At 40.5% G+C, this 144,179-nt stretch overlaps 4 protein-coding genes across 18 annotated transcripts in view; 3 read left to right on the plus strand and 1 right to left on the minus strand.

Annotated features, from left to right (window-relative positions):
* The first annotated feature begins 8,776 nt into the window (after positions 1-8,776).
* CDK2AP1 (cyclin dependent kinase 2 associated protein 1) lies at positions 8,777-32,050 on the plus strand. Of its 2 annotated transcripts, none has more exons than XM_075177455.1 (4): positions 8,777-9,004; positions 20,702-20,811; positions 29,656-29,782; positions 31,107-32,050. In XM_075177455.1, exons 1-4 carry the CDS (start codon positions 8,938-8,940, stop codon positions 31,172-31,174), a joined length of 372 nt encoding a protein of 123 aa, XP_075033556.1. In that variant the 5' UTR covers positions 8,777-8,937; the 3' UTR covers positions 31,175-32,050. The 2 variants fall into 2 exon arrangements, with proteins under 2 accessions (XP_075033556.1, XP_075033565.1); XM_075177464.1 differs by having other exon boundaries at positions 8,783-9,004; positions 20,702-20,799.
* Positions 32,051-33,129: 1,079 nt separating this feature from the next.
* Positions 33,130-41,363, minus strand: MTRFR (mitochondrial translation release factor in rescue). Of its 2 annotated transcripts, none has more exons than XM_075177476.1 (3): positions 41,247-41,363; positions 35,299-35,581; positions 33,130-33,687 (listed from the first exon to the last, which is right to left on the minus strand). In XM_075177476.1, the coding sequence occupies exons 2-3, from the start codon at positions 35,566-35,568 to the stop codon at positions 33,472-33,474; spliced, it is 486 nt and encodes a 161-aa protein (XP_075033577.1). In that variant the 5' UTR covers positions 35,569-35,581; positions 41,247-41,363; the 3' UTR covers positions 33,130-33,471. The 2 variants fall into 2 exon arrangements, with proteins under 2 accessions (XP_075033577.1, XP_075033585.1); XM_075177484.1 differs by lacking the exon at positions 41,247-41,363 and adding an exon at positions 40,201-41,205.
* A 235-nt stretch (positions 41,364-41,598) lies between these two features.
* Positions 41,599-104,774, plus strand: MPHOSPH9 (M-phase phosphoprotein 9). 5 transcript variants are annotated; one of them, XM_075177506.1, is made up of 25 exons: positions 41,701-41,857; positions 43,288-43,341; positions 55,954-56,069; positions 56,411-56,537; positions 57,165-57,254; positions 60,826-61,379; positions 68,474-68,588; positions 73,431-73,512; positions 73,656-73,750; positions 76,613-76,729; positions 78,231-78,661; positions 79,691-79,846; positions 81,267-81,354; positions 81,783-81,998; positions 82,603-82,650; positions 83,599-83,663; positions 84,078-84,179; positions 84,419-84,547; positions 91,307-91,479; positions 92,395-92,547; positions 93,545-93,662; positions 93,761-93,849; positions 97,822-97,976; positions 101,908-101,976; positions 104,088-104,774. In XM_075177506.1, exons 3-25 carry the CDS (start codon positions 55,987-55,989, stop codon positions 104,187-104,189), a joined length of 3,357 nt encoding a protein of 1,118 aa, XP_075033607.1. In that variant the 5' UTR covers positions 41,701-41,857; positions 43,288-43,341; positions 55,954-55,986; the 3' UTR covers positions 104,190-104,774. The 5 variants fall into 5 exon arrangements, with proteins under 5 accessions (XP_075033616.1, XP_075033607.1, XP_075033598.1 ...); XM_075177515.1 differs by lacking the exons at positions 41,701-41,857; positions 43,288-43,341 and adding an exon at positions 41,599-41,681; XM_075177497.1 differs by lacking the exon at positions 43,288-43,341.
* A 17,912-nt stretch (positions 104,775-122,686) lies between these two features.
* PITPNM2 (phosphatidylinositol transfer protein membrane associated 2) overlaps positions 122,687-144,179 on the plus strand; it is a 203,874-nt gene continuing 182,381 nt past the window's right edge. For 5 of the 9 annotated variants that reach the window (XM_075177591.1, XM_075177629.1, XM_075177601.1 and 2 more), the window contains exon 1: positions 122,688-123,010. The gene's annotated coding sequence lies outside the window, so the exon portion shown is untranslated. Of the gene's footprint in view, positions 123,011-144,179 lie in introns of all 9 variants that reach the window. The other 4 variants (XM_075177567.1, XM_075177582.1, XM_075177575.1 and 1 more) reach the window with 2 other exon arrangements.

A 144,179-nucleotide genomic window follows, 5' to 3' on the forward strand; every position in this document is an offset into this window, starting at 1 on the left:
CTGCACTAAAAACTCTTTCCGAGTACACACTGGAGGGGGGACAACTCAGGTAAAATAGAGCCAGTTTGCACAGGGGCTTCCAAACTGCCTTTTTTTCCTGCCAGTAACAATATGGACTGTCTGACATGTCTACTTGGATGGTGTCAGCAAAGTAATCATCCACAATTTTTTCTATTGTCACAGCATCCAATGCAGCGAGAGTAGACATGTCTGCAATGGTTGGCAGGTCCTTCAGTCCGGACCAGATGTTATCAGCATCCCCGCCAGTGCCTCTTTTGGGAAAACTGAGCTTTTTCCTCGCAGCCATAGATGTGGAAGAAAATGAGGGTGGAGCTGTTGGCATGTCACGGTCCTCTTCAGAGGACAATCTCCTGACCAGCAGGTCTTTGCACCGCTGTAGATTTGTGTCCGCCGGAAACAGAGACACAACATACGCTTTAAACCGAGGATCGAGCACGGTGGCCAGAATGTATTCCTCTGACTTTAAAAGAGTGACCACCCTCGGATCCTGGCAAAGCGTACGAAGGGCTACATCCACAAGAGCTACATGCTTGCTGTAATCGCAATGGCTTACCAGCTCCTCCCTCACTTTCTCCAGCTGCTTCTGCAACAGCCTGATCAGGGGAATGACCTGACTCAAGCTGGCAGTGTCGGAACTGACTTCTCGTGTGGCAAGTTCAAATGGCTGCAGAACCTTGCACAACACGGAAATCAGTCTCCACTGCGCTTGACTCAGGCGCATCCCCACTCCTTTGCCTATGTCGTAGGTGGCTGTGTAGGCCTGAATGGCCTTTTGCTGCTCCTCCATCCTCTGCAGCATATAGAGGGTGGAGTTCCAGCGCGTCACAACCTCTTGTTTGAGGTGATGGCAGGGCAGGTTCAAGCTTTTTTGATGTGCCTCTAGTCTGCGGTAGGCACTGGCTGAATGCCGAAAGTGTCCAGCAATTTTGCGGGCCACCGCAAGCATCTCCTGCACACCCCTGTCACTCTTGAGGTAATGCTGCACCACCAAATTAATGGTGTGGGCAAAACATGGGACGTGCTGGAAATTACCCATATTTAATGCCCGCACAATGTTACTGGCATTGTCTGACACCACAAATCCCCATGAGAGTCTAAGTGGGGTAAGCCACTGGGAGATAATTTCCCTCAGTTTCTCTAATATGTTGTCAGCGTTGTGCCTCTTATTAAAGCCTGTAATGCACAATGTTGCCTGCCTTTGCATGAGCAGCCATTTTGTAGATGCTGCTACTGATGCAGCTGTTGCTGTTGCTGCGGAAGGGGATGCATCTACCCAGTGGGCTGTCACAGTCATATAGTCCTTCGTTTGCCCAGAACCACTTGTCCACATGTCCGTGGTTAAGTGGACAGTGGGTACAACCGCATTTTTAAGAGCACTGAGGACACTTGATCGTACTTCTCTGTACATTTTTGGTATCGCCTGCCTAGTGAAGTGGAATCTCGAGGGGATTTGGTACCGGGGACACAATACCTCCATCAACCCTCTAAATCCCACTCCACTGATGGCGGACACCGGGCGCACGTCTAACACCAACATTGCAGTTACAGCCGCAGTTATACGCTTTGCAATAGGGTGACTACTATCGTATTTGGTGGTCATGGCAAACGACTGTTGGACGGTCAATTGTTTTGTGAAAGACTTAGCGGTCTTACGACTTCCCCTCTGGGAAGATGACCGACTAACAGCAGCAACAGCAGCAGTGGCAGTAGTAGGCGTACCGCTGCAGGATTCCTCGGATGAATCCCGTATTGAGGAGGACTCAGTCTGGCTGCTGACTTGGGCTGCAGGACTGAATCTGATGGAGATTGTGGAGGAAGTTGACGAGGAGGGTGTTGCTGGTGTGTATCCAACTGGACCACGGGATTTAGGTGTCCCTGTACCGATGAGGGTCCTAGCCCCAGTTCCTGAACTAACCACTGAACTATGAAGGTTATTCAGGTGACGTATAAGGGAGGATGTTCCTAGGTGGGCAAGATCCTTACCCCTGCTTATTTGAGCTTTACATAAGCTACATATTGCCATACATTGGTTGTCTGGATTTGGATAAAAATAACTCCAGACCGAAGAGGTGCATTTTTTGGTCTTCTGACCAGGCATGACGATGGGCTTTTTCATCCCATGGACATCAGCTGTTTCCCCCCCTGGTGCCTCATTTACAATAACCACATCACCATCCTCATCATCAAGTTCCTCCACAGCGCCAGCTACATCATCAATAGCCTCCTCCCGAGCCACCTCTTCCCGTACAGTGATGGGAAGGTCAGGCTTGACAACCACCAACACCCTTGGACTCGCCTTGGGGATTTGTGATAATTTCTCTTTAGAAGGCAGAGTTGTTTGCTGTTTTGTTGCTGACAGCATAACTCTCTTCAATTTTTTGTAGGGGGGGGAGGAGGAGGAGGGCTAAGATCCGTGGGTGAAGCTGAACCACTAGTCATGAACACGGGCCAGGGCCTAAGCCGTTCCTTGCCACTCCGTGTCGTAAATGGCATATTGGCAACTTTACGTTTCTCCTCAGATGATTTTAAGTTTCTCTTTTTGCTACTTTTTCTTAACTTGGGCTTTTTGGATTTTACATGCCCGGTACTACGAGATTGGGCATCGGGCTTGGAAGACGACGTTGATGGCATTTCATCGTCTATGTCATGACTAGTGGCAGCAGCTTCAGCATTAGGAGGAAGTGGGTCTTGATCTTTCCCTACTTTATCCTCCAAATTTTTGGTCTCCATTATATGTAGCACAAGATACTGCAGAATGTGTGAACTTGGTAATATTGCAGTACCAATGGACTTATACTGCTGGATTGGTTTTGCAAATTTGGTTATAATTATTATATATTTTTTTTTTTTTTAATTTTTTATTTTTTTTTACTTTTTTTTTATTTTTAAAAAACTTGGGAATAGTGGGGAAATAACTATGCCCTTAGAAGCACAGAGCACAGGACACAGCACCACTGGACTGAACAGGACACGGCACAGGACCCAGCAGCACTACGGAACTCAGCAGGACAGAGCACAGGACACAGCACCACTGGACTGATACTGCAGAATGTGTGAACTTGGTAATATTGCAGTACCAATGGACTTATAATGCTGGATTGGTTTTGCAAATTTGGTTATAATTATTATATTTATTTATTTTTTTTAATTTTTAATTTTTTTTTACTTTTTTTTTATTTTTAAAAAACTTGGGAATAGTGGGGAAATAACTATGCCCTTAGAAGCACAGAGCACAGGACACAGCACCACTGGACTGAACAGGACACGGCACAGGACCCAGCAGCACTACGGAACTCAGCAGGACAGAGCACAGGACACAGCACCACTGGACTGATACTGCAGAATGTGTGAACTTGGTAATATTGCAGTACCAATGGACTTATAATGCTGGATTGGTTTTGCAAATTTGGTTATAATTATTATATATTTTTTTTTTTTTTAATTTTTTATTATTTTTTACTTTTTTTTTATTTTTTAAAAACTTGGGAATAATGGGGAAATAACTATGCCCTTAGAAGCACAGAGCACAGGACACAGCACCACTGGACTGAACAGGACACGGCACAGGACCCAGCAGCACTACGGAACTCAGCAGGACAGAGCACAGCACCACTGGACTGATACTGCAGAATGTGTAAACTTTGTAATATTGCAGTACCACTGGACTTTTACTGCTGAATGTGTGAACTTGGTAATATTGCAGTACCAATGGGCTTATACTGCAGGATTGGTTGTGAAAATTTTGTGGTAATTAAAAAATATTAAAGTAGTTTTTGGTATTTTTTAAAAAAACTTTTTTTTAAACACAGGGGAATATTGGGGAAATAACTATGCCCTTAGAAGCACGGGACACAGCACCACTGGACTGAACAGGACCCAGCAGCACCACTGACCTCAGAAGGACAGAGCACAGCACCACTGGACTGGCACGGCACGGCACGGCACGGCACGGCACGGCACGGCACAGCACCTAACACACCCTCCCTCTACCCTGATCAATGCCCGAGTGAAGATGGCGGCGACTAGCGGGGAATTTATAGGATCCGAGTATCGCGAGATCCGACAACGGGATTATGAGTCAGAGCCTCAGTTTCACTTTTGAATTTGGCGCCAATACCCGGATCTGTCTCGGATCCGACTCGGATCCGCAACGTTCGGGTGGGCTCGGATTTCAGAAATCCGAGTGCGCTCATCCCTACATTGAACGGTCACCAAAAATTGGGATTGTCCCACTAGAATCACAACATTTCACACACTCTGCTGCTCTCTCCTACCTGTTCTTCTCACTTTCACCACCTGTGCTGCAGGTTTCTTTAGTTGCAGCTTGTCTGGATACATTGTCAGGTTACCTCCAGGAGAGATACAGGCAATTGATTAATGCTGTACAAGGAAACAGGAACTGGCTAAGCATGGATATTCACAGATAGAGAAAGCAGGCAGGGATCCAGAGTAGCAACATAAACAGACTCAGGAACATCAATGACCAGCAAAGGATACTAGGATAGGCGGGCATATATAAGACACAGTCAGGTGTGGATGATTAACTAACTGTCCTAGTTAACCCCTGGATGTGGGAAAGGCAGAACAGCAGCACCTCTGGAGGACCACAGGTACTGCAAGGTAATATAAACACTACAGACACAAGGCAGATCATAACAATGTGTAGTTTGGTGGAGGAGGGATAATGGTATGGGGCTGTTTTTCAGGGTTTCGGCAAGGCCCCTTATTTTCAGTGAAGGGCAATCTTAATGCTTCAGCATAACAAGTCATTTTGGACAATGCTATGCTTCCAACTTTGTGGCAACAGTTTGGGGAAGGCCCTTCTCTATTCCAACATGACTGTCCCCCAGTGCACAAAGCAAGGACTACAAAGACATGGTTTGATGACTTCGGTGTGGAAAACTTGACTGGCCCACACAGAGCCCTGACCTCAACCCATTCGAACACCTTTGGACGAACTGGAACCGAGATTGCCAGCCAGGCCTTCTCGTCCAACATCAGTGCCTGACTTCATAAATGCTCTACAGCAGGCCTGTCCAACCTGCGGCCCTCCAGGTGTTGTGAAACTACAAGCCCCAGCATGCTTTGCCAGTAGAGAAACTGTTGATAGCTGGAAGGGCGTGCTGGGACTTCTAGTTTCACAACATCTGGAGGGCCGCAGGTTGGACAGGCCTGCTCTACAGAATGAATGTGCCCAAATTCCCACAGAAATACTCCAACATCTTATGGAAAGCCTTCCAATAAGAGTGGAAGCTGTTATCGCTGCAAAAGGGGGACCAACTACATATTAAAGTATATTTATTTGAATAAAATGTTATTACAGTCCCTGTTGGTAGAATAGTCAAGTGTCTGCATGCTTTTGTTCATATAGTGTATATTCACATACATTTGTTGAACATTATATTAAAGATTTCTATATTCAATGAAGATTGTAAGCTTGCAAGCAGGGCCCTCTTCCCTCTCGGTCTGTCTGTATTACCCAGTATTTTTTTTATGTCTGTGTTTGCTCCCAATTATAGTACTATAGATTTTGCTGGCACTATATAAACAAATGGTGATGATGGAATGTATTGTGTTTTTATTAAAGGCGGAGGAGGGTGCATATTACAGAATAGCAACTCTTACTTTTTAAATTAAATGTGTTGTATTAATTTATATGATATAGGGTAATACCGTAAGTGTAGCAGGCTGCCCATCACTGTTCTAAAACCTGGAGGTGTTGTCCCTGGCAACTAATCAGATTCTTGCTATCATTTTCTAGAATGTACTAGAGAAATGAGAGCTAGAATCAGATTGGTTGCCATGAGCAACACCTCCACCTTTCCTTTCCGATAAATCAACATCTTGGATATAGTTGTATATTAATAGTAAAATGGAAAAGTTCTAATCAATAAAAGGTGGGTTCTAAAATGTTAGTATGTTATTCTTTGAAGTGGTGTTTCATTCTCTATACTGTGTGCATTTTAAGGTCAACGGTCCACAAACCAGCACAACTATTGGTATATTGATATTAGGGGTTCAAATCCGAGGACTCTGAAGAGGACATGCACCTTGAAATATGGTAACTGGACAAGGAGGTGTATTTGTGCACATAAAGAAGCATTGTAGGTCTGCACTTTTTGCCATTCCTAAATGGAAATTAATGAATCTCCATTATGCCAGATTGATTCTTAGCTGTTTCTAAAGCATACCTCCCAACTTTTAAGGTAGGGCTTCAGGACAAAGTGTTTCAAAAGCGCTGGGCCGCCTTGCCCCTTTCCCTTTAAAACACACCTTAATGCCACACCCCAGTAGCATTGTTCTAAAGTGCAATTAAAAAATGTAAGTAATAAGTTGGATGCATGAACTTTATTTCACAGGTATATATACTATATACTATATATTTACCATAATCTTCCTGTGCCAGTTACAGAGGAACTTCATGTCTCTATTTTCTGATGTTTGGGACCCAACATCTTTGCAAATCAAGGCTGTAAAGTTAGTTTTTGACTGGTGGATTTGGGATGGTACGGGTAGCGATCAAATGTGATGGTTTTACAGTTAAGTTAAACTTAAAAAACTATGTGAATGTTATCTGAAGCATATATATTCCTTAACTCCAATATTCATAAACCGTTTACAAACCACAAAAAAAGTTTATCAACTTCAGAAATGACTTTTGTGGTGGGTGCATATCCTTTATGTCACGTGACTGACTGGCATCCTGTAAAGAGTAGATGCTTAATACAGCCAGTAAGGAGCTTCTTTACAACAACAAAAACATATTTTTTGTTGCAGTTGCCTCAGAAACAAGTTAGATATATGAACTTGGTTTCATATAGAGTTGAGTTTGCCAGGAGCCTTGATACTACTATGTGTGTTTCAATGCTGGCATTGGCTACATGATAGAGTACGCATACTTTGATCTTACGGGAGTTGACTACATTTTGGGGCTTGGCTGGTCCGTTGCACTGAGGGGATTAACAGCGGTTGAGACAGTTTTGTTTTAAGAATACTGTTGCTTCACACTTATAGATTACAATCAGAATTCCTAGGGCCGCTGCGATCGATGTAGAATACTTACTAGACATAAGTACAATAAACAAAAAAGCACAAAATGTGAAAAAATTTTAAAAAATATTTAAACTTCATACATGACAAGCTTATTGAAAGCAATAAAAAGTCTGAGTCCAAGGAGTATATTTACTAAGCGGTGGTTCCGATAAACCGGTGTGCTGTCATTTTCTTAAAACTGCAATTTGGAGAAGCGTAAAATAGACGTTTTCCATAAAATGCAGCTTTAAGAAAATGATGGAAAACATCCGCGAATCGGCGGTTTGTCGGGACAGACGCTTAGTAAATATAACCCCTAGTATCAAAGCAAATTTCTGGCACCAAAATAAATTATAAATTATATTATTTAATTTGAGGAAAGATGTGTCTAGAATATAAAAACATTTTGCCTTGCTACAAATCTTTATACCATAGAGATTCTAAAGGTAACAGTTATAACAGTGAGAAAATGTATGGAGTGCACTTGCATTAATGGCTACACCTCAATATATAAAAAGAACTATAAATATACACTGTTTTATTTAACATAGGGACAAATGGTTAAAAATCTCACAGAAATTCTGTGATTAGCATTGACCTATTTGCTGCTGTAAAAGTCAGCAAAGCAGCTGAATGTGATGCATGCAAATGCCCCACCATACAGGTTACATAAAGAGAAGATTATGCAGTGATTGCTCTTTGCTGACATCCATCTTCTGCTCTCTTTTATTCTCTTGCAGTCACATTAGCTGCTTTGAGCCCATACGTCACAAAATGGCTGTTAATACTGACAAAGTCATTCATCCGAGACATAAACCCAGTTCACACTGTGTACATCACATTTCTGGTAAAGGAACAAGAAAACCGTTTTACTGGTTCAAAAAATTCTCAGAGGCTGAATTTTACATAAAAAAACATGGGAAATAAATATTTACTGATCAATTAAATGTTCAGCAATTCAAGCTCTTTAGCAGAAAATGATTTTATTTTACTTTCCTTGAGCTTCCTAGAAGAGGTACATAGATGGGACATCCAAAGCACTGCTACACATACAGATGACAAAAATTAAATGAATATTGCTAGTGAAGTGGGAAAGTGCAGGCTAAAGTTTTACTACTTTGACAAATTGAATATCCACGCCATAAGAATAATAAAAAAAAATCCAAACAACCAATACACGACATATAAAACATTTATGAGCAGCTATTATTAAAAGAAGGAAAAAAATAAAATAAAATCATAACATATCATTGTTTCTTTTTGATTAAAAATAAATATGTATACTTTGTGTACAAATACACAAGCAGATAGCGCATATCATGGCTTAAAAAAATTATATATATGAACGCAAAAGTAAAAAAAAAAAAATAAAAAAAAAATCTTGGGATGTTTCCTAAGTTTTATTTTCTGCTCAACTTCTGTGTAATTATTCTGTTAGTATAGTCAACTCTTGTGAAAACAAAAAAAAAAAAAAAAATAAGTTGTTAAAGTCAGAAAAAGAAAAATCCAGTTTAAGATTCACTAACTATAGCTATGTAGTCACAAAATGTGTTAATTTCACTTGAAATGACCTATTAACATAATAACCTTTCATGGGGACAAGAAACATTCCCCGTTTAAAATAAGAATGAAAAAAAAAAAAAATTCTACATTGAATTTTTAGGATTGAGACCCCCAGGGTGAGGGTGGCTGGGGGTCTGTGCGGGGACATGGTGTCTGGAGTCTTCATTGCATTGTGGGTGTCAGTACAAGTGACGCCATATTTGCCGGTGCGGCCGCTGTAAACAACAAAAAGTGTCTGAGGGAGACAGACAAGAGACGCTTCAGTGGATTTCAGGACATTTTATTTGTTGTTGTGGGTGAATTCCTTTCTCCTCGGCAGTCATGTCTCTGGGAATGTCTTACAAGCCCAACCTGAACGCACAGCTCCCCGGCAACCACGGGGCATCGGGTAAGTGCGAGAGCGAAGGGGCAAGTTTACAGGGGGGAAGCTGGGGCTCAGGCCCGGGTGCTCTGGGAGGAGGGGAGGTGGATGGAGATACCTGGGGAGAGCCCCAGTCTGGAGTTGATGCGCTTGGCCGGTGGAATAAGGTCAGATCCTGTCCCTGGCATTCCTCTACGCCGGCTTGGGGGGAAGGCCCGAGAGAGCTGGACACCTTGAGCGGCTCTGGCGATGGTTTGGGGGCTTGATGGAGAGATTGTGGCCCCGGTGACAGGCGCGGCATAGATGGATCAGCAGGAACCCTTTCATCAAGTCCGTTTCAGCGTCTCCATGATCGGCTCCCCAGGGCTGCTGATTGATCTGGAACAAGCGAGCGAGGCTGAGACCTCTGCTGGCGGCTTTTGGAAGTGCAGGGCGCTGTTAGTGTCTGTAAGGCTGGGAGGAGGCGGCAGAGGGGGAAATGAGGTACTGCCCATTATTCCCATCACTAGTAGCAGGTTCTTACTTTATTATTTGTATTACTTACAATTTTATTGTTTGTTTGTTTTTTCAAATTAATATTTAACATTATGTGATCTGTTATGGTTCAATTATGTATCTTTACTACATTTGTATAATATACCTTACATAACAAACAGTGACTGTAGGTAATGCCAAGGCATGTAACAATCTATACGTTTCACTGTGAGGCTTATACTGGCATCTCCGGCTTCTTAACTGTTATTACATTTATCATCACTACCCAGCTTAATATAAGTATAGTTGTTCTAATCATTCACTATTAGTAGAATCTTTTTATATATTCTTTAAATTTTTTAAACATGATGTAGCATTAAATATAGTCAAAGAAAATCTAAAAGGGGAGAAGAATTTGGGGTAACCAGAAGCTGAAAGAACACTGGCTAAACTTAAATTCTTGGTATATAATTGCCTTCTTAAAAACACCGGCAGGTTACCATATAAAAGTGAAATGTGCAATATACATTATTCTATGATTATTAATTAGAATGTTATTAATTTTGTTCTGGATTTGGGTGATTGTGAGTGATAGAGAGCCCAATAAAACATTTAGGGGCATATTCAATTGACGGCGGGATGCCCCTTACAGTGAGATTCTGACAAACAAGGTTAAATGTCATATACGCATGCATATTAATTTTATAGGCTAACTTCCTTCCTAATACAAAAGAAGTACATTCCTTTGGATGTAGCCAGTGTTTCTCAAATCCAGTCCTCGGGGAACCCTCACATTACATGTTTTCCATATCTCCTTGCTGGAGCACAGGAGTAATCATTACTGACTGACACATTGTAACAGATCCATAGGTGGTATAATTATTTCACTTGTGATGTGGAAAACCTGCACTGTTAGGGCTCCCTGAAGACTGGATTAAGCGGTGTAATAAAGTGGAGAACACATTTTACTATGTGGCACATGCATGACCGGGCATGCTGGTGCTTGTAGTTTTAAAAGCTCCAGTATGCCCTGGCAGCCATGGCTATGTGGCACTTGTAATTCTCCAAGTACCAACATACCTAAACTTTTTATGGTTGCCAGTGCTTGCTAGGACCAGTAGCCCACATAATAAAATAGTATTTTTGGACTTTTGACAAAAACTACCGAAATCTCACTGGCCAGGAGTGATAGGATGGTCGTCAGTGCTATCAGTCTGGGGCTGTGTACCACTATGACCGGGAGAGCCCACTCTGCAGGTTTTGCTATTATAGTGTCAAAGCCTTTCATGGCTTGTACTGGTGGGGGCTTTTGCCAGGGACACCATGCTGAAGATGCTCAAAATACGCTTACACTGTATCTTGATGTGTTTTAAATGTATCTTCATGCGGATGCATATTAGCACACTGTTTTGAGCTGTACGTATCTCAAAATAACCATGTAAATGTGCCATTTTTGTGGCACACGTTTTACACGTAAGTTTTGGAAGTGCAACTCAAAACAATCATGTAAGTGCGCCATTCATTTTAAGTGTCTCCTTTCTAGCGATTCTGATATCAGCGGGAGGTGCAGTGCATTTACTCTGTCTATATATCTGGTTAGTCTGTAACGGAATGTTGATGTTATGTCAGCAGCTTAACTAACCAACTGCAAGGTAAAAGAATTGTTGATCTTCATGAACACCTTATGCAGTTGCTGTGATATCATAGGCTACTGGCATTTCCTCCTTTTTAACCACATTATAGGTTTTTTCATTTTGCAATGTTCTATATTTGTTTTTTAAAAAAAGGAATACTTAGAGGCGTACCAGCATTTCTTTTTTCAAGGAATTCCATTGAATTGAAGTGTCAGATCGTTTCAAAAACTCCTCTTCCCCAAAAACTCCTCTTCCCCAACCAATGTACCTATAGTGTAAACCGATGTTACTTCACAGCAAAAGTAATGTGAGGCCCTGCTACTTGTGACACTTCTGAAAAATGTTACCAGCAACATCAATGCTAGATGTGTCCGCTTTCCATTAAAGCGTCCTTAGTTATTGTCTTAAAATATCCAATTGCACTTTGTAACGACCAGATTCTAAAAATATAAATCCTGACGAACAAAAGTTCAATTTCGTTCACATCGCTTTTTAAGAGTCACTATTGTGGCACATTAAAATATTCACTTTCTAAGATCAACATATTAAATTAATAAGTTAAATTAGTCTGGTTCAGGAAACTCCTTTATAATATTATGCACCATGTGCTAGTGCTAAAAGATATTTAGTTTGGAGAACATTGCAGAACAGAAGTAAATACATAGTATGCATGCTATAGTAAAAATAATACACTTTATTCAGTACAGTGACAATGAAATTATTTAATGTGTACAATATGGAGTAAAGTAAGTATATCAGACCCTTTGCCAGCAAATACAGAACATCCTCACGTCTAACCACATATTACAGCCTCATATCCCATAATGTAGTTTGTGTCCTCCATATATTTGCAGATCTGCCTGTGTGTTTATAGGCACTTTTACAAACATTTATGGGTGCACCCAGTGAGTCGCTCCTGAAATCACATGATCGTGTATACTCTATGTTTTACTGCTAGTTTTAGTGGTTGTTGTGTAGTGTGTTCTAGGTTTGTATAGCTGAGACTTACAAAGTTGTTTGTGTGTCCATGTATATTGAGCAAATGCAATCACACATTCCTCTATTTACATTTTAATAAATGTGTTCAACTATACACCTTTTATTGGGCACATGACTTGACAAAACACGAATCCTGATCTGTCCATCTCTCATCACACCAACTCCAGGACTCTCTATCTTGGATTTAGAAATGGAGGCAAGCTTGAATGGTTCTCATCCTACCTATCTAATCACTCTTTCAGTGTTTGTTTCTCTGGATACACCTTTGCTCAGCTTCCTCTATCACTTGGAGTACCACAAGGCTAATTCCTTGGTCCGCTACTCTTCTCCATCTATACCGCTTCTATTTGAAAACTAATAAGCTCCTTTGGATTTCCGTACCATCTCTATGTGGATGATACTCAAATTTATCTATCCTGATCTCTCACCATCTGTTAGCCCCTGTTACTGACTGTCTTTCTGCCATTTTATCTTGGATGCCCTCGCGCCAAGTCAAACTCAATCTTTCAAAAACAGAGTTAATAATTGTCACAAATCGGGATCTTAGCCGCACTTACCTCATCCGCCGCTGTCATATCACGGCTACCTGGGTCCCTTCTGGTCGTCTGCAGCATTCCCGTTCTCCACACCTCCGTTTGTAAACAAACACATACTGTTTGTTCTGCTGCATGGGCGCGGCCATCTTGGATGCAGTCAGGTGATCATTCCAAACCAACCAGATTCAGAAGCTGTGATCACATGAACTGATCAGCCAATAGTTGTTTGGGACATCCTATTTAAACCTGCTGCTGGGATCTGTTCATTGCCAGAACAACACACTTCTCTCCAGAGGATAGTTCTTGGCTCCTGGTTCCAGTGTTCCGGTCTGCATAACTAAAGTGCAGTGTTCCTGTCTGCATAACTAAAGTGCAGTGCTCCTGTCAGCATTTCCAGACTGCTCATTCCCCTGCTATATTTTACATTCAGCAAGAACATGAGCAGGAAGATCATCCAGGCTGCTAGTTTCTGTTTCAGTCCTGCTCCAGCTAGGCCCAAGGGTCCCGAATCGGATCAAGAAATTCAGACGACCGTGACAATAATATTCCCACCCACCAACAGAAGTTACCTGACATTTCTTTTTCTGTTGACAGTATGACAAAAAATCCCAACCCACAAGCTTGTTGCCTAGGTGTTATTCTTGACTATCCTTTGTTCCCCGCATTGATTCTATATCTAAATCATGTTATGTACATCTATAAAACATTTCCAGAATACGCATACATCTCACACAAGACACTGCAAAAACTTTAATTCATGCACTCATCATCTCCCACATTGACTATTGCAATTCTCTCCTTGACGAATCAGACTCTCAGCTCTACAATCTATTTTGCTTGCAACAGTTAGTTTGATTTTCCTTGCAAATTGTTCTTCCTCTGCCGAGCCACCCTGTCCGTCTCTACATTGGTTGGCTGTTTTTCACTGAATCCAATATAAAATACTTCTACGGACATACAAGACCATCAACAAATCTGCACCAACATACATCTCCTCACATGTCTCAAAATATCATAACTTGCTACCTCTGTTCTGCACAAGATCTGCATCACTCACCTGCACCTGCTTCTATTCCCGGTTACAGGACTTTTTTGCAGACGGCACCCATTTTGTGGAATTCCCTCCCTCACACAATAAGACCTTCCTCTGGTCTTCAAACCTTCAAGCGCTCTTTAAAAACCCACCTTTTCAGGCAAGCTTATAAAATTCCTTAACCACCCTCATAACTTCCTTAGGTATACTATTACCACCCTTTACACAGTTAACACAAAACAACCCTTTGACCAACATTGCCGTGTGAATTGATCATATAGCCCACTAAGCATTTTTTTCCTTTGCATCCTGGATGGACCAATATCCAATATGTAGTACTCAACCTCATGTATCAAACTCCCATTGTCCCATAGATGGTAAGTTTGTGAGCAGGGCCTTCTTATCTCTCTGTGTCCCTGTATTGCCCAGTATTGTTTTATTACTGTGTTTTATTCCCAATTGTAAAGCGCTATGGAGTTTGCTGGATGCTATCTAAATGTTGATGATGATAAATGGATACTCTTTAAATAAAACAACTAAATTTCTCGGAACTGAAGAAACCAACATGAATCTGGGAAAAACATATAGCCCATATATTTGTTTCTCAGCAACTTGTAGCAGCTAAACAGAACACCGGGACAAAACATAAACATTCCTCAATTGGTCTCTGGCCTTGTTACTGTAAATTTGTAGATGTCTCTATTTTGTTTTACATATTTGCACATTCACAGTAATAATTGAATAGTCTTCCCAGCATGTACTGTCTAGTGACCACTTGATAGCCAAGTACTCTTCTTCAGTTGTGGCATATTTCCTTTCATTCTCATTAGGTTTCCAACCCAAGTAAACTACAGGGTGTTGGTTACCACCTTGACTTGAGGTGGCACAACTGTTTCACTTACATGTAATACATCTGATTTTGGCGTGGAGCCGTATACTGTTTATGGACAAGGTCTAATCCTCCTATAAGTTATTGAGACAATTACATGTTCCATGTTGTTCTCCCTACTTTTAACCACATGACTTATCACCTTTTATAGCTATGTAGGTTATATGGGCTTCCCATCTACAACATTTACCTTCTATAGCAGGGGTCAGGGAACTTTTTTACCTTTTACCCCAAAATATATTTAGAAATGCAGACGTTACCCCCTTGATTAGAAATTAAGAAAATAATAATAATAATAATAATAATAATAATAATAATAATTAAGGTAATCAGATATTATTATTTGAATTCAAACCTGTATGGAATCAGCTTCAGCTTCAAAACTTCAGGCTTTAGAGAAATGATGATGCTTCATTGTTGATACGAGAGCATCAATATTGGGGCATTTTGATGTCAGAGCAATTTGGATACAGTCTTCAGCGTCCAGTCGATTTCTCTGCTTTGTTTTTATGTTCGTTAAAGTTGAAAATCCTTGTTCGCAAAGGTAGACTTGATGATGATGATGATGATGAGACTTGCTGAAAGCTGTACAAAATGAACACATGGAAATTGATTGAAGCACCAATGTAAAACCATCCAAAGAGAGAAAAAGACACCAAAGCACCTCTAATTGAGCACCAGGTGGGGCCTGATTGTTGCGCAAGGCTCTAGTTAAGCATCTAATAATAATGCAATTGACTATATATATATATATATATATATATATATATATATATATATATATATACCTCCATACTTTTGTTCCCCCTTCTCTTTTCTCCCTCACCTTATATGCCTGCATAGTTTTGTTTCCCCCTTCTCTTTCCTCCCTCACCTTATGTGCCTCCATAGTTTTGTTTCCCCCTCTCTTTCCTCCCTCACCTTATGTGCCTCCATAGTTTTGTTTCCCCCTCTCTTTCCTCCCTCACCTTATGTGCCTCCATAGTTTTGTTTCCCCCTTCTCTTTCCTCCCTCACCTTATGTGCCTCCATAGTTTTGTTCCCCCCTCTCTTACTTCCCTCACCCTATATGCCTGTTATTTTACTTACTTTTCTATTGACTTTCTCTCTTTTTTTTTCTTCTTTTCTGTTCTTCTACTCTTGTTTTCTTCTGCCTCTTCTGCCGCTGCTCGTCTCTGCTCCTCACTGAAATTGGCGTCGGGCGTGATAACGTCACGCCCAACATTCAGTGGGAGAGAGCAGGAGAGGGGACTGCTGGGAGCCATCGCGCCGCGCAGTCATGTGATTTATTGGAAAATAAAAAAAAAAACGTTTTGGAGCCACGGTGGTTACCCCCGGAAAAGTCATTTTTACCCCATTTGGGGTAATTTACCCCTGTTCGCCGACCACTGTTCTATAGCATACTACCATTTAATTTCAATTTTTAAATTTCTTCAGAGTGTCACACTAAATTTTAGTCTCAAAACTAAAATCATACTGCAGTACAGATTTCCTTTTACAAACTGTTGTACATCATTGATCATTCAAAGTCAGTTACCTTCTCTGAATTTCCAATAATTAATAATAATAAAAAAAAAGGCTGATCTTAATTGCTCAGACACACTATCAAAATAATTATCCAAGGATACAGGACTATTCTCCCTGTATTTAGTAAGACTGAACAGGATCATTAGGCAACATTTTTTTCCCCAATAACAACTAGAACTATGGATAATCCTTCTGTACTATAGCAATGCATAGAACTGAGGTGATCACACCAATGGGATATTTTAGAGGTCATCCAAAGTTGTATTCTCCGGGATACTGCCAGTGCCATTTACAATACAGGTAAGACAAAGGGAGCTTAGGGACCTAAATGAATTGGTAAAGCCTTGGTGGAAGTAAGAAGGTCTTACTAGAGCAATGGTCTGGCTTTTCATTGGGGTACAGTATTTATGCTAAGGATGGATTGCACTGAAATAGAAGAGAAGAAATCTCTGAGATGGATGGAGGAGTATTTAAACTACACAACATGGCCAAAAGTATGTTCACATCCATATGTGCTTCCACTCTTCTAGGAATGTTTTACACTAGATTTTGGAACATGGCTGTGGGGATTTACATGCATTCAGCCCCAAGAACATTAGTGATATTGGGCACTGAGGCTTGGCTCGCAGTCCATGTTTTAATTTGTCCCAAAGATGTTCAATGGAATTGTGGTCAGGGCTCTGTGCAGACCAATCAAGTTCTTCCACACCAAATTTGGGGAACCATTTTTTTTAATAGATATGGCCTTCCACAAACAAAAGTTGGAATCACACAATTCTCTAGAATCTCATTATATGCTGTATTCATTAAGATTTCACTTCACTGGACCTAAGGGGCAAAATCATGAAAAACAGACCCATACAATTATTCCTCCTCCATAACACTTTACAGTTGACAGTATGCATTCAGGTAGAAAGCGTTCTCCTGGCATCTGCCAAACCCAGAGAATACATTTCCACCTCTCGAGAGTCCAATGACAGTGTGCTTTAGACCTCTCCAGCCAACGTTTGGCATTGTGCATGATCATCTGTGGCTTGTTTGCATGGAAACCCAATCCATGAAGCTCCTGACAAACTGTTCTTGTTGCTTCCAGAGACCGTTTTAAACTCTGTGTAGTGATTGTTGCAACCGATTTTTATGCGCTTCATAACTCAGCGGACCAGTTCTGTTTGCTTCACTGTTTTTGTGATCGAGCTGTTGTTGCTCCTTGACGTATCTACTTCACAATAACGGCACTTACAGTGACCGGTGAAACCATAGCAGCGTAGAAATTTGACTATCTAGTTGGAAAGATGGCATCCTAAGATAGTGCCCCATCCTACAGCAGTATAACCCGTTCTGCAGCTAATGTTTGACTATGGAGATTGCATGTATGTATGCTTGATTTTATGCACATGTTAGCAATGGGTGCAGCTGAAATACACTAATTACAAAGGGTGTCAACATTCTTTTGGCAATGTAATGTAGGGGTAATGGAGGAGAGAGAGTTAGAAGATAGCTAGTGAAATAGGTCATAGCGAGAACAGGTGTTAGTGGTGGGTGGATATGGGGTAAGGGTATGACAGAAAATGGTGACTGATATACAAATCACAGAAAGATGCATATATATATATTCACATATATGTATATATGTGTGTATATATACACACATATATACACATACATATATGTGTGTGTGTATGTATATATATATATATCTATAATATAAATGTCTAGTGGCGTGTGTTAGTCTGTCTGTGTGTGGTAAAAAAAAAACAAGCTGCAGCGCCACCTGCTGGGCAGAGTTATACACTGACCTATATATTTCTTGAAGGAGAAGTGACAGTTGGGAGTGGTTGGTGGTTGGCGGGGGTGACAGTGGGGAGTTTTTAACACCTTAAGTAGCTTGATTTGACTAGAATGCATGAGTATCATGCACGGGTTACCTGACCTACTAAATTCTTAGTGTGTGTGGGGAAAACCCCTCAAAAAAAGGGCTGAAATTTGGTATACCAACATTATTGACGAGTTGAGGGGTCAAACTCATTTTCGTGAGGTAATTGTACCTCATGAACACACATGTGTACAGTGGCGGATCCAGGGGGGTGCGATCGGGGCAATCGCTCCCTCTAGCAGGGGTTTGCTGCCGACGGCTGCACAGTATGTCCGTCCGTTTGGCAGTGACAGTGTGCTGCCCGGCTGCTCTGATTGTGTTAAACACAATCAGAGCAGCCGGGCAGCACACTGTCCCTGCCAAACGGACCTGCACATACTGTGCAGCCCCCGGCAGCCTCAGAAGTCGAAAAGGGGGCGGGGCCTAAATCGCCCCGCCCTAACATCCCCCCGGGGAACAAACATTTTCTAGATCCGCCCCTGCATGGGTAGCGGCGTGTGTGTGTGTGTGTGTGTGTCTGTGAAAAAAACTATTTTCTCAGAAAGGACTCATCCGAATGACCTGAAATTTGGTATACGGACATTATTTGACAAAAAAATGCATGAGTATCATGCACGGGTTAACGTGTGTGTGTGTGTGTGTGTGTGTGTGTGTGTATGTATGTATGTATGTATGTATGTATGTGTATATATATATATATATATATATATATATATATATATATATATATATATATATTACATGCACTAATTGCCAACTTAGGTGTATGTCCATAGATACTACATGTCTGACGACCAAAATTGGAGAAATATAGTAGTGGGTATCTGAGAAACGTGATTTGATTGGTGAAACTTGGTTAGATGATTTACATGACCGGGCTGATAATATTCATAGATATTTTCTCTTTAGGATGGATAGAGTACATAAAAATGGTGGCGAATTATGCCTCTATGTCAGAAGTAATCTGAAAGCGAGTAAGATGATGATGGTTCTGATAAATGATGGGTGGCTCTACAAATGGGATAAGGAATCACAAGATAATTGTGGGAGAATGTTACAAAATCATGACAATGAGACTGGACTCCAGAAAAATTTTCACAATTGGGGAATGTTGTAATTGTAGGGGATTTTAATTACCCTGAAATTGATTGGTGTAATGGGACTTCTAACACCATGTTAACTTCTGCATGCCAAAGTAATCAATTCATCTCATAAGCGTAGATACAATTTTCTTCAGGGAAGACACAGAACATAAAGGAAAGTCTCATAATACGATTTGTAATCAATACATTTACCAGTTTATTCCTGAGGAGAGCAAGTATAAAAACCAATGTGTCTTACTTTAAAGGTAAAAATAATGGATGCAAAGAAGAGGCATTTAAATATATCAATCAGAAGGGATTAAGTGATATAATAATATTAGCAACAACCAGCATTCACATTTTGAAAGATTGTTCTTGTCAAACGAATCTGGTTTACAGATCAGGTAAAGCCACTATTTAACATTTATAGCAAAGCTACACTGTTTTGCAACAGGTTGACATGTTAGGAGGGTGGTGCTGCTTTACCTTAAGTCATGATAGCTGAGCTCACTCACTATGCAAAAATTCACTGCATGAATTGTTTGATTTATACCACTGATGGGCAGCAGGCAGCCCTAGGAACATTCACCTGCGACCCCAGCTCCTTCCTGCTTTGTCAGATTTGATTGTTATAGCTTGTAACCTTGTTTAAAATGCCTGCTGTTATGGTATTATAGATAGGTGACTCTTTGTTTAAATGTATTGTTTTAACTTATTACAGAGATTAAGGGTAATGTGCGGCCCTTTTGAAGGGTAGAGGGTCACATCATGTCGCCCTCGTAGTGTATCCGTCACTGATTTATAAATAGGGATAGGGCCACTGATGTCACAGTAACTGAAACACCCACTGCTGATAATTAAATTTTGGAATTTTGGATTTAGTTGTCCTTTAAAGCTACACTACACCTACATATTACATTTACTAACTCCCTCGCACCCATAGTCGGGGGTGCAGCTGTTTTTCTTGGGGCTCCTCCGGGAAAAACAGATGATGAGAGGGAAGACCAATCAAAAGCCGTATTAAAGAGATTACAGCTTTTATTTGGACCTTCTTGTCACACACCCTCTCCTTGGTAATTTTATAGTGGTAAACGGTATTGATATGCCAGTTATGTTTACAGGTATGTGGGGGGAGCAGGTACTTGATATCACAATGACAGTATCTAACAATAGGATAGCCTTGATTCTGACTAACTGCAAAAAATGAACAGCTTTTGCAAAATATAACATTTTTACTCACATTTGTTGACAGCCTAAGCTCTCTCACGTCAGTATAACCTGATTATCCAAGCTGAGAGAAAAGATTGTACCATGTGACCCGCTCATCTCTTACCATTCTAGCTCTAGGGCTTTCTACCATTGTTTTATTAAAAGATATCATTTCAGTACTAGACAAAAACATTTCCTCGATTTTTAAAAACACAAGAAAGGAATATTAGGGAAAACATTTGCTCATTTTCCCAGTATTCCTCTCAATATATGGATGTTTCCAGGCCCAATCGAAAATGTGCACATAGCTCCTTAAATCCATGGGACCTTTCACACATTATGATCGTTTAAACACTTAGCAGGAACAATGGCCACTGTTGCATCATTATTAAGTCACAATATATGTGTACAGTTTAGTTTAGATTATAAGTTTAAATCTTTATTCTTAAATCTCTCTCTTTCTCAACAGTTGTAAGTGCACATTCTCCTTCTACTAGCATGGCACTGTCAGCACAATACAGGCAGCTGGTGAATGACTATGGACCTCCATCTTTAGGCTACACACAGGTAAGACAGAAAGTAAGCCATGTTAACTACTTACTTGTCATTTATTTATAAATATACTTCCAGATCTGATCCGGTGCTAGAATTATACAAGTTTGAAAACCATCTTTGGCATCCAAGTGTCTGATTCCCTTTAAAATAAACACATGGGGATGTAGTCTGTACACCCGAACTTGTCAAATATATAAAAAGGTGCATCACTGCTGTGACTATGTAATACAGGACCCCAGTGCTGTGAGGCAGACGTGCTAACCACTAGGCCACTGTGCTGCCCATAGTTTACTATGTTTGTCCCCAATTGTAAAGCGCTACAGAATATGTTGGCGCTATATAAATAAATGATGATGATGATATGCAAGAACACACTTTAATCACAATAACAAATAATGTGCATTAGGCTCTATAATACTAATATGCTACATGATATCTGTAAATAAACATGAGCCTTGGCCCAGCACCCAACCTATTTATTCATAGGTGTTCTTAACGTAAACATTTTTATTGAGTTTTAAGTGAACACATAACAGACAGCAATGATTACTAGTAACTAATCAAGATGTGAGGTAAAGTTAAATAATCAACATTGCCACCATATAACAAAGAAAATAAAAAAGAGAAACATCAAAGATATAAAATACTTATAACAAAGACATCAGGGGGGGTGGGATAGAGGGAAAAGTAAAGGAGTCAAGTCTAGAGGCCAACAGATTTTGAACTGGGTCCCTTTAGGTCTAACAATAATGGACAGCTCAGAGGGTACACAGCAAAATTGAAAATTTTTTTTTTTTAACTACCGGTATTTATTTTGAAAAATAACAATGATGTACAGATAAGAATCAACAATTAGTACATTTGGAGGAATAAAAACAAAAACAGAGAACAATACATATCATGGGTATATGTCAATGGAGCTGAAAATATTTGAGTAACACATATCAGAGACAACAACAGGTTGTCATTAAACAGACAGGTAAGTATACAATTGTTATCCAGAATAGTCAAGATACTATAACATTTTATAACAATATAGTGTGGGGGGTGGGGCGGGGACACTGGTCGTCACCAAGAAAGAAAGAAAAATAGAACACACTTCCCTTTATCCTCACATTTCCTTACTATTATCCTTCCCTTTCCCATTTTAAGAAGAGAAACAAATAAATAAAAAAAAGGCAATAAAAGTTTCAAAGGAGATTACTACGTAGATACTCTGGGAAGGGAGACAGCATCAAGAGTCAGGACACCTATGAACATAGGGAGTCCTTTTTAGGAGGAAGGAGTTGGTACAAGAGGTATGGGGTTATAAGTAAAGCCAAGGAGCCCAAATCTGGTGAAATTTATAATCCTTGTCATGTAGGTGGTATGTAATCTGTTCCATCCGGGCAATAAACCAAATATAGGATTGCAGGGCCGCCATTGTGGGGGGTTGAGCTTGTTTCCAAGACTTGGGTACTAGGCATCGCGCAGCTGCAAGGACATGGGAAGCCAATTTTGCAGACTGTCTATCCTCATCAATCAGAGGATAACACAGAAGAAAAGACCATGGGTCTTTCCGGACAGGGCATGGAAGGAGGCAGGAGAGGAGGGTCCTAACTCGATCCCAAAAGGAGGATATTTTAGGGCAGGACCACCAAATATGGCAAAATTTAAACTTTAAGGGTCATGTAAATTTCGGTATAGTATTGAGACCATGGAAACCACTTCATCAACAGGGAAGAAACAGCTGTAGAGTATTTAAAACCCAAAGTTTCCATCTCATACTGCGTTGGATTTTAGTTATGATTTTAGAAAGAGATGGGATCAGGGAGGTTTTACAATTCTGTGCTATAGTTGCCCTAGCAGCAATAAGTATGTGTCCAGTGACATACTGATTATGACGTTGTAGGTGGGGGGGGGGTATAAATGCAAAAGTGCCATAGTGGGGGAAGTTGTTTTTAATTGGGTAGCTTTCACCCAGGTCCTACCAGCACTATGTATAATCTGTAGACAGTTGCAACAGTGAGAGCTATGTACTGTTATACAAATGAATAATGTAGGTACCCATCTGAAATGAGGTTCTGTTGATGCCGTAAATAGTGCACATTCTGATCAAACTGTGAATGCCTAAGAACCTCGGGCCTGATTCATTAGTGATCTTATCTGCCATTTTTTGCTTATCTGAAGAAAATCCACTCTGTGTATGCCCAGAAAAGGGAGATAAGAGGCAAAATCCACTGCATAAGTTAAGAATTTCTTAAGTTAAGATGAAAATCCATGTTAACTGCACTCTTATCTCGCCGTTTCTTCTTAAAATAAGCATCTTAAATTCTGCACATGATAAGATCACTAATGAATCAGGCCCCTTCATGTTTATTTCAGATTGTTTGCTATTGTGTTTAGTATTTCTTTAGTGTCTAAAGTGTGCTCCTGCATTCTTGCTTGATTCCCTTTATATACCTCTCATTATACATCTGGTTATCCTTTCATAACTCCATCACAGGGGTTTATTTATATTACTTGATGAGACATTATAGATACGATTATTATTATTATTGTGAATGTTACTGGAAGACTAAAAGGAACACTAATTACCTTTGTGAACGATTCATACACATGTAAATAAGATCTTTAATACACTTTTGTACAGCAAAAATACATTTGTTTTTATAATTGTGTTGTACTTGAATTGACTTTTGGGCAAAACAGAATAATGTCAGCACATATCACTTTTGCATAGTTATATGCAGTAATACTAGTTATCCAGTATGCCCTCTGCATTTGTAAACCTGACCACACAGCACTTCACATAGTTTTTGGACCTATTGTTCATTTTGTAATTAATAATGAATGTCAATTCAAATAATTTAATGTTGGCTACAAGTTATACAAGTTTTTTATCCATTAAAGTTATACAAGTTGATACAAGTTATGTATACTAATTTATTAAAAGTACTGTTGATATAACATTAACAATTTGCACTGAATAATATTTAAATACAATTATTAATTGGAACCACAAAAGTGGATCATAGTTACCCACAATAATGTTACACATTCACCTCTCCTCACTCCAGAGCTGTCCTGATTCCCTGCATCTGACGCGCTTCCGGGTATCAGGAGTCACATGACTGCATATCGGGGCGGGGAGTTTGAATTGCTGTGTATATAAACTTCACTCTAACAGTCATTCAGTGTCAGAGGAATTTGTGTATTACAAGGCGTACTAGCCTTGTAGCTCCTTGTATCCGGTCTGTACTCCGCTGCCAAATTGTGTTACAAGACCCCGGCTTGTCTTGACTCAGATTTTGCTCACTGACTCTGTACTTCGCTGCCAGCCTATATTCCGGACCTGCACGTCGGACCACTCTCATTGTTGCCTTATCCTGCCTACCTGTGTCCTTTTCTTTCGCAGTGCTACATCTAGAGGCAGACCTGTGGACCGCGAACTTAAAACTCTCAGCAGCAAAGCCCATCCCACCTTGCGGCGGTTCTTGGTGAACATCGGGTAGCTCGTTAGACTCCACACCACTGGTCTGCCAGCGTCAATCTAGATTAGCACAGGGATCACATGGATCCTGCGGAGGATCACATCTCCCAGGACATGTGGAGAAGCAGGAATCTAATCAAGAACACCTCATGAAGTTCCTTAAAGGCCTGTAAGCCTGAATCAACACCTTGCAGACCACACTAGCGGTGTCTAGATCTTCGGCATCCTCATCTGAATCTACCCCCTCACCAACTACAGCCTCTCAACTTCTCACCCCAAACTCACCTACATTTGTTGGTGACCCTAAACTCTGTAAGCGTTTCTTAAATCAGTGCGCCATACAATTTAAACTCTTTCCTGGGAATTTTCCCTCAGAGAAAGCGAAGGTCGTCTATATTATTTCGGTCCTTTTGGGCAAAGCTCTAGCTTGGGATCATCGTTCTGGGAGAGGAATAATCCGTTCTTGCACAATTGTTCCAATTTCTTGTCCACCTTCAAGAAGATATGACGAACCAGGTAGGGTGTCTAACGCTGCTACCAGAATTCATTGTCTACGACAGGGTAATCAATCTGTGGGGCAATATGCTATTCAGTTCAGAACCATGGCATCAGAGCTTCTTTGGAACAACAAGGCATTGGTTGCCACCTTCTGGCAGGGTGTTTCAGACCGAATTAAGTAAGAACTTGTGTCACGTGAATTACCCGCTACCTTAGACAAATTTATCTCACTATGTATCGAGGTGGACCTATGTTTTAAGGAGCAAAACCTTTAAAAAAAGCAGACTCGATGCAGCACCTTTCATCTATCACCTAACTTCCAGACTCCCACTCTTCCCCCTGAAGAACCTAAGCAGTTAGGGAGGACCCGGCTCACTGCTAAGGATCGGGAGAGGAGGTTCAGGAATAAGCTGTGTTTATATTGTGGTGAGGGGGGGAGGGATCACCTTCTAGGAGCCTGTCCCAAGCGTCCGGGAAATGACAAAGCATAAAACGAGTACTGGAGAGGCCACATGAGGTTCCTCCTGTCATATTTTCTTATTCTCTCTCCATTATATTCTTCCTACAGTAAAGACAGTTTTGTTGCTTCCATTCACTTGCTCATTGGTTCCGTTACTATTTTCCTTCCTGCACTTATTTATTCTGAAGCTGCAGGCAACATCATCTCCTCTGCCACTGTCTCACAGTTTTCTATTCCTACTCAACCACTGGAACACCCTGTCTCCCTTACTGCCATTGATGAAAGCAAGATCATTGGTGGTCTCATCCTGACCAGAACGGTACCGTTAATCCTACAGATCGGCCAGTTGCACAAGGAATCCATCTTTCTAGTGGTTACGAAGGCGATCACACACTCTGGATTGGCAGACTGATCATATCTTGTCTTGGGATCCACTCGGTCATTACTTATCTAAGATTGTTCCTATGGCTTCCTTGGCTTGTTCTAAATTGAGTGGTCCTCACTTACTTCCTACTCCATACCAAAGTTTTGCGGACATCTTTTGCAAACAAAAGGCCACTGCACTACCACCTCATAAAATTTGGGACTGTTCTATTGACCTCCAGTGTGGCAAACACATTACTAGAGGGTGTGTATTTCCCTCATCTATTCCATAATCTAATGCCATGGCTGATTATATTCAGGATAAGTAAGTCTTCTTCTCCCACAGGAACGGGATTCTTCTTTGTGAAGAAGGCTGGTAGTTTTCGCCCCTGTATAGATATCCACTTCCAAAGATTTCCAAACTCTTCAATCAGATTAAAGGGGCTACTATCTTCTCTTAAGTGGATCTACGAGGAGCATACAATTTAAATCAGAATTAAAGAAGGTGACAAATGGAAAGCAGCATTTAACACCCGTGATGGACACTTTGAATACTTAAGTCATGCCCTTCGGGTTATGGAATGCTTCGGCAGTGTTTTAGAATTTTACGAATGGGATCTTCCAGGTTCTTATCAGTTCCTGGTTATTTACCTGGATGATAGTCTTATTTTTTTCAAGGAGTCAGAGTCACCGCAGGCATGTGGCAGATGTACTTGATCGCCTGAGAATCACTTGTTCTGTAAAGAGCTTTTAGCAATTAAGCTAGCTCTATCTTAATGGAGGCACCTTTTTGGAGGGTGCTAATTTCCCAGTGACCATTTACACCGACCACAAAAATCTTATATCTTTAATCTTATATCTGAGTTCAGCGCAATGTCTAAACCCCCATCAGTCGAGGTGGGCCTTGTTCTTTTTTTGCGCTTCGATATCAATATTATGTTTCGTCCCGGATCTAAGAATATAAAGGCTCTATCCCGCTCATTCAATTCTGCTGACACAGAATATCCCGAGAACAAGTTTACTCTCGATCCCAAGTGTGTGCTAGCTGTTACACGCCTTATTGACAGAAGTTGTCCTCCTGGTAAGACTTTTGTTGTTCCCCACCGACGTACTAAATTATTATGTTGGGCTCAATGTCCTCTTCATGGGTCATACAAGCATTCGGAGGACTTGGGAGTCACTTTCCCTTAATTATTGGTGGCCTTGCATGCATAAGGACGTGAGAAATTTAGTCTCTGCTTGCTCAGAATGTGCTCAACACAAGGCTCCTAGGAAGAGACCTTTTGGCCCTCTCATTCCGCTGCCAGTTCGTGATGTTCCATGGTCTCAAAGTTTGATGGATTTCATCACGGATCTTCCCACAGTGTTGTACGGTCATTTGGGTCATCAATGACCGCTTTTTTAAACTGCTAATTTTGTTCCCCTCAAGAGTCTTCCCTCATCTTCCACTCTGGCTGATCTTTTTATCAAGGAAGTATTCCGACTTTGTGGATATCCCACGCATATAGTATCTGACCAGTGGTCTCAATTTGTATCGAGGTAAGGGAGAGCCTTCGCTCCCAGCCTGTATTCCGTACCAGCTTGTCTGACCACTCTCATCGTTGCCTTATCCTGCCTACATATCTCTTTCTTCCGCAGTGGTACATCTAGAGACAGACCTGTGGACCGCGACCAGTGCGATTTCGGCAGCAAAACCCATGCCGCCTTGCGTTGGATCTTGGTGAACACCGGGGAGCTTGTTAGACTCCGCACCACTGGCCAGTCTGCGTCAATCTAGATTAGTACAGGGATCCCATTCCGTATGTTACAGTTACACATAAACAGTGTTGAGAATAATCTCTTGAGCTGCGATACACAGGTTAAGAATCCCTGATCTAGACCAAATTAGGCCAGAACACTGTGTGTGGACCCAAAATGATTGTCCAGTGTCATCACAAGTAGATGCATTGGCTTGTGTTTGGTCATTAACTAACGGGGAACACTGTGTTCTTTATGACCATAACTATGACAATTTTCCTTTTACAAGTGTGGCCAAAATACCAATTGGCAGAGTTGGGTGTATGCCCATTTCTGTACAGTAAAATAGGCAAACTTGTACTATGCATGCCCAGAAAAAATATATGTCTAGCAAAACAAGCGTTAAACACTTTCCTTAAGCTTCTGACCTGGTTGTGTATAAGAATATCTTGGTGAAAATACACACGTTAACCTGGCGCATAAGCTACTTAGTGTAGAGCTGGATGCATCTTGAGATGCCCAATAATCAGCATATGGGTGTAAATACGCAATTTTTACCTGGAGCTTTTTAGAGCTTATTTTTCATGTCCAATGTGGCATCAGTCCCAGTGTGTGTAGCTATCTTTAGGCAGTGATTTTTAACAACTTGTGTTCTCAGGCAGCCTCAGCACAGCATGTTTTTGGGCTTGTCTACCTCAGTGATAGTTCCCTGCAATTCTCATGCATGCGCCAGTCCTATAACTACCTGCCCCCCTAAGACTCATCTATTGGATTCTTTATCTGGAGTCTTGGTAATCAAAACCAGTATGTAAACAAAGGAATGGATTGCAATCTATGATATAAAAGAGATATTAAATAGTTACAAGTTGAGAGATTTCATTGTTTCTTTCTACATTAACTTAGGGATGGAAAAACCACACCAATAAATAGATTTATCACTTTTTGTTTTATTTTTTAAACCGATCATCGCAGTTTGTTCATTCAGCAGGGTATAATTACCAGGTGTCTCTTGTCCCTACCTTACGATCTCTGAGCAACAGAGGAGGGAGGGATCTGATGAATGGAAATGACAGCCATGTTCTGATTGGAAGATCACAGTAGCCATCAAATCAGGAGCCAGATTTAATTTCTATCTGTACGTTGGATCCTTCGGTGCTCAGAGATCATTGTGGACACTACCTAAGTACTGAGACCATGGTGAACCAAGCTACAGTGGAAGGACTACTACTGAAGTATTAGTGTGGGGAAAATGGAGAGTGATGTAAAAATACAACAGGAAGGTGGAAAACTCCCTTAGTGTGTAAATGTAACTAGAGTGATATGAACAGGCAATAGTAATTTTTTATTCAATATGCATGTGATTTTTCAGTCTTTCCCAAACTTTATTTTTTGATTTTATTTTTAAATAGTACCTGTTGCCAACACATAAAGGAAACATCCATTTTTGGAACTGAATCAATAATCAAGAGGATATATAGGTGCACTGAATGCTCATGAATATAGGTTCAGCCAACAAAATGTCTGCCTCCATTGTGTGCGGGTGACAGGTGCACTTTATGATGCAATAAGGTACTCCACTAGAGGGAGTTGCACTCATTACTATTGCCTATCCATGCTATGCTTTTTATGTTTCTGCACCCAGTTTTCCTCATTGGATGCATTACATTACTGTAATTTAGGCACATGTCAATATGTATCACCCATGTATAAAATATTGATATTAAGTATAGTTACAAAAACATTATGCAGTGCCAATGTCTATATTTCTTGTGAAAGAAGCATTATGAAAGGTTTTCTTCATATATTCAGTAAAACACTAGTATGACTTGCCATATTTCCATTTATTACCATGTGTATAGTCACATTGCACAGCGAACACCAAACTGTGCAAAAGCATCTCCCAAACATGGCAGTACTATTCAAGAACAGCACTACATACAGTATATTGCCTGACCATTTTACTATATTAACTAACTTGGTATAAATAGCCTTTATGTACTTTTTTTATTTTACCTTCACTTTTGCATAACTATTAATAAATGATTCATGGCAATGCCAGTGAATTGTTCAATCATATTTAATGATATTTAGCCATTGCTATATTGGCATCTAAGGATCATATAAACAAAAAGCAGGGTAGCTTCCACAAATATTAAGAATATAAATATACAAAGGAGAAAAATCCCATGTGGCGAATAAATGAACCTTGTGTGTTTTTATTAAAGAATAAAATTATAATAAATGCACTTTATTAATCTAATGGATATTTATGGTAGTAATAAGCATTGGATGAATATTTTACTATGTGACTGACTTTCTGTATGCTATATTATTTTAGGGTACTACTAGTAATCAGGTACCCCAAAGCAAGTACGCAGAACTTCTTGTCATCATAGAGGAGCTGGGTAAAGAAATTAGGCCAACTTATGCGGGCAGTAAAAGTGCAATGGAGAGACTAAAACGAGGTAAGAGTGTGTTATAATACAAGAGCTGCTAAGTTCTATGTCTTCTATTTACACTTTTATATTCATAAAATAATTACAGTATTTTAGCTCTTAACCGTCTCAAACCCCATTATTTTATTATATATAAAACTAGTAGCTCGTAGCAGTTAAAAATGATGTTGTAGCACAGGAAATTGCGGCAAGCCACAAAGTAAAAGATACAAAGATAACAACTGCCGGTTCACCTGTATTTGCATATTTATTGCAACAATAAAGTAAATAAGTATATAAAACTATAAATCAAGTAATAAAACTATATAGTATTTCATCGCTAAAGTCTACAAACCTTAAATGCTCCACTTTTAAAGGAGTACACCACAACCAACCTTAGCTGTGCCTCAAACATTTTCCTAAATGCAATCCACTTAGTCTTTTTGCTTTATGAGTGCAGCCCCCTTGTCAGGACACATTATTGGTCTAAACTTGTTGATTCGTTCTTACTCGCTGCTGGAGAAAACACTTACTGGTACAAAAAGTTTTCCACACTGTGATTTTAAATTCTATGAAGTCAGGTGCATGATGCTCTGATGGAGAGGAGTTGGGTGAGCACATAGATGACGTTGTCTACAGGATGAGGTGGTTTGCCCTAGCAAGAAGCTTAACCACTTCAGAGATTGAGCAGTTACAGCCACTGAGTAGGAAGTTGTAACTGTTAATCAAAAAGACCAAAAATAGAGAATAGTATTTACCAAAATGCCATTAGTAATGACTTAGAAGTTGTTCTTTAAATGTGAATTTAGCCTTTAAAGCCATTTTTAAACATAAACTTTTCAGGAGTACCACTGTAAAGGAAATGTAAACAAATGGTCTGTTAGGTAAATATAATAATGAGATCATTAAGTTTTAGATGAGTAAATAAAAAGCAAACACTAGTCTTATAGTTTCCTTTAGGTAATTAGACGAATCCTGTTATAATCTGTGCTAAGCTGCCCAGTTACATGACATAATGTAACGTGACATGGATGTGGAAATGCCACTTTTTTACTCCACCAATGTAATTAGATATGCAAATCTACAATATGATAACGATTGGCACTGAGACTTTGAAATGTAATTATGTTGGGGTAGTGAATCAGAGGTATGACTTAAGTGGATTCAAAAACGTACAGTAGAGAAAATATCAGGGAAGTGGCCCCACGTTTTTGTGAGGACATATCAGAAAGTGGACATGTCCTAAGTAATAGAACCTAAACATTATCTGCATAAACCGGTACAGAGACATGTAAAACATAAGACAACACTGATCCTTTTTTATACCTTACTAATAGAACACTTTTTTCCTCAGGAATCATTCACGCAAGAGGATTGGTACGAGAATGTTTGGCTGAGACAGAGCGAAACGCCAGATCCTAGCTATGCCAAATACCACCTCTCTGAAGCATACAAAGCTATTTCCGGATTTTATAAACCTTCAGGGCAGTCTTTCTAAATATTTAGCCAGTGGGATTCACATAACTGTTTGTGATCCCACTAATGTACTGTAAAGCTGCTAAACACAAGATGCAATTTTTATTACAAAACAGAATTTCCATATATAATAAAGTATTGAAGACTCTTTCAGATTCTTTTTTTTTTTTTTAAGAGTCCAAGGAAATTCTTGATATCATGCATCATAAGCTACAATATATTTTGTTTATCTTTCTTGTACATTAATATCCAGGTTCTACAAACTTTTATGCATTATAAGTAGATGCTTAATAACTTGTGCTGGTTTTACAAGAAGAATGCATGTTTTCCTTTGTTAATAAGTTTCTGTAATTAACTAAAGTAATGCAATCTCCGTTTACTCTTATAGAATAAAACAACCCCCAGAACGTTAAGATTCTGTATTCTTATTTGAAAGAAGCAGAAGCTAGCCAAGTCATAAGTCCAGATCGGTCTGAGAAAGGACATTGATATAATTTCTAAAACACAAGTCAGTTGTTTTTGTTCTAAAATAATTAAAGACAATTAAAAAAATTATAGAGTTTTGTTTGAAGGGGTTTGTATCATGACCTATGCATCTGCATGTCTGTAAACGCTTTGCTAATCATTCAACATGCATGTGTTCCTTAACTTGAAAAAGGGACACAATGACTTTTCTATAGGTGGAATTAAGGATCTTCCTTATGGTTATTATTATGTATTCACATTAGGCTGTAAGTGTCGGTGGAGAAAAATGATGGAGTCTAACTATTTGCATCTTTGTATGTATTTATTACTTGATGTAATAAAGCTTATTTTCACTAACGATTTGAATTGAAGTATTCTTGTTTTACACAAGGTTTAGAAGTATTTAGATAAGGTTCGGCCTCATGTTAAATCTCATTTCCTAACACGCAAACACTAAACAGTTTAAATAAAATAACTAAATAATAAGTGTTTTTTAAATAGTTAGGCACAATAAACAAATACCTCACTCAATAACTAACCAGTTACTAATACCTATATTATTATTAAACAACATAATTCATATACTACAGGTTTGCAAATGCATACATAAGTCCACCAGCTAATATGAGGCACCATTAACTGGTTCATACATAACTTCTATAGTCTGTGTATCCATAGTGGTTTAGTTACTCTACCAGGGTTTCCCAAACCCAGTCCTCAGGGCTCCCCAACAGTGCAGGTTTTCCATATCTCCTTGCTGGAGCACAGGTGTATTCATTACTGACTGACACATTGTAACAGATCCACAGATGGTCCTAATTATGTCACATGTGATCCGGAAAACCTGCACTGTTGGGGAGCCCTGAGGACTGGATTTGGGAAACCCTGCTCTAAACCATAAGTGAAACTACATAGGTTTAAATACAACATTAAACAATGGAGAGCAGAATTTACCATGAGGCTACAACAATTTCTTCAAAATGGTTTCATGCCTACTAGTGTGACACACGGGAGATCCCATGCCCTGCAAGAGGAACACCCAGAAAAACAGGAAAAATAAACAAGTTGCTTTAATCCATTGACAAGTAGGTGCCCAGGAGGATGGGGGATACCGCTGCACAATGATCAAGAAAAAAAACGAAACATTTAGCGGGCATATTCAATTCTCGCCGTTTTCTGCAGCGTTAAAACTAATACCGTTATTACGGTAATAGTAAGCTGGATTTCAGCTCGCGGCTCAGGGAGCTGCGAGCTGAAGTCCAGCTAGAAAGCTACTGTAATAACGGAGCGTGAGGTTTTTGGCGTTTCCGCCAAGAACTGAATATGCCCCTTAGACACATAGTAATAAATACATGTATCTGACACAGCTTATTCATTAGTTAATTCTGTCTTAGAAAATGTTCAAATCTTTCACAAGAGAATAAAGAATGCATTAGTCTAGTTTTATTTAAATATATTTATTAAACTGTTTCAGATGGAAAAAAACAGTAAAACCTTTTGGGAAAGCAGTAAGGAGTAAGCCGGTATATTGTGTGATTTCGAGGCTCTTGTAGTAACAAGTTTCCAGTGTTTTCAGTTCTCCAAAACAGAAATATCTGGGTGAAGAGAATTCAAGCTTGTTTTCAATGAACATATTCTAACCACCGTAGAATAGTCAGCTGTGTATTAGATTAGAGTATGATTTGCAACAGTGATCATTGTTTTTATAGATGACAGTTCTATTATGTCGTCGGAGACCAATCCATCCGTTATATGCACACATGTGGCTACAAGTTGTGTTATTCCTTGTTTTCTAAGTGCTGCATCTCTTTGAAATGTTTTTTCTTTTCTAAATTGTCCTTGGCTTTTTTCCTTTTTTCTTGCTTTTTTCTTTCTGCTTCTTCTTTTTGCTTGAGGAGATCACTACTTTCTCCTTTATAAAAAACATCAATTTTTTCTTGAAGAATTCTTCTTGCTCTTGTCCTATTAATCTCCAGAGATCTGGTTTGGTGACACTAAAGGTAAAATATAGACATCATTTGCCTTAATGTCATCAGGCAACAGTGTTACCTCTATATCAGAGCTCTATTGAAAGTCATCTCATGGAAATGCACAGGAAAAGCAATGTTTGAAGGTGGAAGATCTATAATTAGCAAAGGACTACATATAAAAATGAACTCTGCTACACAGAGGGAAGCAGCTATTTTGTTATTTGAACCAATTATTCAAGAGAACGCACTCTATCCATTCACTATCCATACACAACCGCTTCGTAGGCACAAATCGAGTCATTTTGAGGGGAGAAAAATACTGTGTGCCCACAAGTAAAACAAGAAGATTCTACATTTGACTAACTAAATTGACTTCTCCACCCACCAGTTAATTTAAATAATCCCAATCCACAAAAACGCAAAGATTTATCCAACTTCTCAAATTGGCCAATTTCGCAAAAGTAGGCACGTGACATTACAAAAAGAGCATTTGCATTCTATACTAATTAGGGATATTCCAAACACTTTACTTACAAGGTGTTTACAGCACACAGAAACAAAAATAAGATGTTTGATGATGTCATTCTACCTTTCACTAGAATGATAAACAATTATCTAATTGGATGCAATGAGTTAAAATGTATTTGCTCTAAACAGCACTAGATACTTTAAAAGCCAATAAGTAATGAAATGTTAAATTGAAAAATGTTCCCACGGTAGAGTATGTATTACATTATCTGACAACTGTTGGAGTTATTTCTTTAACTGCACCTTATGAAATTTTCTGAAAAGGATATAACCATATATTTAAATTTTAAAGGGGTTGTAGGTTTTAGAAATTAAAACAAATACTAAGCAGAGCCCTGCAAGTTCAAACTGCTATAGGCCTATGGTGCTAATACACCAGCTTCATCCATACAGGATAATACTAACATCTGTTAGCTGTTGCTGCTGTGATATCATAGCAGTGATTGGGGCCAATTGTAGAACAAAGACACCTACTGTCAGTAAATGTAAGAACCAATTACATGTTGAGTAATTTAAATATAAGCCCCTGATTGGTTGATTGCCCCAACTGCTGCTTTTCCTTCCCTTTCTGTCTTCGGTGTGGGGTTGAGTGCACTTAGTTTTCTAGTGAGTTTTTTCCTATCCGTTTCTTTTGCTCTTCTCCCTCTTTACTTATGTGTTATTCTTTATATCCATATGGACCAAATTTTCATCTGAACTGCTCCAGTTAATGGGCCGATTTTGGGCAGCATGCCCACCCCAAATAAAGGCTCCATATAGCTATATTGAAGATAACTGGATGGACCGTAATACATGTCGTAACAAGGGTGAGGTGGTGGTGGGTTTCTATAAAGGGTAAATACGGTGTCCAAAAGTCAATCCCTTTAATTTTCACCTGACACCCACAATTGATGAAATGATGTGTTGTGCATTTTTCTTGAAAATTGATATATATATATATATATTTTATAGTTAGATTTTATGACAAAATTATCTCAAAACATATCTAATAGATTTGAATTATGCATTTACAGTAATCATTCCTGCATGTAAAAATAGCAGCAAGGCTGATCCTTACAATGATTCTTTGTAAAAGCTAAATAAAGTATGAGTAACAGTAATTATTACCTTTACTACAATACCAGAAGGAATATGCTTTAGCACTACACAGTTACTGGTTTTGTTAGTAGCTTGTCCTCCTGGGCCATGTCCTCTAACAAATTGTTCTTCCAATTCTTTCTCATCAATTGCTAATAAATCAAAGGAAGAATCCTTTGCTCCCGCAGTCTGGGACAGCACTCCGCCAGTCCATGGTTTCAGGAACTTAAGCTGCCTCCCAGTAATCCATGGTTTCCAGGACAACAGTTTAGACAAACAAAAGATGACTGGTGTAGTCATTGATTGTGGATGTCTGTACAATAAGGAAGGAACAAATAGTATTAAACATAATTATATTCCAAAACACAACACTTTGGAAACTAAGACTGTACAGTACACCCATTAATGTTCTAATGTACATTATTTATCACTGTGTAAAAATAAAAGTGTTATTGGTTCTGTTAGGCAAGTTCTTATTTGTATTAAAAACAGTCTCCTTTTCAGATATAAATCATAGTAATAGTAAGTGCCATATGTGCGCAATTAATACAATGAATAAAAGTACTCACAAAACACTGTCTCACACTCCCTATGTTTGTGTGATTCTTAATACTTCATCATCAGCTATTTATATAGCGCCACTAATTCTGCAGTGCTGTACAGAGGACTCAAGAACAAAGTGCTGTGAGGCAGAAGTACTAACCCACTAAGCCACCGTGCTGCCCAGAATTGTCTGTTTATTTATGATGATTAATTATTACTAGCTTGGTGGAATCCGTTATAGTGAAGATAGTGCCAATCTCCCATTGTCCCATAGATTGTAAGCTTGCGAGCAGGACCTTCTCACCTCTGTCTGTTTTACCCAGTTTGTTTATTAGTTTATTATGTTTGTCCCCAATTGTAAAGCGCTACGGAATATGTTGGCGCTATATAAATAAATGATGATGATGATGAAGTGTTTGAACCGTATATGTATAAGGGTTTATTTGGTCTAAGTGCCATATTTACACTGAATAACCTGCAAAACACTACAATGGTCATTGTCACAACAATATTACTAATTCGAATTTGTAGTGACCCCAATGACTGGGATCAACAGTTATCTATTATGCTTAATAGAGCGTCATCTGTGGCCTTATCTACTCCTGGAAGACAAAAGAAAAAACTAAGCAGTATTTTCTTTGTTCAAACTTATACCACTGCCTCACATTAGGGGCACTGGGTAGTTAAGGGACGTTAGAGCAATATATTCTTAGATCAAGATGGTACTCGAGATGTAACAAATCTCTCACTGGATGTTTATAAGAGAAACTGGCATATTCATGACTATTTGGTCTTGGCAGATCCAGTAAGTAAATATCATTTTCTGGTATGAGAGGTTGTTAGCGTTTCTTCTGTAATTATATATGTAGAGAAACATTTGCCAACCCATATACAGGTAAGAGATATATGATCAAAGGATTGCACAAATGAATTTTGTTTTTACCTACTAAAATGCCCATGTTCTAAAATGTATGTCATTAAAACCTGGCTATGTTTAAGACAAGGTTTCAGAAACATAACAGTACATTTTGCAGCGGTACCAAGATCACTACAGAGAATTTTCAAAAGAATCTATCATTAAAAGGATGATGTTCCTGTAGCCATTCATTTTGCAGAATGTAGACGTCATGAACTGAAGGACATGGTTATTAAGCAGGTAGCAAAAGCTCTTAAAGGTGGCGACGGTAATGATCTTCCGTTCATGAGAAGCTTTTTGGATTTATGAATTACAGACTGTACAACATCAGAGATTACATTCACCCAGATCACTTTCATGTTTTGTAGATGATTAAATACAGGAACCATCTCTTGAAGTTTTCTGTTTTGCTTTTCTTCCTCCTTACAGCATGCCAACACATTGTGATAATCTTCGTTCTAGGGGATCCTGTATTGTAGCATTTTATATTGATCATGAGATACAACATGAATACTCTTACGTTAATATCTTGATATAAAGTTTAGGACATATTGGCCCCCTTGTATGTATCAGTACTATTAGTGTTTTTGAATATTTAATTATTTGTTCATGTAACTTTTTTCCATACACCCATAAATCTAAGATTCTCCATTTGTGATTGGACTTTGTAGACCCCTCTCAGATCTGCACATTGCAGTCAACTGTTCTTTAGTTGTCATTAAGGTCTGTACATTTCGGCTGACTATTGTTATGTTGTTATAGGCTTAAGCTCCGGTGCACACCACAGAACGTTACTGCAGATGCGATTTCTGTAACGATTTTACAGATGAATGAAAGTCCCAATGAGCATGCAAATTTATGTGTACACACCTAGATGATTTACCTTCAGATCTGTGCTCTTCATCTGTCATTACCGTATGCTGAAAAGATTGTGACTCTGCACACTATAGAGATCTGCCTACACTGCTGGTTGTAATACACACTTCCACATTTGCCGGACATCGTTCCATCACTGATAGTGATCTTTATACAGTTTACAACATCAAATCTAACGATAAGATTAAACATGATCGTGGGAGAGTACACACTTATTTGATATAATTTACTGTATGATTGGCACAATGACTAGTTGAAAAACCTGTAGTGTGTGTGTACTAAGCTTTATTCTATACCGCCTCTTGTACTTCTATTCAAGTCAAGTGGACAAAATTTTTATTTTTAATTCTGTTTTGTAAAAGTCTACATAACTACAGCAGTTATTTCTGCCCTGGTCACATGATTAATATGTGCAGTTCACATTCAGGTCTGCAATTTGCAGCCAGTTTTAATAGCTTTTCATTACATGATTTCACTCCAGATCAGCACATTTCATTCATTGCTTACATTCTTAGTTTACTTTGATTTGTTGCTTTCTGTAAGGCTAGGTACACACATTTTCATCCAATAATCGGGCAAAGGAGCATTTTCATCCAAATATTGGGTAAATCAGCCGACATACGACCGTTCAGTTGGAAGTCGGGTTAATGTGTATAGTGACACGACGGTCAAAAGTTGTTCCAAAGTGTCGATTATCGGCTCATGTGGTTGGTCGTACTGTGTAATATTTTCCGACCGATCATGTAGTGTGTATGAACCCATGCTCACGATCTCCATAGAGTTTACAGAATCGCGTTCTTTTCAGCCGATGCTAGCAATAAATGTCCCGGTGAGTAAATGTAGAGAATGCAGTAGAACAGTGGTCAGGGAACAGGGGTAAATTACCCCAAATGGGGTAAAAATGAAATTCCTGGGGGTAATGCTGCCGATTCACATGCTGTCAGTTGGATTGTAGTCCCCTTTAAATGTAAAATTGCTGTTGTACCAGAAGAGCCTCAAGGGTTGGCAGAGGCACTTCTTGAGCTTCGATGCAATAATGAAGCATGTATTGCATTTGAAAACAAAGCAGATCTGTCATATTTTTGGGTGTCAACAGCTGCAAAGGCATTCAAAATTGCCCATGAGGAGGCAGTCAAAAAGTTGCTGCCTTTTGCAACAACCTACGTTTGCGAACAAGGATTTTCCACTCTAAAGAAACAAACAAAGCAGAGAAATCAATTGGACGCTGAAGACTGTATCCAAATTGCTCTGACATCAAAATGCCCCAATATTGATGCTCTCGTATCAAAAATGAAGCAACATCATTTCTCCAAAACCTGAAGTTTTGAAGTTGAAGCTTTCAAAGAAATTTTGAATAGATTCAATAAAATTTTGAATTCCAATAATTAATAATATATGATTTCCTTCCTTTCAAATCAAGGGGGTAACGTTGGCGTATCTAAATATATTTGGGGGTAAAAGGTAAAAAAGTTCCCTGACCCCTGCAGTAGAAGGAACAATTAATTTGTTCGTTCTGAGACAGAATGTTTTGTTTCAGAATCACAGAAGCTAACGAAATTCGTTAGGACATGTGGATAGCTATAACAAGGCAGTTTTAATCAGTGTGACAATAATGAATGAATGAATATTGTGCTGTCATTCTCTGAAGACTAGAGGACCAAATGAAGGACCAGATGAAGAGCCAGATCTGAAGGTAAATCGTGTCAGTGTGTATGCATGAATTGTCGGACTCTCAGTCGTAGGTAGAATCGTTTCATATAACACGTCAGTTGGAAAATTCTTCAGTGTGTACCTAGCCTAAGTCTCTATCCATTTAAATAATCAATGCTTTGTTTACCTCTGGACAACCAGTGTTTGTGATAATCATATCAGTCACATTCATTTTATGTCAACAATTTACTGATTGGCCTAGTCACATTCATTTTAAGATTTGTATCTAAAGACTTGTGGGTAAATATATTAAAGTGTGGTTTTCATGCATTTGATGTACAGATTGTAAGCTGCATGATTCAGAGTGCATACACACTGCAGAACTGGAACAATATAGCATCAAACAATGATCTGTGCTTTGGAATGATAATCGTTAATCATGATTCCACGGTACACACTATTGTGATGTCGAGCTAATCGGTCATTTATTGGCCCGATAATCTGCTGAAAACACTGTAGTGTGTACCCAGCTTTACTAGAGGCCAAACTGCACAAGAAAACACATTAATGAAAACTGCAATCACGATTTTTAGTAAACAAAAACAAAAAAAGGATGCGCTCTGAAAGACAAAATAGCTCAAGCCGTATGCTGTCAAAATAGCTCAAACCGCAGCTGTCTTGCCTGTCAGAACTGAAAAAAATATCCTCCTTTCCATTATATGAAAATATAGTACAAACACTAAAAGTGCCAACACGCACTGAGACCCCATGAGTTTTTGCATATTGGCACTTGTAGTACACTGCAAGTGTTGTCCCATTTAGGAACTAAATAATGCCCCTGTTTGGAAATAAATAAATAATGCCCAGTTAGGAAATAAATATTTAATGACCACATAATAATTATTTTTTGCCTCCATAAAGAAAAATGCTGTGCACATAGTTCTTACCCAACATCTTCATTCTGTCTTGGTCTGTCATAATCCAATGGGAAGGTGGAGAGTTCATATGGGAAAGATAAAACAAAAACAAGAAGAGCACCCGACGCAACATTAATGAAGCTCTGACGAGCCCAGCTAGTTAATAGCCGGACAGCCAATCAGGAGTGGTTTCCTTTACCGCTCAGCCAATCATTGATAACATAAAAGTATGTCCTGGAAAACAATATTATATATTGCTTTCACCAAACGCTTAACATGATCTAAATTAAATATTATCACACATACTGGAAAAGATGCTTCTAGTTCTTCCCCTTCAAATAAACCATAAAAAAAAACAGTTCGCCTTGCTGTTTCCCAGCTTATTCCCGTTTGAGGTGCTGTGGTCTGAGTAACTCTAGGATCTCTACCCAACTAGTAGAAATGTATATCGCCATGATCATGACACCCATGATATGAAATATTCTCCAATATTGGTACCGCCACTCAATGCTCTTTGAGTATAGACACATTAATTGTTTTAGTTTTTTTTTATCTCTGTAATAATTAAGCCTTGCTATATATTCATGTCCAAAAATCAGTGGAAAACACTACACTATTACGTTAGCCTAGTTACTAGAAGTGTACATATTACCTCTGCTTAGAAAATCTGATTACCTGTCATGTCTGTATCAACAGATTTAGGATAAATACAAAAACCCTAACTGGCTGTTACATGCAAAAAAACGATCCAAAAAGCTGAGAGAACACTTAGATCTCATGGAATTTTAAATGAACATGCATAGTCTTCTTCACATAGTGACAGCATTTAAATTCAATTTGCATAAACTGAACTCATTTTTAAACACTGGAACGGAGTGGCAAAAAGTAAAAACACTTAACTCTAGGTCTACCTGGACCTGTACAAACATAACAGGATATGATTTTAAAGAGTGTTCTAAATCACATACTGTAAGGGAATAAGGGGGGGTTGATAAGAAAACAAGCGACTGCAGAGGTCTGTATTAATCTTGTTTCAATACAACGTATTCTTATAACACAACAATCTACATACTCACATTTTGGTGTAGCTCACGACACAGGCGTAAAGCAAAAGCTTTGGCAGTGCCCCATCAACCAATCATTTACATCTCCATGACCGTTCTACAGGAAATAAACCAATCAACGAGCTCATTGTAAACATAGAGGTGTCGCCTGGCGGCCATGTTATTGGTGGTCAAACGTGTAATACATTTTCAATTCCACAGGATTTAATTTCAATCCTGTGGAACTGTTATGTATTTGTTATGTCGCCGCTGCTGGAGTCATTTTTGTGAGCTTACATTGCGTGTTTAGTCACCAATAACATGGCCGCCAGGCGACACATCTTAGTTTACAATGAGCTCGTTGGTTGGTTTATTTCCTGTAGGGCGGTCATGGAGATGTAAGTGATTGGTTGATGGGGCACTGCCAAAGCTTTTGCTTTACGCCAGTGTCGTGAGCTACACTAAAATGTGAGTATGTAGATTGTTGTGTTATAGGAATACGTTGTATTGAAACAAGATCAATACAGACCTCTGCAGCCGCTTGTTTTCTTATCAACCCCCCATTATTCCCTTACAGTATGTGATTTAGAACACTCTTTAAATTAAGAGACTACAGTGTTCCTGTCATGGCTGTACCGGTCCAGGTAGACCCAGAGTTCTGTTTGTTTACTTTTTGTGCATTCTGTTCCAGTGCTTGAAAATTCGTTTAGCTTATGCAAATTGGCTTTAAATGCTGTCATATTATTTGAAGAATACTATGCATGTTAATTTAACTCTTCGTGAGATCGCAGATTGAGTTGTCTCTCATCTTGGTGGCTCATGTTTTGCATGTAGCAGTAAAATCAGGTTAGGAAAAACATAAAATATATTTTTGTACTTTTCCTAAACCTACTGATACATACATGACAGAGGTAATATGTACACTTCTAGTAACTAGCCCACTAGGCTAACATAATAGTGTAGTGTTTTCCACTAAATTTTGGACATGAATATATAGCAAGACTTAATTATTACTGAGATAAATAAAAATAAACTAGAATAATTGATGTTTATAGTATTTCATATGATGGGTGCTCAGGGCACGTGGATACACATTTCTACTAGTTGGATAGAGATACTAGAGTTACTCAGGCCACAACACCTCAAACAGGAATATGCTGCGGAACAGCAAGGTGAACAAATACAGCATCTTTTCCAGTGTGTAAGACAATATTTAATTTAGATTATGTCAAGTGTTTGTTATAAGCCCGCTTTTCCCAAAGTGTGGGCCGCGGCGCTGTCACAGGGGTGCCGCGGCCAGGTAGCGAAAGAAAATAAAGAAAAAAAAATACCAATCTGGCGGCGCCCGGGACCCAGCATCCTCCCTCCTCGCTTCTCATTGAACGTCGGGCGTGACGTCATCACGCCCGACAGTCAGTGACAAGTGGCAGGAGAGAGGAGGAGGCTGGGTCTGGGCGCCTCTGGATTGGTAAGTATTTCTTTTTTGTTTTTTTCCCCCCTCTTCCTGGCCCCCGGGACACAGAGGGGGCAGACTGAGAGGTGGAGATGGAGGGCACAGAGTGAGAGGTGGAGATGGAGGGCACAGAGGTGGAGATGAATGGAGATGGAGGGCACAGAGTGAGATGAATGGAGATGAAGGGGGGCACAGTGTGAGTTAGCTGTAAATTATTCTTTGACAGAAATATAATTGAAAAAAATATTATTTTCCCTTGGATTTATGTGTATAATTTTTGCATTCAACTAAATAAGTATTTCTGTCCTGACCTAAATACTTATTACTTTTTTTTGACACAATTACTTATGAAACGGGACTGCTCAGTAATTATTTTGGAGGGGTGCCTTGAAAAAATTATGGAGACTCTAAGGGTGCCGTGAACTGCAAAAGTTTGGGAACCACTGGTATAAGCAATATATATAATGTGTTCCGGGAGATCTCTTATCTTATCTTTGATTGGCTGAGCAGTATAAGAAGCCGCTCCTGACTGGCTGGCCAGCTATTAACTAGCCTGGCTCACTGGTGCTTCATTAATTTTGCGTCAGGTGCTCTTCGTGTCTTGTTTTCTTTCACATATAGACTATCCATCTTCTCATTGGATTCCTTAAGATCAAGACAGAATGAAGATGTTAGGTAAGCATCGTGTGCGCAGCATTTTTTTTTTATGGTGGCAAAAAAATAGTTATTACTTATGCGGTCATTAAATATTTATTTCCTAAATGGGACAACCTTTGCAGGGCACACTTGTTGCACTACAAGTGCCAGCATGTACTGGCACCCATGTGCATGCTGGCTATTTTAGTTCTACGAGCACCAGCATGCAAGAACTCATGTGCTGCCAGTGCATGTTGGCACATTTAGTGCTACAAGAACTTGTGTTATTTTCACATAATTTTGGGAGGGGACATTTTTTTCTTCATTTTAGTGTTGACAGACAAGATTCCTGAAACAGCATGCAGTTTGAGCTATTTTCTCTGTTAGAGCTACATCTTTTCTTTTAAATAAAAATCAGTATTGCAGTTTCAGATCGGGCAATTTTCATTCATGTGCACTTTGACCTCTAATAAATTTTGCAGTTTACAAATTGTACATCAAAGTGCATGAAAACCTGCGGTTTGAGAAAACCGCATTTTAATAAATGTACCCACCAGTCTTTAGATAAAAATCTTAAAATCAATATGATGAGAGCAATCAGTAAATTGTTGACAGAGAACGAATGAGACTGCTATTAGCATGATTATCAGAAAAGACGATTAGTTACACACAGTTTAAAACAAATGTATATTGAACAATGTTCAGCAGGTATATACAGGGAGCTGCAATCCTCCGCACATAAACCAAACATCCCAAGAAACCTGAAATGTCTTTACTATGCAAAGGGCTCAGTTTTGCCCCTATTTTAACCGCAAATGTATTTGAGTTATTTGTTGAGCTTAATAGATTTACACTCTCTTTGGGGGGAATTCAATTGGCAACGTTACTGCCAAAACTAACGTAGCCGGCGCACTATTACTGATACTACGGTAATATTGCTCATTATTACCGTTAATACAGTAATTTCAACGCTGTTTTTGTTTTTCATCTCGGGTACAGTCAATAATAAATTTAATGATAGGTTAAATCAGTTTAAATGTAAATTTTAATTCTTTCCTACTCATGTCAAGAGCCCTAGCATAGACTGATTCTACAAAATAACTTTGGACAATTTTAAAAAGCTATGATCTAAACCCCCAATTTATCTAAAGATACTTCTGTCATCATCAAATCAGCTGATAACGGCTGTGGTGTGGTTTTACAGAACTGTCCAGATTGTAAATGCGAGGCATATAGACAACTCACTGATACAAATGGAGGTTCCTTTAAACTCATTTTCTAGTCACTCCCATTTATTATCAAGTCGATATTATGCAGCTAATGATCACCATATTTGGTAAGATAAATTTATGCTGACTATTTGTTCATATATTGCCTTCTAACAATGAACTAATGTTTTATATCATTACACGGATCTGGACATTCAAGTTTGTAAGAACATTTGCAAGTATATGAAATAATAAAAAATTTAATCCGCAGTATATGTTATTGCTTTCCATATTTTAGCTTTTCATTATATACAAACCTTCCTTGTGCATTTTGTGGTACTTGTAGCAACTTTAATCCTTGCAATTAAATCAATATTTTTCAGATCATATTCGGTTTTTAAATAAGTTTGAGATCTGTTGCTTTCAATATGTTTATAGCATATTTTATGCTGAATATATCACATTTCTAGAGAGTTATAGGGGTGGACTGCATTAAAATGATTAATATTTGTAGTGGTAATTTTGTGAGATACTTTATTCATGGTTTTTTTATAGTGCATTTTTGGTTCGCTGTATTGCTTTTTTTTCTTAATATGATTATCACAAACACTAGTTGTCCAAAGGTAAACAAAGCTTCATTATCTAAATGGACAAAGAGGTGGGCCTTTTTCAAATGACTAGCAGTGTTGTTGAAACCTCTTTTTTGTGAATCACATTAATACAAATTTAAAGGAGGAGGGGCATCGCCAGCCCGGCTACTAAATGTTTGAATTGTCCAAGTGATGGTATGAGAGAGAATTGCAATTCTATATTGACTTCACTGTGAAAGAAAAAATGGTGATGCTTTGTTTAAAATAATTTGCTGGGAAATAGAAGCATGTCTTCAGCTAATCTTTTTTTTTTTTTTCTTTTTCTTTAAATGCAATCTAATTTTATCTGTGTAGAGCAATCAATATGTCTGGCAAATATAGTAGTCTTGCACTTTGCCAATTTGTAGAACCACAGACCAATAGATCCCAATTATTGTTTTTTACTGTCATATATGAATTATATGCAAAGTATTCAATTATTTAAGAATGCATATATGAAAGGGGGTGGGGAGAAACTGTTTTGTTTGTGTGTATGTGGTTTGGATGAATGCCTTCCTGTTTATCGCACTGGCCACCTTGGGACTAGCTGTTCCCAGAAGCAGATGTTGGCGTAGTATTGCCATTGGTGTGCTTCAGGAACAGAGCGTAAAATAATCCAACATAAGAAAAATAGAATGTTTTATTTGCCAAATATAAGATCATTTTATTTTCCTGATGTAAAATCCAAATGCAGGCTTTTAGCTAGATTGTAGAATTGCCTCCTTTTTTTTTTTTTTTTTTTTTTGTTACTGACATTAAAAAAATTGGAAATATGAGCTGTTTTAATAAGCTCATTCATTTTCTGCTTTTCTTGTACTTCTGTAGCAAATTGCAGAAAACCGCCAAATGCCTAAAATGACAGATGGCAAATAATTATTGCTTTCTCTACATGTGAAGTGAACATATTATGGAGTTGAATTAAAGTGGAACTAAAACCCAAATTTTACTAGAATAGATCATAATTTACTAAGATAATTCTATATGAGTATTTTCCAGTGAAAGTTCCTCCCCACATTCAGTGTCCTTGAAACCTATTTACATTTTAACCTACATAACCATTTTCTTTGCTCTCCACATATAGAGAATAATACATTTTTAAAAGTAATAATGGCTGCTCTCAGTCAGCAAAAGCTGAGGTTTTAGTATTGATGTCAATTATTACTTTCACATATTTTAATAGATGCCCTTTACATGGAAATATATTTCATACAAGTTAACCCGTGCATGATACTCATGCATTCTAGTCAAATCAAGCTACTTAAGGTCTTAAAAAGGTTCTTGTCATGCATTTGGGCCTAGCCCAGGGCTCCACAGGGGAAGAGCGTTACTTCCCGACGCAAGTGCCCTTTTTAATGTGTGTTCATGAGGTAAAATTACCTCACGAAAATGAGTTTGACACCTCAACTCGTAAATTTAGCCTTTACTACCCCTCCCATGGGGGAAGGGGGGATCATGGAAGTTAACTGACTTCACTATTCTAATTTTTTGTCAAATAATGTCAATATACCAAATTTCAGTTCAATTGGATGAGCCCTTTCTGAGAAAATAGTTTTTTCCACACACACACACACACTAACACATGCCGCTAGGCTTTTACTTTTATATATTAGATAATGCTAAGAATTTAGTAGGTCAGTGTATAATTCTGCCCAGCAGGTGGCGCTGCAGCTTGTTTTTTGTTTTTTTTTCACACACAGACTAACACACGCCGCTAGGCTTTTATATTATAGATATTGGCATTAGTTCTATTTGTGTTTTTTGTTTTTTTAATTCTATTTTTTTTTTTATATACAAAGAACGTAACAATAAAAACAATACATGTGAGACATTTCATCAACCTTGCTTTTAATATTTTCTTTCGTTTGTTAGTCCTTTTATCGTCGTCAACTGTTACATATACCATATTATTGTGTTAATGATGATATTAAGATTGAGAGTAAGACTTGTATTATTTAAAAACAAAAACAAAACTGTTAACACAAATAAAATAAAAAAGAAGATATAAAGAACTTGAACCCAGAAATCTTATTCAAGATTAAGCACGTGAATAAGGATAAACTTATCCTCAAATGCAAGTAGTAGTATATAAATTGTATATAGCAAGAAAAAGATGAATTATGAAAATTTTTTCACTTTCAGTTAAAGCAACACTCACAGTAATTTCTTTTATTTTTTATAATTTTTTATTTTCAATTGTCAGTTAGGAAAATACAAGCAGCAAAACGATAATGCTGTATAACATATACAAAGAAATCACAACAGTTATTGTGTTATATCGCATACTGGGGTAACATTAAACAAAATTGACCAGTTTTTATCGTTTTAAAGAGTAGTAAAAAGAGGGTGCAGGAACAAAAGGGATTGTGGGGGTGGGGGGAGGGGGGACCAACTCACAGTAATTTTGATTCACTGTTAGTGTGATTAAGATATTGCGCGGGATGGAGAGAAAGAGGAGAAGGAAGTTAAGAAGGGTAGCCATAAATGTGAAATAAGTCAGTTTTTTACATGCTTAGGAGAGGCACGGGGAAGTCCAGTGTTTTATTATAAATTAGTAACAATTACTGTTAATAAATTGTGAGATAGTAAATCCGATTTCCAATGTCTGAAATTAACCAGTAGAAATACTTCTGAATCTTAAGTAATTCAATTTTAAAGCTACTATTAATAAAATAACTAACCATATTCCAAAATCTGTTTGTTTGTTTTTTTGTTTTTTTTTATATAGCTCCAGAAATTATGGTTGATGTTTGTATTTTGGACACATCCCTGTTTCCTCCTCAATCATACGCTCAACCACACGCTTACTCTGAGACTAAGCTCTATTAACTACTTTTGTGTGAACCTCCTTTAATCTGGTGAAGCTGAGAGATTTCAAAGTGACTGCAAAATGTTTTATTAAATGTTCAGGTTTGCTTAAACTAGAGATGTTTCTTTGCTATGATTCCTGTGTTTATGTCCAGAGTAAATTCTGGTCTGTATTATTGATATCCACCTATAGGTATCTTATCCTACGTGTGTTTGTCTTAACAAAATTTATTAGGGACTCCAGGGTATCTGGAGCCTGTAAGGTTGTATTCTTCTTTATTAAGGAGGAAACCTAATTCTGTAATTGTAAATTCATGTAAAATATCCATCCTTTCTCTCAGCTGATGGAATCTATACTTGGTTCCCCCTGGAACTAATATGTATTGTGGCAAGAGCCCGCTACTGCAGAAGCACACGCGAACAACTTCTTCCTTTTTATGTAGTTTTATTGTCAGGATGGTAAATGTTTTGACACCGTACAGATTTCACAGCATTTCTTGGAGACCCTAAACGCTAGCTAGACATAGCTCAGCTCTCTCAAGACCAGCCAGCATCCCCAGCGTTGGTCTCAGTGAACAAATGACACAAACAAGCTTTTATACATGATACTCCTCCCCCAGCCTTAGCTTGATGGACAGGTGACACACCCACCTTCTCTTTAAGAGAAAACGCCCATCACTGGCTCTGCTTGAACTAACAGACACACCTTGTCTGTTTGCTGAGAGGAAGCAGCTTTCAAATCATGTAAGTTAACCAACTTTAAACTACACATAAGTCTTTACTTGGTTTAACCTGAATCTATGTGCATAACTGCGCCAATGTCTTACTCTGCTTGTATGTTTTCTTTGCATCTTGTCAGATAAATGCCTCCCTTTTTTACATATCCCTCCCCCTAGTGTCTCCAAGTAGGGGGACGCGGACTTCGCGAGGAGCGCATTTTTTCGTGACAATGCATCTGCATTCTTGTGCAGAATCCCAGGTCTATGTTCTACTGAGAACTTGAATGGTTGCAGTGCCAAGAACCAGCGGGTTACCTTGGCATTTACCTCCTGGTTGCTCTGCATCCATCTCAATGGTGCATGGTCTGTTATTAAGGTGAACTCTCTGCCTAGGAGATAATAGCGCAGAGCTTCTGTAGCCCAATTTATGGCGAGACATTCTTCCTTCACAGTGGCATATTTTTGTTCCCTTGGAAGCAACTTCCAACTTAGGTACAGGACAGGATTTTCTACTCCATTCTTCCCCTGTGACAAGACTGCACCTAAGCCAACACCAGAAGCATCAGTTTGGAGGAAAAACCTCCGGGTAAAATCTGGTGCTTGTAGAACTGGAGAGGAACAAAGAGCTAACCGAACATCAGACCAGGCGGTTTCTGCAGAGTCAGACCAGGTTAATCTATCTGGACAACTTTTTTTTAACATGTCCGTAAGTGGAGCAGCTCTAGTGGTGAAGTGGCTTACAAACCGCCTGTAGTAACCTACTAAGCCTAAAAAGGTTCTTAACTGCAACTTTTTTTCTGGTCTTGCCCAATTTTTGACTGCCTTCACTTTGTCTAGCTGGGGTTTTACATGCGCTCGACCAACAATGTACCCCAAATATTTGGCTTCTCTCATGGCTATGGCACATTTCTCTGGGTTAGCTGTTAACCCTGCTGACCTTAATGAAGCTAAGACCGCTTCAACTTTGGCTAAATGTGATCCCCAGTCTGGGGTATAAATCACTATATCGTCCAAGTAAGCGGCTGCATAAGCTGTGTGAGGTCGTAGCAATTTATTCATGGGCCTTTGGAAGGTGGCAGGTGCCCCATGCAACCCAAAGGGTAGGACTTTATATTGATAGAGACCATCAGGGGTGGAAAATGCAGTCTTTGGCTTGGCCGTGGAAGTCAGGGGAACTTGCCAATAACCCTTTGTTAGATCAAGGGTTGTCAAATCGTTGCTACCAGCAAGATTTTCCACTAGTTCATCCACACGTGGCATCGGATAGGCATCAAACTGCGAAATACTGTTTAGGCGCCTAAAGTCAGTGCAGAACCTAATTGTCCTATTGGGTTTCGGGACAAGCACAATGGGGCTATTCCACTCACTAGTGGACTCTTCAATCACATCTAACTGGAGCATCTTCTCAACCTCCTTACTCACGTCCACCCGTCTGGCTTCTGGAATACGATACGGCTTCTGCTTTACAATGACTCCTGGCGCAGTGACAATGTCGTGTTCGATTAAGGTAGTGCGCCCAGGAATGGAAGAGAAGACATCCCTGTTCCGGCGAATCATTTCTTCAGTCTGTTTTCTCTGCTGAATGGACAAAGCTGGCTCTATGGGCACTTCAGACTTTTCAATGGCAGTACTCACTACCTGAGGAGAGGTTTTTCTCATCATGCTAAGGTTTAAGGAGGTTAACATGATATATTTGCTCCTCCCTTCTCCTACCTAACTGGCGGACTCTGTAATTGACAGGACCGACAGCCTGTAGAACTTCATATGGACCCTGCCAATGGGCGAAAAGTTTGCTTTCCTGGGTGGGAACCAGGACTAGGACCTTGTCCCCAAGCTTGAAAGATCGAACAACAGCACTTTTATCATAACTTTTTCTCTGTCGTTCCTGAGCCTCTTTTACATGTTGCTGCACAATAGGCCCTATCTTTCCTAGCCTCTCATACATTTGGGACACAAATTGTACCAGATTTGGCTCCCTGGGACCTTGCTGCTCCCACCCTTCTTTTAACATATCCAAGATACCCCTGGGCTGTCTCCCAAACAATAACTCAAAGGGACTAAACCCTGTTGAAGCTTGAGGTACCTCACGGATGGCAAACATCAAATAGGGAATAAGAGTGTCCCAATCTTTTTTCTCTTGAGCCACTGCTTTCCTGAGCATGTGCTTTAATGTGCGGTTAAAGCGTTCCACCAAGCAATCTGTGGATGGTATACAGAGGTGTGAAGCGCCGTAACCCCTAGCAACTGGCACATGTCCTTCATCAGTTTAGACATGAATGGAGTACCCTGGTCTGTGAGAATTTCTTTGGGTATTCCCAAGCGTGTAAACATCAATACAAGTTCCTTAGCTATCGTGCTGGACTTTATGTTTCGTAGGGGAATTGCCTCTGGATACCTGGTTGCATAGTCAAGCACCACTAGTATATATTGGTGCCCACGTGCAAATTTTTCCAGTGGCCTCACAAGGTCCATAGCTATCCGTTCAAAGGGAACTTGTACTATTGGTATTGGAATGAGAGGTGCCCTCTACATGGGTTTGGGACAGGTTCTCTGACAAATGGGACTGGACTGGCAATACTTTTTCACTGCCATGTGTACACCAGGCCAGTAAAACCTAAGCAGAACTCCTCCCCTAGGTGTCCCCCACAGACGTGTGTGTGCTGCTTTTAACACTAGGGTTACATGGACCTGAGGAACTATTAATTGTTCTACTTTTTCCCCATGTACATTAGCTACTCTATACAGGAAATTATTTTTAACAATAAAATATGGTATACCTTCTGCAGGCTGGGCGGCTTTCGCTACCCCATTTACCTCAGTCACACTTTTAAAGGCATGTTCCAAAGTGTCATCATTAAGTTGGTCTCGAGCAAAGTCCTGCAGAGGAAACAAAATTGGTATTGCGGACCAGTCCGTATCCTCACTGACGGGCTGGGTGGGCTCATCTGTGACATCACCAGCCAATGCTTGTTTGGACTGTCCATGTTTTCCCGCAGGTGGATGCTTTTGTGGAACTCCTGCTGTGACTCCCAGGATGGTATTCCGGTTTGGCGGTTCCCGAAGATCGATGTCCAGATGTTGTGGATTCTTAGGCGGTTCCTTTAAGACCGGGCTTCCGACCGTTGCATCAGTTGCCGGCATGTCCGCCCGGATCCGCTCACCGAGGACATCATTAAACAGTGGGAAGTCTCGCCCCAAAATGAGTGGATATGGGAGTTTAGGTGCTATGGCAGCTACCACCATAACAGTTTTGTCTTTGAGTGTGACTGGTAGTATTGTTCTTTCATACTCCTCTGTCGTGCCATGTACGCAAAGAACCTTCACCTTGGGCAACCGAGAAGTTATGGTTTCGGGTAAAGCAGAGCTGGAAACCAATGAGCGTTCACTCCCCGAGTCAACCAAGGCCAGAACAAGGTTTTGGTTGATTAGCACAGTCACCCGGAACAAACAAGGACTTCCTGATGTGGAACTCATGGTAAAACAGCTTGGAAATGCAGGCCCAATATGTGCCACGGAACAGTCCATGGGTTCCTGTAGTTTAGGACACTCTGCCTTAAAGTGGCCTGGCTCACCACATTCAAAACACTTCAGATTAGACAGCTTTGCACCTGGCCCTCTGTCCGTAGCAGTTTTGCCATTGGGCCCTGTAGCAAGGATTGTCAAACCTGGTTTTTGGCGTGGCAGCGGCTTTGGCACAAATGCAGGTTCTTTAGTCATTTGCTGTAGCGAACAAAACCTTTCTACCACGGTGGAAAGCTCTTCATAAGTTTGTGGGTCTGATTGCAGAACCCACCTTTGCAAATCGCGGTTCAGCCCCCGGATGCAGTGATCTATCGCCAGAACTTCAATAATCCGAGAAGGCGAATTCTCCTCAGGCTGCAGCCATTCCTTTAAAATTTTAGAAAGTTCAGCCACTTGCGCTCTGACCGGTTCTGACCGTTTTTTCTTTACCATAGCGCCATTGGTGATAGCGCTGGGCTCGACCTGGCCCCGAAACTCCAATGCGAGCCAATATCTCAGACTTTAGGCACAAATAATCAGAGGCCCGTTCCTCATCTAGATCTATATAAGCTTGCTGAGGCTCGTTTTCCACCTGTGCCTCGGCGACTCTTAGCATCTGAGCTTGCTGCTGTTGCTGCGCAGCGGCCACATTCACGAGGGTTTTTAGTACTTCCTACATGTTGACGTCTGCGCGGGTTGGGTAGCGGAAACTTGCTTCCCGGAGTATCCCACTCCTGACACCACTTGTGGCAAGAGCCCGCTACTGCAGAAGCACACGCGAACAACTTCTTCCTTTTTATGTAGTTTTATTGTCAGGATGGTAAATGTTTTGACACCGTACAGATTTCACAGCATTTCTTGGAGACACTAAACGCTAGCTAGATATAGCTCAGCTCTCTCAAGACCAGCCAGCTTCCCCAGCGTTGGTCTCAGTGAACAAATGACACAAACAAGCTTTTATACATGATACTCCTCCCCCAGCCTTAGCTTGATGGACAGGTGACACACCCACCTTCTCTTTAAGAGAAAACGCCCATCACTGGCTTTGTTTGAACTAACAGACACACCCTGTCTGTTTGCTGAGAGGAAGCAGCTTTCAAATCATGTAAGTTAACCAACTTTAAACTACACATAAGTCTTTACTTGGTTTAACCTGAATCTATGTGCATAACTGCGCCAATGTCTTACTCTGCTTGTATATTTTATTTGCATCTTGTCAGATAAATGCCTCCCTTTGTTACAGTATTTTATTACTACTATGCCTTTATTTGTTCAACCTAGAAAAGTGATGTTCTCCAAACTAGGGGGAAACTCAGGGTACCCCATTATGAAGTATATCTAGTATCTAGTTTCTGCCATACTTTTTGTTGATATGGATCCAGGTTTTATATGTGTATTTAAATAAGATGTTGTGTTTGATCTGTTTTGGGATGAGAGATCTTGGCAAGCGTAAAAGCGCCACTGGTGAGTATGGAGTGAAGAGTTAATATTCCAATACATTATTCTTAGAATGCTGGTAGTGTTATTGCTAGCTATACAGTTTTTTTTATTTTTTTACTTTGCCAGACAAATTGGAAGAATAGTTTAATACACTTATGGGTGCCAGTTTTAGTTAAACTAAGCGGCAGCATTTGAATGGAGTTTGATAATTTAGGAAAAGCTACACTATTGATAACTGCAGTAGGTTAATTGGCTGCTATCAAAATTGACCCGTGTGTGTGTGTGTGTGTGTGTGTGTGTGTGTGTGTGTGTGTGTGTGCGTTTGTCAAAATTGACCCGTGTGTGCGTTAATGAATTTAGACTGCAAACTCCAATGGGGCAGGGACTGATGTGAGTGAGTTCTCTGGACAGCGCTGCGGAATTTTTGGCGCTATATAAATAAATGCTGATGATGAAGTGATAATGCTCCATGTGTCAATTCGCCATGTGTTTTCTATGATTGGAGAAAAATTACATTTATATAGTTTCTGTATTTTAGCCAGGATGAAAGCTCCTAAATATTTAACCTTCTGTAAGGATAACTTTAATTGAGCTATAATATCCCAAGAACGGATTAGATTTTGGGTCTTATCTGTAGGTCACAGGATTTTCAGCATGGTAGATATTTTAAGCAGGTTTTTGAAGCAAGTGATGTTTATTTGCAGTCACACTGATTGGAGGTACCAGTGCTAAGGTCACATGTAATCATAAGAACAACTTTTAATACAAAACAGTGCTGTTTTATACACATTTGAGCGCAGCCTCACTGGATAAGCCAGCTCCCTTGAGGCCTGAGTTATTTTTAGAATCGGGATGCAATTTGTTTATCCAAACATGGATTTACATGCAATTCAAAGCTAACATATTTACACGTATCTGTGATATCCTATAACCGTACTTGCCAACTTATGGCAAGTATGATCCTGGGGCAGGTGTGTGTGCAGGGGGCGGGGCTCCGAATATTGTGTCATTTTGGACCCGCCCCCGTGACGTAATGACCCAAACGTGTCATTTTACAGCGGGGACGGGGCGAAATGCTGCGATTCCCGGTGAATCACGGCATTTTGGATTTAATTCTGCCCACTTCACTAGGAAGTGGGCAGATGCGGGAGACTGTCATACTCTCCTGGGAGTCCGGGAGACCCACCCAGAGTTCGGGAGTCTCCCGGACATTCCTGGAGAGTTGGCATGTATGCCTATAACTTGCTTTGATTTCCTGCATCACATGCTGTTTACAATGTTCAGAAAGGTTTGAACACTCTGGACAAAAGGCCACACCGTAACGACCTCCTGCTGCGCCTTTGGCCAGAGCAGGCATTTGACACTTCATCAAAAAACTTAGTTAGCATGTCCTGCTATCAGACTCCCTCCCCACATATGTCTAATTGGAGATTTCCTCTTACAAACCCAAACAATGACACTTCCATACAAAACACATCCCAATGTAACAGGATAAGTGCATTTTAAATTATACATTGGTGCCTGCACCTCTGATTGAAATACATTTCTACAATAAATTATTTCCACATGATCCAGCCACAAATAAGTTATTTATCAGTGATCCAGTCACATTCATACTTATTGAAAGCTGTAGGTTCTTGTTTCTACCTCTGTTTTTCCCACCACTGACGTGTGTATCCATGCTGCACAGAAAATGTAATTTTTTCATTTGTTCAACAGATGTTTTAGTGTTTCGTAGTTTCCTTATCTGATAACACCATTGCCTTCTGAAGTGATTAAATGCTCCAATAGTGTCATAGTACACTGAATGGGGAAAATATATTCCCCTGTCATGCCTTTTTCACACTCCCCTTAGAGATCAAATAGCAAGGAGAGCCAATAAATGACTTGTCTCATAAATGTACGTTATGTAATAACTTGTATTTAGGATGATGTGTGCAAGTTGTATCAGAAGTGGCTCTGCAGTATGACAGTCTGAAAATGTCTCGTACAACAGTGTTTTAAAATACCGATTTCTGTATGGCCATTGTCTGAATTGTTGGTTTCTGCCACGGTCATTGATTGAAAACCAAAAATCAGTGTTTCCCAAACCCAGTCCTCAGGGACTCCTAACAGCACATGTTTTCCATCTCTCCTTGCTGGAGCATAGGTGTAACCATTAGTGACTGACACATTTTGAAAGATCCACAGGTGGTATAATTATATCACTTGTAACCTATAAAACCTGCACTGTTAGGGCTCCATGAGGACTGGGTCTGGGAAACACTGCTCTAAATGAATATTGATTTTAGTAAGGAAATAGAGGGGAGAAAATTCCTATACCCATCGTTTCTCCTTGTTGTCTTGTAGTGTGTAATAGAATACCCTAAATGAAATGTCAACATGGATACCTCAGACTTAACAAAACCACCCCCAGATCTTGCAGAGCTTACAGCAAATCATCACTTTGAAACTTTTGGAGACAGGTAGGTTATAAGGGCAAACTGTGTTTGGTTTGGTTTACTTCTTTTTTATGTATTCTGCAAAATTCTGAAAATGTGCACTGCTACCTTTTAAGTTTCCCATATAATGTACAATCAATGTATTGATGAGAATTCTGGAATATTGATCCCCAGTACAGACTGTGTGCAGGTGCTCTTTCAATTATGTATCTTTTGTTTATCTTTACAGGCTAAAGAGAGCACTATTTATATAGTTGTATGTTTTTTGTTTTTCCCTTTTGCGTATCATTCTACAGAAGTATGATAAAAATTGTAACCGAACAGTTTGAGCATTTCCTTCTAACTTTGTTTTGGTCGGAGTCTAGGAGTTCAGCAAATGAAGGACCAGCCCTCTTTGAATGTTCCTCTCACTCTGTGGACTTGCAGAAGTCATCTGTAACAGATCTCTGCGGCAGTGAACAGACCGATCTGGAAGTTCAAAAAAGTTGTGAGGTATTGAACTGTACTCCTCCCCCTAGGTAGTTGATATTCTAAATAGTTATTTGCAAGTGTTGCCTTTAGCTAGAGACAGACTACATGACTGAATGGAGCAAGATATAGGATATAACTAAGGGATAACCATCTGCTCCTGTGCACACATTAGAACTCCAAACAAACAAAGGCTTGTTCACACTTGTACTTGGTGGTTACCTCAAGAAAACTATGTTGGTATAATTGCCTCACGGTCAACTCCGACCTGTTTATTTCTTAGCTCTCTATGTGGACACTATCGGCATTCAAGAGCTCTCTATATACGTTGGGATTTTCTCAAGTTGTTGTATTCTGTTTCGAATATTGCTTGAGAAACCACATGAATAGCTGGCAGAGCTCTTGTTTAATATTATGCTCATAATGGTATTCCAGTATTTTCCCCTCAGTAAATAGGGCTCCCCATCCAAACTTAAAAAACAAAGAAGAAAAGATAGGTTTTCAATTTAATGATAAATAATGAAGGCCTGGAAGAGAAATGGTTTCATTAGTAACTGGGCTATGGATGTTTTTTCCTTTAATGGGAAAAACAGCAAAGGACTGTTCACCGACCACTTTCAGTACACAAACCTAACTTTTCTTGTGTTTTAGGCTCGGTGGCTACAGTTATTTCAGCTGGTTGAGCGACAATGTCAAGTGCAGATAGATGTCCAACAAGAGCAGTTTAACCATCAGATTCAGGTGAGGCAAAGGTCTTTTCACAGTCTGTCCATGATAGACCACAGTTGTCTTTCATAGTTTTCTGCATATGATACTGTTGTGCACTTGACAACCCTTCTGTGTCATGGTGTTTGCAATAAAAACAACAAAAAAAACACATCCCTATTCTCCTCAGAGACCATTATCTGATCACTAAACCTAATATACAAGCTCTGGAATGAAAAGATTCCCTTATTTGTAGCAGTCAAATGGGTGGTCCTTTCTGTGGACTTCTACATTTACTTTCAAGTTTTTCTCCACACAAGTCAAACCAGCTATGTACTGCTTGTGATTAGTATGTTTACATTATGATAGTACAAATTCTTGGCTGTCCGTGGCATTTGTTCAAATGCTGGTGCCTTTTGGCACTTTGCTTTCTATGCATCTTGCTGTTGGGAAGCAATGTCCGGTCAGGTTCAAATTGAACTACCACTATTTGGCCAGCCCCACTGTACATGTCCAGGGCAAATTCTAGATCAACAGTGTACATCGCTGTCCTAGTTTATGCACAGTGAGTCATCTTGTCCACACTCTACTTGAGCAACACTGTGGGTTTTGTAAGATCCCTTATATCAGAGGACTCGTTGATGAGTGAATTTCCAAAAGAGCTCTGCAACCCTCCCATCTCCCACAATCCAGTGAATGGCACTAGCTCCAGCTGGAGCACCTCTGCACTTGCAGGAGAGGAGTGTGAAATGCCTCAACCAACAGGAAGCTCCACAGTAGTAGTGGTCTCATCTTTGTTGCACAGCATGTGGGCAAATATTTTGATATGTTGTGGCATAGACCTTGTCTCTGGGCTGCTCGTTTCTTGCCCCCAGTTGGAATTTGTTTTCACAGATGCACGCTTTTTAGATTGGGGATGATGTTTTAGATTCATCAATCCTGAACAGTCAAGTCATGCCTCTCAATAAACACTCTGGAAGTGAGGGTAATATTCATGTCTACCTCCATTGGGCAGTGTACCTGAAAGGGTTACATGTACAGTCAGACAATCAATTAGCCACCAATGGAGTAAGAATGAAATGACCAAGGCAACCAGAATCATGGCTTCGGCAGAAGTCTATGTCCCAGTGATCAAGCAGTCTATGTTCTGGGGGTTGAAGATTGGATCGTTGACTGACAGCTTGTTACTAGTCTATCCCTGTGTTGGGCGTTGAAACAATGTTAGTCCCCTGACATTACCATCTAGTCTAAGTCTTCCCTCCTCTGGCATTGTTTTCAGCAGTATTCAAGAGGGTGAGTGAGGTAGGATGCAGTCTCTGTTATACTGATCGATCCAGACTGGCCTAGAAAGGTCTGGTAATCAGAGGTTGTGGCTCCAAGAACAAACAAACAGTGGATCCTTCCTTCTGAACCATATCTGCTACTGGGGTCCGGTACTACATACCATCCTGCTGCACTTGGTATTAGCGTGGTTATAGCTGTAGTCTTGAGAAAACTTTGATTTTCTGACTTTGTCATCCAAACTATACTCTAGTTGAGAAACAGTCCTCCTGGATATAGCACAAGATTTAGCACTTTACTACGTCATGACATTAAAGGGAATTCTGTTGTACAGTTTTCTCCACTTGGCATGACTTCTGGACTCTCTGCAGATGGAACTGGGGTTAGGTTTGAGTCTCTGTTCTCTGAAAGTTCAGGACTAGCGGTTTGTTTTATTTTATGATGTTCCTCCCCCCTAGCGTTTTAGTGAATGTTGAACCTGGTCTTGTGACGTGGAAGGTTGCCATCCTTGTGATTACCTTAGGCAGAAGAGTATCCAAGTTGACAGTCCTTTTATGCAAGACACTGCCCTTCCCCTTCTGGATATGCCTGCTTATTGATTTTTATTCTCTCATTAGTAAGGAAAGCTCTTTAATGTTACAGCCCACTTTGGCCAGACGGTAAGCATACCTGGGCATCTGGAATGAAGCCTTTTTGTAAGAGTGGTGCAAGGTGTCGACAAGGACCTCCTAATGCGCCTTCAAAAAGTATATAGTGTGTGTATAATATATATGTTGTGTGTAATACGTCCCAAGCTCTTTAGTTGTTCCCACGAGTTAGTTTGCAGTGGGAGGTGTTTGTCGAAGTCCATGGGATTTCACACTTTACATTGTGTCTGGGCCTCATTTCGCTTGCACCTGGCACTGAAATGTATGTAAGTGCTTGTTGGATCTTCTATCTTATTGGTTTCTGGCTCAATGACTTGCTTCATTTTGCAGCGTACTAGTGCTATATCCAAGTCCTAAAAGAGGGCTAGCACTGGGTATTCGTTTTCGTTACTTTAACATTACCTCCTGTGTCTTGTGCTATTTTTTCTTTTGGAATAATCCAGCTTGTAAAGGAGGGATTTCTAATCAAAACAGCTCTTAGTAGGGGAAAAGGATGTCGGAGGTTTAATGGAAAATCTAGAGTCTTGCATGTCCTCTCGCATACCTTTTCAGGCCTGCTAAGGGGATTTGTACATACTTTCACTGTGTAAAAGCTGTGAATCCTTGTATAGTGTAGAAACCCAAACAACTCAGTTGGTGGAGGTGACTCTATTATATTACATTTTATATATATTTAATCCAGTGTATTTGTGGGGTTCTGTTTAATGTAATGGACCAATAATTCTAAAATAAAATATCTTGTAACGGAAATCTGTATAAGTAAAGGTTTCTATGACTGGAATTATTGTCTACCTCACAGCTTACTATTGTAACTGGTCAGATTATCAGGGCCACTGAATCTTAGGTTTAGACTATGGCATTCAGCATTAAACGCCCACAAACTTGGTCTCAGTCCAGAAATATAATACAACTGTCTCAAAACTAGTTTAATTTAATATTGCAGTTTACTAAAAAATAGCCTCATGGTTAAGTCCTATGCCTTACCAGGCTCTGTCTGTGCGCAGACCTGTATTGGGCCCTTCGTTTCTGCCAGCAGTAGAAGTAGTTTTCACTGAAACCTTTAGTGCTGAAAAGAAACACATAAAAATACCAATACTTTGCAAAAAACTGCAAATATTATTGTTTACAGTCCAAACACTCTTTCAAATGATAAACATCAGTGTCACTGTACTTGGGAGACCTAGATGATTAAATCATTAGGTAAATTAACAGGCTTGCTTAAAGTAGGTCAAAGTTACAAACAATAGAATCAGAATGGTGTGTGTGTCCTATAACTGATTTAATACAAACCTACCAGAGGAAAGCTGTAATTGTATTATCTAATACTTTGAAAAAAAAAAAATTTTTTTATCAGAAATGTTGGTGTCCTATTTTTATATGTGTGTATTATGTAAAGGTTCAGCTATTTTGATTGTTATGCTTTGTCAGCCATGCAGCTTCTTATGGTATTTTTTATCTACATTGTTGCATATATAGCAAAATAATCATTTCCCATTGAATTTAAATACTCAGGACTACAGAATCTAAGCAGGAAGCAGCATATTTTCTAGCATATTTCTATAATTAGAAGAATAGTTGACATCAAATTCTACTTGATTGCACAAAAACTGCATTATATAAAAAGCTTTCATTAATATATCATGACACCACTACAAATTTTAATGTCTTTTCATTTTCAGCTCCTCCGTGATGAAATTAAACACTTGGCCCAGTCACAGGGAAGTAGCTCTCCTTGGAATTATGGTACAGGTAATAGCATTTTAACTCATGGGATCCATCCTCCAAAAACGCTTGGTGAACAACATACCCAGGATGCAGAAAGAGGAGAAAACACCAGCAGCCCAGTCCATCTGCTTCGAGAACCTGATATTCAACAAAGAGCTTTTATTACACAGGAGCATTTTCTGGAGAATACATCTGTTAGCAGTGGCTATGGGACTCTTTCTGCCTCTGAGCCAAACGCTTGTTTAAGCAGCTGCAGTCAAAATACCTCAAGGGATACGAGACTGACTGCAAAACAGACTTTAAAAGAATGCAGGACTCAGGAGTCAATGAAACTTAATAATTTAAAGCACGTACCTATAGAAAGTGAAAGTCCTTTCATGCTGATGCCTGGTGCTAAATGTCATTTGCCACATCTTGAGAAATCATCTGAAGGAAAACTGCCAGAACATCTAGAACCCCACTTAGACTGTGATAAAAGTAATGTCAGAAAGAAAACCCAACCAACAGGGTAAGTGGGGCAAATATCAATAACTGTTAAAAAGAGAACCTGCCATTACTACTTAGAATAATTTTTTGTTTTAACATAGTTACTCATTCACGGACTATGTTGAAAAACTTGTTTTCTATCTATGCTCCCTCCACCTGAGTGTGCATAGAACAGTGCGTGCAGTTTGCAAATGCCCTGACTCTGCTTTAGTTGGCCACATACTACTGTATAGTTATTCCCAGGAGGCTTCACCCCCTATATAGCTTCCTTTCATCGTGGGCTCTCGCAAGGCAGAGGAACTGAATAATAGAAACCTCCCAGGAGTAAGTGTAAATATGCAGTCAACTTTCAAAACAGTCAGGGCACTTACATGCAGAGGATTTATTTTGTGCTTTCGTGTGGAGTGAGAATGGTATAACATGTGTTTTTTTTTTCATTTTTAGATGTATATTGTGCATAATGCATTATTATTAACATTTAGTTTTATACTGCAGCATGTTCTTCATCACTTTACTATTGAAACAAATAACTTAATAAAATAATACTGGATATTAACAAAGAGAGATAGGGTCCTCACAAGTGCAAGCTTACACTCTATAGGATAATGGGAGTTTGATACATGAAATTAAGTGCCCAAAATTGTATATTGGTGCGGCTGGATTGCAATAGTAAATACTGTTTAGTGCCAGTAGGTTATTTGAATATAAAAAGAGAATACATTTAAGTTTTGCTGAAGTGTGTAGAGGTGACGATCAGGTAGAGTGGCCTACGGAGGTTAAGAACATGGTTATAGAATTTTATAAGCTTGCTTGAAGAGGTGAGTTTTCAGGAATTGTTTGGAGGCATGGGGAATGTCTTGTTGTATGAGGAAGGGAATTCCACAGAGTGAGTGCAATCCAAAACAAGATCTGTAACCAAGAATGGAAGCAAGTAAGAGTGAGGATATGAGGCTCAGATCTTGGGTAGAGCAGAGAGGTAGAGCTGTGGTTGATATTTGGAGACAATTGAAGAGAAGAATTTGTATATTTTACTTAGGGAATGGCAGAGTGCAGCAGCAGTAGTAAAATATATGGAAAGGAAAATGTAGTCTTAACTGCTGCGTTCAAAACCGATTGTAGAGGTGAAATTCTGTCTAAGGAGGAAGAACACTAAGAAGTGAATAGTGATTGTGTGCATGAATAAAGGTTTTTGCACTGATTTCTGAGAGATGTGTGTGTATTATGGAAATTTGGAGATAGATTGCATATGATAAATAAAGGACTGTTGTCAGTCGAGGATGACCCTTAAGCAGCAAACTTGAGTTGTGGGTTTTTTGCCATGCGGTGTACTGAAATAGAGATGTCAGGTAGGCCAAAGTATTGATAAAGTAGAGTTAAAAGTAGGTATTTAGTTTTTACTGTAGTTGTAACGCCAAAGCTTGATCATAGTTATAAATTTGTATTTTGATTGTTCAGAAATATTACAATAATGTACTGCATTATTTTCAGTTCTTCATACATATCTGTCTTGTCTTATTGTACTCTGTATATGTGAAGTTAGTTATTCTTGGTATCCAACAAGGCTTTTATACCGGACATTGTGAGAAATTCATGGACAGAGGAATATCTGCATCTTTGTTTTTACTTCTTAGGAATGTGTTAATATGCTATGTTGTGTTTATTCATAGATGTACTCTCTTTAGATATTTTTTATCATATGCTGATTTACGTCAATAAAATATAAATTTAGTAACTCCTTTTAGTTATGGGCCATTTCACATCAAATCACCATACATTCTCTAATTTCAATTAAATTTGGTATAATAAATGCTATCATGGGTGGAAAGAAAACCCCCAAATCTTAGGCTAATATGTACACTGGTTTTGAAGTTCACGAAAAACTTGGTTTTAACGTTTTTTAAATTGCATTTGTAGCTCACCTGATTCAGCTAGAGAGTTGGGCAAGGTCTCATTTTAAACCTATTTTTATGTATTTTCATATTATATGTAGCACAGCATCATGTTTTAATAAAAAATAAAAATATAACATTTTTAAAATCAAAATTTAGATTTTCTCAAAAAGCCATATTTAAATTTTTTTTAAATCTCAAAAAAATTGTTCATACTGTTGTTAATAAGTCCCCAAAGTTTTATTTTGGGATCATGATGAGATCATCTGCTACAAGAGCTTTAAGTTTTGAGTGATTCATGAAAATTGTATTTATTGAGGAAGTACACATCTGAGAAAATCAACAAAACAATATTTTTCCCAGTTCCCTTCATTAGAGGAGTGCACGTTCCTCTTCAGGTGTGTTTGGGGACAATATGTTACAGACAGCACCTGCTCCCACTTCTGCACAGGCGTGAAAAGATACTCTACGTGGAAAGACACTTCAATTGTGTTGAATAGGCCCACCTTTTACAGGGACAGGTTAGGTTTGGGTGTGCTTTACTTAGTGAAGAAAGCTCCTTGGTCAATAATTTAAGCCCACCCAAACCTAACCTGACCCTGGACCATTTGTGTCAAATTTGAAAAAGTGGAGTGTTTAATTACAGTGGAGTATTGGCCTGGGAGAATGTGTGCTGAGGGCAGGGAGGAACAGCAACTTGGAGAAGGTGCTGAGAGGGAGAGACCCAGCAGACTGGGAACAACACTGCACTCACACAAAGCAGCCTGAGTCACCTGGCCAGGCAAAGAAGAGAAGGCACAGCCCATGAGGCTGCTGCTGATCTTCACAGGCCAGAGGAGCATGTGATGGGCTCCTCCAATCAGAGCTCAGCACATGCTTCTTTCACCCCTTAGCAGAGTTTCATGGGAATCATTTCCCCGGCAGCCCAGTCCGAGCCTGCTGTGGTTTTTAAATTGGTTTAGAGCAGTATTTGCAGTGGTTGGTGTTTTACCACAGTCAAGTCCATACCTCCTTGCGGGGGTCCCTAGTGAATATCGGGGGTGCGTTAGACTTTGCGCCTCCCTGTTTAGATGCGCCAATTATCAGTCAGTGGCACCCACAAGAGTCATTATCGTGACAGTATGTATGTGTGTAAGAAATAGCAGATGTGGTCTTTTTCTCTGGGCCGGTTGAAGCTGTGTTTCCTGGTGTTTGCAGTTTTCTAGCAGCTGTGGTCTTTTCCTCTGGGCTGGGTGCTGCAGGTGTAGGATCTGAAGACTGTAGCTTAGCAGCTTGGCTCCGGTTGCCCAAAATCACATCCACGGCAACATCTCGCAACTCTCCAGTCCAGATACACCCTTGCTACAGGCACTTCCTTCTCCAGTCCATCTGCCACAGTATCTTTGGCAGTTCGATCCTGCAATGCTGCTGCAGGATCAATAAGATGGTGACTCACAACAGTAATTGAGGCCCCTGAGGCTCTCAGTCCTTCACCCTGCAGGGGTCCCACTGGACCAACTGCAGGTTTCTCCACATGTTTTTGGGGGGGTCTTTTGGACACACAGGTGACTCTCTCCGCTGAGTTACCTTCAGATATGCCACACTCCATTGGGCTGGCAGGGGTGGAAACAGTCTCTAATGGCTCACCTTTGCCAGTTAAGCAAGTCAGCCGGGCCCCAGGACTCTGATTAGGGGCACGAGTCTGGGGTGCTGGGGCTGTGGGACAGTCCATCCTTAAATGACAGGTTTTCCCACAGTTGTATCACTTCTTCTCCAGCCTGGGCTCCGGTGGTCTCTGATAACTCCCAGGGACAAGGCGGGGCGGTGGCTGGCGAATGGTACCTGAAGGGTTAGGTACTTTCTTTTGTGGGTGAGTAGAAGAGGGATGTCCCCCTGTTTGTACCGTCCAATGGGGTTGGCTGTTAACCTGGCGCTTCTGCCAGTGTGGCCTCACTGCCACATACTGATCCGCCAATTGGGCCGCTTTTTCCAGGGTTGCTGGGATATGGTACAATACCCACTCCTTCACCTCTGGTGCGCACTGGTGGTGAAATTGCTCTCTGCAAATTAAGTCCACTAATTCTTTCTAGCAATTGGCATCAGATCCATTAATCCATCTTATTGCCAACTGCCGCAACTGGTTTGCAAATTCCTCATGGCTGATATGAGTGCTTTTAGCCAAGTCCTGAAACTTCTGCCAGTAGGTCTCCGGGGTAATAACATAGTGCTTAAGGAGGGTCTATTTACTACGTTGTAGTCCGCACAGTCCTCTGGGGCTGCTCTGCGATAAGTTTCCACTGCACGACCTTGTCGAGTGGGAACCAGATACTCTACCCACTCCTGTTTGGGCAAGTCATGGAGGCTACAAGACATTTCAAACGCCTGCAAATGTCCATCAATATCTCCAACAGTGTCATCAAATTTGGTAAAGTGAAGAAATCCCAATCTGGGCGCAGCAGATGACTTCACGTGCTGCTGCAGGAGGCAGTGCCCACCGATTGCCGCTCAACTTGATGATATGCAACTGCTCCGCCTCAGTTGTTTTGTCTCCCAGGGACCCCAGCTGCTGCATTAGTACAGAAATGTTACCCTCATCACGCTGTTGAACTTGCATCAGTGGTTCACTCTGTGGGAGGGGATTGTTGCTAGGAACAGGTGCAGTGTTCTGGGATGTTACTGGAGGTACTTCTAGGTTTGAAGTTAACATCTCCTACTGGTCACTGTCAGCCTCCTCCTCTGCTGACCCGTACTGCGCCTCCCAGGCTCTCCACACCTTTTTCATTTCGCTCCTTGTCGCTGTGGAAGAAATTTCCAACTTCTTTGCTTGGCACAGTATCTCAAGGTCTGCCTTGGACATTCTGTATTTAGACATCCTGTGCGTTCTCCTGGCTGCAGTTATTCCGCTTCTGAATAACTCTGCTCTCCTGACTGGTGCGCGAAAAGCAGCCTGGGGTTATCCAGCCACTTGCCATCAGAAATCTGTGACAGGATGGACCGCCTATGCCACCCTGTCTGTTGTTGCTGGGACTCGGCTGGGCTTACTTTGCCACCTTTCCCTTTCGTTATCCTAAATGCGCCCTCTTGCCGCAGTAGGAGGGGCTTACAAACGCTGCCACAACTGAACTCCTTACAGGCATCCAGTACCGGGTTTCTTCTGGGTAACTGACGCAGCGAGTGTAATCCGTTACTGGTGTACCTGGGCTGGTACTTCTGACCTCTTACTACAGATCAGGGTTGCTGTGGATGTGTCCTCCCTGGCCTATCACACTGACCAGGGTAGCAGGCAGAGTGGTGGTACCGGAAAAGCTGGGTCCAAACCTCCAGAAACAGCCAGGAACGGATTAGATTTTGGGTCTAATATGTAGGTCACAGGATTTTCAGCATGGAAGATATTTTCAAGCAAGTCTTTGAAGCAAGTGATGTTTATTTGATCTTACACTGGTTAAAGGTACCAGTGATCAGGCCAGATGAAATCAGAAGAACAATTTTTCAATACAAGCCAGTGCTTTTTATATAGTTTGGACACAGCCTCAATGGATAAGCCAGCCCTCTTGAAGTCTGAGCTAATTTTAGAACCCGGATGTCATGTGTTTACACAAACATGGATTTATTTGCATTGCAAAGCTAACAATATTTATGCTTATCTGTGATATCTTAAAAACCTTGCTGTGATTTGCTGCATCTTATTTCAGAGCCAGGAAGTCTACTAGCAAGACAAAAGGTCTAATTAACATGAATTTAGCATGAGTCCTTTCTTCAAACAGTTGTAGAATACACATTTCATAAGAAAGGTACAAACCCCAAACAAGTCATTCCCCCACAACACGATACACAAAAGACTTTCTAAACAAAGGCTCATTGTATCAGATATATACATCAGAAATAAGGCATTTCCTTTAGCAAGGTTAAAACAGAAAAACAACCTTTCTATCCTGGTCTCAGAAATAACGATTTCATATATCAAAATATACAAAATATCAAAAATAAGTGCATTGGCAATTATATAAATAAGCGCTCTGCGGTATTTTCTTTAAATTTATACCAAGTTATTTATAAATGATCCAGTCACAACTAACAATCGTGAGTAAAGGAAATACCTGCCTATCTGATAATTCCTCCTTCCATTTGTCAAAGCAGGCAAAAAGTAAGGCCTCATAATGGGGATGCAACTGCAAATGAAAGGTGATATTAAGAGAGGCTATTATTCTGTTCCAAAATTGAACAAGAACTTGTGTTTTTTAGAATAGAAATAATGACTACATGCTTTACTAATGATGGAAAGTGGAGGGAGGGAGAGTGAGCGAGATTAGATGTTAAGACTGGGAGGAAAATTAAAGACTGTTGATAACTTAGAAGATAGGGTTGAGTGATAGGTGACAAAGAGGGTGGAGATCTTCATTCTTGGCATCAATGGAGGGAAGATGCAGGACAGGATTTGAGCATGCTCTTGCTTGGGGAAGAGGATACCATTTCATTTTGGATATTTTCAATCCCATGTTACAATGCAAGGGGTGAAAATTAGTTTTCTGTTTTACACATAAGTTAAATACTGTCTGTTTTTTCATGTAGCGCACAAATATCAACTTTAAATTTCAGTGTACAAATAAGCTATCAAGTATTTGTGTGCTACATGAAAAAACAATCAGTATTTAGGAGACTTAAATAAGAAATGTATTCATTTAAGTTCCTTAATGAAGCAGGCCCTATAAGTTGTATTGAAAATCTGTATAGCTGACTTTTTTGTGGTCAAACATAAGAATACATACGTTAGTGGAACAGCACCATGAAACAAAATTGAATATACAGACCAGCATATAACAAAGATATAAAATAAATATAACGTATGCCAATGTGAGTACAACAGAAAATTCCAATGACCTTTTTTTTGTAACTTATTTTTTTTTTTTATTAAAGTTTCCAGAGAGAAAAAGTATACACAAACACTCACAGTTCAAATGACAGGTAAATGCATCAGGTATCATTAACACATACACATTAAACAAAAAAGACAAAGACATGTGTTTTTGTTTTAAGGAATAGAAGGAAGGGCGGATGGGAAAGGAAGGGTTAGAAGGAGGGATGGGTACAGGACTAGTAGGCATGCAGCAAGTCCTAATCACGCCCCAATAAATGAGTTGATAAAGGGGCAGAAGACGGCAAGCATCTTGGTACCAGAGGGAAGGGTTTGAATGTAGGGTGACCTTTTGTTTTTCTTCGGCAGAACTAACTACTTTATTTTATTTTTCAGTAAATCGCTGACAACCTGGGCTCAGAAGCAGAAACTGACCTCTTATAAGAAGGTTGCCAAAATGGATCAGGTCACTACTCTATCCAGTCTGTCAAATTCCCACCCTGAAAAAGATGTAAGTTCTAGACGTGTTCTTAGATATTAACACTTAACTCTAATTATATATTGTATACAAATTTATAGTATGAACATCTCATTTCTTTCGATTTCAACTATCCATTCTCATCCATTCCCATTCTCCAACCAGCTCCTCCTCTCCTCCGGCACTCTCCCTCAAATCCTCACTCATCAAACACAATCTTGAAGCCCTTGATCCTGCAATCTTCTCTTCCTCCCTTGAAACATTCCTCTCTCCAAGTAGCACCCTGGCCTGGCCCAACCAGGTTGTCTCCAAGTACAACCAAACATTCACCTCTTCCGCCCCCCATCTGTGTTGACCTCCGGTGCTCCAAACCACAACCAAGGGCATTCAAAACATACCTGGTTCATACAAAACTGTTCTCACACCGAAGAAAGTCAGTGGAGGAAGACTTGCACTCTCACTGACTTCCTCCACATTGAATTGAATCCTTCTAATTTAATTTACATTGCCTCTCGGCTCATCTACACTCTCCTTGCGACCTTGATTTACGACAACTTTCTCCTCCACTCTCTCTAACCTGGTTTCTGCGTCTACCCCAGAAAAACTACCCTAATCAAAGTCACCATTGATCTTCTTTCTGCCAGATGCAGGGATTATATCTCCAAGTTTATCCTTCTGGACATCTCTGTTTCCTTTGATGCTGTTCTTGCATTGTTCTCTTACTTTCTGTCCAGCCATTGCTTCTCTGACTCCTACTCCCATGTTCATTTTGTGTCCCTCAAAGCTCCGTCATCGGGTCCCTGTTCTTCTCACTCTACTCCTCACATGAAACCTAATCAGTTTCTTCAAATTAAAGTACCCCTTGTTTGCCAACAACATCCAAATATACATGTCTCCTCTTTCTCCTCTCTCAGATATTTAGATTTCCAACTCTCTCCATTATCTCCTCCAAAATTGAACAACTTATTCCAATCTCCACTCCTCTGCACCAGTCCCTCACTGTTGACAGTACCACTATATCATCCTCAAGTTATTCTTTTCCTTTACTCCCTACATGTAGTAGGTTAATTGGCTGTTATCAAATTGACCCTAGCCTCTCTCTCTTTCTGTCTGTGTATGTATGCTAGGGAACTTAGACTAGAAGCTCCAATGGGGCAGGGACTGATGTGAGTGAGTACAGCGCTACGGAATTAGTGGCGCTAGATAAACAACTAATGATGATCTTCCTCTCTCGCCGCTTCGCAGCTCCCCCCCTCTTTCAGTCTCTCCACTGGAATCCAATTCAAACTTCTCATCCTTACATAAAAAGCTCTCGCCCTCTGCTCTCCCCCCTACATCCCTGACCTGATCTCCCTCCCACACTGCCGCTCTACTAAGACTAAGACCGCCGCCTCACCTCCCCTCTAATAACCACCTCCTATCACCAAGATTTCTCCTTTGCGGCTCCCCATCCTTCAATGTTTCAAATACTTTCTCAAAATTCATCTGTTCACCAAAGCAGCAGCTTAACCCTCTAACCATTTCCCCTCTTCATGTCACCTAAACCTCTCCAATCCATACTCTGTAGATTATAAGCTTTCAACAGCAGCATTCTCCTTCATCTTGTTTCCTCCACCCACTTTGTTTCATACCCTGTTTGTTACCCCAGACTTTACCATCCTCTTGCTACCAACTTTTGCTATATTACCTGTTTTTGCTCCTTTTATTATGCCCATTCTATTCTTGTATTTTCCACTTTTTTTTCCATCAATTTGGAGGACACTGGAAACACTGGGGTGTAGAGGCTGTACTGGAGCTTGAGCACTTTAAGTTTGGCTCTGAAAGCTTCCGCACTGTATCACTATAACCCAATGGTACCTTGAGACAGCTGTTTAGTTTATTTTATTAAGCATGTATAGTATAGATAGATTAAATTATTTTGTTAGCATAACATAGTTTAGTATTGTTATGTTGGTTAAGTTAGTTGGAAGTTAGCATAGGGCATTAGTGTTTTAATTAGGTCAGGTGTAGGTTAGTTAAGTTAGAGTATAGTTTTTATAAGGGTTAGGGGTATAAGACTGGCAATCAACTGGTCAATGTTCCGAACCATTGGGGAGATCTAGATAAATTGATGTTTGTCCGTTATTTCAGTTGAGATCTAGGGTCTCATTCTGTATAGTTCTGACCTTATAATAAGATTGTGTTGTACCATAATCCTGGTGTCAGTAGAGATATCAAAGTACCCACATACTCACAAGTAGTGACCAGTAGGAGTGGTTGTACAGTCATAGGTAACAGGAGAGTCAGGTGAAGGCTGTCATATCAGCCCACACTAGGCACGGGATGACAGAGGGGCCCTAAGCAGTACCTCCCTACTTGGTGGGCTTCCTTCACAGTGACTAGGCCACTAAAAGAAGCAGAAGCACAGAGAGCAGCTGCTCCTTATCCCCTATTTCCCTCTCCATCTGCACCTTCTTTCCTTGCATGTGTCTGTCTTGGCAGTCGACAATCCCAAAGTGGAGGTAGAATTGCAAAGTGCCATACCAAATTCCCTTTACCTGGTCTGAGGAAGATGCCGAATGCACATTTTCCCTCTCTCCCTAAGTAAAGCCTTAGTGGAAAGCATTTAATGTGAAGTGTGGACAAAAACAGGTTTCAGGTCTCCTACTGATTGCGTTCCTTTTATCCTTTCCCTGTATGTTGATCACTACAGCATGCCAGATCAGTTGCCTAGCAACAGTAGCAAGCGTCTTTTCTCTTGTCAGGCAACAGTGGATTACACCCCGAATGTACCAAGTATATGGTGATCACCACTGCATACCAGATCTGTTACCAGTGTCCTCATGTGATTAGGAATTTTATGGTCACTGCTATATGTCAGATCTATAACCGGCATCCTTTCGCTGTCAGCCAGTGGTAGATTGTGCCATAATGTGTTTAATTATGCGGTGGTCACCGACGCATGAATGATCTGTTTCCAGCATTTGTCCTTATTAAGCGTTAGTGTATTGTGCTAAGTCTCATGTATGTGCAGTATGCCCGCCGCCACGCTCTGAACTAGTTGTGCAACAAGAAGAGTAGCATCCTCTCCTCTCATGCAGCCGGCGCTTCATTGATTCAGCTGGTTGCTATGTAAACGGATCTGCATATATAACTCTACCTGCTTTGACCCCTGACTTGTTTAAAGGAACTGTTTTTTCTCCTGCTCCTGACCTTGGCGTGTCTGTTACTCTGCATTTACCCTTGCCAGTCTGATTCTCAATCTACTTTGCTTTTAATATCTATGTTGCTCACTAACGCCTATCGTGTTCTGTCCACTCCACTGGGCAATAGTGAAATGAGCAACTACTACTACCCATGCTTAAGTCCTGGGAGCAACTGAGTATTGTGAAATATATATAATTCCTCAGAAAGGGGGCTGCTGTTGGTGAACATCTCGCAAAGCAGTTCTAGTAGTTGAGAATCACATGCCATATTGCCCTTAACACTCCCTTGTAATAATACAGTGAAATGAGAGACTCCAACTAGGGTAGAAGCTCTCACGACTGTCTTAGACCACCTTCATTCTGATTCCGAAAGCTGCTACCTAAAGGGATAGCACATAAGAAGATTGAAGTCACCATTAAGTTCATTTACATGGCGGGAATAGCCTCCTTTTTAGCTCCATCTTTGTTTTGGCTTGGGTCAGTAAGGCAGTGGAGATGTGATCTTCGTGGCTCTATTCATTCCTGGGGTGTAAAGCAGAGATGCGAATTTGCTCAACAGACAGGCCCTTCACCCTGGAGAATGATCCCTTTTTATTTATATATTTTCCAGTAGATTGTGGATAGATTAGGTCAGCTAGATGTCGACATGATGGCATCTTGTTTGAACCACGAAGTGGGGAGCTTCTGCTCCACGACAAGGGTTCAGAGGCATTTTTGGTAGACGTTATAACCTTGTAACTTTTTTCCTGTTCCCTCTGGTAGCTATGCTTCTGTGGGTCCTAAAGAAGGTAAACAGAGGGCGTTTAGTTGATTTTGGTGGTGTCTGCCTCAAAGACCAGATCTGTTAAGTGAGGGGGCTTGTCATCACACAAATTTAACAGCTAATAGCTATTAATAGTTAATAGCTCAATCTGGTGCTTATAGCGCTTGGATTTGGTGCAGTTAAAGTTCCTTACCTGGAAACCTACCTTTTTGTAGGCCGTCATCACAGCTAGGAGAGTTTTGAAGCTTTGGGCTCTGTCTTATAGATCTCATAAAGACAGGTTTGTTCTTAGGAAACTTTTATTTCAGCCCAGATTGGTTTACAAGTTCAACTGTAATCAGGACATTGGGATTCTTGCCTTAGACTGTGGTAAGTCTGCGTAAAGAAAGGGCTCTTTTTACTCTCTGGACGCTGTCAGAGCTTTGAGGACCTATGTCCTTAGAATTCATGAAGTGTGAATGATGAATGATTTTTTGGTCCTCTGGTGCCCAAAAGAGATCACTACGGTAATCTTTTGGCTTACATTGGGGTAGGTAAGCCTGTTCTGAACATTTGATTGCACATTCTACCAGATTGGTAAATGTGGCACAGGACCTTGGCTGTAAACCTGATCTTCGTTACACATGTTCACATAGTATTACTAATTCAACATTTTTACTGTCCATTTTGAACGTTAGGTGCTGCACACAAATGCTTCTGAACGTACACTCCTGTAGGAACAGCTTTGGGACGTACCTTGTGTTTCCCACATACAGTATATGAAAGGGAAAATGGAATTATTTTTTTTAATACTTTCGGAAGAAGTAGTGGAAAATGTCCCCAAGCAATAGCGGTGTGGTAATGAATTTTTTATGAAATGGTAATTGTCAAAGCTCTACAAAATATTTATTTGTTATAATTGTGACTAATTTTATTTGATCTTTTTAGCTTGAATATACAGATGGTTCATCGAATACATTTTACCTCAATCGCACAGAGAGTACAAATTCCTTATTTTCTGCTGGATCCGGTAAATATGACTACAATTATATTGAGATAAAATAGTGCTGTTGTTTTAAATTGTTGTTTTGTTTAAAATAAGTATTTCTGTGTATAATGATGAAAACTGATTGCACTGTTTTACAATTTGTTGTCCCATGGTATGTTAAATAGGTTTCACATACTGGATGTTGGATGAAAAGGAGATGTACCATCCTTTACCTGAAAAATTTGAAGCTGGGTTTTCTAAGCTTTTTCCCACCAAAGAGGTATGCATCCCCTTTACTATAAAATTTTAATTCAGTTAATTTGCATATCATATAATTATAAATGTGGCTCTACACTTTTGGAAGATTTGAGATATGTAGTGTGTGTTTGGTGTTTCTTTTTAAATCTTGTTTTAAGAAGAAATTTGAAATGTTAAGTTCCCAAACACTTTGCACAGATTCGTTATGTATTTTTTAGATTTGTTGGTAATTGTCTCAGAACTTTAAACGAGGACATACTGACGAAACCCAGTGCAGGTTAAACATTAATTTTAAGATACTTCACTTCATCTCTATGATACAACAGTAAAAGATTTTAATAGAGTACACATGTGCTTTTTCTCAGGCATCCATTGAGGGACACCAGGTACATTTGGGTATGGTGTAGGGATCCAAGCATGTGGGCACTTTAAGACTTCCTTAATGGTGCACAGTAGCTCCTCCCCCCTCTGTAGTCACTACTGCAAGACCTCAGTTTAGTGTCCAGTGATGCAGGTCTTGTTTTTTGCCTGGGGCTGCTTGGCAGCCTTTTTAGTTTTACTGTTCTCTGTAGCCACATTGGTGGACCCCAGTGTCCACGACAACGGCTGCAAGTTCTATAGCGCACGGCATGGAAGGCTGGTCGTTGCTAGGAGTGCTGAATCTAAGGTACCAAGAGGATGCCTGGATTATATGTGGTGGGTGCCTGGTTTATATGTCCCAGAGACGCCATGTCAGTTCCCTAGTAGTTCCAGCTGGTTTATCTGTTCCCTCCTGTAAACATATTTCCTAGGGTCTTGAAGAAGGTGAAGAGAGAGGGCGTTCCGGTCATTCTGGTTGCTCCAGATTGGCCTTGAAGAGCTTGGTAAACTGATGTCCTCTCCATTGCAGCATGTCCGTTGTGGTGTCTGGGTTTGGGCAGAAATGATCATAGAGTTTGGAGGATGTATATTGCCTGGTGTGAAAGGAACGGCTTCCCTACCTCTTCTTTTCATTTGCCTAGGTTATTAATGTTTTTACAAGAGGACTGGACGCCGGTTTGCTCCTTAGTTCTTTTAAGGTTCAGGGGTCTGCTCTCTGTTGTCTTTCAATGACGCATGGCTCCAATGCCAAATGTGCAATCGTTTATACAGGGTTTACTTCCTGTGTCTCCTTGAGATTTAAACTTAGTGGTGAATGCTTTGCAGCATTCTCCTTTTGAACCCTTGGATTCGGTTGATTTTCAATTTCTCACATGGAAGATTGTATTTGTTTTGACCATTTCTATTGCTAGAATAGTTTCAGAGCTGGCAACTTTGTCCTGCAAATCTCCTCTTTTTTTTTTCTTCTTTTTTTTTTCATGCCAAACATTTCTTTCTAAGGTGGTGTCCAGATTCCACATCAAGCAGGACATTGACCTTCCGGCTTTTGCAAAGAGTGGGTCCTCCGTGTAAGAGGGCTCTCTTCATTCTCTGGATGTGGGCAGAGCTTTTACGAATTTATGTGTATAGATCTCAGAATGTGCCCGGGACTGAGGATCTATTGGTCTTCTATGATGCACTGGAGCAGGGTTGGACCACTTCTAAAATTACCATCCTAGGTGGATTACGGCTGTAGTCAGTCAGGCTTATAATGGAGATGGGCATCCTGTACATGACAATTTTTGGGCTCACTGCACCAGTTTGATGTGTTTCTTTTCTTGGGCGGTGCTTCATGGTGCCTCGACTGAGCAGCTGTGTCTGTCGACTACCTGGTCCTCTGTTCACACTTTTACCAGATTCTACAAGTTCAAAGTGTTTGCATCCAGGGATGCCAGCTTTGGGAAAAGGAATTAAAGAAAAATGATCATACAGTTCTTGGTGTGAGAATATAATCTTTCCAATGACTTCTTACCAATTGGTCCATCTCCATGTGTTTCTACAGGATGGCTTGGCTAATGGTTTGAAACCTTCGCTCAAAACTTAGATCTCTATACTCTGGTTAAACCGCTAGCTGTTCTGAAAGAAAACGGAGTAAAAAAAATAAATCTTACCATCCTTTCAGCCTCCAACATCACAATCCTACTGAATGCAAGAAACAGGAGGCAAACTATACAAGTGAAGAGACACCAGATACATATGAGCGATTATAGCTGGGGTTGTTCCTCAGTAGGTCAGTCCTTTTGTTTTTCTCACTGCCGCTGTGGCAGCAGTTCTGGCCTGTTGTCACCTTAAGGCGGGCACACACCTTGTGCAAAAATGTGAGTCCATGGCAACTAATAGATTCCTCCTTCCTAAGCACTGTCTATTGAGAACAGTGATCTCCAGCTAGTTACCCTCTCTACATACCTCTTGTTCTCCCAGGCATCAAACTTTATACCTCCCCTGGTAACCACATTGGAGCATTCTGGGTAACTAGGGAGAGGATAGTTTTGGGTTTAGGCATTTTACACCTTTACCAGAAGGGGCTGGCTCCTGCAGTTTGGAAGGTGTACTGCCCCCTTGGAATCAATAGCTTAGTGATTTTACATCTCCAGTATCCATTAAACACACATTTGGTTTGTACACAGAGAGAGCGTTCACACATGAGAATGCGGCCACTCCTCTGTCCCCAGTCAGGACCCATCAGACTGACCGATACAAAGTTGTTTACCTACAATAACCAATTGCTGTTTATATGTAACACAAATGAGAATGTAATAAGATTGGGGAAAACCTTTCACGGTTCCAGGTGGGCTTAACCTTTTATTGAATGTACCTGCCTCTTCATCTCAGGTTGGTGCACAAAACACATGGAAACAGTCCAAATATACTCAACCTATAATTTGTGAACAAATCCTCGTTTAATATGTGGAGTTATAGTTACTAGCTATTACATTTTTATATATACATATAAACATATTTCTTTCTCTTTTAATATGATCACAAGCCTGAGGAAGCAAGGATTCCATCTCTCACTGATATATATCAACAAAAGCAGAAAGACTGTGGACATTTCCCTGGCTGGGAACTGATTTCTCCCTTTGAGCACACTCATCCTCCAGAGGTACTCTTCACATGTAAACTTGCTAAGCAGCGCTGTGTGAACAAAGGGAAAAGTTTAATGACTATGATTTAATTTTAAGATCTATCAGAATGGTAATATTGTGTGATACCTTACATAGAAACATTAACTAATTGGTCAGATTGTATTTGCCAGGTTAACTGGAAAGCAATTCCAAAGCAATCCTTTTCTTTCTTTTTTCACACAGTTAGAAGCGACGAATCACAGCATGACATATTATTCGTTAAATTGTCTTGTATACCATTAATAAATATAAGCCATGTGGTCTTTTTAGGTTTGCATAGATTAAAGGGCGGCAGGGCATTGGACAGAAATCTGGAGAGGGTAAAAAGAACCTTATTTATTTATTCAGATATTTATTTAAAAAAATTCCTGCTACTTGTCTAGTTACAGTTGTGCCAACAAAATTCTCATTGGTCAGTAGGGCCACTTTTTATGTAGTATATCAGGAGTGAGGTAGATTCTATTCAATAATTTACCGTGAATTTGGACATTTGATGGGAAGTGACATAAATTTGATTCCATTGTTCAAATTTAAACATTTTGTTTAGGTCCTCTTCCCATTGAAGTTGTGGAGGAGATTTAGGGGCCAAATTTGGCTTTTTAATAATAACTGGTACCAAAACGTAATACCTCCTTTCCAACTGTCCATTGTAAGGATGGAAAAAATGGTTCTGGTGGTAGGTATATGGGTCCTTTTATATTTCCAGAGACCAAATGCCTTATTTGGAGGTACTTAAAGAGTTCTGTATCTGGTAGGTTAAATTGCTCTTATAGATAATGAAATGATAGGGGGAGTCTGCAGATACTAAATTATGTAGTCAATCAATCCACTTGTGTCAAGAGTAAAGGTTTAGGTTCGGAATACCATACTTCAGTGCCTTGTAGATATATTTCGGATCGGCAGGACAATTTCTTTGTTTAAGACTACTGCCCTATCCCATACCATCAAGGAGTCTAGTGTGGAGGTTAACATATTATGGTATACCGGGCTTAAATGGTTGGAGGTCCATTGAGATCCCTTATAGGGAATCAGGGTAGAATGCAGAGCTCAGTCTAATTTCACCCAAGGTTTATAATGCTATGGGCGAGCCCAGTCGATTATTTGGGTGATGGAAAGCAATTCTTAGGTTGATGTATATTATACAGATACTATGTGTCAGTCATTAATCCATTTTTCTAGTTTTTATTTTCTTGTTGTGGTGGCAGTCATTTGTTTGTTTCTTTTAACCGTTTTTGTCAAGCATTGGATTAATTTGTATTTAACCATTCTCAGCATGTGCTTGTGAAACTTGTTCGTTGCCTCTGAGGTGATGAAAAATGTTAGAGGATGCAACTATTACAAGTGAAGTTGATGCTGTCATGGCTTGGAACTGTGAGATAAAACAATAACTTGTTTCTTTCTCTCAGTGAATGAATATTTTAGGAAAATAAACTCATTGCTTGAAGGAAAAAAAAATATTTACCATGTTTCTTTTTCTAGGTATTGACGTTGGACCCAACTCTACACAAAAAGTCTCCCCACAATATGTTCCTTTCTAAACCTGCTACACCATGTAGTGAGAGTTACACAGCCCCTGTAACTCCGGACTCTATTTCGGAAAATGCTGCTGTTAATCGTTATGATGAAGAATCTGCCTCTACTGTCTCCTCCTTGTTGGGCTATTCCTCAAATAGGTCTCCTCACAGTGCTGTACCAGATGACGAGTGGAAACGTACCAGATACCAAGGAAGGAGAAATGTAAACTCCCAACCATGTCATGGAGACTCTAGTGGTGATGAGAGGATGAACTGCACAGAGGACGACGTGAATAGTTTGACTCCTTGCTCAATACCTCAGTCACCAGTGGCAGAGGAAAATATGCAGTATTCCTCTGCCATCCTATCTGTGGAGCACCCTGTAATGCTTTCCAAGTAGGTGTTCTTTATTACGGTTTACAAAATATATAGTAAGTAAGCTATTGTCAAGAGGATGAAGTGTAGTCCATATACCTTTTTCCCTGCAGTTTTTAATTGTTTACCATTTGTAAACTGTCAGAAGGAAGGAGCTGTTTGATGGACCCTATATTGCCATTTTATAGATGTCAGACTGATAATCTTATATAAATTAGGTATACTGGTTAAGCATTTGAAGTATAGTCTTTAAGTATTCATATAAATGTTATTGTATGTTTAATAAGCAAGTATCATAGATGTTTATTCTAATAATTGGTGTTCAGTTTCCTCACTTCAACATTCATTAATAGCATAGGTATAAAGAAAATCATACCTCCTAATGGATATGATGAGCCTGCTGGGAGTTCATGCTTTGTGTGAAAGTAGTCAGCCTGGAACTTAGTACTTTTTATGTCAACCATCTGTTTGTATGTTTGTACTAGTCATCAGCAAAGACTTAATATTTAATAATGGGAGTCTGTTTTATGTCACCTGCACGGCATTATTTATATCGATAAAGTGGAAGAGTATTTATCAGGGTTTAGTGGTTTATTACATACATATAAACTGTTGCTACTTGATGCTTACTGTACCTATCTATCCCAGGGATACAAAGGGCGACTTGAATACTACATACTGTTTTTTTTGTTTTGCTTTTTTTGCATATTGACTTCTTTAATGAGGATTTTACAGACCGTTCTGGATTGCAGTAATTGTTCTATAATACATCATATTCAAGGTTATGCGTTGTTGAGAAGAGAAAGGTGTTTGTTGTGGGTTTTGTTTCTTTTTTTCTTTTTTTTTCTTTTTTCTTAAATATGGTTTTTAAACTTTTAATAAATAAATTAAGCAGTTGCAGCTCTTGTAAGATTGAAAAGGGGAGTTATAATACATGACAGAATTAGCCTTTGTATTAGTACAAAACTGTCCTAAACTGTCCATTATGTTGGTGTCTTGACTTGATGGTTTCTTGTTACACTTTCTTTATTTTTTTTTCTTATTCTGAAGTATCCGGCGAAGTTTAAGGGAAAAGCATGCCCGACACCTGTCAGACCTGAGAGAGTATTATGAGTCTGAGATTTCCAGCTTAAAGCAGCAGCTAGTCGCCAATAACAAGTCCACTACTTCTGAAGATGAGATGAAAATCAGCAGTCTGACTGAGCGGTAATGACAGCTTGAACATTTAAATTTAATTTTTAATGATTTGTGTGTTTTACGACACCTTTTGGTGCTGTTACTTTATTTATACATACTTACCTATGCATGCGCAATGGGTTTTTTTTTTGCTCAAGTGTTTGATCAAGAACTGCATTTAAATTCCTTAATTAGCAGTAATTGTATCACATAAAAACCTAAATGAGTACCTAAATTCTGAGTCGCATATCTAAGGTAACTCACCACGATGCATTAGATGCAGTTAGAATCTGGCTGCTGTTGTGACACTATTTACCTCCTTTCGTGTTGTCTCCTTTTGCTGTAGTTTTTATAAATGTCCCTCTATACGTTCTGATTTAGACAATGCTCGAGGTACAGAAACCTTCCTCTTACTGCGTCTACCACAGGGATTGAAATACATAGTTTTTAGGTTGCAAGGAATGTGGCTCCCTTCTCATCCTAGTCTTTCAAATTTCTTCCTCTGCTCTTACTCCTCCACAGGTGTCAACAGCCAGAGGGCTAGCTGCATTCAGTCTCCTTTTTCGCACTTCACTCTTTGGGACTTTAACTTATTGAATCCCTCTCTTTGGTCTCCTTGTACTTACTTGGAAGATTTCATTTCTCCTAAATTTTGTTTTGGTTATGAGTATCTCCAAGCTGCCAACTCTTACACCAGTCTCTTCTATGAAGACAAGCCGGTCCTTTGAATGGTACCTTTCATTCAACCAAAGGTGGTTTAGCAGTTCCATATTAACTAAGAATTGGTGGTGTCATCTGTATGCCCCTATTCTCAAAATGCTTAGGATGCCATTTCTTCACTTTCTTGATGTTGGTCGCTGTTTGAGTGTACATTTCCAGGATCCAGAAGCTCCGGTATTCATACTCCCAGTTGGTTCTCTTCAATGGGTCGAGTCGATCCTAACTGGACAGGCATTAGGTTGTCCTACATGGTATAGGTGGTTCTAGTGCCCCTGCAATTATGGCACACTGAACTGTAATGGCTGAACAACGTAGGTGGTGTGTCATGGGGCCTTGATGGACCAGGTGTGCAGAACAGCCACATAGTTGTCTCTACATATGTTTCCCACTTCAGCAGAGGTTGCCTTTGGCAGGAAAGTCCTCAAGGCTGTAACTCTTTAGGCATTGCTTACTTTATGTTCAGCATGGCGAAAAGGTGTTTTTTTTGTACTTGTTTAAATCCCCTTCACTGACACTATGGGGGACACAGCCCAGACCCTGTATTACAAGCTCTCTGTCCCTACACAACACTTTTTTTTATATAATATATGGCTGACAGCCATTTTATCATATACTCATTGTCTGAAAGATTTTACAGCTGATTATTCTTTGTTTCCCTGTATGAATCATTATTGTATGCATACTGAAATTATTTCTAGACTCCCCCACTGAGGTGTATTTGTTTGTTTAGATGTGACCAGATGGAAGGAGCTTTAACAGAAGCCAGCAAACAAATCCATATACTTGAGAACAAAAACAATGAACTGGAAAAACAAGTGGTAAGAATTCAGCTTAATTATGTTGAAGGTTAAGTGTCAAAGATACACAGCAGAGGCTGTCATTTGGTGGGCTTAATATATGCCTCAGTTATGTCACTAATTTCTAGTGAATTTATTCGATATGTTGTCGTGATCAGTGGTTCTATCTGCGGATTGGCTGCCTCCACCAAGTGTAGGCAGTGGGTACACTTGTAAATGGCATAAACAATTTAAAATATAGTAATAATGCCTACATTTTAATGTTATGTAATGCTGGCCAGCCTCATTATAGGCCTCAGCTGGTGGTTACATTACTTGTGGTCACAGTGCATTAGCGTAGGATAGCAATTATTTAACTCCTTACAGGAGGTGCAATCTAGGTGACATTACAATGTTGAATGAAATGTTAATATACATGTATTTATTTCCATTTTGCAACAATTTCCTAGGCAGAGTGGAAGGAACATTACCACTTTGCTAACAACACTTCAAAAGATTTAAAAGAACAAGTTGAACTAATGAGAGAAAGGAGCAAAGAAAAAGAAAATGCAATCAGCCGATTACAGTCCAGGCTCAAGGAAGTTGAAGAATCCTTAGAGAGAGCTTTCAGGAAGTCAGACGACCAAGAAGCACGAATAAAGCAAGAACATAAAATGTTTCAAGATGTAAGTTGAAAATTACCTCCATCAATACAACAACTAGTTAACTGTAACTGTTTATTGTGACTTGTCAGACATAATTATTTGAGAGATCTGTTTTTTACTATTATTATTATTATTTCACTTCAAAGCTCTGATATTGTTCCTGTTTGTATAATACATAAAGTAAATCCTAAAGATTACATGCGGGCTCAGTAGTTAGCACTTATGCCTCACATCGCTGGGGTCATGAGTTCAATACCCATCTAGGGCCTTAACTGTGTTTTGTTTGTATGTTCTACCCTGTGTTTGTGTGGGTTTCCTCCGGGTGCTCCGGTTTCTTCCCACACTCCAAAAACATACTGGTAGGTTAATTGGCTGCTGACAAAATTAACACTAGTATGTATGTGTGTGTTAGGGAATTTAGACTGTAAGCTCCTATGGGGCAGGGACTGATGTGAATGACAATATAATGGCTATATAAATAAATAAATGATGATAATAGGTATTTGAAATTGCCAACTCATTCTTTACTGCACATTGTAGTCAGTTGGTATAGTCTGATCACAGAGAAAATGTTGTGGTGTTTTCAAGGAAGTGCTGGCATTTAATTGTCCTATTTGTTTTCCAGCTTTTGTTGGAATATGAATCTCTTGGGAAAGAACATGAAAGAGTAAAAGTAAGAGATGTTTTCCCTTTTTATACTCTTATACTTGGTATATTGTAAGAATGTTAAATTGCATAAAAGGATTTTCCACCTTAAGGAGTGGAGAGAATTGTAGCCAAGAGCAGCCATCGAGTCAAGAAGTGACTCTCATTTGAGGAAATGTATTCTATGGGGCAGATTTAGTTTGGGGCAAAGGGATGCAATGCGTTTTCGGAACAGTTCACCGAGACACATAGCATTAGAATTTTTACTAAAATCTCTGTTCCTTTTCACTCATGTCCAGTATATGCAAGGGAAAAAGAGTGGAGGTTTTAGCCCGTATTAGCTAGCAAGGTGCGCAGCCTGACATTGAAGCGATGGCCAGTGGCAACTTGCGCTTATTTGAATCTGTCTCTATCTGTGTGCAGCTCTACAGCAAAGTTCCACAGTACAAGAGAGTACTGCAGACTGTTAGGTTAGTCCTCAGTGGTGGGCCTTTTCTATTGTGAATTAGCTAACCAATGTATTGATCTAGTTGTGTGTACACCTATATCTCCCATTAGTTCCAATGCTTGGTCCCTGAAAGGGGGTGATTAACTTTTTTAAAGAATATGGCTCTGCAAGAATGTGGCTTATGGTGGGTTGTGATTGGGGCCTTTTGTTCAAATTTGTTTTTGTTTTTTTTAAATGTTGGGCAATATATATACCCTGCCACTAAAGTGGAAAAAAATCCTTTTTAATGAGTATAACGATTCATACCAGGGTCATTTTGTCCCTTCCGTTTCTAACATTAACCATTCTGGAAATGTATTAAATGGTTCTGGATTATTTTTCCTTGTGACAAGTGAGTGATGTGTAACCTAAATACTGGATTGTAGTAAGCACAATTATTATTTGGAATATAGGAAGCTATAAAAGTTTTCACTGGAACAAATGCTGAAGTACAGGTGTGATGTTGTGCTTTTCTTTGTTTATTTTCAGGATGTGCTAAGTATAACGGAAAACAAATTGTGTGACACACATGGTGAAGTGAATGAGCTCAGAAGGTAATTGGTCGCTTAGAAAATATATTTATAAAATAGCATGACTATGTTGTAACTTTGCAGGGAAAATGTTTAGCTCTGGCTGACCGATACACTAGCATTGGTCTCTCTTCCTCAGACAAGAGCTTTCTTGGTAGTTGTTAATGGGCTGCCAATTGCCAAAGTTCATGTGATCTAAACCCTTCAAGAGACAGTTTTGCAAAATATTACTTTACATTGCTGAAATCTTAGTGTCAGAGAGAGCAGAAACAGTATTAAAACTATTTGTTGGGCAAAATAAAATACTCACTTCACTTCAAAACGTTTACACTTCTAGCAGAAGTGTAAATGTATGGTGGGTTCTAAATCTAAAACCTAATTAGAAAATCTGGTAACTGCTGGTTAATTTTTTTATTGTTCTGTTCATGTTTTAAACAGGACTGTTTCAAAGCTGGAAAAGCAGACCAAACAATTGGAGCATGAGAGCATGGTGAAACTTCATCATCTTACTGAAAGCCAGTTGTGGTCATCCAATCCTAAGTAAGTTGATTTGGATGTTGGATATTGCTTGTAGAGCACAATTTAGCTTTCTGTTTCATAATTGTGAGTACAATGCTGTAAAATTATTTTACCAATGCAAAGCTTTATTTTAAACTAGCTTTCTTAAAGCTTATGTGTAAGGAAGAAATAAGCAATAATTCAGAGCTATTTTGTCGTTTTTGTTTGTTCTTTGGTTTTTATTATGGATTTTCTATTTTTAATTTGTTATTTTCACCAAGTAATGAAATGATACACACAACTGGTAACCTGAAGTCTAGAACAGCCTCGTCCATCTTTACTGGCCGGACTCTTGATAACCGAGCCAAAGAGATGGAGAATAAACAGGAAACACAATATGTATCAACCAGGTGAGGCACATGAAGAAATGTGTGCTACTCTTTGTCTCTTGGTCCACGTGATGGGTCTCATTAGAAAAAATCAAATAAAGCCAAATCTACAAAATTTGTTTAGCTGCATTCTGTAATAGTGTGCATCTAAGATTTCCTGAACTCCATTAATTTAGTGTCTGTCGCTGTATAGGATCATCATCATCAACATTTATTTATATAGCGCCAGCAAATTCCGTAGCGCTTGTTAGAGGGGTTAGTGCCTCCACACATGTACAAAAACGGGTGGGATGAATTTATGTATGAATGCATGTATGTATGTATGTATAAATGATCCTTGTAGCACACTGTGGGTAGTATAACATGCAATTATTCCAGCCTATGTTATACTACCCTCCGTGTGCTGGCCTCTTCTCTGCCACAAGGATTATTCATGTGCGTCACCCTGCCCTGGATATTCTACAATACTGTAAGTGAATGCAGACATCAGCAGGGACGTCAAGAGGAATTTGGGGTCCCGGTACAGAAGCATTCTGGGGGGGTGCGCACACACAGCCCCTGGGGTGCAGGCCCGGGTCCTGGTAATTTGTACCTGACACCCCCCCTTCCTTCGGCATCCATGGACGTCTGCAACCCTTGGCCCATGTACCACAAGGTTGCACTCGAGGACGTTTTAAGTGCTTCTCTCCTACTCCACCTTCCTCCTCTCAGAGAATAGTCTCACTGACTCTTCCATTCTGTCTGACTCGCATCCTCCCTTTCATCAAACACAGCTTCTCATTGCTGGGGTTGGAGAAAAAGAGGCTTGTAAGCTGGATGCGTGTTAAAAATACAAAGTAACAAGAGGCTGCTTCAGCGTATAAAGTGTACCTGTTTGCCTGTAATGATGTTATTTTCATAAATGAGATTTCTCGTTGAAGTCAGTGTTGAGACACCCCCACCCCCCACCCCCCCCCCAGTCGATGTTGGGCACTTAAATTAAGGGTAGAAGGCAAAGATAATGTAATAAAATATAAAATAATGACAAACACTGTTTTTGTAGCATTTGCATAAATGTATAAGTTTTCATACCTTAAAGAGAATGGTGGAGAGAAGGAAATGATGATTTCAAAGAACACGCCCCACATGTAAAAGTTCCCATTAGTAAAAAAATCCATGCTTCCCATTTTTCCCTGTTATTCATTAATTGGCTCCAGTTTTTAGGTGTGTGTTTAGTAAGCTTTATTTTATGATAATTTACATATAGAATTATGCTGATGTGTCTTGAAATCAAATCGAACATATATTATAATCTTAATGTTCCTTTTTCATCATTTGAAATGTTGTGGACATACTGTCAGCCAGGGCCGGACTGGGACTAAAAATCAGCCCTGACATTTCAAGCATACAGGCCCATCTCTGTTGATGAGCATGAAAAAACTGTGTGCCGCTGCGCAGCAGCGGTGCCGCCAAGGGCGTGGCCACATTATGTTGGGGGCGTGGTCAACATGGGGCATTGATACATACATTATAATAAAACTTTACATTTATCAGGCCCTCCCTATCATGCCACCCCCCCCCCCACCCCAGAAACACATTACAACACCCCCAGTCCACTGTACTTATCTATGCTTCTGATGCTGCTGACATCCATCACAGTGGGAACTTCCTGTAGAGTGAGCAGGGAAGCTCTTAGTCTCACAAGATTAATAAATCTCATGAGACTTGGAGCTCCTCGGCTTGCTCTGCAGGCTATGTCCTTTCCAGGGACTGGGAGTAGCTATCCGCTCCCTCCTGCTAACCAGAGCTGGATTTAGGCTCAGGGGGCCCTAGGCACTTAAGACAGTGGGGCTCCTATGATGTAATATGGTTATTAGACACATTTTCAACAAATACATAGGCAATTGAGCACAACTTATTGAGCACTACTTTTAGGTGCACACAGTTCTGCCTTCACAAGCAGTACAATGTGAAGTAGGACATACCTCCCAACTGTCCTTGCAGTTAGACCAAATCCTGACTAAGCGGGACAGTCACCCACCAAATTCAGGACAGTTGGCAGATTGTCCTGGTCTTTCCTACCTGTCTTGTCATTGTCACCACTTGTGGCTGCTGGTGTCTTTAGATCAGTTGCTGCTTGTCTGGATCCTGGAATGTTGGGGGCCCTATTTGGGAAAAAAAAAATGGGTACATGAAATTTAGAAAACTCCATCCAACACCGGTGTTAACTCAATATAGCACCCACGTTATAAAATTAGGCCTCACTCCAGCCCCAACATTAAAATAATAGTATTCCCATTTAATAAATAAATCTATTTCCCTCCTTCCAAACAACCTCAGGAAGAAATTAAATAGCATTTATGTTTAATAAAAATAACCATTTCCCACAACCATCCCAGGCATTAAATAATTCATAATCACATTTAATAAATAGACCTCATTTTTCCAAAACAGACCCACATTCACTTAATAGCACACATTATAGTCATATACTGTCCCCCACACACATTATAGTCATATACTGTCCCCCACACACATTATAGTCATATACTGTCCCCCACACACATTGGCCATTTTTATTTTCCCCCTCCTACAGCCATTGCCCCCCCTGCACACATTTAATGCCCCTTTCCCCCCCCCCCGCACACATTTAATGCCCCTTTCCCCCCCCCGCACACATTTAATGCCCCTTTCCCCCCCCCGCACACATTTAATGCCCCTTCCCCCCCCGCACACATTTAATGCTCCTTTTCCCCCCCCTGCACACATTTAATGCCCCTTCTCCCCCCCCCCCTGCACATATATTCGATTTCTTTCCCCCCCCTTGCACAAATATTTGATTTCTCTCCCCCCCTGCACATATATTTGATTTCTCTCCCCCCCTGCACATATATTTGATTTCTCTCCCCCCCTGCACAAATATTTGATTTCTCTTCCCCCCTGCACAAATATTTGATTTCTCTCCCCCCCTGCACAAATATTTGATCTCTCTCCCCCCCCCCCCCTGCACATATATTTGATTTCTCTCCCCCCCTGCACAAATATTTGATTTCTCCCCCCCCCCCCCCTGCACAAATATTCGATTTCTCTCCCCCCCCCCCCCCCCCCGCACATATATTCGATTTCTCTCTCCCCCCCCCCCCCCCCTCCCATATATTCGACTTCTCTCTCCCCCCCAGCGGACATTTTTTGTTTCCCTTCTTAATGAAAATAAAACATACACTGACATCAGCACCTGACGACATCGCGCGGCCAGGAAACTGAAGAGCGGGGGGATCGCAGGGAGCGGGACCGGCCCACACTGCCATCGCCCCTTCTGGCATTTGCCAGATGGCCAGTCCGGCCCTGCTGTCAGCTCTTGCAATGTTGATTCTTGCGGATTCTGTGACCAATGGTATAAAATTCTGAAGCATGTCTTCTTTCTTTTTTGAAAATAGTTTCCTCAGGATAGGTTGATGATTTATAAGCTGGAGATAAACATGCTTCCTTGTAAAAGTTTATATATGTTGAAATGGTGGTGGCACTCTAGAATTTTTTTTTGGCTTGTATTGTTTGATGTCTGCCACCCGAAGAGAAAAATGTTGCCTATGTAAGACATTACTTCATGTGAATGGACACTAAGTATTTAATTCCTCCTCCTGCGGGTCATACCTCCTAGAAATAGCTGACTCGCCAGGTTTGGGTTACTTAAATGTGCACTTACGGGGCTGTCCTCTTTTTCGTGCCAAGGCAGGAGAATCCCTGAATGGATAAGCAATGGATAGGAACAGATACAGAATCAAGTGCTGAAACACAGTCTGATCTGGCCTCTGCTTTCCCATTTGTTACACCTGGTCGCTGAGCTTCTTTCCTCACATGATTGAACATGCTTCCTGTCCCAGAGCCCGTGCTGTGGCAAAATCTAGTCAGTGCACTGCCTAAGGCGTGGGGGAGCCACTCTCTGGGAACTTTTCACCACCGTGATCTCTTCAGCCTGTTCCTATTTGACCACAGTGGCCTAGTACCTTGCTGAGCCAATGCTGCATGTGCTTCCAGGGCATATGGGGGCCTAAATTCTCTAACACACACACACAGACCGAGAGAGACTAAGGGCAATTTACTAGCAGCCAATTAACCTACTAGTATGTTTTATGGAGTGTGGGAGGAAACCGAAGCACCCGGAGGAAACCCACGCAAACACAGGTAGAACATACAAGCTCCACACAGGAACGGAGTCAGGCTATGGTCAGGAATTGAACTTATGCCCCCAGATCTGTGAGGCAGAAGTGCTAATCACTAAGCCGTTGTGCTTTCCACTAATGGGCGTTAAGCCCAACCCTTAGTATTTAGTACACATCTCGAAAGAGAATTCTTACTTAAAATGGCCTAATGAAGTCTCTGACAGCTACCACGATGCCCAAACCTATCCCAGTGTCCAGTTTTTCATCCTAATTTACAGTTCATGGCTTAACTGAGACTATGCAGTTTTTCTGATGCGGTTATCCAGACCAAAGTTCTGGATTTGAATACAAACTTTGGGCTACATCCTACTATGTATTTTGGTGTTCTTGCAATCTGGCCTTGACCTAGGTCTTAGACTAGTTCTATCAACGAGCAGGCCTCTGCTCACAACTCTGTTCTAATGTTCCTTTGCTCTATTGTTTATCTTAACATTCTGTTGAGGAGTTGTACACCTAAAACCTCCTTACTCTACCACGGCACCTCCATTGTAAGGGGACCACCTTCAGATTCACCACTCTTTCTACCTGAGCAGTCAGGTTATCCTGGGCTTTTATGGGAAAGTTCCCTTGTAATAATTGTATCTTCTCCCCTATGCCTCCAAATTATTTGAGCGGATTGTCTGCAGCCGCCTAACCAGGCACCTCGCGGACAATTCCCTCCTTGACCCTCTCCAATCTGGCTACCGCCCCCTCCATTCTACCGAAACTGCCCTGGCCAAGGTTACTAATGATCTCCTATCAGCCAAATCCAAGGGTCACTTCTCCGTACTCATCCTCCTTGACCTCTCTGCAGCCTTTGACACCGTGGACCACCCCCTCCTGCTGCAAACTCTTCTCTCTCTCGGCCTCACTGGTTCTGTCCATGCCTGGTTCGCCTCATACCTCGCTAATCGCTCCTTCTCTGTATCCACGTCTGGTTCTTCCTCCTCCCCCTACCCTCTCCCCGTAGGAGTCCCGCAGAGGCTCTGTTCTTGGCCCTCTACTCTTTTCGCTCTACACTCCCTCCCTTGGTGCTCTCATCTCCTCCTTCGGTCTTCAGTATCACCTTTATGCTGACGGCATTCAACTCTATATCTCCTCTCCTGATCTTTCCTCCACACTCCTCGCTCGGGTATCCGACTGCCTCTCCGCCATCTCCTCCTGGATGTCCGAGCGCTTTCTCAAAATCAATATCTCTAAAACTGAACTCATTGTCTTTCCTCCGCCCAGACTCCCATCCCACGATAACCTCTCTATTGTCGTCAACAACACCACCATCTCCTCTGTCACCCAACTTCGCTGCCTGGGTGTCACCCTTGACTCCTCTCTCTCTTTTGCCCCCCACATTCATTCCCTTGCCCAAGCCTGTCGCTTCCAACTACGCAACATCGCCCGCATCCGTCCTTTTCTTTCTCAGGATGCCACCAAAACAATCATCCACGCACTCATCTCCCGCCTTGATTATTGTAACCTCTTCCTCCTCACTGGCCTCCCCCACTCCCGTCTCTCCCCCCTCTGCTCTATACTCAATGCGGCTGCAAGACTCATCTTCCTCTCACGCCGCTCCTCCTCTGCCTCCCCTCTCTGCCTTGCCTTACACTGGCTCCCCTTCCCCTACAGAATCCTTTTCAAACTCCTCTTCACCACTTACAAGGCTCTCTCCAACTCTACTGCCCCTTATATCTCTAACCTCCTCTCCATTCACACTCCTGCCCGTTCCCTGCGCTCGGCCAATGACTGCCGCCTCTCCTCCACCCTTATCACCTCTTCCCACTCCAGAATTCAAGACTTTTCCTGTGCAGCCCCCCTTCTCTGGAACGACCTCCCTCGTTCCATCCGTCTCTCTCCTACTCTGTGCTCCTTCACACGTGCACTCAAAACTCACCTCTTCCTCAAAGCCTACCAACCATCTACTTAACCCCCATCTCCTCCCTTTGCTCGTCCTCCCTTCTCTCCTCTTGCCTCAACTGGCTCCTCTTGTGCCTGGTCTGTTTACCCTCCCTTAGGATGTAAGCTCGTATGAGCAGGGCCCCCTCCCCTCCTGTCTCCATACCTGTTGTTCCGCTCCGTCTTTACTGCATATGACTGGCCGGAGTTTCTGAAGTATTGGTACTTTTTGTTCATTGTTCTGTATGGTTTCACCCTGTATAGTCTACTGTTAGTACTGTGTGCGGCGCTGCGGATACCTTGTGGCGCCTAACAAATAAATGATAATAATAATAATAATATATGGTCCCCAGCCTATTATATTTAAATTTTTGTGTGTGTATGTGTGCGCTTAGGCACAATTTTACCATTCCTGTCTTCCTATACTTGGCATCAAATCTGTTTCTCATGGTGTTGATTCGGGAAAAAAGAGACTTTCCCACCCATTTGGCTAGGGTCATGCCTGGGGTATAGCCTGCAGAGAAGGAGAAAACGTGTCAACTACTTGGTGTTCATCTTGAACACAATGTTTTTTGCTTTTTTTTTTTTTTTTTTTTTTTTTACTAGAAATGGCAATAAAACCAAAGTCCCTTTATGGCGAACTTCAGTGCTAGTTAATCATAAGTATCCATTTTTATTCTTGCTGCAAAACTAATATTTTGCACATTTTGTTCAGGTACCATTCTCCTCCAGAAAAGGATGTGTTACATGATATTATGGCAGCTAAACCCAAAGTAAAAGATGGCAGCAGTCAGGAGAGTCCTATTCTAAAAGCCTTGAGAGATTTCGAAGAAGAGAAAGGATTGAAAAACTGGGACACTCTTTCAAACAAAGATCATGCATTTTATGGTGAGTCTTTGTTGGCATATACTCCACATGCAGTTTCACCTGTACTGTTCACTGTTTCACTGTGCTGTTTCACCTTGTACTGTGCCATTGTTTGTCCTTGTACGGCGCTACGGATACTTTGTGGCGCCATATAAATAAAAATTAATAATAATAATAATGCAGCACATAATTATATTCTAGGAAAAGCGGTATACAAAAGTAGAAAAGTAGCACAGAATCTATTATAGAAAAGACTGTATGTTTAATTGGAAGACTACTGTAGGGTAACTAAATACAGGTATTACTATTTATAAATTTTCATAGAAACTAAACAGTAGCTATGGGAATTTGAAAGTGATTTTTTTTTTACTTTTTTATTGCAACTGCCCTTTAAAGGTACTACTGTAGTCATTGTTTTCTGTTAACTGATTCATTTAATTTTTGCTGTATTATAAATAATGCCATTATGAGAGGATGAACTTACTTTGCCATCCTATCAGAGCTGGTTGGGGGTTTATAAATTGTTGAGGTTTTGCTTTGTCAGAAACTTGCCATTGCTGACCACTCCCACTGGTGGTGCTTGGCCACCAGACACTTATTGACTGTAAGCGTCTCCTGCACACCAGGAGATTGCCTCCAAGAGGCTGCCTGCCAGGCCTCTGGCTACAGTGCTGGGGATACTGCTACTAAACCTCTAATCTCCAGTGTTCAGCTTTGCGTCCCGGGACTCATTCATTTGAATCCAGGAGGTGCCAACAGAAGAAGCTCTGCCCCTGCTGTCCTCTGGTGCCCATCTGAGTAACCGTAGAACAGCAAATGCTGCCACCTCCATTCCTACAACCATTGCTTCTGCAGAGGTTTCTTATGAACGCCGCTAAAATGAGCAGTATTTACAGTTGCTTGTGGTTTAGTACAGTAATACATTCTTTGTTGCAGAACTGTCCTGTAAGAGACAAATGGCGGATTTCAGCGATTTCACTCCTCTAGGGTCTCCAGAAAGTAAAGCACGGCAAAGGCGGGTAAACTCCCCCTCTGCCCCACGATCTTCTTCACTTCCACCCACAATCCGGAAGTCTGCTACTACTCCAAGTAAGGGTTACTATGAAATCTTATCCTTTGTGCAGCATATAGGAAAAATGGCCTCCAATAGTAAAGTATATTCACTATATTTATTTCAAATCTGGGTGTATGCTGCTAATTACTACCCACACAGAAACCGGGTCACCTCTGTTTCCGGTGTACTGGCTGGAAACCATTACAAGCTGTTCCCTGCTGTGCTGTGTTACCCCTGCACAGCATTCTATGTAGCGGCTCCCTCTGGAAACATCAGTGATGTGACATAACCACTTTGGTTCCAGTTGAAGACATGAAGCCCAGAGTCTATAACTTAGAGCCTGAGTTAGTTAAATATAAAAATGGGACTTTGCATACATGCAAAACCTGTCTGTACATTTCTGAGAATGTATTTTGAGTTGTACGTATCTTAAAATATGTGCAAGTTTAAAACTACCTTTATAGTTCTGCCTGCGCATAAATTTAGTGATGACATACAGATATATGCCTCCTAAATGGTGTATCGTCAAGGTACATGAAACTCAAAATCAGACACATCTCTCCCCTGTACTGAACTTGTACATGAATACCCCCAATCCGCCTCTACAAGTGCAAAGGGCTTCAAGTATAGGGCACACTTAGCACTACTTACTCCATATTTTGGGTTGAGTGTGACACATTTTACACATGTCCAATTTTTATAGGCACAAATGAACTTGCATCCAACCCTAAATCAAACCCTTAGTAAAGCTATCGCAGTGCCCCTAGTGCTAGAGCATGTATTAATGTAAGCTTAGATGTCAGTGTGAACCACACAACTTTATGCATACATTTAGTTTAATCCTTATAGGTAGACCAAATCTCAAGTTGCACATATTTGGTATCCCTCTAAGTGCTAGAAGTTATATATGAGGTTGCACTAGCTATGTAATACAAAAAAGGTGTTTGTACCTGTTTATACGCACTATGTGATCCAAATAAAACAAAAGCCACTTACTGTAGACTTTTGCTTTTGTTTTGTTTGTCTCTGCAGCTAAGCGTGAATTGATGTTAACACCGTTGTCTGTGAAATACAGCCCAAAGCGTTCTCCAAGGGAGAATCTTTCTCCAGGGTTAAGCCAGTTACTATGTGATGAGACCACAATCACAAGGTATTTACATTTGTTTCCTCTTATTCAGAACTGCTTTGCATTCAGTGTGATTGTCTGTTTAGGTCTAATCACCATCTTGTACATTTCATTCTGTGTAGGTTTGATGTGGCTTGGGATGATTCAGCAAGATTTAAAGATCCAAGTCCAAGAAAGAGACTTCAGTTTATGTCGCAGGATGATCCAGAAGGTAACAGTTAGTTTCAAAACATAATTACTAATTATGTGCAAAATTGTAATGGCTTCATTAGTGTGGTGTCTTTAGTGCTTCAATTTAAAATAAACATTATTCTACTTAACTTGTTCTGTGCTTCCCAGTATGATTTGTAAATCTGTGTATGACTCCATAATATTTCTGCATTAGATCCTCACATCTGTGTTCCGAGATGGAGGACACTGCTCCTTCCACTATGTAATGCTCGCTTGGTGGCTTCCTTCTTGCCTCCATTACTCTCCCCACATCATGACTCTGTCCCTGTCACAGGCAGACCTGGTCTGACTTAACTTATTTGTGTAAAGTTCACTGCTTGCCACAACTTCAGCACACTTACTTCCTGAAATATCTGTGTTTCTGTGAACTGCCTGACCTGATGATGCTACATCTTGTTCTGTTTTAATCCATATTTGAACTAGGGACACATGGATGAGCAGGAGTGGAAAAATCGCTAACGTTGCCCTTTCTCTACAAAATAAAACTAAAGCAGATTTTATTTAAACTAGCTACTGGTAGTCCTGCTGAGAATTTCAGAACTTAACAATATAATTTAACAGTTTGTCTGGTATTCTGCAGCACTGGAATCTGATAAAATCCATTATATTTTTTTTTTTCTAGTGTGGCTGGTTCCCCTTATCTCCCCCACAAACCACTGGTATTGTAGGACATGCTCTGGTTCAGGAGTTTTCAACTTTAATTTTCAAGTACAACCAGCAAATCATGATTTCTTTAATCATGTATATGTGAGTTAATCTATTTTACTGGGTCAGTAATGAGTAATTAACCCACCTGTTTCTACAGAAAAACATTACCTGGTGGTTGTACTTGAGGATTGGAATTTAGAATCCATGCCCTAGTTAATGTTGCTATGGCTCTTTTAGGGTTAATTTAATAAGTGAAAGTCTGCACAGTGTGCCTAAAGTATAAATGTAAACTACATATATTATAAAAAATATATTGTTAACTCACCCTGGTGGTCCACTGGGGATTGAGCACATCCAGTGGTATTATACCACCACTCTGCTTCCTTTTAAATGTAAACCTGAGTGCTGTAGTGTAGTGTAGGGACCCTACTGCAAACCTTGAGCAAAGTGGTGGCAGCTAACTCAGTCCCAGCTGGCAACAGCAGCACCAGAGGGGACAATTTCAACTTAGAGGAGGATTCCTGGAAGATGTTTATAAAAGCAGCAGCACCAATCAGAACTGCAGGATGATTAGCTTCATGAGTGTGGTAGGTGATTGCACACCTGAGGCTGCCATACTGAGAGCTGAATGAAGCTTGTAACTATTTGCTAGGTGAACCAGTGAACTGCAGGAATGATCCTACACATAGTAGTAGCAGTAGCTACACAGATAATAGATCAAACACACAGGAGAGCTCCTATTTCTTAACAGCCACCAAAGGGTGTGGCCAGCCACCAAAGAGGAGTGTGGCCAGCCCACGGAACAAAGTTGTTGTGTTTTTTTGTTTTCTTTTGTTATTTGTTAATTACAGGGAGGCCATTGTAGCTCCTAAGTGATGCTTCCTCCACTTGAAATACTTTTTTTCAAATCCCTCTTGCTGTCAGCCTCAAGTCAGTGAAACTGTGGCTCAAGTGAAAGTAGTGGCACAGCACCGGCGAGGTGAAATGGTGTCCGTATCAGGTCCAAAATAATAAAAATAAACTTTAGTCATTTTAAATAAGTTTTAAGTAAATTTTTTAAATTGTTGCATATTTTTAGTTATGTGTTTAAATATTTTACACCTAAAAAAAGGTTATTTTTCAATCCTACAAAATAAAACAATATACTTATAGTAATAGCCACTGTGCGGGTCATATATATATATATATATATATATATATATATATATATATATATATATATATATATATATATATATATATATAGATAATATAAGCAGTCCTTGTTATTAGTTACTATTAATACAGCACAGTTATACATCATGCAGAAAGCATCCTAGTTACCTCCACGCAACTAAGAGTGCATTCTATGGATTTATATACAATGCATTTTGTTAATTGATGTTGCTTTGGGCATTCTTTGAGAAACCTCCACTCTTTTTTGCTTCTAAATTTCTTGGACCCCAGGTTTACCACTAGGTAAGCACATCTAATCTAGTGGTGTGCGTAGGGGCTTACTCTGAACGGTCCAATTGTTTTTTAGTGCTTCTGTGCAACACATCGTTGCAAGATCGGTTTGGGCATGTGTGACAAGCAGTTGCGAAAGGGTTAATCAAATAAAAACCACCTGGACAGTCTAAAAAATGAGTAATACACACAAAAATCTATCTTGCCATCACCAACCTTGTTTTTCTTCACATCTTTTTGACATCACAGGTTTTATTTCCCTCTGGCCAACAGTTCTCTGAATAGCTCCCAAAAATATACAATAAATCCCTTCTAGAAGAGATATGACATTCAATCTACTAAACCTACTATAATGTTCTGCACATACATATAGGAAACATGATTTGGTTTTATTGATTCCTATGAGAGATGCATCATCCTCAAAGGTTCCTTATGCAAAATATATTAATCATTGACTTGTTATTTTTTTTTACTCTGTGGTTACAAATGTATACAAGAATTTTCACAAATATTTATTATGGGATGTCTTCCTTTGATCAGTTATGTTTCCCATAAGGAATATATACTGAAGTTGGATTGACCTAAATCCTTTAAACTATTTTGTTTCTAACAAACTGTCCAAGAGGCTGTAAATCAAGATTGAAGAGATGATAGACAAACATTTTGGATTCAAAGACCATAAACAGTGTTTGACTTTGTCAGCAACAGTACAAGTTTAAAGAAAGACACATTGGGAAAACCTTGACATTCTACTTTCATAATGATCTTGATCAGACTATAATCCTGACAACTCTTCAGTTTTCCTCCCCCAGGAGAAGATTCAGGGGATGTTGGCCAGGATGTTCACACTTTGTGCCATTTTACCCGACGGTGCAGCTGGTTATGCTCCACATTGGGTCCATGATTGCAAACATGGAAGCAATTTCCTTTTGTGCAGTTGCAGCCATGTTTCCTCCTCCTGAAAGAACTTCTGGGGGCATGGAAAAGATTCCTTTCTCACCTAACACGCACTCCGTTAGAAGGTGACAGACTCTAACACGTGGGCCTCGAAACGTCTCACATTTTATAGGGTCAACTCATGTTGATTATGGGCTATGAAGTTGTAGCCATGAACATCTGCTACAGGGACTGTTGTCTCCACTGGAAGCTTTTCTTCCATTGTCCTTGAGTTCAGGGTGCTTATCCTGGATTTTCAGGATTTGTCTCTTCCCCTAATGGTCAAAGCGATAAGGGTCCATTCGAACTGTTGTGTATTCTTCTGGCGTAGATAAAATTTAGTGCTCTATAAGGCACATGTTTTCAGAATTCACCCTTGCCTAAATTAAGCTACTTTTTGTTTAACACAGAGAGCAGAACATGGGTACCAAATAGCAACATGCCATGGTGCAGCAGAAGGGGCATTGTAACAGCATCCCATTTTTCCCTTATTAAATTGTTACAACTAATAGTCTCTACAGGAAAATGGAGTGTATTTTTAGGTTTGAGTCTGCAAGAAACTACATTACTGATTGAATTGATCTATTATTTGACAAAATTAAGGTTAATGAAAAATTAAATAAAAGGTTTTTGGAATCACTGTCCAAATTCTTGATAATACAAGAGACATATTTTGCACATGGTAGAGGATCCATAGTTCCACACTTAATTGAATTATTTTTTATCAAAAAGGAATGACTTCTTTTTATTTCTTCTGTCTGTATGCTATAACTTCCCCTTAATGATCTTCTCTCATTGGTATTTTAAGGACAATTCTAAAAAAGTTATTTTAAATATTTTGCCATCAAGTCAAATTGTTTGAATGCTAATGGCACCGTTATGCTATAACAGAAATGAATTTCTTCTATTTGTGTATTTCCAGATATACAGAAAGCTAACTTTAGTCCAGAGAGTAACCATAAATCACCGCTTCCTCTACTACCACCATTTGAGACTGAAATCACATACAATGAGCGAATGAAAAACCTTACTGACACAGAGCGGCTTTTTGATCAGTTAACAGAGGAGAAAAAACAGGTATAATAAGTAGAGAACAACCCCAAAATGGTTCTTATTTGGGGGAAGGTATTTGTATGTATATGTGTGTCCACATAATATATGTGTGTGTGTATATCTATGTATGTATGTATGTATATATATATATATATATATATATATATATATATATATACACAATATAGCTATAGCTATATCTCTATCTCTATATCTATCTGTTAGGCGCCGCCTCCGCACCGTCTCCATATGCGAGAGGCGGACGCTGCTTCTGCCAGTCCTCTTTGCTAGGCAACGGGACGCTGTCCTTTATTCCGGGTCGTCATGCAATGGGACGTCCGTACTTTTGCTCAGCGGGCAGTGTCACTGACCGATGATCAACTGCCTACCAATGAAGGACAACTGAGGGGGATATAAGGAAGACTCTGGCACCATTAGGGTGCCAGAGTATTGGTTTTCACCCTGCTCCAGCTCTTGTACTGTTGGTGGCTCCTGATGCTGTTATTTGACCCGTCTTTCTCTGATCATCCCTTCGGATTCTCCTTGGTACCTTGCTGCCTGGTCCATGACGATTCTTTTGGATTCCCCTTCTGTACCTCGCGGCCCGCTGGTTCTGACCCGGTTTGATCGACCACGCTACTCTCTGTTCCTACGCTGGGGCTCGTCTTGGAGAACTGCAATATATATATTATAGATTGAGAGAGTCCTCTCAGAAATTTCAGCGCATATAGTACCAGAAAAATATACATGGCCACCGCAACTGACCAGAAAATACCATTCTCTCCCAATATACTTAAAATAAGTGACCCCAGGATGGCTTTGTAAGAGTTTGGAGGCCTGGACCCTTTACACTGGGTTACTGAGGTGGAGGAAGCTGTTGGTTTCTCCTTCTTTGCGGGCTTCCCTGCTCTTGGAATGCCCACCACAACACTCCTGAAGAGAGTTTTTCTGACTGACTGGGGCTCTTCTCCTCTTCTCAAAGTTCTCCTCAGAAAAATGCTCTGGCACTGTTTCTAAAACCTGCCGAGTACCTCTATGTTCTTTATGTTTAATACCTGTATTTGTTATTTTCGTAGAAGAATAAAAATTTACTTTTTTGTAGTCTGCTGTTACTGCTTTTTAGAGAATATATACCAGAAATATTTTTCTAGGTCTGATTTTGCTAAGCTTATTTAACCCCATTTTAACCCTTTCTAGCATGGCTGAAAAAGGGACTAATTCTAAGGCTAAACCTGGAGGAGGTAAATCTGTTTTCTATTTTACCTGTTCCAGGTGTCGGACAAAATTACCCAGTAGACAGCAGAATCCAGATGCCCGGTGTGCATCCTGCAAAGCTGAGGATCGTGTTTCGCGCCTGCCTGGGAGGGACACATCTGATTTGGCAGAACCAGCTTGGTAAAGATCCCTAGCTCAGTCCATGGTGGAATGGACAAAGCTGGTTTCATCCTGTATTTTCAGGGGCATCCTCCAAAGAGTTTTTTCCACAAGCCCTCCAATGACAAAGTGAATGTGGTTGGCTCTAAGGAAGGCTATCTGCTCTCTTCTTTTTTCAGGAGTTATCATCCATGTCACGTAGCAAGAATAGAAGCGAGTCTGTTGTTCAAATCTGTTCCTGGTACAGAAACCCGACAAATTGTTTCAACCCATCTTGAACCTGAAGTCTTTGATTGGACAGGTTCAAGATGGGGTCACTCATTTCAGTCATTTTGGGCATGGAGGCCAACTGATTCATGCCATCCATAGACATCAGAGATGTCCATATTCCATATCTCCATATTCTGGGAAGGACACCACAGTCTACTCAGATTCGCAACTCAAGACTCTCATTTTCAATTCTGTGCCCTTCCCTTAGGTCTGGTGACCACAGATCACATTTTTATGAATGGTCATGGTAGTTAGGACAGTCCTGTTAAGATCCCAGGGCTTTACCATTCTGCTGTACCTGGAGGATCTTCTCATAAAGGCATGGTCAGCCCACTTGTTGAAAATCCACCTGCAGAAGACAACTCAAGTCTTGGAATTGCAAAAGGTGGATTTTGAATTTACAAAAATCTAGTCTGGTTTTGAACCAGAAGATGATATTTATGGTCCTGATTTTCAGCACAAGGCAACAGAAGGTCCTTCTTCTGGAGGACAAAATCAGGTCCCTCTAAGTATTATGAGACGGGTACTGGAAATCAAATGCATGAATTTTATTGTGCATGAAGTTGATAGGGAAAATGGTCTTCACCTTTACGGCGGTACAATATGCCAGGTTCTTCTTTCTGATGTTTCAGCGGAATGTCTTGAGGAAGTGGTCGTGATCCAACCTCTACTTGAACTCCCAGCTCATTTCACGGTCACCGGAGACATATCTGTCTCTCAAATGGTAGCTAAGAACAGACAATTTGATGAGAGCGCACCCATTCACCATCCTTGACTGCACGGTGATCACGAGGGACACCGGTCTTCAGAGATGAGGTGGCGTAATTTGCATCGTTGCATGCAGTTTCTGTGGTCTAAGAACGAAGTCAGGCTACCTGTAAATGTTCTGGAGATCAGAGTGGTGATGAAAGCCCTATTGAGAACCCAGTAATTTTTACAGGGTAAGCCTGTCTGGATTTGGTCTGACAAAGCTACAGTGGTGGGGTACATAAACCGTCAGGGCAGACCCAAGAGTCCCTTGCGATGAGAGAGTCCTTCCGAATCCTGTCTTGGGTGGAATGGTTTCTGCTAGCAATTTCGGCAGTATACATTCCAGGAATGGAAAATTGAGAGGCAGACTTTCTAAGCAGATGTTCCATTCTCCCAGGAGAGTGGTCTCTACATCCAGAAGTTTTCTGGATGCCAAGTCATATGATGACCAGGATCAGTTGGTCTTATTGGACGTCGTAAGAGCTCTAAAACTTTACTTACATAGGATCTCAGCAGTTCCTAAGTTTTACTCCCTACTGGTTCTCTCTGATGCGAATAAGCAAGGTTGGCCAGCATCTAAACAGACCATAGCCTGGTGGATTAGGTCCACCAGTTACCAGGTTTATTCCTCTTCTGGTCAGTCATTTCTTGAGAGTGTGTTGGCTCACTTCACTAGGTCGATGAGTGCCTGCCTCTTTGGCAACGTGTCACAGGGCTTCAGTGGAGCAGTTATGTTGTTTCCCTACCTGGTCCTCTGTCCACACGTTCACTAGATGATTATGTTTTTGGGGCAGAGATGCTAGCTTTAGATGACATGTTTTGCGTTATGTCTGAGCATAACATAACCTCCCCTACGGGCAAGCTTTGCAATGTCCCCAATGAAGTAGTGTCCCACAGATAGGGGATGTTGGAGAAAGTAAGATTTTTGTACTTACCGTTAAATCCATTTCTCCTAATTCATCTGGGGGACACTGCACTCTCACCCTTTATGCTCAGTATTCCGTTTTGTATGTATTTCAACGGTTTGTTTGATTGTCTCTTGTATTCCCATTTCCTTGGGGCTTTGCAAGTTGTAAAGTGAGGTACACAGGGGCTGGGAGAAGGAAGATACTTCAGCATTCAGAGAATTAACTCTTGAGTGTCTGACTCCGGCACCCTCACCACAACACCAATGTAGCAGTGTTCCCTAGATGGATTAGGAGGAACAAATTTAACGTTAAGTACAAAAATCCAATTTTTTGTTTAATATTTCTTTATTGAGGATTATACCAGTATTACAAACAGGTATACATTAGTAGTAAAATCAAGAAAGAGCATACAATTTTTACATTTTTTATATGAAAATATAAACTGGATGGGGAGGTGGAAGAGATCCCTTTTATTTATTCTTCCCGTCTCTGCTTCTGTGAAAATGTCACATTTTATGAAAAGCAAAAGCTCTACACAATTCTATTGCTACTGAATTATGATTGTTGCATTTGCTTTTTTTAGTTCTATTAGATGTGTATTTGTAGTTTTTATGAAATTGGAATATAGATCTCTACTCTGCATCTGTTCACAGATAGAAGCTGCGCTCAGCCGAATGCCGTGTACTGGTCGTAGACTGAGCCTGCAAATGAGAGCCACAAAGGTAGCTGTCTTTCTTTATTTCCTATTAAATGGACAGTTCTGTTTTTTATTTATTTGATTGTGCATTAATAGAGCCTACTCCTCTTAGGTATCGCTCAGAGTTTAAAAATCATGGACAGATGTAACCGTAATCTCCATGCAGATAATGTCATATTTTATTAAAAGTAAAAAGTTCTGGAACTAACCTACACACAATTACCAGATATCATTGTACACTCAAACACACCCTTACCTCTACAGTGAATGAAAGGTGGATGCTCACTCTACAGTTGTTGTTGTTGTAGTGGGTACAAGTAAGTATTAAATATAAATTGTGGCCAAAGAACAATGTCTTTTTATTACTTTTATAATGGATAACCAATTTCAGAAATTAACATATATACATATATCACAAGCGTTTTAATTGTTGTTTTGCTTTACCTATGAATAGATGGTGTAGTTGATACTACCTTGTAGCCATTGCTATAGTTCAAATTATTGCACTTTTTATTTTTATTTATTACTTTTCACGGAAAGCCCAAAATGCTGGCAATCCATAAACTTGGAATGTGAGAGAATAAGTGCTTTGCGACTTTGGTGTTCAAGTGCCCTGACCATAAGACTCTAACAGAGGCAATGACTTCCCTTCTCTCAAGGCATTAGAGTTGACATTTGGAAGCGACACAAGGGGGTCACACACAAAAGAGTGATGTAACAAAATATGAAAATTAAACAAAAATCTTTGGGACACATATGGATCCAGGCATTCAGTTGGAACACGAAAAAATTCCTTTATGCCAAAGCACAAAAATATCTTCGTCAGACAAAAGGCTAGTACAAAAGAACTTGTGTACAGGAAACCTTGGCTTCATATTTGTGCCTTACTTTGTAGAGACTTGACACCCGTGCAACCTCAGGCATCCTGGCCACAGGGTCAGGCCACATATTGTACTTCCACTCTAAATCTGATCTTAGCCGAAAGGCCATGTTAGATCATTTTGCTAAGAAATCGTTAGTGTTCCTTCCAGAGACACCTTACCTGGTGAAGAGTAGCCAGCCACTCCAAGATTCAGGGTTTATATTTAGTGCTAGGAAAGCAAGTTAAATCAAATTTTTTTTGTTGTGTTGTCAAAAATTCCTCAATTTCCGTGAACTTGGTTTTTTTTTTTACTTGTATGTCTCTGCAATGTTATAATCTGTGTAGGCCAGTAAATGTATCAAATAACGATTTTTGCAAATCACCAATATATGGCAACTTTGCAAGGTAAATTTAAAGGCAAAACTAGCCTTCAAAGACATTGCTGTTTTTAAAACTGCCCTGCATAGTCGCCAAATATCAGTGATTTGAAGAATACGCAGATGGATACATCTACTCCCTAATGTGCAATGTCATTCTATGCTCATAAATCAAATTAGGCACTTGAAAAAGCATGGTGGTATGGTGTTCCATTCTGAAATTGTTCTCCTCGTGCTAGCATGGGTTTCCTCTGGGAGATTGGTTTTCCTCTCACCAAAAACATATTGGTAGGCTAATGGGCTACTGAATAAATTGGCTGTAGTTGTGTGTCTGTGTGTCTGACAGAGATTGGGAAATTAGGTTGTTACGGGCAACTTGGTGGCATAAGTGATTACCATTTCCACCTCACCGCGCTGGGGCCATAGGCTCTTTCCAACCTGGGCAGTAGTATATGTGTGGAGTTTGTATTTTCTATCTGTATTTGCATAGGTTTTCTGCTTAGCTCCAGCTTTCTCCCACAGTTCAACTGTTATTGGTAGTGTACATATGTGTGTTTGTGTGTATTTTGGATATTTTTAGACTGTTATCTCCACTGGGACAAACCATAATAAGTGTATGTTGGGAGTATATAAAAAAAAAATATAGGAGAAATAGTTTACTTATGGTATTATCAATATTAGAAAATATCATAATACCTTAAAAGTATGAGTATCCTTATTTCATTTACAATTCTCCTGCTCTAGAATGGAAAATAAATGTGTAAATGTATATTTTAATATGCAAAGCTTCACATTAAATAGGTGACAATCAAAACTGAGAAAACGATGTTTCTTAAAACTTACATTACAATAAGGCATTATGTTAAACGGATTTTCATTTGCGTTTTTATTTTTCAGGAAAACTTGGAAGACCGTTTGGAAAAGATAAACCGTGATCTGGGGTCAATCCGAATGACTCTTAAAAAATATCATGTGCTACCAACATCTGCAAATATTTAATACATTTATAACTACCCTCAACTGGCTTTTTTTGCACTAATGCACTGACAAATGCTAATAGTTTTTAAGCATAAAGACAGTGGCTTCCCAACTCGTGATGCTTTAAGAACTTTTCTACTTCATAATGAGTTCTTTTTATCTCGTATACATGTTTTTGCTACAGTGGATTTAACGTGAATTGTATATTTTCTATTTTACTATGTAAAACAGGCCAAATTTTAGCAACATTTTGCTTACAATATAGACTTTGTGGGATAACCATTGTCTCTTACCTTTAGGTCACCTTTACCTTTTTATAATGTAATATTTGGTTATGTTCATTCAAGTATAAGCCTTCACGGTGCTTCCAGAGTAATGTTTTCTTTAATATCAAGCTTGTGAAATATGTTTTTACATCTAATGTATTCTTGTACCATGTGTATTCATTTGGTCTGTGCTACAAAGACCTTCAACGCTTTGCTGGCAATGCATTGCAGGCCTACCCTTTGTTCTCTGTGGTTTTCTTCATAATTGCTTTGTTACAAAAAAAAGTGATACTTTGTAGAGAAGACACAATGCAGCAATAAAAATTCCTGTTTATTCATATGTGTTCATTTCCCAACTGTAGAGTGATTTTTGTACATTTTTAAATGTATCTGTGGGTTTTTTCATGTTTTTTTTATTAGATTTAGAGTGTGTGTGTAATATATATATATATATATATATATATATATATATATATATATATATAGTGTGTATATATTATAATATATTTTGTATGTATATATGTGTACATATATACATATTATAGTGATAATAATTTAGAGTTTGATAGATGGTTTGCGTTTTTTTCCCATAAAATATGTATATGCACACCAACAATGTATATGCATTCAAGTCACCGATATTTGAAAAAACTATACCGATATGTCCCCTTATGCCTGAAGTGGTAGAATGGCGATGGGCAAGCATAGCCTGAGTGCTGGAAGGATGTGTTCATGAAATTGCAACACACTACGATATTGATTCATGCGCAGATACGCCTCTTAGTTGTATCTATTTTGGATAATGGAGGACTGGTGAAGCAATATGCAATGATAACTTTCAATAGCTGTATTTAGCCACTTCTGCTTGGCTAATTGTGCTTTGACCCCTCTAGGTGATGGTGCTTAAACCATAGCGTTGTAGCATATAAAGTCACAGCCATTATTCACAAAGGGACAGATGGTATTTTGGCAGCTACAAACTGGATCCCCATGTTTAATGGTGTGTTACAGTTCTTTTAAGAGCTATTATTGAGCTATAAACGCTACTATTCCTAAAGATCCCGTTTTATGCCTACAAGATTTTTTCTTATCTATACCCGATTGTCCTTTTGCCAAACCCAGTGTCTTGATTTAACACTGTGCTACCATAAAATTCTGATCCAAAATAAGCAGAGAGAAGAAACCAGCAGAGAAGTGCAGCAGCATCTACAGACACTAACCCATAAGTAAGCAGTTGCTGGAGAAGGAGGCTGGAGGTATCAACGACCTGGGACGACCATGGTGGTGCAGTTAATGTTTACAGTTGGTAAGTGTCTGATGCCAAAGTAGCACCAGCACCAATAGGAGTGATCGGTAATAGCATAGTACGGATGGTAAGAGGAATCCCCATGACAAATTGGTAAAACCCCTTCCCTAAACAAGGTGACATAGTAAGACCATCTTATCACCGTTTATTTCTGTGGTCACATTAATTTACAAAAATAGAACATTCCTGAATACAATCAGATAGGACTGTCAGATAAAAACTTTGAAGGCATATATAGGCAACCACTGGATGTCTCTCTGTTATGCACTTACTAGGCTGATTGCATACTGCTACTTGTTCCCTGCCAGCTGCAGAGCCACATAATGCTCTTATACATAGGTAAATGCCCACATTCTAGTTTTGGAATCTTGGGATTGTCCCAACTTTTGCAGGCCAGTGCTCCCAAAGAAAATGTGCAAAGAAAAAAAGTCCTGACAACTTTCATTAATTTTAGCTTATTTTTCTCATGAAAAACTGCCAGCTCAAAATTTTATATCATTATCTGGGTATTTCTGCACATATAACTGTACTTACCCATATTACAGGTTAAACAAAGCTGTCGAAGGTAAAGAACAACTCCTGCCTACCAGTACTTCTTGAGCACCAAAGAAAGGGGTCCTTTGAGGAGGGGATGTAGATGCTCAGCGGTCATCTGCCAACCAGATAATATTACTGTAAATGTACCCAATTTATCCTTGAACATAATTTATATATTGCTTTCCTGCAAAATTAAATCTCATTTTGACTGTGTCTGTGAAAGAAATCAAGATCTGAAGGCTTCTATAAAGTGAAAATAACCAGTCATGTTTATATATAAATCAGGTATGCATCTGGGAAAGAGTTTACACTAGCATGCAAGTGACAGACTACACCCTTCCTGAATGGATCATAATAGTATTTATAACTTGAAATGATGAAGAAAAAAAAAAAAGTTACATGCCCATTACACAATAAGATTTTGCCAATAAAATGGTTCTCTTATAAGTACACATCCTTTTTTTGTTAATTTGAGATAAACACAAGTTTTAGGAGTTAAAACAAAAACCTTTTACATGCCTATTCTGTTTTCTATACATAAGGGTATCTTATTTCAATCATTTGGATAACTACATAATTTCTTACAGAAATAAGTACCAATGTTATCACACAGAAATCCATTTAACTACATGAAAGTCTGAATGGTCTATTTCCACTCTTCCATCTTTTGAGCCCTTTATTTGCTAAACCATATAATTAATGTTCATACACTGCCATCTACAAATTTGTCCCATTATTTTGCCTTATTCTTTAAATCAACATACTTTCTATGTGTAAAATTAAGTGGTATAGATTTTCTTCAGTCATTTGACATTATTTGATAAACATAACATGCAATATATGAGAATACAATCAAATTGGGCAGCATGGTGATACTGGTTCTTATTGCTGCCTCACAGCTCTGGGGTCATGATTTCAGTTCTCACCATGGCCCTAACTGTATGGCGTTTGTATGTGTTTGCAGTGTTTGCATTGCTTTCCTCTGGATACGCTTATTTTCCTCCCATACAGTCCTAAAACATACTGGTAAGTTATTTGTACCTGTATTCTTATACTTTTGGTGACATCGACCTGTTTATACACTAACACTGTTTGCATGTTTGTCTGGCGTGGAGGGGAAGTGTGTGCACGTCAGGTCAGTGGAACACACATGTTTGACTACACACTGCAAAAGAAGGATATTGCAGCTTTCCTGCCCTTTTACACCAAATGGGGATAAGACGGTCGCATCCTTCTACTGCTGAAAGTAAAGTGGGGACAGTGAGCATGACACAGCCCAGTGCTGGCTCTGACTATTGTCTGCAGAGCAGTGGAGATGAATATGCCTCTGACACTTCAGAGGAGAGTTTTTCAGACACCAGCTGTGTTGCGCCATTGGGTGGCAGTGGAACAAAGCAAAGAAACCTAGAGATGTGTTCTATGCACTACTCTCAACCTGATGGCAGCGTGTTTTAAACACAGAAGGTCGGGGGCGTGGCTTGGCAGCCAATATGGACGGACAGAGTCTCCCAATGGCTCCTGCCCTGGTGAATTGAAAAGGGCACATATTCTGTCTTTGGTGTGGATACTGCAGCTGAAACACACCTGACTGGACTGCTGACACCCTGAGCTTCTTTCCCGTACCTGTCTTGGGCGCCACGTCTGTCCCAATGTCTGTATCCAGCCCATTAACAGTCTTGGCATGAACCACTGTTGACCCTGCACCCCTAGTAATACCCCACTCTGCATCAGGCTGGCCTACAGGATAGACATCAGTAGGGCACTATTCCGACGTGGACACCAAGTGACCTGTCCGTCAACCTTCCGGGATTGCAGACAACAACACCCCTAAAAAGCTCTCCTTTCCTGCTCACCATCCGTGGATACCAGGTGATCGGCTTCCTTACAAGGACCGCATCCAGGCTGCCAGGTTATTGTGGTGATCTCCACCTGACACCCCCAAACCAACGGCCAGACGGAGCGCATAAATCAGGATCAAGATGTTTCTCAGCTGTTTCTCCTCCGTTAACCAAGATGACTGGTACAGTCTGCTCCCCTGGACAGAATTTACTCATAACATGTACACAATTCCACTGGTTCCTCTCCCTTTTTTATTGTGTCTGGTGGCCACCCCATCCTTCCTGATTTTTCTCGTCCTCCTGCAACTTCTGTTCCTGCCGCCCACTCTCTGGTTCGTGATATGGCTCTCATCTGGGCATCGACAAGGGAGAACCTAGTAAAGGCTTCACAACTATATAAACAAACCACTGGTCTCCATCGTAGAGTCGGTCCCATCCTCTACATTGGCGACAAAGTCTGGCTCTCCACACGGAACCTTAGACTCCGGGTACCCTCAATGAAACTTGCTCCTCGATTCATTGGGCCATTTCTGGTTACACAAGTCATTAATCCAGTAACCTACAAATTACTCCTGCCCTCCTCTCTGAGAACCCACAATTCCTTCCATGTTTCCCTGCTAAAACCATTGGTCCTCAACAGATTCTCCCGCAAGATCTCTTCACCTCAGCCTCAATTAACTGCCACTGGTGACGAATATGAGCTCAGTCACATTTTGGACACCCGTAACTTCCGTGGGCGTCCCCAGTACCTGGTTCATTGGAAGGGCTTTGGACCCGAAGAACGGTCGTGGGTATTTCAGGAGGATCTACATGCCCCTCGTATCCTCGCGAAGTTTATCAAGAAACAATCCTTGATGCCTGCACCTCTCCGATAAAGGAGGGGGGAAGTACTGTCAGGCGCCGTACCGCACTCCTACCTGGTGCCGGGACGGACACCTTCTCTGTACTCGTCCCATTGCCTAGCAGCGGAGACGCTCAGGGCTGCTTCCTGTCGGCGGTCAGACCAGCTGACCGCCGACCTCCACTCCCACCAATTATTGGAGGATTGTCCTATTTAAGCCAGACTCTGGCACCACTAGGGTGCCAGAGTATCTAGTCAGCTAGTCCCTCTAGGCTCCTTTGCTATAAATATCTGTGGATATTCCCTACTTGCTCCTCCGGATTCTGACCCCTGCCTGCTTGACCACTCTCTTGGATTACCCCTGGTTCCAGTATTGATCTCCCCACCCCTGGCTTCCCGACTTCTCTCCTGGTTGACTCCCTGGTACCTCATTGCCCGCATGGTATTGACCCCGGATTGACGACTACGCTTATTCATCTAACCTCGCTGGTGGCTACCTGGGAGGGCCGCGACCGACACGTCTCAGCGGCTAAGTCCAAAACTCCCTGCGGGGTTCCCTGGTGAAGACCTGGGGCGTGGTTAGACTCCGCGCCTCCTTGCGTAGCAGTGCAAATACCAGCAGGTAAGGCCTTCCGACTACTTGGCTTGTGACACCAATCTATTAGTATACCATCTGAAAATTTTCCTATACACTCTATTGAATGTGTGACCCCTTACTGAATACTGCAAGACTTGAGTGTTTGCCATCTCCCTTTTCTACTGTTATGGCTACCAGTGCAGCATAAACTTGTTGAACTAGCAGAAGAGGTCTTCACCCGTAGAGACTGGTTATGCTCACAGGTACTCTGATGCCCCCAGGACTTATACTCAGTGGAGTACAAGTTTATGTTCACACAGCAGCGCAAAGGTACAGGAGGTAATACATGGAGTAGGGACAGGCCAGAGATCTGCAGACCGGACAGAGTGCGGGCGGAGATGTCAGGTACAGGCTGGGTCTGGGTCACAGGCAAAGATTCAGAGTTCGGCTACAGGCAAAAGGTCAGGGCCTTGGGCAATGGTTTAGAATCTGGGTACAGGCAAATGGTCAGGTTCACAGGCAAATCAATCTAAGGTTCAAAAACCAAAATAGCACAGGAGCAGGCACCAATGAGGCAGAACACTATAACCAGCAGTGAGGCTCAGTCCTCACTGCCTTAAGTAATACTCACAGTCAATCAGGGAAAAGCCCTGCAAGAATACCCAGGACTTGCTTAATTAATAAATGGCACTACTGGCCAATGCGCAAGTAGAGTGCCCAGCTGCCTAATCAACTAAACAGCCATGTATGACTGGCCCAACACAGACCTGCATGCACGCGCCCGGCTATTTGGAAGCTGGCCGGACGCGGCGGCAGGAAATCTCAAACGTCCCGGTTGTTGCCCAGGCAACCGGGACGAAAGCGCTGGAAGTGATGTCCGGGTCATCATAGCGACGGCCGGGACACCAGCAGGGGGATGGAGAAAGTTGTGGCGGTGCCCTCGGCCTCCTCGGCTACTAACAATACTCCGACATCCAACAACGCTCTTTAGGGCCATAACCCTTCCAGTGCACTAGGAACGGAACCTGATCTTGAACCTTTCAGAATTTTTTCAACGATGAACTCACAGTCTCCATTCACAAGCAGACGCCGGGGCCTGTTAGAGGAAGGTTGATTGAGCTTGCTAGGAGCAACAGCCTTTTTCAGAAGAGAGCAATGGAAGGTGCAGGGAATTTTTAAAGAAGGTGGTAACTAAAGTCTGAATGCCACAGGGTTCACTTTTTTCTCAATCATAAATGGTCCAATGAATCGGGGACCAAGTTTCCTGCAGGGTTGTCTCAATTTGATGTTTCGTGCAAATAACCATACCGATCTCCCACTTTCAATAAACACGGACCACGATGACGATCAGCGAAGGATTTAGATCTGAGAGAAGCTAGACGAACCTTAACCGGGATGTAGGAGCAGGCGTTCCGGAATGACCAATGGCAACAGCAGAAGAAAAAGAGTTAGCTTTCGGGTGGAACTCAAGATTGCAGAAGAACGGGGATGTACGTGTTGCAGAATGGCAAGAATTGTTATAAGCAAACTCCGCCTAAGGTAAGAGAGAGGACCAGTTATCATGGAACTTGGAAACATAGATGTGCAGAAATTGTTCCAGGGATTGGTTGGTTCTTTCCATATGACCATTTGATTGAGGGTGGTAAGCTGAGGACAAACTGGTCTTGATTCCAAGAGAATTGCAAAAGGACCTCCAAACCTGTGCAATGAACTGGGACCCTAGGTCCGAGACTGTGTCTTCCGGAAGGCCGTCGAGACGGAAGATATGTGCAAGGAAAAAGGTGGCCAAGCTTCTGGCATCCAGCAGTTTGGGTAAGGGTACAAAGTGTGCCATCTTGCTGATTCGATCAAGGACCACCCAAATGGTGTTATCACCCAAGGACAATGGAAGGTCGACAATAAAGTCCAATGAAAGATGGGTCCAAGGCCTGCTTGGAGTCGGCAAGGGTAGCAGTTGACCAGGAGGACGGTTTCTAGAAGATTTGTTTCTGGCACATTCTGGGCAGGTGCGGACGTACTTTTCCACATCAGAAGATAAGGTGGGCCACCAAAGCCAGCGGGAAAGTATTTGGATGGTCCTATGGATTCCGGGATGACCTGCTGAGCGGTTGTCGTGGCATTCAATGAGGACAGACTTTCTCAGATGAACCGGAGCAAAACAATTTATTAGCGGGTGTCTGAGCTGGAGCAATTTTCTGGAACTGGCGGAGTGTGCCCCTAAGATCTTGGGTTAGACAGATATGAATGGAAGTCGAGGGAATAATAGGTTGCGATTCAGGATGGCATGCCATAAAGCTCCGAGACAGAGAGTCAGCCTTGGTATTCTTTGATGCTGGACGGTAAGTGATGTTAAAGTTGAACCAGGTGAAAAACAAAGCCCAGCGGACCTACCGGGGATTTAGAGTTTTGGCTGTCTGAATATACTGAAGTTTCTTGTGGTCAGTGAAGATTGTTATAACATGAGCTGCTCCTTCTAACCAATGCCGAAACTCTTCAAGGGCCCACTTGATGGCCAACAACTCTCGATTCCCAACATCATAGTTAATTTCAGCAGGCGACAATTTCCTGGACAGATATGCACACAGATGCAATTTCTTGCTTTGTGGATCTCTTTGAGAGAGAATGGCGCCTCCTCCTACATCTGAGGCGTCCACTTCTACAATGAACAGGAGTTCAGGGTCTGGGTGCCTAAGAACGGGTGCAGATGTGAAGGCAGCTTTAAGGGCAGGAAAGCTTGCAACGCCTCTGAAGACCAATTAGTTGTGTCTGCGTCCTTCCGGGTGAGAGCAGTGATAGGAGCCACCAGGGAAGAAAATTAGTGTATAAACCTCTGATAATAATTGGCCAAGGAACCTTTGAATTGTCTTGAGGTTTGTAGGGAGAACCCAGTCCTAGATTGATTGGACTTTACTGGGGTCCATGGAGAAACTGGATGAAGAAATTATATATCCTAAAAAGGCCACCCTGGAGACTTCGAACTCGCACTTCTCCAATTTTGCGTAGAGGTGATGTTGGCGCAACTGCCCCAGAACTTCCCGAACCTGTTGGTGGTGCTGAGACAAGGACTGAGAGTAAATTAAAATATCATCCAAGTAGACCACCATGGTCTTTTCTAGGAATTCACGCAAGATGTCATTGATGAGATCTTGGAAGACTGCCGGGGCGTTGCACAATCCGAATGGCGTTCACCAGATACTCATAATGCCTGGAGTGAGTATTAAAGGCCATCTTCCACTCATCTCCCTGTCTGATGCGGATGAGATTGGAAGCACCCCGGAGGTCGATCTTAGAGAAAATGGTGGCTGACTTGAGCTGGTTAAACAAAACAGAAATCAACGACAGAGGGTATGTGTTCTTAACTGTGATTTTTTTCAGGCCGCGGTAGTCGATGTAAAGTCTCAGACTGACGTCTTTTTTGGACACAAAGAAACATCCCGCTCCTACTGGGTATTTGGAGGGATGGATAAATCCTTTCTTTAGATTCTCCTCCACGTACTGCTCCATGGCTTGAGTCTCTGGGACAGATAAAAGAATACAGATGCCCTTTGGGCAATTTTGAACCAGGTACAAGATCGATAGCGTAGTCATAGTCCCGATGAGGTGGGAGAGAGTCAGCCTTCTGTTTGAAGTTGGTAAGGTGCAGGCAACAATTCTGGACTAGGCTGTATAATCCTAAGTGGTAAGGTCAAACATGTGGAAGAGCACTCTGGACACCAACGGATGATCTCTCCCTTTTTCCAATCAATATGGGGATTATGAATTTGCAGCCAAGGATACCCCAGAATCAATCGAGCGGAGGGACAGGTGATCAGGAAGAATGTGAGCTCCTCTGTATGGAGACTGCCTACAGATAAGCGAACCAATGGAGTCTTAGCGAATATTCGCCCCCCAATCCAGGGATTACCATCCAAGCCGCAGGGGGTAATGCTCAAACCCAGTTTGGCTTCAGGAATCCCAAGCGTTTGAGCCAAGAGAATGTCCAGAAAGTTACCTGCTGCACCACTATCAAGGAAGGACGATAGCTCAGTAGAACAATGTCTGAAGACTAGGCATGCAGGGACTAACAAAGCAATTTCTGAAGAGATTGCTTGGAGACCTAAGCGCACCTCTTCACCAGCGCTTAGGTTTAGGCGTTTCCCGACTTGCTAAGACAGGAATGAACAAACAGAGACCTAGAGAGCATCGTCTGGAATGTTCCTCAGGAGGCAAATGGTAAGCGCCCAACTGCATGGGTTCAGGGGAGTCCAGAAAGTTAGAACCAGACTTGGTTGGTGAGCAAGGAGGTATAGATGACTCTCTTTCAGCTTTCCTCTCTCTGATTTGGCGATCAATCTTGATTACAAGTCGCATCAAATCTTCAAGTGAGATAGGTGCAGGATACTAAAGTAAGGCGTCCTTGATTTGCTCCGTAAGGCCCAAGCAGAACTGACTCCACAGCGCCGGATCATTCCACTCACTATCAGTTGACCATCGCCGGTATTCCACACAATACTCCTCAGCAGAGCGACGTCCTTGCCTTAATGCCCAGATATGAGACTCAGCTGAGGCCACTCTGTCTGGGTCGTCATATAGCAGACCCAAGGCCTGGAAGAAGGCATCCACAGTTTGTAAGGATGAACTCGTAGGCGGAAGGGAAGAGAGATTACAATACCGACTCTCTGCTGTTCATAGCCAGAGGGGCATGATCTCAGGCGAAAGTATAACCTGCAACTCTCCTTAAAGTTGTGGAAGGCGAGTCTGCTTCTCGAGAATCGATCAGGCAAGTTCAGTTTTGGCTCCGAAACGACGCCAGAGGAGGCCTGCTAAAGCTGCGGGTTTCTGGGGGACTCTTCTTGTACTGACAAGCGATGAGATAAACCCTGTACAACTTGTGATATAGCCTGGATCTGATTAGCCAGAACCTGAGAGGTTCGGGTCGCTGTTGTCCATGACAGAATTACCTCCAATCTTCACTGGCCGGTTATCATGTTATGGCTACCAGTGCGGCATAAACTTGTAGAACTAGCAGAAGAGGTCTTCACCTATAGCAGCCGCCTTTCCCGTAGAGACTGGTTATGCTCACAGGTACTCGGATGCCCCCAGGACTTATACTCAGTGTAGTACAAGTTTATGTTCACACGGCAGCGCACAGGTACAGGAGGTAATACATGGAGTAGGGTCAGGCCAGAGATCTGCAGACCGGACAGTACACGGGCGGAGACGTCAGGTACAGGCTGGGTCTGTGTCACAGGCAATGATTCAGAGTTCGGGTACAGGCAAAGGTCAGGGCCACGGGCAATGGTTCAGAGTCTGGGTACAGGCAAAAGGTCAGGGTCACAGGCAAATCAATCCACGGTTCAAAAACCAAAATAGCACAGGAGCAGGCAGCAGTACTGAGGCAGAACGCTATAACCAGCAGTGAGGCTCAGTCCTCACTGCCTTAAGTAGTACTCACAGCCAATCAGGGAAAAGCCCTGCAAGAAGGACTTGCTTAATTAATAAATGGCACTACTGGCCAATGCGCAAGCAAAGTGCCCATCTGCCTAATCAAATAAACAGCTATGGATGGCTGTCCCTACACAGTCCTACGCGCGCCCGGCTGTTTGACAGCTGGCCGGACACGGCGGCAGGGAATCTCAAGCGTCCCGGTTGTTGCCCAGGCAACCGGGAGTAAGACGCCAGAAGTGACATCCCGGTCGTCATAGCGACGGCCGGGACGCCAGCAGGGGGATGGGGAAAGTAGCGTCAGTGCCTGCGGCCGCTGCGGCTATTAACATCTATGTACTGATCTTGAGTGCCATCTCTTAAATTGCAGACTCTGTAATAAAGCATTTTCTTGTGGTAACTCACTGCCACCTAGTTAATAAATTTGATATTGCACTCACTCCACTGTGGCTTATTAATTTTTATCTGCATAAGAGGAAGGGAAAAGGGGGAGGGGGTCAAGAAAAGAAGGAAAAAAGAAAAAAGGGAAGAAAGGAAGAAAAAAGGGGAAAAAAAAGAAAATTAAAATCTATTTCCCATTCAAGTTGTTTGCATCCAAACTATTCATTGTTCACTGAGGAGTTGCTCCTTCAATCTCTGGTCTACATTTATTGGTCACTATCTAGTACCCAACATGTAACCTTATATGGAAATGTAACTCTGTACCACAACCGAACCTAAGGGATTGTTCATTGGACTTTTGTTGTTGTTTTTTTTTACTCACTCAATATTTTATTTTATTTTTTACTAAGTCAGCCATTTGAAATGTCTCATAGGCAAAGAAGGACAATTCAACCCGCAATGTTTTCGCATAAAGAGAAACCCAATTCGAACACTCCTACATCAATGTCCTCACGCTCTCCAGTTCCTGATCCAGTGGATTCTCAGCCCACTGGCCTTATTTGTTCCAACCCGTATCTGATGAAACGGATACAAACCATTATTCAAACAGAAATGAGGGCTATAATCCAAGATATTAAATCTGAGGTTGCATCCTTAGGCTTACACACAGACTCCTAAGAACACAAAGTAGGCGTAGTCTGCAACTATCAAGAATCTGTCGAGACACAACTCACAGAATGCAAGATCATATAGAAGATGTTGACAATAGCTCAAGACGTAACAATGTACAGTTCAAAAACATACCTGAAGTAATCGATGCTGACGGTCTTCCGAAATACTTAGAGGGCCTCTTCCACCAATGTCTTCTGGATTCTCCCCTCTCGAGTGCGGATTTGACAGCTAAGAGTTCTTTGTCACCGGTCCCATAGTTGTTTTCACTGGGAAGAAACCATCTAGAGAACAATCCACAAGGAGTGTGAATGCCGGTAGAAGATTTTTAAAAAGTACAGCTCCAATTCCAATAGATGAGGCGTCTACTTCAACGAAAAAAGGCCATTCCTGATCAGGTTGGGCAAGAATATTGGCAGAGGAGAAGGCCTTTTTTAAAGTAAGAAAAGCTGTTACTATCTCCAGCGACCAGACTTTAGGATTGGCAGACTTCCTGGTTAGTGCCGTGATGGGTGCGATAATGGTTGAGAAGCCTTGAATAAATCGTTGGTAGTAGTTGGAAAAACCGATAAATCTCTGAATCGCCTTAAAGCCCTGAGGCTGAGGCCAATCCAAAATAGCGGTGACTTTAGCAAGATCCATCTGTAACTCCTTGCCAGACACAATGAATCCAAGGAAAGGAACTTCAAACACCTCGAAAACGCATTTCTTTAGTTTACAGTAGAGACGATGTTTGCGTAATCTGGATAGGACTTCTTTGACATGAGCATGATGGGAGGAGAGGTCCCTGAAAAATACCAGAATATCATCCAGATAGATAAGTCTTGAAAATTTTTGTTGACGAACGATTGAAAGACTGCAGGGGCTTTACAGAGGCCAAAAAGCATCACGAGGTATTCAAAATGCCCATCTCTTGTGTTAAAAGCCGTCTTCCATTCGTCTCCTTCCCGTATTCGAAACAAATTGCAAGCTCCTCGGAGGTCAAGTTTAGTGAAAATCGGAGATCCGCTGATTCTATCTAACAGATCGGACATAAGGGCCAAAGGATAACTGTTCTTAACAGTTATATGATTGAGTGAACGATAGTCAATACAGGGACTGTATTGAACTGTCTTTCTTCTTGACAAAGAAAACACCGCTCCAGCCAGGGAGGAGGATTTTCTGATGAATCCACGTTGTAGATTCTCAGCCATGTACTGAGACATGGCCTGAGTCTCTGGCCTGGAAAGTGGGTAAACCCGACCTTTAGGGACTTGTTTGCCAGGAATCAACTCGATAGGGCAGTCCCAGGGTCGATGAGGAGGGAGGGTCACAGCTTCAATCTTACTGAATACGTCCTGAAAGGAAGAGTATGTGGAAGGAAGAACAGAGTCTGCAGAAAAGGAATGGCAGACCACCCAAACAGCTGGAGGAGAAACCGAGGGCAGACATCTTAAAGGACACTCGGGACCCCAGTGTCACGCGCCGGTCCCGTAGATAGGTGCTGGCATAGTGACTTTTTTCCCTGTGAACTATATTTTGGACTTGTTCCCACTCAAAGACACTACTTTCATACAGGTGCTGCTGGTTATGTGATCAGGACCTCCACCCTGATTCTCATTGGTCCTGAGTACTATTTAAACTACCTATGACCTTTGGGTCATTGCTTGTTCTTCGTGTTACTCAGATTGCCTGGCTCCTGGTTACCATTACCTGTTCCTCTGTTTGGGCCTCCTGAGTCTATTGTTGCTGTTACCTGCCGGCTGGACTTACCTAATTCATCGTTGCACTTGGTACCTGTAGTTCTACGCTGTGCACAGAGTTTGCTGCTGCTGTTACCTGCTAGTTGGACTTCCGCTTATGACATCTTCGCATCTGGTACCTGTAGTTCTACTACGCCGAATCTACTATCATGGATGTCTGCTGATTGAACTTTTGCTTTTACATCGATGCACCTGGTACCTGTAGTCCTCTGTTGTCCATTGAACTTCACCGCTGTCAAGTTACAGATTGGAAACATCCTCCGTGAGTTGATTGCTGCATATTCAAGTTGATTCTATGCACCTGTGCTGTATGTTCAAGCTGGCTCCTGTTAAAGACTCTCCTGTGATTCTGCTCGCTGTTCTACTGTGACTGTGTTCCATAGCGAGCTTGCTATTAAGTTTACTACTATTGAACTTTTTCTTGTGAACTTTTGCTATATTTTAAAATACCTCTGTGTTGGATTGTTGCTGGAAGATATTAGCCTTACGGGGCGGCATGCGGCTGGAATTCTTTGCTCTTCTAACTACTTCTAAGTAACGGACTGTTTAAGGGCTCTCTGCTCTATTTTGATCATATTGGGATTGATATATATATATTGGCCAAGAATTATCGTGATACCTGTGACCACCTGCTATGTGGAATATACCATAATTTATTCTGGACTGTTATTAACATCATTAATCCACTTTCATCTGCCGTGGTCATATTTCCGGAGTCACGTATTCTTTATTTGCCATCTTCATGTTTGGACTATTTGCTATTTCATCCCATTACAGTTGCCCAGAGTTACTAACAAACTGAAGTATATATTGTGATTTGCATTCTGTTTGTATTCCATTGCCGTGTGTGCTTTCCATGTTATATATATTCTTCCATTGCCATTATACTATCAGCATATATACCTGTTGTGTCATCAAGCAATATATCCTTCAATTTTATCATCTCTCCAGTGTCTTATTGCTACTGATATTCAGTCTGAGTGTTGCCTCCACTATCCTCTGTCACTTTTGAGGTAGATCATTATAGACAGAGGCAAGGGATCATTAAAAAACTACTCAAATCGTGACAGTAAGAACAGGTCTCAATGTCTGATCCCACGGTGGAGTTCTCTGCAAGAGATATGCTACAACATCTTATTGCTCGAGTTGAGCAATAGGACAACACACAGCGTCAGTTGCTACAAAGTCTTCAGACACTTGCTGGTCGTTTGGATACACTTCAAGCAATTCAACCAACAGTACAAGCTCCTCCTCCTGAGCAATCGTCAGGACATCAGACCTCCCTTGTGACTTCTTCAACGCTCCGATTACCCACTCCGGCCAAGTTTGATGGGGACCCTAAATTTTGTCATGGCTTTCTTAATCAGTGTTCAATTCAGTTTGAGCTTCAACCACAGAATTTTCCTACTGATAGGTCTAAAGTTGCATTTGTGGTCTCTCTACTAAATGGCCAAGCCTTAGCTTGGGCTTCCCCACTGTGGGAGAGGGGTGATCCACTCCTTTTTGATTATGCCTTCTTTTTGTTGACTTTTCGTCGGATTTTTGATGAACCTGGGCGGCTTTCTTCTGCCTCCATGGCTATACTTCGTTTATGTCAAGGGAATCATTCTGTGGCTCAATATGTCATTGAATTTCGTACATTATCTTCTGAATTGTCATGGAATGATGAAGCTTTGGTGGCAGTATTCTGGCAGGGGCTATCTGATTGTGTTAAAGATGTTTTGGCTTCGCATGAACTTCCTACCTCTTTGGAGGCCATCATTTCATTATGTAACAAAGTGGACTTATGTTTCAGAGAAAGAACTGTGGAGAAAGAGGTGGCTCGTCGCCAAAGTTATAGACCAACTTTATACCCTGTATCGCATTCTTCAACATCTGATGAGTCTATGCAAATTGGGAGATCTCGTTTGACTCTAGAGGAACGTGATAGGAGACGTCGGGACAAGTTATGTATTTATTGTGGTGACGCAGGTCACTTTTTGAATTCTTGTGGTAAGAGATCGGGAAACGCCAAACCCTAATCTGTTCTGGGGAGGTCAGATTGGGGTCTAAGAAAGTCTCCTCATCTACTGCTTGTATTCTTCCTGTGTCCTTGTTGGATAATTCAATGACTTATACCACTCAAGCTTAATTAGACTCTGGTGCGGCTGGAAACTTTATTTCTCAGACTTAAGTTGATAAATGGTCAATTCTATTTGTTTCCTTGAAGACCCCAATGTCCATTACAGCCATTGATGGATCGCAGCTTTCTCAAGGAATAATTCGCACTCGGACCAAGTCTATTTTTCTGCATGTTGGCGTTTTACATTCTGAAAAAAATTATTTTTTGATTTTGCCTTGAACTACTTCTCCAATTATTTTGCGTCTTCCCTGGCTCCAATTATATTCTCCATAATTGGATTGGAAGACTGCTGAGAATCTATCTTGGGGTTCTCATTGCCATTCTGGATGTTTAACTAAGGTGAAACCACTTCGTTCTTCTGAAGTTGCTATGTCTTTGGAATCTTCTGCACTACCTCCTCAATATCAATCATTTGGTGATGTCTTTGATAAAGTTCGTGCAGAGATCCTTCCACCTCATCGTCCATGGGATTGCCCTATAGAATTGTTGCCTGATAAAATTCCACCTAGAGGTCGAGTTTATCCTCTCTCTCAACCAGAGACTGAATCCATGTCTGTCTATGTTAAAGAAAATCTACAAAGAGGCTTTATTAGACCATCGGTCTCTCCAGCGGGGGCCGGTTTCTTTTTTGTGAAGAAGAAGGACGGTTTGCTTCGTCCTTGCATTGACTATCGTGGACTTAATTTAATAACTATTAAGAATCGTTACCCTATTCCATTGATCACTGAGTTATTTGATCGAATTAAAGGTACTAAAATCTTTACCAAACGGGATCTCAGAGGGGCTTATAATTTAATTCGTATTTGGTCTGGAGATGAGTGGAAAACCGCTTTTAATACCTGTGATGGCCATTACGAATATTTGGTAATGCCCTTTGGACTTTCTAATGCTCCTGCAGTGTTTCAAAGTTTTGATAATGAGATATTTCGAGATCTTTTGTATTCTTATGTCGTTGTATATTTGGATATATCCTAATTTTTTCTGAAACCTTGGACATTCATAGGAGACATGTGGCTGAAGTTTTGACTAGACTTCGTAGAAATCATCTTTATTGTAAGCTGGAGAAATGTTCCTTTGAAGCAGCTTCTATGCCCTTTTTAGGATTCATTATCTCCGGTTCAGGCCTTCAAATAAACCCAGAAAAGGTTCAATCTATTTTGAATTGGTCACTTCCAACTACTCTCAAGACTATTCAACGTTTTTTGGGCTTTGCAAATTATTACAGACAGTTTATTTTGAACTATTCTAGTATTGTGGCTCCCATTACAGCCTTGACTAGAAAAGGAGCAAATCCGAAAAAATGGCAAGAAGAGGCCTTAAAGGCTTTTTCCTATCTCAAGGAAGCCTTCTCCTCAGCACCTATTCTTCAGCAACCAAATCTGTCTTTGCCTTTTTTCGTGGAGGTGGATGCATCGGCGCTTGGAGTTGGAGCAATTCTTGCCCAGCGATCATCTACCAATCGTTTGTTGCCTTGTGCTTTTTTTTTCTCTAAAATTTTTGCCAGCAGAACAGAATTATGCGATAGGAGATAAAGAGTTATTGGCAATGAAGTTGGCATTAGCTGAGTGGCGTTATTTGTTGGAAGGAGCTCAACATGTGGTGACCATTTTTACGGATCATAAGAATCTTTTGTATTTACAGACGGCACGGTGTCTTAACCCTCGTCAGGCTCGATGGTCCCTCTTTTTTTTCTCGTTTTAACCTTCATGTCACCTTTAAACCAGGACATTTAAATAAAAGAGCGGATGCCTTGTCTCGAGCTTTTGATACTTCATCTGATTTAGATTCATTTACTAGTCATTCCATCTTGGATCCCAAGTGTTTGCAAGTGTCTACAGTTTCTCCATCTACTCCTCCTGGCAAGTTCTTTGTTCCTAAAAAACTTCGGAAGAGACTGTTGCGTTGGTATCATGCTTCTAAATTTTCTGGTCATGCAGGATTTTTGAAGACTTATGAACTGATCTCTCGCTCCTATTGGTGGCCAACTCTTCGTATTGATGTTAAAGAATTTGTGGCTGCTTGTGATGTTTGTGCTCAGCATAAATCTTCTCGTTTGGCTCCTATGGGACCGTTATTGCCATTGTCAATTCCTTCTAAACCATGGACTCACATCAGCATGGATTTTATAACTGATCTTCCTACTAGCAAGGGTCATAATACCATCTGGGTTGTTGTAGACCATTTTTCAAAAATGGCTCATTTTGTTCCACTTGTAGGTCTGCCGTCTTCTTCAGTTTTGGCTCAACATTTTATTCGGGAAATATTCCGGTTACATGGCTGTCCTCAAGAGATCGTTTCGGATAGAGGAGTACAATTTACTTCAAAGTTTTGGCGAGCCTTGTGTAAAGCATTGGGAGTCCAGCTTAACTTCTCTTCAGGATATCATCCGCAATCTAATGGACAGACAGAGAGAGTAAATGAAGATCTTGAGACTTTTGTTCGTATGTTTTCTTCTGCCACACAGGATAATTGGATGGATCTTTTGCCTTGGGCAGAGTTTGCTCATAATAATTTATTCCATGAATCTACGGCTTCTACTCCATTACAATAGATATAAAATAAATATGAGCATAATTTTTGTAATAGGATTAAGGAGTGGTTTATGGTCTATCTTAAACATATATGAAGTAAACAGAAACAAAAAGCAAAAGTTTATTCTCTATAATTTAACATTTTGCATAGTCGTTAAGTCACCAATAGGTGGTAAAGACATAATGCCTGCAGTACCACAAAGTGCTCAGCAGGGGGCTCTGTCGCCCCATCAAGCCCCATGTGCTCCGCACCCCTCCCTAGACTCAGTGAGGGAATGTGATGCAGACTCCGTGTCAGCACTGTGGGCCAGGCTTTCTATTCATACCGAAGCTGTCAAACCAGTCCCCAGTGCCCGATTAAACCGCGCTTCCTCGCCCCAAAACACGGCGGCAGGGGGTGCGTAGCCGAGCACTGTCATTGCCTTGCAATGCGAGCCTTTCCCGGCAGGAAGAAGCGTGCAATGCTCGGAGACGGTAGTGTCTAGCTGGTGCTGCGGGATGGGGTGCACGGATCTCCCGGGGGTGTTCACGCCGTGGGTCCTCTGACCGACCTGTACGGTGTAGGCCTGTGTGTTGCTGGATAGAACGGTTCCCACTGACAGACCGAGGTAGGTGCATCACTCTCCGTACACAATGCACGTAGACTGCTGCGCCTCCGCTCACCTATTGTACAGGGCTCCCTCCCCTGTGGACGGCTCATCAGCTCCTTAATGTGGATGTCAGCGGCATCATCATAGAGATCGGTACATCTTATATGTAAACATGATGCAGCATGGATGTCATAAGAGCATCTCACGTATGTTCCCATAGACCCCCCTTATGGGCATGTCATACGATATATTCATATAACATGGCCATGATAGTATCACATATATAGTAATCTGAACCATATGCTTCTCCGGGTGCCATGTACATCTCTGACATGTGGGTATCCAATGATTGGGATAAAGGGATGGATTTATGTGCTTTTGATTCACGATGTCTGATGATGGGACATTAACCATGCAATCGTGAGATGTGGAGCCCGGCATCTTCTAGTATATACCAGACAATAGAATTATGATTTTCAGTGTTTAATGCTAATGGAAATATGTCCCCATCTCATGCATCACTGCTTGTATCTGTGTTGTTAGCTGATCCCGAGATGTATTTACATATATATATATATATATATATATATATATATATATATATATATATATATATATATTACACAGAGGTGTTCCATCTTTGAAAACAGAGTATTTAATTTCATGTTCTATTAAAAAATATTTCCTTGCTTGTGTTGCTGACGAACAATCACCCTTTCCTTAAAGTGTATGTGAATGTCTTGCACTTGAAATAGGCTTGAGCATTTTCTAACATGATGCTGCCAAGCAGTAACTCGCTGAACTGTTGGATTTCTTCATAAAATATTATTTCTTTGGTGGTTCTGAAGTGTTAATACATTGAAACAAAATTAGACTAGAAGAGAGCTTACATAAATAAGGAGCTAGAGATGACCCTTACTCTGTTGTTGCCTATCAGCAGAATGTGAATATTGTTACCTTGTTGAATGCTTTTTATCTTCTGTTTTTGAAGAGACTCTGAAACAAAATAAGTTTCTTTATGTGAAGTAGAAATATAGCATCCATTTGACTGGTACCAAAATATGTATATTTGTTATATAATGTGGACGGCTGGAAGGTTAATGTATTTGGGTAAACAGGTTAAATATTTGATTAATTTGCTAAATGTAGGTTCAAGCTTAAAGTTGCAGTTGTATAAAATATGAAGTATGTCATTTTTCCCATGCTGTAGTATTATGGTACAGGGAAGACAACATTCTGAAACTTCTCCTTTGGTAAATGTTGCATGTAGCCACATATGATTGGTTGATACAATTAGAATTATGTTCAGTTTGCAGTTCTGCTCTCTACACATTTTTTTTTTATTTTTTTTAACTAAAGCTTTTTATTGAATTTTTTTAGAAAAGCACATTACCAACATAGCAGTGGTTGCAGAGTACATACAGCAGATCTCTACACATTTTTAAACTGAGGACCAGGCAGCCTATACTCATTAGGTGTGTATTCTGCAGGCATATATGTTTGCATGATTTGTGGATCTCAGAAAAGATGTTTGGGTGCCATCCCAATTGATTTGATTTCATGGGAGGAACCATAGGGACTGACCGCACAACTAAGAATAGGGCCAGCTTAGGTAGACTGAATGTCCATATTGGTGCACCCTCCCTCAAAGCGTGGAACGCCAATGTTAATATTTTCTCTCCACCCCTTTATTTCAATTAATACTTGTCATGAAATATGAAAAGTTTCTGTACAAACTGCACCCACAGACACCGCAATCTTGACACGAAAAATCTATGCCCTTTAAAACTAGTACCACTTGCACTTTTATGGTTCATAAATGACCCTGTCTGACAAAGGACAGCTAGCAGTTCCAAATCAGTTGGTGGCTGTGTCCTTGTCACAGTACATGTTACCATGAAGATCCATTTGTGCCTTTGCTTTTTCTTCATATAGGAATTGATTACATGACAATTGTGGAATAAAAGAATGAAAAGAACGTAAAAATGACACGTAAATAATTTTTTTCTGTTATGAATGGAGCCAGAACACGCATTAGGGGAGTTTACAACAAGTTCCAGACTTGAAGTTTTGTTTTTTTTTGAGGAAAACTACTAGTTTTGACATGTAGGGAATGATTGGAATAAACATCAGGCAGAAATTGAGCCAGTCTATTTTGTTACAGAAATGGGGGTGTATTTTAAAGGCATTCCAAGAACATGGTACGGTACATTCAGTGCAAGTGCAGAATGTGCTGCAGTTATTAAGTAATTTATATTTTTATTTTTTGCATAATGCAGTACTGATCCTAATGATAAAGGGGTAGATTTATTAAACCTTTTTAAAAGTAAAAGTGGAGGTGTTGCCCTTTACAGCCAATCAGAATCTAGCTATTATTTTCTAGAACGTACTATATAAATGATAGCTAGAATCTGATTGGTTGCTGTGGGCAACACCTACATTTTTTGCTTTTTAGAAGGTTTAGTAAATTTACCCCTGAATGTCAGTAAGAAGTAAAGCACATTAGTAAAAGGGCTTCTGTTGCTATGCTCCATTTTCTACTTCACATCTTGGAGAACAGCATTTCTAAAACTATGGTTCATTCTTTCCAGTCACTTTCTGCAGACATCATTTCACAATACTATTGTACAATGGACATTCCCAGTATAAAGGTTGTGCAACAGATATGTTTGTGTACATTTCATGGTTATTCTTTGGTCATTTCAAAACTTTGTAGGCAACATTTTGTAAATACAGTATCTGAAAATATTACATGCAATTCATTTCATATTATAGAGGATTATAATGTTTATGTAGATCTGCCAGTAAATGCAGTATTTCACATTGATCAGTTCAGAGGCTGTGTATTGCTGAGCTGACTAATATACTGAATATAACTGTAGTGTTTATACTTTACTAAATGTTTTCACCATGCTCCTTCTCCCTCTCAGGCCTCATACCCACTGGCATTAAATGACAGGGGTTTCTAGCGTTTGTAAGGCTAGTACAGCCAATGTAGATGGGCCTGACAGTAGGATGTCATACCCCCTTGCCGTTTTACTTGTATTTGGGTGCGTTTCGTTAGTGTTTTGGCACAATGTACAAATATTTGTTTCTTCAATCAACATACGTTAAACACATTGATGTTAATGTCCCCTGGAGCCAAAGAAAAAAGCTTAATAACTGCATACTAAATGAGTTTGCATTTGATGTGGTTTCACTGGGGTTCTAACTTGTATTAAATGCAAATGAACCTCCAGTATAATGATGGGAGGAGGGTTAGATGATGTACAGGAAGACATGACATTTATATGGTGGAAGGGGCAGTGTCCCCCAATAACACAGAGTAGTGATGTGAGTAACTGTAAAAAGGTGTTAAACTCACCTTTATATGAAGCTAAGTTTATACATCCATCTGGTTACTAAATGTTATTGTTACTTTATGTTGCCCTGTAGTGCCTTTCAGATGTGTACAGTGAATATTTGCATTGTCCTGGGATACAGCACAACCCTGAACTCTACATTGTAAGCAATGAGCAACTTAGTTTCCTATTCTAGGGCTATGTAATTAGACAAGTCTGTCTGATGGTGCACTGCTAACATTGAGAGGGAAGCCAGAAGCAAAAGCAGTGTACAGTGCTCTCCTCGTACTGCTGTGTAATGCTGGCTTAGATTACCACAAGGTACATTCAGTTTACTAAAGTAAGTGAAAATGTATTAATTCCATTATGTTACACTCCTTATAAAGCCAAGCCTCACTATAGCTGTGGCCTGTTGTAAGATGGTAGTAGAAAGGAGCTTTGCATGTTGTTAAACTTGCGGGAGGGCAGGAACAAACTAGTAAATGAAGTAGCTTTATGGAGCTTACTGCAAAATGAACAAACGTGTAACCTTACCAACATATCTAAATGTCTTGTTTCCTCAACATGTGCTTTGTGGGTGACTTTCTACCAAACTGTGGTTGCGTGTGGGAGAGCCACGCTTCTGGTGTCTGCGTGTGAGGGAATTTAGGCTGTAAGCTCCAATGGGGCAGGGACTGATGTGAACGAGGTCTCTGTACGGCGCTGCGGAGTTATAGGCGCTATATAAATAGATGATGATAATGATAGTGTTTAGGATAGGTAGTTGAGCATTAACAGTTACTGCATTGAGTTCCCCTTTGAATAGCTGGATAGGAAATTGTATATATGAATACAGGTTTGTATAGAAAGTAAACTGTGTATATAGTGTTACTTTACCATATAAGGAACCTTAAATCCTAATTATAAAAACCATGATTTGTCTTATGTGTTTTAAACAGAGAGAGGACCACTGAAAGGTTTTTGCTGCAATAAGTTACAATATCTGTGAATTACTAGTAGACTAAAATGAAAGGTGAGCTAAATTGTTGTTAGTTTGAGTTCAACTTTTATAGTAATCTAATGCACCGTCATTTTAGTCTTGTTATTGGTCAATAAAATTTCGACAACATGCGAGTTGCGAAGCCATCAACATACTCAGTCATACCTAGTGAGATTGTATTTGGTATTGCTGAAAACCAGAGCAAATAATGACCCCACAATATTCCTGGGTTAGTGTTTGACCTGAAAGTGCTGATCCAGTTTTTCGGCACAGTGCTTGATTTTCCTATTCACCCATGAAGCTTGTTCACTGATCCGGTTATTCCATGTTCAAGGTGAACTGCATAGCAATATGGGGGATATAAGTTTGTAACCCAAAATAAGAATACAACATCTTCAAAGTTGTTGGCAATAATTACTAAATTCCTTTAATTGTATGAGGCCCAATGAATTAATTTAATATCGGTGGTTCCTATTTGCATCACTCTCACAGAATGGCTGTCTCTATTGTGTGTAAGTGACAGGTGTAGACGAATTGTCCATAACCTTCCTAGGCAGGGATTTATCAAAGTACCATTTTGTTTATTTTGTTGTTTTTTTAAAAAATTTTGTGTGGTTGTTCATCAGTCCAATTTGTCAAATTTAAAATTCAGCTACATTGTTTTATATGGCATAAAAATCAATTAACGTAAATAAATTTTTTAAAATCCGCGAAATGTTTTGAAATCTCCTTCTCTATGTGGAGTGAGTATGTCACGTCCTAAACATGCTCCTTGGCTGATTCTCATTATCAGCTTTATAATTGATAGTACATTGATTTTTTTTTTCTTCATATCTTTAGAGGTATAAACTAGACAATTGAAGAAATTTAGTTTGTATGTGTACATATAATAGTCTATTTCCAAGTAGTCTGCCAATACATATGCAATATTATCTTATCAGTATTTCAATTGAAAGGGAAACACAAGGAATCCCTTATAGCAGCAGTTTCTTGATTAGATTGTTTGTTGTCCACCCTCTTGCTGCTAAAGGGATGTGCCAGTGGGAGGAGCAATATATTGTGGGAGGAGCAATCTGTTGTGGTTTCCTCCTCCCCTCTGATAAATGGAGGGGGCGGGCTCACCTTAAGGAAGCTGTTTCCTATTTGGTAATTCAGCTTTAACTTCAGTCTTTTTTTTTTTTTTTTTTTGTAAACTGGCAGATTGCAAATCAGATCCATATAACCAGTGCAATGTATAAAGGGGAAGATGTCCATTTTTTACATATAGTTTCCATTGGTGAAATTTCTCAAATTGCATCTGATTTGAGTATGGTGCTTGATTTAAAGATCTTTGCAAAAAAAAAAAAAAAAAAAAATTGAAAAAATATATTTGGGCATTTATCTTAAAATTTGTGTGAGACGAAACTGGATGCGTCATTAACGTGTGTCCACATGTCGTTATTGTACTGTACTTGGCCGTGAATACACTCTATGCGCCTCTCCAAGAGAATGTGTCAGCAAGTATACTAAAGATTCAACTCAAAATATGCGGAGAAGTTGTCCACATATCAGTGTGACAAAGTTAGTGAGACACATTTTCAAGTGGCCAAATGGGTTTTGTTTCCAACTTCCTACGTCAGGCGCTGGAGGTTTGGTTTACAAAAACCCCACTTTACTAAAATTCCCAAGTGGTTCGCTATAAACCTCACGCAGTTTGCGTACAACCTCCACACATCATGCGCAATTTTAAACAAATTGCAGTTTAATAAATAATGCAGTTTGTTTTAAAAAGCTGTATCAAAGCCAGTTCTAAAACTGCATACAAACCTCTCTTTGATACAACCCAGCACTAGTCTTAAAATCATTTTACTTCCACTTACAGATATTTATCCTCTTTCTTTTCAAAGTTGAATATGCATTTTAAGAAAGGGATTTCTACTTGTTGTGATTAATGTAAAATCAATATCATTGTGAGTTTACTTTTTGTGAATGAAGAAAGCACCAAAAACACCCCAGTTTTTAAAGATACAAGAATAGGAGAGTTAAAAAGCAAGTTAGTCTTTTAGTTTTGAAAGTGATTTTGGGGTTTAGAACATGCAGCATTTGCTGCCTTTACCAGGGTCCACTGCTGACCACATCCAGCGCTGCTTTGTCTGTCTACATAACAGGAGAGATCTGACAATGTCTTTAATAGAGAGCCTCAAAGCTGATATGTCGGCTGGTTTCTACTATGAGAAGGAGAAGACTAGAGGTCACGGCTATGTAAGTGCAGGGTCACTGATAATTACATGGGATGATGGGGTCCCAGAGGTGGACTATTATTGCTAAGTTATTATTAACGAAAATTGATTTTTAAAGTGTAAAACACCTTTAACAATTGTATTGCTTAAAAAAACCAGCAAGTAACTATATTGACCATTTAGCCACTGGGGGCTCTGTTTTAGTGTCCGCTATGGATGAATATTACTTTCCTTTATTCATTAATATGCAGATAAATAGTTTATTGTAACGGATATTTATAGTAAGCTATACCTACCATGCAGGATATTGTTTTATATTTAGTCAAACAATTACCTTAATTGCTGAGTGTCATTTTGACACCGTTTTTTCACTTTCCTGTCCTATGTCATGGATTCTCTAATAAACACTGTATAATGTCCCATTTGAAGAATTAGGCAATTATATTGGCAAACTCTTGTCACGGCAAGATTGGCAAATATATTAAGGCAATGTGGCTGTTCCTGAATGCACTAGCAGCATTTGCAATATATGTTGTAAAACAGGATTCCTCGGTCACTCTATGCTCAAGAAACCACACTTGCGTCTTCATTTGCGAAACACCCTGAACAGACTGACTGTGGACAAGGAAAACCTTATCAATACACTTATGCACCTGACTGAGCAGCACAGTTTTTACATATGGTCAGACAATTTGTAAAGTAGGTAACCTCTTGGTCTTTACAGAGTGAAGACAAGTGAAAAGAGACAATACGGACCTTCCTATGAACAGAAACACAAGGTCCTGTTAAGTTCATGTGCGATGAGCTATAGCAACTAATCAGAGATTTGATTTTAAATCTTTTAAGCTGCACTAGAAAAATGACATCTAGCATCTGATTGGTTGCTATAAGTACTTGCATGGGACCTGCGTTAACTATACTGTACAAAACCTCTCACGCGTGATGGGAAATCTATATTGTTAAAAAAAAACAACTTTTTTTCAGTGATGTCTCCATGTGTACACCAATGCTTTGTTAGTGTTTAGTAAAATATTCTGAACGGGTTTTCACAACTCCTTTCAATATCCTTTTGGGTTGCAAATAAAGTCAATTTATGGTGGGAAGGGACCTCCAAATATAAACCTATGAGTACTGTAACTAAACAGTGAGTGTATTTCCTTACTTTATGGACAGGTTATTTTATTGGGTGGAATAGAAGCAATATTACTCTGTATCCAGTGAGCTTTAATGTGCACCCACCCTCAGCCTTCTCAGGGTGGAGGGAGGTATTTTGCAGGTTGAAGCAATTTTAATGAAAATGCCACCTATCATATCACTGGGACCGTGACATTACTGAAGAGTGAGCTAGGGGCACTGTGTACCACCCGCCTCAGTGATCACTGGTTCCTAATGAATTGCTAAAGTTAACACTTCACCCACATTATGGTGAGTTATTAGAGGAAAGCGGTTAGAGCTTCAGCCTATGTGGGCGCTAGGAAAGGATGGTGTAAAAGAGGCAATAACCCCAAGGATGAGTCAAAGGGGAAGGAGGGTGGTAGACAACAGAAGGGTGTTGCAGAGAAAAATAATTGGGGCAAATTGGGATGAGCAATGAGGCAGCAGACAGGCAATGTATATGGTAGAGAAGGAAAACATACATGAGACATGGGGTGATACAAGAGATGAAGAAAGAGGAAGGGAAGGGCAACATAGGTGAAGACAAGAATAGGTAATATGGCAAGGAGAAGCAGCTAACATACTGTATATTAGAAGGAGAAGGCAGACAAGGAGATTTAGTGGCACAGGCAATACAAAAACAGGAGACAAAGAAAAACATGAGCTATAAGGAGTCATAGAAATATTGGCAAATGTAGGGAGCAGAAGAAACCAAGTGGGAAGATATATGGCAAATAGGCTTTGTAGATGGGCAGATATGAGGCAAGCGGATGATGGAGAAAAAGATAGAATGGAAAGAGGAGCACTCGGCAGAAGAGTAAAGTGTAGAGTGTGTGGGCACAGAGGAATTAAGGAGAATTGAGACAAGAGTGCGGTCTTGTAGCAACATACTAGTTTTTATCTGCAAGTGGGCAGAAGAAACACATTGAAGACAAAGATCAGACATGAGGCGGGAGATGGTGACCCAGGAAGGAACAACGGAGATATAAAGAACATGAGGTGTCTGATATGAGGCGAGAGGTCAAGGGAGACTAGGAGAGGTAGACATGGGAAATAAGGTAAGACACAGAGGGGCAGGCAACGGAGACCTCCGAGCTGAAAGAGGAAGCAGAGCACATATAGGGTGTTATATGTGTAGTTCTTTAACTCTTATTAGAGTGCAGATTGAGCCAGAGGAGTAGCGATAGGGTTCACTGTGATCATGTTTGAGAGACATTGCTGTTGTGCACCCCCAAATTTCACCAACACCTTCAATATGAAAATTGTTCCCTTGGCTGACGATTGAGGAACACCCTGGACCCTGATAGTAGGGAGCTGCTGGTAACCTGCTCTCTGCTGCAGTCTGTCAGTGGCAGCACAAGGAGTGTCTGAGATGGCAGCTACTGTATACTCTGCATTTATAATGGAGCTTTATTGTATGGAGGGGACAGGTGGACGACGACTATATACTAAGGTAGCAGGTACATGGGAGTGTCACTGTACACTGAAAGTATGGCAGCATTACTGTATATGGCTGGCATGTGATGGACTTGTAGTGTATACTGGGGGCATAGCAGACAGGGAGAGTGCTGTATACTCTGTGGTACACTGTAGGCATTAGGAAGGTGTGTGTGTGTGTATATATATATATATATATATATATATATATATCATGGCAGCTTCACTGTATCCTGAGGGTATGGGACAATTAGTGTATACTGTGATTATTGGAACTATTCTCTATACTGTGGGAATGGCACTGTATACTGTGGACGTGGGAGCGAACATCTTGGCTCATACACATTTGCATTTTTTATGTATTCCCCTCTGGACATGAAAATTGCATATATAGGCATTTTTTTTACTTTCCTGTCATGCTTTGATTTGAACATATTTCAGCTGACTATATTAGAATGTGCTACATTAGACACTGGGCAACAAACTATAATGTTATGGCAGAGATGTGAATTGTTCGACAAGTCAGTGTGTTCTTACTTTACAAGATTCACATCTGGCTTGCATGCATCCAAAATGAATGGAATCTGTATGAAAACGACATAGGTATGATTTCCGACTTATGAATGGACCAGGACACTGCTGGCAAACTGTTGCCAGCTCTCCACTGGGATTTAGGATCTTTTCTGTGAAGAAGTTGCTTAGTGCCCTACAGCAATTCTGTAATTGGGCAATCATTCAGAGTGGAGAAGAATGCTGCATGTTTACTCAGAACAGAATAGTAATTGTGTAATTAAAATTAATTTTCGGTTGATTGTCTGCATTACTTTCCAAGCATGGTTCAGGATTATATACTGTAACACCAGAAGAACAAGCCTTTTGTATTAACTTTATATTGTTTCAAGCAGACATGCCATCCCCTTAACAAAAACATACTGTAGTACTTAATTTTATTTAGTGTGTGTACTGTATTGTCTTGGTGCTGCAGGGCTGACCGTCCGTGTCTTACCACTTGGCTAACTTTTATATAATGCATTCCTTTGTCGGCACTGGTGTTGTACAGGTCATCAATATAGCAGCAAAGTGGAGTTGTTGTTTTTTTTTTTCAAGTTTTCTATTTAATGTATACGCAACATCCTGCAGTTCTGTAGTCAGGTCACTGAATTAACATTGCAGCTGCTAGGGGATTTATCTACCCGCTCCCACCTCCAGGACCTCACACAGGCTGCTCCCCAACTTTGGAACGCCCCACCAGGTTAGCCTCTACTCTCCAAGGCTTCAAGCATTCCCTTAAGCTTGAATTAAAACAAGATTATGAGCCCTGCTGCAGACCTTTTGTGGCGCCTTATAAATAAAAGCTACTAATAATAATCTACCATTTTTTTGTTTCTATGTTTTGGTGTGGTTAAAATTAGAGATGCTCATGCTCGGTTCCTCAGAAACTGAACACACCTGAACTTAGGGGATCCCAGTACTGAGCTGGCTCGGTTCTGTCGCGCGCCCTCGTAATTGAAAAAGAGGCAAAACGTCATTGTGACATCGTCGGATATCTGATCTTGCGAGTTTTGAATTCCTTTTTAAGATCCAACATAGCGAGGGGTGGGAAGGGGGGCGGACCCCCATTTTTCTTTTCTGCCACTGCTGTGTGCCAGTGTGTCCTAGATGTGCTTGGAACTGCCATGTGTTTGTGTCATTGCTCTGTCACTTACCATCCAGCCAGGTCGCTGCAGTATTTGTCTTAAAGTGTATGAAAATAATATTGTGACCTATGAGGTGGTCTAAATTGACTGCAAATGACTTGAAATTAGTGTTATTGAGGTTAATAATAATGTAGGAACAAAAAAAAACAGCAAAATGATGTGATTTTAGCATATTTTAGGATTTTTTTCTAAAAAATCAAAAACCAAAGCACGCAGGGGTGGTTTGTCAAAACCAAAACACGAAGCTAATCCAGATCCAAAACCTAAACCAGTTCACGGGGGTCAGTGAGCATCTCTAGTTAAAATCTATACCAATATATAGTAGCTGCCACATTTGGTTACATGCATTGTTCTATGTAATATATATGTCTGCTGTGAAACTATCCGTTATAGTATGTCTTCCTTTTCCAGTGATGTGGGCTCTGTCTGCTCTGCAGATGGTTGATGGAACATAGACACTCACTGACACTATTAAACACTAGTGGGAGTGGGCAGGGTGCAGTGTCAGACCATCCCCACTCACATTGTACAGATCACTTGCAACATAGGTAGAAAATCTCACAGGGATGCCGCGGCCAGGGCAGGTGATAAGCAAGACAGGGGGCTACTTGGTAATTATTTTTGCTTAGGGGTGCCTTGAAAAAATTAAGGAGAGCCTAAGGGTGCCTCGAACTGAGAAAGTTTGGGACCCACTGGCCTAGCTGTTGAATAAACAGACCTCTTAATATATACTTTGTATTTTTTTTTGTTTTTCTCCTGTCATTTGACATGCCAAATAATAATTGTTATTGTTTTACAATATGATTGATGAATGCCGACCTATTAACTCAGCCTGTTGCTCCATAAAGTTTTATGTTCAGATTGATAAGTGTTAATGTTTGCTGCTATCTTATCAGGACTTAATTGCCACAGCTCCCTTCTTGCTTCTGTACATTTGCTGTGTTTATGATTTTCATATGACCCATCTGTAATTGTAATGCAACTTGGAGACTTGATTTATGCTCCATTTTTGACTATTGTCCTCATTAGATATAAAAGAGAGTACTGTTTCTTCCTGACTTAGCATGAACCTGTCACCATGGATTCACATTTAATTTTTTTATTGCCTTAGTTATTTTCTTTTCTATGATCATTATCTGATGTTGGTTCACTGATATTAGATAGAGCTGTAGCTTACATTAGATCGTATATTAAACTGGTCCTGTCACACAAACGCAGCTGGAGGCAGTTCTATTATAGACTGAACCAATATCAATGATGATTCATCCTATAAATTCACTAGGAACTAGCGCCAACATTTGGTAGTTTTGTACGTGTCCTACTATTTAAATAGAATTATATCACAAAATCTAACAATTAGGGATTTTATCCTCTTATTGGGAATTTTTGATGGACGAGCATAAGTGATGGCCAATTATATATCCAGTGTAATAATCTAGAAACAGCCATGTCCAGAGTCCAGTCTTGTAGACAGATGTCACTCTTATTGGCTAAAGGGAGATATGAGTAATTTACATGTCTCCACTCACAGTTCCTAAAGATCAAATTTCCTGTGTATTGGTTTTGTGTGGTAATGCCATTTACTGGGACTTGAGAATACCTGTTGTTATAAGAAGGATTTTGCCGTAATTTATATCTGCTTTGTGCTCTGTGGAACAAACTCTTTGCCAATTTTGGGCAATTACAAACAACTCTTGAGTTAGATAATTGCCCCTTACTATGGGGTATATTTACTAAACTGCGGGTCTGAAAAAGTTGAGATGTTGTCCGTAGCAACCAATCGGATTCTAGCTGTCGTTTTGTAGAATGCACTAAATAAATGAAAGCTAGAATCTGATTGGTTGCTATAGGCAACATCTCCACTTTTCCAAACCCGCAGTTTAGTAAATCTAGCCCTATATCTTTAAGTGCACATCATAGTCCTCCCTAAATCTGATTCAGTCTCCAGACCTACGTGGTGGTGGTCCTCTGTTACTGGTCTTCCACTACATTGTAGTGGAAGACCAGTAACTCCCCCTAGATTGTACGCTCCTTCGAGCAGGGCCTCCTCTCCTTCTGTTCTCCACCACCTTAACTCTGCTCTCCAGCTCCTTGTCTCTTCCGTGAGGTCCTCCTGCCCTTCTACCCCCTTCTCTACCCCGCTGGGGGCTCTCACCTCTCATCTAGCTGTTCATTGAGCTTCTGAGTTACTGTGCTTTTTGTTAACTGTACTGTGCTGTCTCACCCTGTATCGTGTTTCTGTCTGTCCCTGTACGGCGCTACGGATACCTAGTGGCGCCCTATAAATAAATATTAATAATAATAATAATAATAATAATACATTACCTTAGAACAGCTGGATGTTGACCTTGTTTATCCTAAAGGTTAAGGCCTGCTATAGAAATCTTCTAACTATATCAGATAGCCATCTTATAGTTATAGTTGTTCTTACCCACGTTTGTCTTTTCCCAACATATTTCTCTTCCATATATTTTCGGAGAATAAATGTGTTTTGAAATCCTGAGTAATTATGAATTTATACAAAATCTTGCCTTAAGCTTTCTACTTTCCTGACATTACCAATTTTTCTGCATAACTTTAGTACATTATTTTCCAGAATTGCTCATGAGATTGTTACTGATTCTTAGGATTAGATGGGACAATACATTATTAAAATCACTTGTCTTTCCCCTCCTCGGTGTTGGTAACAGTCTGTTATAAGATTATAATACTGTAGTTTATATTGCTCCTATTATTCCTGTAGTTACATCCCACATACTTTCTATATAAGATGTCGTGGGCATTTTCTACCATGTCTGTTTTACTAAAGGCAAAATCTCTTTAATCTGCTTTTTGTCCTCGAGACATATTTACTTGTAGTTTTTCAAGAAACAAATGTTGACATTATTTCTGGATGCTACTGGCAGGCTATATTTTGCATAAAGCTTCCCCCTAAAACAAATATTCTGTGATTTCACTGAAAATGCCACTGAGCTAAAACTTTCCAATATACCTATTTCTCTTGACGGATTCCATTTTGTCTTTTAAGAAATGTTCTCACTTCTGCTAGTATGATGTACCAAGTCGTTAGTTATTCACTCTTATTGTAAGTGTGTCAGGAAGTATCTGCCATCATTTGTTTGGAAGAGCTTTTATTGTCTATTAAATAATAAAACTTCTCTAAATGTTTTATATTGTCAAATGCTTTTACTATCATTCTTTATCATTAGTTGCCTCTCTCCCATGTCAATGTAATTGTTTTCAATTTGAAAATGTTGTCTACATTTAGAAGAAAATTTACATTTCATTTATTGATATATATCTAACTAATCTTAAATACACTTGAAGGGATTGTTAAAACTTAGTTTCTTTATCTCAGAGGATTTACCAGAGCTGAAAATATTTGAGATAATGGGTTGAGGAGCTTCTCTGGTAACGGTCTTCTACTGTCAGGAAGTGTTCGGTTTCACCATGTTTGTGAAACTTCCAATCTGTACTCTATACAAGTGGATCCCAAACTTTTTCAGCTCAAGGCACCCTTAGGGTTTCCATATTTTTTTGAAGACACCCCTAAGCCAAAATAATTACCAAGTAGTCCCCTGTATTGCTTACCACTGGCCCTGGCCGAGGCACCCCTGTGAGATCGCCGAGGTACCCCAGGGAGCCTAGGTGCACAGTTTGGGAACCACTGCTCTATACACAGGAAGGTCATAATTAGGAACTTCTAGATACCATGTTGGTTTACCATAAATATATCATACCAGCCCTCTAAGGCCAGATGCCCACTATGCTTTTGCTGCATACCCACTCCGCTTTTAGTGACAGGAGTATGGCAGCGTGTTTTGGATGTTGCCTGGTCTGTTCACTATTATTGGTTATACCTTTGTTGTTGTGAAAGCTGTCAGCGGTGTTAGGTGGATGTGGAGCCACAAACGGTTTTAACTTAAACACTTTAGATTGTTCGCTCCTTTGAGCAGGACTCTCCTACCTTCTGTTTCCATCACTTTTAACTGCGCTCTCCAGCTACTCCGCTCACCTCCTCTCCAACCCTCTGCCCTCTGTCTCCTCTCGCTTCTCTCCGCTCCCCTCAGTGACTCTCAACCTGTCATCCGTGCCCACCCTCTTGGGCCGTAGTTACCTGCCTGTACTCACTTTTCCCCTCCCTCCCTCTCTTTCATGCTGTGCCTGAGCCCCTAGAGTTATAGTGCTTACTGTTACTTGTATTGTGCTGTTTCACCTTGTACTGTGCCATTGTTTGTCCTTGTACGGCGCTACGGATACTTTGTGGCGCCCTATAAATAAAAATTAATAATAAAAATTAATAATAATAAACAGTTTGCTGTTTATTGAACTTACTTGGTTACGCAGATACTTACAGTTGGTAAAAGCTTTGTAGTTGTAGTTGCAGCTGCAGGTATACACTCTTATGCAGTACACACTTTTATTCATATATAGATGCAGACACTTTAGGATATACTGCATGACTGAGCAGCAGCTTATAATATGGTGCAGGCTCTCCTATATTACTACTGGGAGCCTCCGGTTACAGTTAGTTAGGTCTCTGGGGACTTTTGGTAGACTATTTGTGCAGCAGCTATTGCTGTGTCCTCTCCATGTAAGGTACTAATGGGAGTGTTTGCACAAAAGCTGAACTTCTGGTTTCGGGGTTCGGAGCATACGCAGTAGCGCATTCAGGCAGGGGCGGATCTAGACATTTGTCCTACCAGGGGCGATTTTAGGGGGGGGCGATTTAGGCCCCGCCCCCTTTCTGATGTCTAATGCTTCCTGCGGCTGCACAGTATGTGCAGGTCCGTTCAGCAGTGGCAGTGTGTTGTCCCGCTGCTCTGATTGTGTTTAAAACACAATCAGAGCAGCTAGACAGCACACTGTCACTGCTGAACGGACCTGCACAGTGTGCAGCTGTCGGCAGCAAGCCCCTGGTAGGGGGGGCGATCGCCACTGCATTCAGGGCCCAGATGTCTTGCCCCACTTCCATCTCATAGACCACCGGGGAAATGCAGGTTGCCGATTAGACGGAGTGTAGCGCTTCTCTTCCAAGAACTATAAGTCGCCACACTCCTCAACCCCGTCCACCGACTGCAGATGTAAGTGCTGGTTACTACTACATGTCAAACACAATTCCATTTGACAGGTTTCGTCACTGGTGTCTTCATACAGAAAACACCAGTGACACCACTGTGGCTAGGGAAGGCTGTCTGCAGCCAAGAGCCAACTCGCACCTCTCTTCTTGGCACTGTTGGACTTGAGTCTGTCCATAGGTCACAGCAGAGCTCTATAACAGCTGTTCCATAGAAAGCTCTTGACTGACTTGGCAGTGTGCTCGTCTTGCCTGCAGCATTGCACGATTTTAAGCAGTCATTTCCCTGCTTCCTGGAGGAGTTTGCAGAGGGCATGTTTAATTAACAATGACTTCCCTAAAGATGTTACTGTCCTTTTAAAGTCTCTTTTGGTCTCTGGAAAGTATTGAGATGTCTTGTAATAAGTTGCCATGTAGGCTTTTCATGATGGAAGTGTGCTGATGGCAACTCCTGAGCTAGATGCATATTTATACAAGCAGAGCTATACTACTGTCTTTGGGTTTCTCTGTTCAGAAGTTTTGGATGGAGGTGGAAAAATTCACCTGTGACACATCTTGTAAATTATGTTTATTATCTAGATACATAAACATTGTATGTTTTGAAAAGACAGAAGAAATATAATAAAAAAGATTAACAACATGTTCTAGGCAGAACGAGCAACATGTACTCCTTGTGGGGCCTTAAAGCATATGTCCTAATTATATGTATTATTTACATGTTTAAATATAAATCAGACTGTGTCTTTGTTTTAACATTTAACCCCCTTACCTTTCTACAGTTATTGCCTAGATACACTTTCTAGTAGACTGTATCTAACTTTACTGGAACACAGTATGAGGATGAAGGGTGTGTATCCAGCCCATACTACTGCGCCATCAGCCAGATTGTGCAGTGCAAATGGCTTCTACAAAGATGGACATATCTAAACATTAAATGGAAGCTGTTTTAGTAAAAATAAAAAATCAGATGATCCTTTTCACAAGTAGATATTTCAGATAGATTTCCTTCTGAAAAATGATTTGCGGTATGGTATGTAAAGTACTCATTTAAAAAAGTAAATCTAAAATGAATGTTTTATTATGTGTGTAAATATGTTTGTGATATATAAAATATTGGTGAACCTCAGAGGTGCAGTTTGCTTACCATATGCCAGTGGTTCCCAAACTGGGTGCCGTGGCAGTATCATTGGGGTGCTGCGGCTAGGGCCGGTGGTTAGCAATGTGGGTGCAACTTGGTAATTATTTTGGCTTGGGGGTGCCTTGAAAAAATTATGGAGATCCTAAGGGTGCCTCGAACTGAGAAAGTTTGGGATCCACTGCCATATGCCATGATGGTATCTAATACATTTAGAAGAGGTAAGAATAGATTTTGTTGGTAAGAGACAAAAGTACTAAAACACTCCATAGCTGAGAAGTGATTAAAATGTACTAAATTCTTCCCCACTCCACGACTTTAGACACATACAATTCGAAACACATTTAATCTAGGTACACGCTACAGGTTTTACACCCCATTATCGTGTCTATCACATGATAAATGACTGTTAGGTCCGATATTGCATTAGTGTGTACGCTCCCACGGTCATGTCTTACCGTACCAAAGCACATTGTATCATTTGGTTTTATAACCAGACTAAAAATCACTACAAACGATGGAACGATGTTGGGCAAATTCTGAAGTATCCACACACTCGCCACCAGCAGTGTAGGCAGAGCTCCATAGAGTTTAGAGTCATGATCTTTTCAGCAGATGGTTCTAACAGATGACGAGCACAGATCTGAAGGTGAATATTGTAAGACTTGTACGGTGTGTACGCATGAATCAGCATCCTGATCCGGACTTTCAGTCGCTGGTACAATCGTTAAAGATATGGCATCTGGAAATATGTTCTGTAGTGTGTGCCTAGCTTAAGTTCTGAAGATCTTGTGGCAGATGTGATATTCCTTTTAAGGCAATGTACATAAACAACACTGTACATCAATGCTGTATCTTCCTTATGTATGCAACAAAGGTGTAACATTTTCAAATACAATGGTGTGCAAACTTAAAATGTTTGTAACTTTCGAGAGAACAGATTGGATTACTATTTCCTGTATACAAAATATGTTTATATATCTGCGGTCTCCATCATGTCAGTCAACTGTAAATGTTCAGCTCCATTTTAATAATGACCATTACTTTGCTGTATCTCAGGAAGGATATACTACACCATGTTTCCTGTTTAGTCATACATTTCTCTGTCCATAGTGAAGTTGGAGCAATTTTCCGGGTGTCTAGGGAAATGGATCATTAACCTATTGCTGCCTGGCATAAATCTGTGCACAGGGCATAACCAGCATTCTAAAATAAAATGACCTATTGGAAACTGGTGCAGTGATGCTCTCTGTATATTAATGCAGTGTATTATTATTATTTTTTCTTTTTTTTTTTCTTTTGACATCATTGTGGCTATAAAAAGAATGTTGGTATTTAATATTTTTGCTTGGTTTGTTTCTCCAGGCTGCTATTATTGATTTATAATTTTGCACAGTGTCATGGACTAACCTGGCAACCACATTCACATGGTACATGATGTAGTGAGCAGAGAGGCTTTGTAACACACTCTGAGCTCTGTCTGCTCTGTGTACTTTGAAATGCTCCCCTTCTCCCTCTCCCTGCAGCTGTAAGCCTGTGTCTCTGTAACTGGCAGCCATATTTGCAATCTCAAGAGAGATTTTGGAGAGGATATAACGATTAGAAGGCCAGCTAAGAAAAATGACCACCAGATACATGCTTTAAAGAGGCTTAACTTGCTATTTAAAAAAGTAATTTTATGTGGGATTGCTGCACTAAGCACCTGTGTAGAGGCAGCCAGTTTGGGGGGTGAACCAATATCCATGAGAATTTAGCATCTGTTCACTAGCAACAAATGACTCGCTGGGCATAAAATTGTTAGAACTGTCATTTTTAGATTTGTCACCTAAGGCAGCCTCGCCCATTCTCCCTCATCTGACTGGGGGATGGGGCCTCCATGACACGATTTGCAGAGATTCTCTTAGGGCCTGAGTCATTAAGGCAAAAAAGGAGTAAATGTTCTCTGGGACAAACCATGTTACAATTCAAGGGGTGCAAATGAGTTTATTATTTTGCACATAAGTTAAATACTGGCAGTTTTTTCATCTAGCACACAAATACTTGCTAGCTTTATAATTACACTGAAATTTAAAGTTGATCTAGGACATGTCCTACCCCAACTATAAATATGCCCCCTCAATTTAAATTTACCTCCCCCTCCAATGCAACATGGTTTTGCCCAGGTGCTAATGTTACTCCTTTTTATGCTTTGCTCTCCTTAATGACTCAGGCCCTTAATGTTCTCCCGTCCACGCTGGGAAATGATGCAATTGCAGGACCATAATGACAGGATTCTCTCTCTCTCACTCACATTTCATTTCCCCTGCGGGAAATCCCAGCAGGAAGGAAGAAGGAAAAAGTTAGCAAATGTGAACGAAGGCCTTTCCTACATGGATGTTGAAATACACCAGTTAGAGCGTATACAAAACTTTGTACTTTATTCTCTAGAAGCAACATTGAGCATGTTAACACGTATTCAAGCCATATCTCTCTGTTTGTCTCTCTGGCAGCTGGATGGGGGAGTGGACACGCCCAAATGGGGATATAGCTACGCCCAAATGGGGGTGTAGGTACACACATGGGCCGTGTCCAAGGATTTTCACTGGATAGAGTCTCCCCAAAACTTTCCCACCCTTCAGGACAAAGTTGTCCTGATGGGGATGACAGGACAGGTAGGAAAACCTACATTACACCTTGAGAAACATTAGCACTCCTACAGATCCATCTCATGCGTTGCTGCTCCCTACACCTTGCAGAGAGATTTAGAGATGGAGGAGGAGATAAAGCAGAAAATAACTAGTGTGGAAAATTTCAGATGTAGATTCATTGGTACTACATTTACTTTTAAATACTTTTTTAAACAGAAGTAGCGCAGTGTTAAACCTATTACCGTTATTACGGTAAATTTAACCTGGCTTTCTAAAAACCAGCGTTGAAACTACAGTAATAACGGTATTTAAGCGCACTATTACCGTAATAACAGTAATAGTGCGCAGGCCGCATTACTTTTTGCAGTAATGCAGCCAATTGAATTCCTCCCTAAAACTCCAGATCGATGTCTGTTGCTAGAAGCTGGAGCTGCTTAAGATGCTAATGATGATGCTGCCTCTTATAAGGAACGCCTTACTGATGTTATGTAAGCCGGCTCTTACTTTCCTGTAATGCCTTCTGTGGCCTGCCAATGTATAGTGGTCTCAACCTGATTAGTCTATTGGCACCCCCAGGCTCCACTCCTGCTATCCCCCAAGCTGCCCGGTGTATACTAGTGTACAGCGGATGGGAGCAATGACTTCACACAGGGTACATGGGCTATACACTTCAATATTACACCCATATAATATACAGGGTGATTCAAAAGTCGCAGTACACCCTTTTATTTCAAAAACTCTACAGGAATTGGGCCGATTGGCCGATTTCAAGATGGCGCCCATGTTTGGTACATACCGTAAAAGATAGACCACGTCATCCATACCTTACTGGAGTATTCAGGTTTTCCAATTTCCGTTAGAGTTTTTGAAATAAAAGGGTGTACTGCGACTTTTGAATCACCCTGTACTACAAATAGGATGGATGTCTGTATACAGTTTATTACACCCATACATTACAATATACTCAGGTTAGAAGTCTTTATATTCGCATATGACCAATAAAATGCCATACTGCTCTTTGGATAGAAAAAAAAATGTTTGAGTCGCTTTAATCCACACATAATGTAATTCATCCACTGAGAGGCATGTTCATTCCGGTGTGTCAAAGCTTCCCTGCAGTTAAATGTACTTAAATAAGCTTTCATATAGAAGTCTTTTTATTTAGTATTTTGCTGTCTTTTACTATACTGCTGCCAGTCCTGAGTGCCTTTCTTTCTGATTTGATTGCCCCTGGGACTTCTTGATGGTAAAGGGAAAAAAAAACTTATTCCAATGTTTTGGATCCACCAGGAGGACCGTTTATCAAGGATAAAGTGCTTGTTCTGTATATAAAAATATGCAATTTATTCAAACATGAATGGGAGTCATTGTGTCTGTCTACCCATAGTAAAAGTCACATTTCTCTCTAGGCCCACACAGAAAGCAAGAAAAACACGCCAAGATTATAGCACAGCCAGCGCCAAAAATGGATCTTGGACGTCTGACAATTATAGAATACTGTTCAGTCTCTAAAAACTATT

This window comes from Mixophyes fleayi, chromosome 1 (genome assembly GCF_038048845.1).
Source record: "Mixophyes fleayi isolate aMixFle1 chromosome 1, aMixFle1.hap1, whole genome shotgun sequence".
NCBI lineage: Eukaryota > Metazoa > Chordata > Amphibia > Anura > Limnodynastidae > Mixophyes > Mixophyes fleayi.

What these genes read in the sequence shown, in the direction of transcription:
- CDK2AP1 (XM_075177455.1), top strand. Translation starts at nt 8,938, where the DNA reads ATGTCTCTGGGAATGTCTTACAAGCCCAACCTGAACGCACAGCTCCCC. An exon ending in CGGCAACCACGGGGCATCGG is followed by an intron (nt 9,005 to 20,701) that starts GTAAGTGCGAGA and finishes CTTTCTCAACAG; the next exon opens with TTGTAAGTGCACATTCTCCT. An exon ending in AATGGAGAGACTAAAACGAG is followed by an intron (nt 29,783 to 31,106) that starts GTAAGAGTGTGT and finishes TTTTTTCCTCAG; the next exon opens with GAATCATTCACGCAAGAGGA.
- MTRFR (XM_075177476.1), bottom strand. Translation starts at nt 35,568, where the DNA reads ATGACTACACCAGTCATCTTTTGTTTGTCTAAACTGTTGTCCTGGAAA. An exon ending in CTTCTGGTATTGTAGTAAAG is followed by an intron (nt 33,688 to 35,298) that starts GTAATAATTACT and finishes TTTTACCTTTAG; the next exon opens with TGTCACCAAACCAGATCTCT.
- MPHOSPH9 (XM_075177515.1), top strand. Translation starts at nt 55,987, where the DNA reads ATGGATACCTCAGACTTAACAAAACCACCCCCAGATCTTGCAGAGCTT. An exon ending in CACCCTGTAATGCTTTCCAA is followed by an intron (nt 78,662 to 79,690) that starts GTAGGTGTTCTT and finishes CTTATTCTGAAG; the next exon opens with TATCCGGCGAAGTTTAAGGG. An exon ending in TTGTGGTCATCCAATCCTAA is followed by an intron (nt 84,180 to 84,418) that starts GTAAGTTGATTT and finishes ATTTTCACCAAG; the next exon opens with TAATGAAATGATACACACAA.